The sequence below is a fragment of the Notolepis coatsorum genome (genome assembly GCF_963971535.1).
Source record: "Notolepis coatsorum genome assembly, chromosome: 10".
Classification (NCBI taxonomy): domain Eukaryota; kingdom Metazoa; phylum Chordata; class Actinopteri; order Aulopiformes; family Paralepididae; genus Notolepis; species Notolepis coatsorum.
Window position 1 is genome coordinate 18613108 of NC_140174.1, and position 144179 is coordinate 18757286.

At 43.0% G+C, this 144179-nt stretch overlaps 2 protein-coding genes across 2 annotated transcripts; both read left to right on the plus strand.

Moving 5' to 3' along the window:
• Positions 1–42993: 42993 nt before the first annotated feature.
• On the plus strand, positions 42994–101651 carry LOC311236076 (alpha-tectorin-like). The gene is made up of 25 exons (XM_084323672.1): positions 42994–43049; positions 43179–43247; positions 44238–44261; positions 52738–52856; positions 53862–54140; positions 56764–56859; positions 57615–57783; positions 60084–60490; positions 61650–62226; positions 62512–63095; positions 66328–66895; positions 67192–67790; positions 68369–68526; positions 70629–71029; positions 72697–72893; positions 73688–74083; positions 74970–75253; positions 77325–77596; positions 80675–80794; positions 83792–83976; positions 88839–89005; positions 90946–91194; positions 94793–94952; positions 96836–96932; positions 98907–101651. The coding sequence occupies exons 2-25, from the start codon at positions 43214–43216 to the stop codon at positions 98999–99001; spliced, it is 6237 nt and encodes a 2078-aa protein (XP_084179798.1). The 5' UTR covers positions 42994–43049; positions 43179–43213; the 3' UTR covers positions 99002–101651.
• Positions 101652–127238: 25587 nt separating this feature from the next.
• LOC311235476 (neurexophilin-1-like) lies at positions 127239–127682 on the plus strand (the record flags this gene model as incomplete). Its single annotated transcript, XM_084322939.1, has 1 exon — positions 127239–127682. The coding sequence occupies one exon, from the start codon at positions 127239–127241 to the stop codon at positions 127680–127682; it is 444 nt and encodes a 147-aa protein (XP_084179065.1).
• Between the last annotated feature and the right edge of the window lie 16497 nt (positions 127683–144179).

Sequence of the window (144179 nt, forward strand, 5' to 3'; positions counted from 1 at the left end):
GGAAATTACTCACAATTCTATTTTTCCACTAACTAATAACATGCATGACTCTTCTTTTTAACAAACTAATACATTTCTATTACTGCAAATATCAAGAAACACCAGTTGGAACATCAATATAATCATTTACACAATGATTATCAAAATGCACAAGATGTATTATAGGATAATTGAATTAATGCTACTTAAGAGTAAATGAGAAAACGAATGATTGTTTTTCATGCAAAAAATAACTGGCTGTCTAGATTTAATGTTTTTTTCCCATGCTAAATTATGAAGAGCCACACTAGAGGTGTGAGGAAAGCCAGAGAAGTCATGGCGAGGTAAGTATCTTGAAGAAGCACACCATCGTACGCGGCCTGAGGTAAGATCAACTTCAATTTGACATCACAGATTATAAAGATAAAAAGAAATGTTTCTGATGCCATGCAAAGATCGGATCCAAACGATATCAAATGCATGATGGTACTACACAATGAATTAAATTAACCCAAAATGATTTTCCTCTTTAGCAGAAAGGCGTTGAATCATTTATGTGAGGAGGTTTTCTAAGGCAATTTCATCATCCTCAGATCATAAATTGGTGAGAGGACAAGATGAGTGAGACGACGTGTGACCTGAACCACGAACGATGGCGGGACCAGGCAAGGAGGAACACAACCCAGAGACCAGGGCGACCCACGGCAACAGAGGGCCACGAGGGACGCAGCCAAAGAGCTACGGACACAACCTGAGAGAGCCGCCATCCAACTCAGCCCACACGACAGACGTCCCCAAAGGAAGGGGAGCAGACACAGAAAGGACGACATGCTGCGCCACCCCGGCAGCCTACGACAGACCAAGGCCATGTGTATCTCCACCATCCGTGTGAGAGAGAGCATCCGGCAAACCTTCGCCCTCCACTAAGCGGTACCGCGATAACAAGGAACGGAAGGCCGACCATGCAGGGCTCGAGACTAACGATGTCCCGTCGTCCCGGGGACGATCAAATATTGATTTGGGACGAACAGAAATCTTTTTTGGGACGCATCCGGGACGGAGAGGATTTTTTATTTTTTTTCACAGGAAATGTAAATTAGCCGAGTGCGCGCATATATTGCTGTCAAATGGTGAATGTCTCGTGCTGACTCATGTTCACAGAGTTCACTAAACATTGCATGATTAGCTGAATCCAATGTCTATTTCCGTCTCCCAAGGCAGCGATACGCTAATCCAGCATCAAGCTTCTACCCTGCAGCAGCGCGACAGCATCACACCCCAAATGAATCTCGCTCCAAAAAATTAAAACGTGTTAACAGGTGAGGGAAATCTCTCTTACCTAGGCTTTCTCCACTGTACAAAAACACAGCGAAAAGTAAAATAAATAAATAAAACACGCTATACTGTCACTGTGGCATCCTCTCAGTGAAGAGAGCACTGTAAACAATAAACATGCTGCGCTATTTGAAGAGGGTGAACACAGCAGAAGATGGAAAACAGACCCAAACTGACCAACAGGGAACTGCATCCACATCCAGCAATACTACCCCAGGCCCAAGGCCTGAGTCTAAGGTGAGGACACATTTAAATCACAGAAGTGTAATGTTAGTCTATTGGAACTGTATAGAGTTATCGACGCGTTCTAGTTATAGCTACTTATTATAGCTAACGTTACTGACTGCCACTTGCTTGGTTTAAATCTTATTTAACTGATAGAACACACTGCGTGGTCTATAATGATTTAACATCTGGGACCCTCCCAGTGCAATGTGGTGTCCCACAAGGCTCTGTCCTGGGCCCTTTGCTATTTTCGATTTACATGCTGTGGAATAATATATTGATTCCCCATCTCTCTCATGTAAAGACATCCCCCAATACATTAATCTCACCCACATTATAATAGAGAAAAGTGAGTAACTGTGGAATAATATAATGATTCCCCAACTCCCTCATGTAAAGACATTCCCCTCCCCTTTCTCCCCAATCCTGTGTGTCACCCCCCCCCCCAAATGGGACCACATCCCCCCCCCCCTTTTAACTATATAATGCTCCTCCCAACAACATTCCAGGGCCCTCATTCATCAACGTGTGCGTAGAACATGTTCTATTTCCACACGTAAGCACAGAATTTAGAATGAGTGTACGCACAGGAATATTGGGATTCATCAACCGTGCGTACACAGGTCCTATGCTCCTCCGTGTTGATGAATACCACTTTGTTCTACCGTCAATGCTCGTGCATGATTATCCATATATGGTCATGAAAGTGAGGAAACACCCCCCATGGGATGTGAAATAATGGACTGACCCGAGCGGAACTCTGAGAAGCTTCACGGAGATTTTTCACTGCTGTCGAACCAAGAAGACACAACGCGCGTGTTTATGGGATAAATAAAAGGCGGACTTGTAAACGGTGATGTCAGATATCAACGGATCCCTAAGACCATTGCTGCAATTCTGCCTGGACAGCTCAAAATACTAATAAAGACCGTTCGTTGACCACTGTTTGGCGTTGGTTGTGTGTCATTATAACCGTGCTGTAATATGAATGCCTTTATTAGTTGTGTTCGATTGGCTATATGATTTTTAGAGGCATCTATTTTGTTGTCGGTATTACCGACAACAAAATAGATGCCTCTAAAAATCATATACTATTAGGTAGCCTATATGAATTACATATAATAGCAGCCATAGCCTACATTATGCAACAGTAACTTGCGCATACCAGTGTATGCGACGGACCAGTGTATACCTTGTATCATATCATATTCATATAATAGTTTACTCTATCAGCATACCAGCATGTAATATGTTCTTTGTTAGAACTCAACTCGTTCGACAGGCTGACAGACGTGTACACTTACGGTGATGTCGGATATGATATCTATTAACCATTGCTGCCTGGGCAGCGCAAACACAAAGACCGCGCTGGAATATGACTGCCTTTTCCCGTGTTGTTTGATTAATACCCAGGGATTAAAGTTCTCCTCAATTTTATTCCAAATCACGATGGATCTTCCGTAAATTTTCTACCTGCTGCATATGATTTCTAGAGGCATACTACAATCTATTTTGATGTCAGTATTGGGTAGCCTATATAAACAATAATACGAGAGCATATACAAGAACAATGAATCTCACTGCATGTATGATGTAGCCTGCCTTTCAATACATGAACTTGAATTCCATCATGTTTGTGTGCGGGACTCACAAGGCTGTTGTCACAATGGGTGGTACCGGTACAGTAATAATAACAGTCCACACAATATCACGATGGACCATGCCATCATTTACAATGAACTATAATGAATTACGGTTCATACAGAAGTTCTGTATGAACCGTAATTCATTATAGTTCATTGTAAAATAGCAACAGTAGTGTAATTATGGTCAAAACCCTATAAATAGCATTTGGAATAATAGATCCTTCTCTCAGAATGAATGCAGCATGGTTTATATAGCGTTATCGGAATATACGGGGTGTAGGCTACTGACTGACTGCGCTCCGCCAGTGTTGAAACTAATGCACATAAGCTCATTTCCTTGTTGTAATAATATATTCTACCACTGGGCGTCAGCTAAGTGTGCTCAGAGCTTTGCGTAGACATAAGCACAAAGTCAAGTTCAAGTTGAAATTGATGAATCCCACTCTTTGCTTAGAAATGATCGTACGCACAGGGTAAGCACAAATCTGTGCGTAAGACACGTTGATGAATGAGGGTGAACATGTTCTATTTCCACACGTAAGCACAGAATGTAGAATCAGTGTACGCACAGGAAAATCGGGATTCACCACACGTGCGTACGCAGGTTCTACGCACACCTGTCATGATTAATATGACTTTGATCCTACGTTTGAGCTCGTGCACTGTTTTAAGTATTTGCATACCAAAACCGCCCCGATTAACCATATACGGTAATGGACACCCCCATGAAATGTGGAAGAATGGACTAAACCGAGGGTGTTGTACACTGTCGGATATTATACCTATTACAGTTTTTCTCAATTGCTTTTGTGCATTTCTCTGATCAGAATTAAAGTTCTCATAACTGTTAGTGCATTTCTCAAAACAATTAGTACAAACTGCAAAACCTAGTTGATAACCTGCAGAAGCGTGTCACTTGCTCAAAATGGATAGTTCATTCCTCAAAAGCAAGTATTCATGTCAATGAAAGTGTCACTGTCATCAAAATGAAAAGTCCTGACACCATTGTTTATGAACAAGATAGTCAAATGGCTTTGTCATGTTTTCATTATGACAGATCACTCTGTAAGTGTTTTCCAATGCAAAAAAGTCAGATATTGGTGACACTACCTGAAAATGCTCAAGACAGCACTATACACTATTTGCACAGCCATTTGAAATCTACAGTTACACATTACTGTACACACTGTACACATTGTAATATTCCCTCCTTGTTGGTCTGGGACATCAATGGCTGCTCTCTGTCCAATGGGATTTCTTCCACGCGGTCTACCTTTTGCCAGATTGAAACCCGCCTCATCAACGTATAATGTGTGCAGCGGTTCCCTGGTACACGCTTTATCCCAGAAGAGAGAGAGATAAATACTATAAACTTTTCCTGTGTAACATAATGCATTTTGGACAACATATTGTACAGTATGAACTGTCATGTAAGTGTACTGCATGGCACTACACAAAGTAACCAGTTTACAGCACTGAACATTATAGTATGCATAGAACACATAAATCTTTTACTTGTGCATACTGGTGGCAGATCTCCTTCACTCTGTTCCAGTCAAATGGCTACTCATTTGTCAATTGTACTACAATTGTTTCATGCACATTTAATTTCCACTGAGCACTCTGTCAATTGTAGCGATTGAAACAGATTCAATATTCCCAAAGATATTGTCATCCTCTATAACAGCGCTTTGTATCTCTGTCAACCTTATGGCATTGTTTGCAATCACCATTGCACAAATGGCTTCCTCTTGTTGCGGAGTAAAAAGGGGCCCTCTTCCACCTCTGCAAGGTTGTCTTGCAATCCTATGTGGTGCAGAGTAAAATTACAGTAATGTACAGCAAACATGAGATATACTGCTTTACAGTAACCCATATTACTGTAGTGTACAATAACAGTGCTTCCCACTTGTAAAATAATGCAGTACAGTACCATACTGTAAATATGGCAAATATTTACTGTAACATTACTGTACACTACAATACAGTAAATCTGTGCTGCAGTAAAGCTGTCTAAATGTAAAATGTAAAAAGTGACAAGTTCTTGTCCCACTGCAAGCTTCATGTATGACACAATGGCAGTAGTGCAGTGCAGATTGTTTAGTGCTGAATTACTGTCCAGTATACACACCTGCTACAGTGGTTCTCTCAACATTTGGCTGCACCCTTTGACCAGCCTCAGCCATTGTGAGGCCGTGATTGATAGATTTTGACAACTAGTTCAACATTTTTGTATGTAATGACTCAATCAATGAAATGAGGACTATTAGTTTTATAGGGAATGGCTATTCAGCAGTCATAAGTATAGTTAATTTTGACTGACATGACATAAGCAAATGATAATGTTATAAAACAGCAGAGAATTGTATGAAAGCAATTGATGCATGTCCAAAAGCATTTGCAATTTGTTCGGAGGAATGAGAAACTGCTACTATGATGTGCACAAATGACAAAATGTTGTGGAGGTTGAACTAACAGTTATGAGAACTTTAATTCTGATCAGAGAAATGCACCAAATCAATTGAGAAAAACTGTAACTTCCTAAAAGACCATTGCTGCCTGGACACCGCAAACATTAATAAAGACCATCAACCACTGTTTTGCCATTGCCCGTTAGTGTCATTAATGCATGCTGGAATAAGAATGCCTTTCTTAATTTATTTTTAATATTAATAATTATTATAATACAATAAAAGACAGCTCCGTCTTTTAATACACATATATTGTACAGTAACGTCAAATAAATACTACAGTCCCCGCTGAAATAAAGGTTCTGCACGCAGTGATCTACAGCATAAAAGATAGCCACTTTATAATACTATTCTGAGTATAATTCATCTGTATCGCAACAGAGTCACGGATCTCTGTCCAATGCGATTCCTTCCACGCCTTCTACCTTTTGCCAAATTGAAACCCGCCTCATCAACATATATGAATGTGTGCAGCGATTCCCTGGCATCCAGCTCCATTCAGGGGAAAAATTATAAAGAAATGTATAAAATTTGCTTGACAGATTTTGACAACTAGTTCAACATATTTGTATGTAATGACTCAAGCAATGAAATGAGGACTATTAGTTTTATAGGGAATGACTATTCAGCAGTCATAAGTATAGTTCATTTTGACTGACATGACCTAAGCAAATGATAATGTTATAAAACAGCAGAGAATTGTATGAAAGCAATTGATGCATGTCCAAAAGCATTTGCAATTTGTTCGGAGGAATGAGAAACTGCTACTATGATGTGCACAAATTACAAACTGTTGTGGAGGTTGAACTAACAGTTATGAGAACTGTAATTCTCATCAGATAAATGCACCAAAGCAATTGAGAAAAACTGTAAGCGCCTTGGGTCTCCTGAAAGGCGCTATATAAATCTAAGATATTATTATTATTATCTATCTATGTAATTGTACCTGGTGTGGGACATATTTCTACTTGACTTGAGGCATGTCATTGCTCTGCTGGATCTGTGTCAGACTCACCTATTACATTACTGTAAACACACCCACTACTAGTCAACTGATTGAACAATATATCATTCTTTGTGCATTTGAAGATAGAGAAATGCCTGAGGTTTGATATGTTGCCAAGGTGGCGATGTCAAATCATCCTCTTCACACTCTCTCACGCGTCACGTCTCTCAGGCTTGTGAACAAAATAACTTACTGTGGTGCAGCCTTAATAAATAAACACTTTATTTTGATACATTTTCAGGACAATGTTCTGTGCATTTTGTCTGCATTGACCAAAATGAGCTGTCATCCGAACGAACATGTGCGCGTTGCACCCTTAACTCATTCAGCACCAGTCACGACTCACGAGTAAAGTCGGGTTACAGTTTTTCTCAGTTGCTTTGGTGCATTTCTCTGATCAGAATTAAAGTTCTCATAACTGTTAGTTCAACCTCCACAACATTTAGTCATTTGTGCACATCATAGTAGCAGTTTCTCATTCCTCCGAACAAATTGCAAATGCGTTTGGACATGCATCAATTGCTTTCATACAATTCTCTGCTGTTTTATAACATTATCATTTGTTTATTATTTGTTTATTATCTGGAAATAATTTAAAGGAACTAGCTGAATATATTGTGTATGAAATGACAAAGCTAAATAAATGGTTTGATGTAAATAAGCTATCACTGAATCTGAAAAAAACTAAATTTATGATTTTTGGCAATCGAAAACTATGAAAATATAGTACTGACAATAGATGGAGTTGATTACACTGCATCAGGGTAAGACATTTTAAGTAATTTAGTAATATCTTTAAACTGAGACTTGATTGCTGACCTGACCAGCTGACTTGATTAAGGGCCGTGTTTAAAGCGGCCATTTTGTTTCCTTAAGTGCCCCATTAAAGGCTGCTTCCTGCTTAAAGACAGCACTTGTGTACTGAGTGTGCTATCAAAGGCTGGTAACGTCGAACCGTCCGACTACATGCCAGCTGGACCGGCTACCCTCCCACTCCTCCAGACCATAGCACCAGACATCCTCCCATTCCTAACTGCAACCATCAACTCCTCACTCAACTCGGGGGTGGTCCCCACCTCCCTAAAACAAGCCAGAGTCACGCCCCTCATAACAAAACCATCCCTCAACCCTACCGTCATAGGCAACTACCGTCCTGTCTCTCTTCTCTCCTTCTTTTCTAAAACACTTGAACGTGCTGTATCCAACCAACTTACTGCTTATCTCTTACAGAATGACCTCCTAGACCCTAATCAGTCAGGCTTCAGGACTGGTCACTCCACAGAGACAGCCCTCATTGCGGTCACAGAGGCACTTCACTTAGCAAAAGCGAAAGGCCTCTCCTCTGTCCTGATTCTCCTAGATCTATCTGCAGCCTTCGACACAGTCAACCACCAGATCCTCCTCGCGGCCCTCGCAGGAATGGGAGTGGCTGGCTCTGCGCTGACATGGCTGTCATCATACCTCAATGACCGCTCCTACCAAGTGTCATGGAGAGGGACCCTGTCGGACGGGTGTCCCCCAGGGTGTCCCCCAGGGCACGGTTTTAGGACCCCTTCTCTTCTCCCTCTACACTAAATCACTGGGTAACATTACGATACTCAACTCTTCCTCTCCTTCCCTCCCTCAGATATCCACGTCTCTGAGCGGATCTCGGCCTGTCTGTCCGACATCTCCGCCTGGATGATGACCAACCACCTCAAACTGAACCTAAGCAAAACAGAATTGCTCCACCTGCCGGCCAAATCCTCCGCCCTGACCGACCTTTCCATCACAGTCGAGAATGCAGCTGTGACCGCGTCCCCGACCGCCAAGAACCTTGGTGTTGTCCTCGACGACCAGTTGAACTTCTCTGCTCACATCGCAGCGACAACCAGAACCTGCCGATTCCTCCTGAGCAACGTCAGAAGGATCCGCCCCTTCCTGACAAAAGAAGCCACCCAACTCCTCGTCCAATCAACAGTCATCTCCCGCCTCGACTACTGTAACGCACTGCTCGCTGGCCTCCCGGCCACTGCCACTAAGCCTCTTCAACTCATTCACAATGCAGCGGCCCGCCTGATCTCAAACCTACCAAAGTCGGCCCATGTCACCCCACTTCTTAGGGACTTGCACTGGCTCCCCATTGCTGCACGAATCCGCTTCAAGGCCCTCGACCTAGCATACCGTGCGGCAAAGGGAACCGCTCCCGCCTACCTCCGGTCAATGGTCTCTAACTACACACCCTCAAGACCCCTACGCTCTGCATCTTCTGGTCGCCTCAGACCTACTCCTATCCAAGCTCCGGGAGGGTCATCAAAGAGAAGTCGCCTATTCTCAGTCCTTGCCCCACAATGGTGGAATGAACTACCCACCCCAGTTAGGACAGCCGAAACACGACTAAAGACGCACTTCTTCAACCATTATCTGAATAAAAAAAAATAATAATCTAACCCTAACTAACCGTACTGTCATGCACTTGTCCTAATAAACTAACCTACACTGTAGCACTTTGATGAACATTGTTGCTCAGCTGATAGAGTTGTGCCCTTCCTGATGGCTTGTCGTACAGAACATGTAAGTCGCTTTGGATAAAATGTAATGTAAATGTAATGTAAATGTAAATGTAAATAAGGGTTTAAGGGTCAAAGGGTGCAGCCAAATGTTGAGAGAACCACTGTAAATTAAATTACTGTATTCAAACATTTCGTCGGGAGAGCAGGTGTGTATACTGGACAGTAATTCAGCACTAAACAATCTGCACTGCACTACTGCCATTGTGTCATACATGAAGCAGTGGGACAAGAACTTGTCACTTTTTACATTTTACATTTAGACAACTTTACTGCAGCACAGATTTACTGTATTGTAGTGTAAAGTAGTGTTACAGTAAATATTTGCCATATTTACAGTATGGTACTGTACTGCAGCATTTTACAAGTGGGAAGCACTGTTATTGTACACTACAGTAATATGGGTTACTGTAAAGCAGTATATCTCATGTTTGTGTACATTACTTAAATTTTACTCTGCACCACATAGGATTGCAAGACAACCTCGCAGAGGTGGAAGAGGGCCCCTTTTTACTCAAGAGGAAGCCCTTTGTGCAATGGTGATTGCAAACAATGCCATAAGGTTGAGAGAGATACAAAGCGCTGTTATAGAGGATATCTTTGGTAATATTGAATCCGTTTCAATCGCTACAATTGACAGAGTGCTCAGGGGAAATTAAATGCCCATGAAACAATTGTAGTACAATGTGCCATTTGACCGGAACAGCGACAGAGTGAAGGAGACCCGTCACCAGTATGCACAAGTAAAACATTTATGTGTTCTATGCATACTCTAATGTTCAGTGCTGTAAACTGGTTACTTTGTGTAGTGCCATGCAGTACACTTACATGACAGTTCATACTGTACAATATGTTGTCCAAAATGCATTATGTTACACAGGAAAAGTTTATAGTTTTTCTCTCTCTCTCTTCTGGGATAAAGCGTGTACCAGGGAACCGCTGCACAGGGACGCGGGAAGGGGGGGTGCGGGGGGTGCTGCAGCACCCCCTCTCAATTATTGCAAAAAAAAAAAAAAAAAAAAAAAATATATATATATATATATATATATATATATAATTTTTTGTTTTTTATTTTTTTATGGCAGTATTTATATATTTGTATATACTGTAACTGTATAACTGTAACACTGTATATTATAAGTTTATCCTGCTCAAAGCACGTCACCATTTTAATATTGTGTGTATTGAGCCGTACTGTATTGTAGCCATTCTCCAATCTGTTAAATAAAGTTTTCATTCATTCATTACACTACTGTATGTACACAATCATACGTGTAAAACCGAGTAGATTTTCGAGTGATGACAGACTGTCACAGACTGATTGAATGACAGGTGAAACAACTAATTGTATTCACCTCCTGTCTCCCGCCCTTCCCACGCGCCATGAACCACTGAGCTACTGTGATACAGTGCTTGCGCAGTCAGTCGATTTGAGCTAGTAGTCAGACTTTGCTAGCACAGAATGTCTCACTCGCAGAAAAGAAAAATATCAGATTTATTTTCGAAACGTCCCGCCGGTCCCAGTGACAGTCCCACTAAATCTGATAAACGTCAGAGAGAGACAGAGACGACAGGTTCAGCCTCAGCATCAGGTATTGAAGAGTTAACTGAGTCTGTTCCCCTATACCCCCCCTCGGGCGCCAGGGGCTTCCACTGAGGGGTGATGCAAATAGGGATGGGGTGTTATGGCAGCTCATGATGGAAAGAGTGCGCACCGAGTCTGATCCCGAGTTGAAGAATTGGCTCCAAAAGAGAGACAACTGGATGTCCAACAACATCCAAAACGAAATCTTACAGCTGCTTGCCCATGATATTCAGCGACAAATTAGAGGCAAAGCATCCAAAAGCCCAATCTTTGGCTTGAGCGCTGACGGAACCACTGATGTCACTCACTGGAAAAGAACAATTCTCGTGTAATATACAGTTAGCCGATGACAACTTGGAAGCTCAGAACTTCTTTTGGGGTTTTTACAATGCCCGGCCCAGACACAACAGCCGAGACGCTGTTTTTGTGTATAAAATACTTTTACGCCTCGACCTGCCCATGGAGAGGCTGATAGGATACTGTTTTGACGGGGCCAGCAACATGTCTGGGGGGTACAGGCTAGACCAGGGGTTCCCAAACTTTTCAGGCCGCGACCCAAAAAAAATGGTGTCAGAGAGCCGCGACCCCCACTATTATAGGAGGTACAAAAAAATATTTTAAATGGAAATGTATGGTTGAAACATGCAAACGTTCAAACGCACACACACTAATAAGCATTGGAGGCTTTTAACCAGGGCCGGACTGGGGAAATCATTCAGGCCAGGAAATATAGCCCCAGTCAGGCCACTTTTTAAGCAGGGGGTCTGGGGGTCCCCCACCACGAATTTCTTTGTTACAAAGACTTAATTTCCTGCATTCTGGTGCAGGCATTTTTTTTATTTGTACCCTTTAAATGCCAGTGTTTGTGATGGCATCACAACTTATTGTTAAAAAACAGGCTAGCATATGTATGATTAGCAACAACACAGATTTTTATGGATTTTCAGTTTTTTGTAATTGATAAATACAATATTTTATTCAAGTTCAGCCCTGATCATAACACCACATATTCATTTTATAATTCTAACCCTTTAAATGCCAGTGTGTGTGATAGCATATATTTGCAATATATCAAATGCAAAGTACATTTTTCTGGGGGGGATTATTACAGGCTAGCATGTGTCAATGATTAGCAGTTTTTCGTAAGGATCCCGCCTCCACCAATCACATGCGGCTCCCTTTGTGTGTGTGTGAGAGCAAGAGAGAGAGAGAGAGAGATAGTTCTCCAACTTGTGTGAGTTGCAGTGATCTCCTGGTTGTTCCCCACCTAGGTTATCTAACTATTGCGCTGGTGCAAATAGAAACACTGGCCTGGCCTGCTTCTAAGTTCAGTGACCTGACCAAAAAAAAAAAAAAAAAAAAAAAAAATTCATCTGGCGACCCCCCAGCACCCCCTGCCGTTTTATAGTTCCCGCGTGCCTGCCGCTGCACACATTATACGTTGATGAGGCAGGTTTCAATCTGGCAAAAGGTAGAAGGCGTGGAAGAAATCACATTGGACAGAGAGCAACCATTAATGTCCCAGACCAACAAGGAGGGAATATTACAATGTGTACAGTGTGTACAGTGATGGCTGTGCAAATAGTGTATAGTGCTGTCTTGAGCATTTTCAGGTAGTGTCACCAAGATCTGACTTTTTTGCATTGGAAAAAAGAGTGATCTGTCATAATGAAAACATGACAAGGCCATTTGACTATCTTGTTCATAAACAATGGTGTCAGGACTTTTCATTTTGATGACACTGACACTTTCCTTGACATGAATACTTGCTTTTGAAGAAGGAACTAGCCATTTTGAGCAAGTGACACGCTTTTGCAGGTTATCAACTAGGTTTTGCAGTTTGTACTAATTGTTTTGAGAAATGCACTAACTGTTGTGCAAATGTAAATAATGATGTGAGAAATGCACCAAAGCGACTGAGAAAAACTGTAACTCGCCAACCGTTCAGCGCCAATCACGAGTAAAGTCAGGTTTTAATCGTTATTTATTTTATTAGCTATATCCATTCATTTTTCATCCATCCAGCCTGATGTTATCATTGGGAATGGGTCTGAGCTCGCAAAAGGGCAAATACCGCCGCCTACACCTTCCAGCCGGTATTGCTATTAGAAATGGTGTAGTTTCTTTTCTGGGCCGATCTGAGCCATGCGGGTGGGGTTTAAATACTCCGGCAGGATTAGCCTTTACAACGTTACATACATTACTTCATATGCAATGCCGGGCAATGTGGGACGCAGGGGAGTCATTCTACAGACACGCACACTTTTCTGTCCCCAGCCTTTGCAGAAAGCATACACTTTAAACAGACTTTGTAGTCACATTTAATTTATATATTTGAATAATATAAAATGTTCTTTGAACAATTATACCTATTTGAGGTAAGAATTGGGCAATATTTGTTTTTAATCAATTATATGAAATTCCAAGTACAAGAAAAGTGCTTGTCCCCAATGTCATGTATTGGGGTTTAGGGGCATATTTAGAGTTTACAAATATATTTCTCTCCCATTTTAAATGCAAGAATGTACACCACTATCACATGTATGAAGTGGCTAACATAAAAAAATACCAACTAAATATTATAAATAATATAATGGAAATAGCTGTCCCCTGATGTCATGTCACTGGTGTTACCGCTTAACAAAAATCCCTATTCTGAAAAAATCCAAAGACTTGTGACATCACTTCCTACTTCCTACGTCCTACTTCCTGAACAACTGTGAAGAAAGGTACATTGTCAGTCTTTTTTCAAATGTTGGAAATGTTCTCATTTATCTCATAATTTCATACGAGACATTTAGCTAGAGTCACTGGTATGGCCTATTTTTTAAGAAGATATCAATACTCAATAATCAATACAAATGGATTAAATTACATATTTTAGTGAGTTTAGCATGATTAGCAACATGTGGTTTGAGGTACTGTAGCTGCCATTTTGTAAAATACAGATTTCATGAAAATGGTCACTGGTGTTACCGTCACTGGTGTTACTGCTCTTCATGGTAACACCAGTGACGACCAGTAACACCAGTGACTATCTTGTGTAAATAAGCTTTAGTAAAAGCTTTTAAAGAAGTTGTTATGCATACAATATAACTCATTAGTACCCATTTCATGATCACAACTAAATATAAATATAAATTATATAAATAAATATATATATATCAAATAAATATATAAATAACTAAAGTTATTTGACTTAATGTCAGTAATAATCTTTGGTTTTGTACTAAATACACAATTTTCTATCTCAAATAAGTAATAGATATTGAATAAAACAATATTTAGTGTTCTTTGTGTCACTGGTGTTTTATTGTGTCACTGGTGTTAATGTGTTTTTTTGGGTCATATGAAATCAAAAGTGTCACATTTGACTTGTAAATGATTTTATATCAATTGACCTTTGCTTCATTCAAGAGTTAGGATGTTAAGGATACTATCATTAAATTTGTATGACTGTCCTTCAAATATTGTTATTATTATAGCAAAGATATGATGGTGTTAATAAGCAAACGTCACATAATCACACTATTCACAAACCTGATTAAAGATTTTACACAGAAATACGCAATTTTAGAGTAATTAGAGACGAATACTGAATAACTAGATTAGAGGTTCTCAAAGTGAGGTCCAGGTCCATGAGAGGGATCTGGGAAGTCCCCATAGAAAATTCAAAGTTAACAGGACCAAATCATCAGTTTCTTATTTATTTATTTAACCTTTATTTAGCCAGATAAAACATTGATCTGGTCCAAGAGGCCCTAACAGGAGTACAAATATACATACATACATATATACATATATATATAATATATATACATATACATACATAGACACATATACACCAATAACAAAATAAAAACACAGTTAAGAATCATACACATAAGCAAATAAACAAATCAGTGAATGAAGGAATTATAGGATCAAATGAAAACTTACTAAAAATAGATGTTTAAAAGTACTAAAAACCAACAAAAAATACCAAACACTAACAAACATTCAACACAGACAATGGGGATGCTGCCATCTTCAAAAATAGAAATTATAAAAAAGTAAAAAAAAAGTAAACAATATTATTATTATTATTATTATTATTATTTTTTTTTTAGGTCCGGGGCTAGGAGAAAAACATCCGGGGATAAAGCCCCGGAAGTCCAGGGCTAACGACGCCACTGGTGGAACAGACCTCCACGAGCAGTATTTGGAATGGCAATCAGATAATTAGATTATTTCTTTTGCATTACATCAGAGACCAGGTAAGGACTCTATATATAAAATCTTGCGTTGAACTGATATTTCTTTCTACCGCGATCGAAGCTGTGTGTGTGTGTGTGTGTGTGTGTGTGTGGCTGTTTACCGTTGAGTGCAGGAGGTGGCGGGGGGAGCATGAGGGCCATTTCATGTATGCACGAGGAAGGATAATAATGATAATCTAGTGTTGATTTCAGGAAGATTTGATAATCAGGCGAAAAATGACAACGTGTTTAGTGTATTCCACTAAAGGGCTATTATCGCGTCTTTTCCTGGGATTACTAAGAATCACCAAAACTATACTCATACAAAACGGTATAAAACAGAAATGTACGGATGAAAAAACAATCTGTTTCGTGCATGTTGACTGGAAGCAACTCACGGACAATCGAAGGGTGTATTAGACCCATAGCTATAATATAAGATATATTTTAAGCACTCGCAAATCTCGCAGTCTTCCCATTGATTAAAGCGATGGCATTCTAGCGCCCTCTGGCGCAATAAGCGTTGGCGCTGAATGAGTTAACCCTCGTGTTAAAATAATAAAGCCACAACGATTCATATAGAAATACTTAACAGATGTTAACTTCATCTCAATGACAAGCAATCTAGAGCCATGGTTTCTCCATAGAGCTCCATTATACCTTTAGTCAGAGGAGTGTCATGGTTTCTCCATAGAGCTCCATTATACCTTTAGTCAGAGGAGTGTCATGGTTTCTCCATAGAGCTCCATTATACTTTTAGTCAGGGGAGTGTCATGGTTTCTCCATAGAGCTCCTTTATCATTTTAGTCAGGGGAGTGCCATGGTTTCTCCATAGAGCTCCATTATACTTTTAGTCAGAGGAGTGCCATGGTTTCTCCATAGAGCTCCATTATACTTTTAGTCAGGGGAGTGCCATGGTTTCTCCATAGAGCTCCATTATACTTTTAGTCAGGGGAGTGTCATGGTTTCTTCATAGAGCTCCATTATACTTTTTGACAGAGGAGTGTCATGGTTTCTCCATAGAGCTCCATTATACTTTTAGTCAGGGGAGTGTCATGGTTTCTCCATAGAGCTCCATTATACGTTTAGTCAGAGGAGTGTCATGGTTTCTCCATAGAGCTCCATTATAACTTTAGTCAAAGGAGTGTCATGGTTTCTCCATAGAGCCCCATTATACTTTTAGTCAGGGGAGTGTCATGGTTTCTCCATAGAGCTCCTTTATCATTTTAGTCAGGGGAGTGCCATGGTTTCTCCATAGAGCTCCATTATACCTTTAGTCAGAGGAGTGTCATGGTTTCTCCATAGAGCTCCATTATACTTTTAGTCAGGGGAGTGTCATGGTTTCTCCATAGAGCTCCATTATACCTTTAGTCAGAGGAGTGTCATTGTTTCTCCATAGAGCCATTATACTTTTAGTCAGAGGAGTGCCATGGTTTCTCCATAGAGCTCCATTATACTTTTAGTCAGGGGACTGTCATGAGCATACACAGAAATATGAATGGAATAAAACATATATTTTATAATTCCAATATTCCAATATTACATCCAATGTGGCCATCTTGGTCTATATGTAATTTGTCAAGTCATTTGTCAAGTATATTATTATATACTTATTGTTTATGTGTCTTGTAAGCCCATATGGGCTGGGCATACACCTGTATGTAAGACACGAAAATAAAAAACATCAAATCAAATCAAATCAAGTCACATCAATACAGAGCAACATTGTCAGTTGTAATGTTTTTTTTGTTTTTATCAGTGAACCAAACCCACTGACCTAGAAATGGTGAGTGCATATCTGCATGACAAGTAAGTCTGGTTTTGATTGACAGAACAGAGTGATAAGATTAATTATACCGCATTCACCTGTTCTGGGACTGCGTTTTCAGCTGCTACTTTAGCTTGTAGGGTGAGGGTAACAGCTGGTACATTAGCTTGTAGGGTGAGGGTAACAGCTGGTACATTAGCTTGTAGGGTGAGGGTAACAGCTGTTAGCTTGTAGGGTGAGGGTAACAGCTGGTACATTAGCTTGTAGGGTGAGGGTAACAGCTGTTAGCTTGTAGGGTGATGGTAACAGCTGTTAGCTTGTAGCGTGAGGGTAACAGCTGTTAGCTTGTAGGGTGAGGGTAACAGCTGGTACATTAGCTTGTAGGGTGAGGGTAACAGCTGGTACATTAGCTTGTAGGGTGAGGGTAACAGCTGTTAGCTTGTAGGGTGAGGGTAACAGCTGTGAGCTTGTAGGGTGAGGATAACAGCTGGTATATTAGCTTGTAGGTTGAGGGTAACAGCTGGTACATTAGCTTGTAGGGTGAGGGTAACAGCTGTTAGCTTGTAGGGTGAGGGTAACAGCTGTGAGCTTGTAGGGTGAGGGTAACAGCTGTTAGCTTGTAGGGTGACGGTAACAGCTGGTACATTAGCTTGTAGGGTGAGGGTAACAGCTGTTAGCTTGTAGGGTGATGGTAACAGCTGTTAGCTTGTAGGGTGAGGGTAACAGCTGTTAGCTTGTAGGGTGAGGGTAACAGCTGGTACATTAGCTTGTAGGGTGAGGGTAACAGCTCTTAGCTTGTAGGGTGAGGGTAACAGCTGTTAGCTTGTAGGGTGATGGTAACAGCTGTTAGCTTGTAGGGTGAGGGTAACAGCTGTGAGCTTGTAGGGTGAGGGTAACAGCTGGTACATTAGCTTGTAGGGTGAGGGTAACAGCTGGTACATTAGCTTGTAGGGTGAGGGTAACAGCTGTTAGCTTGTAGGGTGAGGGTAACAGCTGTGAGCTTGTAGGGTGAGGATAACAGCTGGTACATTCGCTTGTAGGGTGAGGGAAACAGCTGGTACATTCGCTTGTAGGGTGAGGGAAACAGCTGTTAGCTTGTAGGGTGAGGGTAACAGCTGTTAGCTTGTAGGGTGAGGGTAACAGCTGGTACATTGGCTTGTAGGGTGAGGGTAACAGCTGTTCGCTTGTAGGGTGAGGGTAACAGCTGGTACATTAGCTTGTAGGGTGAGGGTAACAGCTGTTACATTAGCTTGTAGGGTGAGGGTAACAGCTGTTAGCTTGTAGGGTGAGGGTAACAGCGGGTACATTAGCTTGTAGGGTGAGGGTAACATCTGGTACATTAGCTTGTAGGGTGAGGGTAACAGCTGGTACATTAGCTTGTAGGGTGAGGGTAACAGCTGTTAGCTTGTAGGGTGAGGGTAACAGCTGTTACATTAGCTTTTAGGGTAAGGGTAACAGCTGTTAGCTTGTAGGGTGAGGGTAACAGCTGGTACATTAGCTTGTAGGGTGAGGGTAACAGCTGGTACATTAGCTTGTAGGGTGAGGGTAACAGCTGTTAGCTTGTAGGGTGAGGGTAACAGCTGGTACATTAGCTTGTAGGGTGAGGGTAACAGCTGGTACATTAGCTTGTAGGGTGAGGGTAACAGCTGTTAGCTTGTAGGGTGATGGTAACAGCTGTTAGCTTGTAGGGTGAGGGTAACAGCTGTTAGCTTGTAGGGTGAAGGTAATAGCTGGTACATTAGCTTGTAGGGTGAGGGTAACAGCTGGTACATTAGCTTGTAGGGTGAGGGTAACAGCTGGTACATTAGCTTGTATGGTGAGTGTAACTGAGGGGTACAATTCCCTGACTGTATTAAATAAGTATGGTATCATTAAACCACTACTGTCTTATGTACATTACTACTGGCCATACAGTACACAGGTATATTAGATGAACACCTCCACAATGACACGGTTCCACACAAATCTTGGTTATAATAATATTTATTAGCAGCAATAATAGTAGATTACATTACTTTAGAGTCGCGCTTGTAAGGCGAAGAATGTGCGTGAGTAAGTCAAGAGCGTAAGTCCATTATAATATTACGCAGGAGATAATGAATACCACCTGTATCTTAGGAATTATATCTATGGTACACTAGTAGGGCAGCGGGAGATACTAGTAGGGTCCCTCCGGTTGTAGGCCAGCAAGGGTAGAGGATTTGTCGGTAACGAAAGTCTGGGTCAACGAAGAATAGGGAGACTCCAGGTACAGGAGACAGTGCAATAATCTCTTGATCCGCAGACGAATAACAGCTATTCTCCGGCATGCAGCTCCGCATGGAAGAAAGCTAGCCAGCCTCAGGCGTCTCAGAGGCGGGCTCGACGGTGCTCCTCACAGGGTAAATCCCACACAGTTGTGGGTGTAGACGATTCTCCGCTCCATCAGCTACAGGACCAAAGCAAATATAATCCAGCCGAAAAGGGCTATGCAGTCGTCGGGTAGGTTATCCAGTGTACATGTCCACACGGTCCTCGTCTAGGGCTCCTCGGATGAAGGCGCCAGGGTAAGCTGCCCAGCCTGGATAAGCACACTAGCTGGTACGAGGAAACGTTGGTGATGCTGGTCACTGTAGAACGGTAGCCGCACGATACACTATACATAAATAGACTATTACTGAATTTATAGAATCGGTCGAACTCGACGGTACAGCGTTAAACTCTGATACTTCAGCTATCAATTTGCACGCGGTCTCAATGCTCTATTTGGGGCCAAACGGGCCCTACTTCACCGCACGTTGTATCGTGGGTGAGGCTTCACTTGGGTAACTCGAACTAGGTTAACTAACTGCTGTATCCACCTGCGCCGTATTTATACGTTAGGTGAACAAACTAGTACCAGCCTTATTCCTGTCTCGTATTCTTGCGCAGAGCCGTTCATGTCCAGGCATGTCTTTGGCGGTGACTTTGAACTAGACCTTGGGGGTATGGCAGTGGCGCCTAAGGGACCGCTGTCCAATAGGAGAACGAAATATTATGGTCTGTACTAGGTAAAGGGATATTCCGTGTATATGTACAAAGAATACACAAGGGATATCAGACGATATACAAATATTATGCAATATATATCAAGTAGTAAATATATATATTCGGTTTAATCTGATCCTTCGTAACAGTGAGGGTAACAGCTGTTAGCTTGTAGGGTGATGGTAACAGCTGTTAGCTTGTAGGGTGAGGGTAACAGCTGTTAGCTTGTAGGGTGAGGGTAACAGCTGGTACATTAGCTTGTAGGGTGAGGGTAACAGCTGGTACATTAGCTTGTAGGGTGAGGGTAACAGCTGTTAGCTTGTAGGGTGAGGGTAACAGCTGTGAGCTTGTAGGGTGAGGATAACAGCTGTTACCTTGTAGGGTGACGGTACCAGCTGGTACATTAGCTTGTAGGGTGAGGGTAACAGCTGGTACATTAGCTTGTAGGGTGAGGGTAACTGCTGGTACATTAGCTTGTAGGGTGAGGGTAACAGCTGTTAGCTTGTAGGGTGAGGGTAACAGCTGTGAGCTTGTAGGGTGAGGGTAACAGCTGGTACATTAGCTTGTAGGGTGAGGGTAACAGCTGTTAGCTTGTAGGGTGATGGTAACAGCTGTTAGCTTGTAGGGTGACGGTACCAGCTGGTGCATTCGCTTGTAGGGTGAGGGTAACAGCTGGTACATTGGCTTGTAAGGTGAGGGTAACAGCTGTTCGCTTGTAGGGTGAGGGTAACAGCTGGTACATTAGTTTGTAGGGTGAGGGTAACAGCTGTTACATTAGCTTGTAGGGTGAGGGTAACAGCTGTTAGCTTGTAGGGTGAGGGTAACATCTGGTACATTAGCTTGTAGGGTGAGGGTAACAGCTGGTACATGAACTTGTAGGGTGAGGGTAACAGCTGTTACATTAGCTTTTAGGGTGAGGGTAACAGCTGTTAGCTTGTAGGGTGAGGGTAACAGCTGGTACATTAGCTTGTAGGGTGAGGGTAACATCTGGTACATTAGCTTGTAGGGTGAGGGTAACAGCTGGTACATTAGCTTGTAGGGTGAGGGTAACAGCTGTTAGCTTGTAGGGTGAGGGTAACAGCTGTTAGCTTGTAGGGTGAGGGTAACAGCTGGTACATTAGCTTGTAGGGTGAGGGTAACAGCTGTTAGCTTGTAGGGTGACGGTAACAGCTGGTACATTCGCTTGTAGGGTGAGGGAAACAGCTGTTAGCTTGTAGGGTGAGGGTAACAGCTGGTACATTAGCTTGTAGGGTGAGGGTAACATCTGGTACATTAGCTTGTAGGGTGAGGGTAACAGCAGTTAGCTTGTAGGGTGAGGGTAACAGCTGGTGCATTCGCTTGTAGGGTGAGGGTAACAGCTGGTACATTAGCTTGTAGGGTGAGGGTAACAGCTGTTAGCTTGTAGGGTGAGGGCAACAGCTGTTAGCTTGTAGGGTGAGGGTAACAGCTGGTACATTAGCTTGTAGGGTGAGGGTAACAGCTGTTAGCTTGTAGGGTGAGGGTAACAGCTGGTACATTAGCTTGTAGGGTGAGGGTAACAGCTGGTACATTAGCTTGTAGGGTGAGGGTAACCGGCTCAGCTGGTACATTAGCTTGTAGGGTGAGGGTAACAGCTGGTACATTAGCTTGTAGGGTGAGGGTAACAGCTAGCTTGTAGGGTGAGGGTAACAGGCTCAGCTGGTACATTAGCTTGTAGGGTGAGGGTAACAGCTGGTACATTAGCTTGTAGGGTGAGGGTAACAGCTAGCTTGTAGGGTGAGGGTAACAGCTGGTGTTATACTTTGGCAGGTTTTTGCTAATGTAAGAATATCTATGAATCTATCTATCTATAAATCTACCATATCTATCTATATATCTATCTATCTGTCTATAATTATATCTATTGTAAAATTACTTAGACAGTGTCTACAATGTATTCTTTTTTACTGTGTCAAAGCTGGATATTCCATTTGTGCTCACAGCAGGGCATGTCATAGATTCATGTGGACCTATACAACAGCACCTGTTGTCAGGAGACCAGAGTCTCTGTCAGAACGAAGAAGTGTTGAGCTCAGCTGTAATCCTATACTGTCTTTTAACCGCTTAAGCCCGAGCCATATTTTCATAAAATTCACCTAAAAGTAAATACCTAAGTAAATGGAATATTGCTACTCTTCTACAAGGTCCATTTGCATGTTCTTGGTATCTATTTGCAAAAGTGTTGAAAGGTAACAGTTTGTGTTTTTCTCTGAACGTGGATTGGATCTGGCACCACGGCTGATGATGATTGATGCGGTTTGGCCTGTCAACTATTTAAACGACACATCTAACCACGGCGGTCCCTCGATGCCACTCAGCAGGTGTGATGAGACTCGCCTAAAGGCAGTGAAGCGCAGAGAGGATGATGTAAGTGTTTCCCATAATGTCCACCTCCTCTTGCTGGGAACAATGACACAGTTTGCACAGCAAGATGCCAACAATAACTGAAATGCCATTCTCGAACCTGTTAAAGGGGAACTCCAACATTTTGGGAAATTAGCTTATTTAACATCTTCCCTGGAGTTAGACAAGAAGATACATACCTTTTTTGTCTCTGTGCGTGCATTTTAGCTTTGGGAATAGACGCTCCGTTAGCATAGCTTAGCTTCATCACTGGAAGTGAGGCAGGACAGTAGCCTTACAGTGCCTTACAGTGTATTGCAAGGTCTGACATTGACCAAACTTGATATGCATGACCTTGGTGGGCTCTAGGTCAACTCCTGAAAAGGGGGTCAATGTCAGACTTTGCAATCAAAAGTTAGGGGGCTAATAACCCTTGCCATAATTTCAGTGCGCCCCCTAACTTGTGATTGCAAGGTCTGACATTGACCCCCTTTTCAGGAGTTGACCTAGAGCCCACCAAGGTCATGCATATCAAATTTGGTCAATGTCAGACCTTGCAATACACTGTAAGGCACTGTAAGGCTACTGTCCTGCCTCACTTCCAGTGATGAAGCTAAGCTATGCTAACGGAGCGTCTATTCCCAAAGCTAAAATGCACGCACAGAAACAAAAAAGGTATGTATCTTCTTGTCTAACTCCAGGGAAGATGTTAAATAAGCTAATTTCCCAAAATGTTGGAGTTCCCCTTTAAGCCTTAAAGTGCCACTTGCAGGTTGTAAACTGTGTTAATATGTACCTCAGTTGCGTGTGAGTCAATGAACACACTTGGGTATATCAAACCGTATGTTTATTAAACATCTAGTTGTGACGTGACGGTGAGAGCAGGTTCATAGTAGTGAGGCAGTGAGTTTGTATGCAGTCGCACTAGCGGTACGGTGGCCCGTAGTAGCCAATAGTCAAACTGGATAATCATTCAGCCAATGATCTACACAGGTTAAACCCTACTCTTCAATTGTGGGTAGTTTACATCATTGGTATCTCATTTCATTATTTATTTTTTTCCATTTGACGCCGGAAATGCCACTCAGAAAGGGTTAAAAAGGTCCATGCACGAATAACATGTACAGTGCAAATGAAAAGGTTATCAGACACTAGCAGGGCTAGTGTCTGATAGTGTCCCGCTAACGTTAGCATTATGTCTACTGTCGTGAACCATTTTAAATCGGGGCATGTAAAAGAGTTTTGGGAACGAGTAAAATGTGCAGGTCCTCTTCTCAGACCTGTGGGTCAAAGCACTGCACACGCATCATGCCGGCTAGCAAGCTACATGTCACGGCATGTTGATACGATAGCAGCCCCTCGGATAGCACTCGGTGCATCACAGTCACGAAACGGGCTACCACGATAGCTAACGTTAACGTGACAAGCTCGAACACCTTATAACTACTACTATTGTCGTGTCCATAAGTTCCCTGGCAGAATACTTGTGAGGACAAAGGTATACAAAGAGGAGAGAACCATTTTAAATCGGGGCATGTTAGGAGTTTTGAGAATGCTGGCTACCAAGCTAGTTAACTTAGCTACTAACGTTATATACACACAATATGTACAACGACACAATGATTTACATTATTACAAATATGGTAACGTGGTTGTGGCTTTTACAAATAGTGGTTAGCTTTAGAGATGAATGGCTATGATCACGGAGCAATAGTGTTAGGTGAAACAGATCCATTTTCATTCATTCACTCCTCGGCTAGTAGTAGCAAGGCTCTCTGCTTCCTGCCACTACCTGCCTGTGACTCTCAGAGCCCCTCGCTGCCCTGCACCTGATGTGACGTCATCATTAAGATGACCACACGCACGTTATGAACCATGGACTAAAATATCCACGTGAGTGGTGATTGTGTTTGGGTCGACAAAATGTTTGATAAAAACGCTAAAACTGGGTCAATTATTTTCCCCCTCTTCATGAAAGTCACCGTTGGCCTAGTCACATTGTTTATTTTGCTTTTCTTTATCATAAATCGATCAATAGAGACCGTATTAGATCCCCAATTATCATATCATGGGGTATCATTGAAAGCCACACTCATTGGCTACAACCCTGTGCAAAGGTTTTCGAGATCGCCAAATGATTGACGGAGCTAGAGCCCCGGGAGTCGGGGGTGGTAATGTGTACTTTTGCGTACTTTGGGGCACGCCTCACATATCGGCATGTAACTCGAGAACCGCTGAACGGATTTCGTCACCTGAAAAGGTAATCGACAGGCAACAAATAGGGCTTTAATTCCATCTATATATTGTATTCAAATAAATGCACACCCGAGCCACTAGAGGTCAACAAAGAATCGTCCACATGTGGGCCCTTGGATGTTAAGAGGTTAATGTTTTTAAATATTTTTTTTGTAGCCAAGAGTAAAGACCATAACCCTATCAAAAACAGTAGTCAAAGTGTATATTTTAATTTTTACCGATGTTTTATACGATTGATTGGAAATACGAATTTATCGGAAAATGCTAATTATCGTAAAAACCGCAAGGAAATTACTAAATCCAGATTCAACCCTGCCATTGGAAAGAGGAGCATTTTCCCTATCCATAGATGTATGATTTGGGCATTTGGCCATAATAAGGTCAAGGTCAAGTTCAAGGTCAAATATGAATTTATAATTAAAATCGATTATCATTAATTACTGTATCTACAAATCCTTCTGTTTAATCATCTTTCCTTTATTAATTTGCTTAGATCTTTTGTACACATGATCTCAATAAGGTGGTGAATGAGCTCAGTGAGCATTTTCTCGTACCCCGCAGATTTAACATGGTATTATTCACCATCAAAGATGCAAAAATAAATCATAATTTATATTCTCCTTTTCTTCATTACAATGTACTCAGCCTAGTAACAGACACAATATTTCTGACACTGGAAATACATACCCCCAGGTCCCTAGATGTTCCTAGATACCAAGAACATGCAAATTGACTTTGCAGAAGTGGAGCAATCTTCCATTTACTTAGGCATGTAGCTTTAGGCAAAATATTCCTACAGCTTAACAGGTTAAGATCAAGGGAAACCCCACCCATGAGTGGAGAAGGTCTAAAGAAGCTTGTCACTGGCTGCATCTGTGAAAACTGTGTGAAAAAGTGACTCTGTCTGTTCTGTCTGCGTCTATTCGAATGGCAACACATTTATGCTTCCGCGTTCGCGTTTTGCGCTCTGATTGGCCACGGACGTTTCTGGTCGCGCCTATCGTGTGACGGCAAGTTCTTTCGCCGGTTAAGCTTAGGCACTCTTTCGAAGTTGGTTAAGGTTAGAGTTTGTCTTAGAGCAGGGCGATAGAACACCAGCCCTGATTCCAAACTCTAACCTTAACCAACTTCGAAAGAGTCGCCTAAGCTTAACCAGTGATAAACTAGGCGTTAGGTAGTTTGCTGCTGTTCGAGACGGACATGGGCGCGTCACGCGATTGGGCGCACATGTCACATGACCAGAAACGTCAGTGGCCAATCAGATCGCACCAGAAACGTCAGTGGCCAATCAGATTAGCAAAACGCGAACGCGGAAGCATAAATGTGTTGCCATTCGAATAGACGCGTTCTGTCCACATCCGGTCAGTTCCGTAAAGTCAAAAGACCTAATGGAGAGGAAACTACTGTTCCTCGGTCTTCATTACCTCCTCATGTACCTCTCAAAGTGCCTCCAGCTATTATTAACTTATTTATCTAAGTATCTAATTTAACCCCTTAAGCCTGAGTGATCTGGTACCGGTATGAGATTGATATCACGCCATAAACAAAATGTCACTTTAAACAAAATGGAAAAGTCACTTTAAAGGAATGAGGAATATAAAGGTCACTTTAAGGAAAGAACCGATGTGGTTCTTGTATAGTATAGTTAGTATAGTATAGTATAGTATAGTAAGTATAGCATAATGACGGAGTTAAAATTGTATATTGTATAGTAGTGTACATAGGACCCAGTGCCAGTGAATTTAGTATGTCTATTTTTATCATGCACATCTTATGTCTTCTTATTACCTGTTTTTTTATGCCTATTTTATTATTAGTACTATTGCACAATCAATGCGGGCATGACCACCTGCATTTCACTGTATGCCCTGGTATGTATGTGACAAATAAATCTCTTGAATCTTGTGTAAATAGATGAATACAGAATGTATTATAACGTTGCATTTCTTTTTCAAATGTAGCCAAGAGTAAAAACCCTAACCCTGTCAAAACAGCAGTCAAAGTGGATATTTTCAGAACTACGTTTGTTTACCAATGATTTTAAGTGTTATTAGCTCAATTATGAGTTGATAAATATCTCGACGCATCCCGGCAGGAACCTGATGAATTAGAAATAAAGGAATCTGGCATACGTGTGTAGTCTTTTGAAAGAAGAGACCCAGGGCTTTCGATGGGCTTTAGCATTTCATAAAACTACACTTCCCAGCTCACGCCAGCCCCTGTCAATCATCTGACTTTTAGTGCGAACTTTTCTTTTTACGTTATTTTCGGGACCATATCTCACAAACAAACCTGAACGTTATTGCCATAAAATAGAACGTAGTTTGTTTCTTTACCTTTCTGTGAACATCTAGGAAAAAACGCGTTGCAATCTGATGAAAAATGGCGTAGCTATTTACATTATAAAAAAGTAACTGTATTTACAGTAGATTTCATCCACGTTTTTTTCTGCCCTTTCAGGGGTGCCTGGTGGTACTAAATACAGATTGAACACTGCCATTGGAAAGATGAGATTTGGCCCGATCCATAGATGTGTGACTTGGCCATAAAAAGGTCATTTATATGCCTGATATTCTATATTCTATATTCATATTTCAAATTGAATGTGTCCGGATGGCAAAATTCAGTACTGTACAAACCCCCCTGTAAATCATCTACCCTTTATTAATTGTCTTAGATTTTTTGTACACTTGGGGGCATATTCACAAAGGGATTGCGCGTCTTTTTCTGACGCTATGCCTGTGCAAATAGCTCTGAAACACAGTTTGCTATTCACAAAGCTTCACATTGCCATCAGCATTGCGTCTCTGTGCATCGGTGCTATTTGCGGGTATTTAAATGAGGTACATGTGCCCCTTTCTATGCAAATTATAGCCTCATCGCAAAAACACTCCAATTCACAAATATTGGCGCTAATTGCCACTCGCAGTTAAAGCAACACTATTTACTTCTTTAGGGATTTGGTGGTAACTAAGTGCATTTATAAAGGGTGTCATTGCCAGCGTCTCAGGTGATCATTGCAGCAGTAATTGTTGCCAGGCAAAGGCATTGTAATGCCAGGCGTGCTCCTGGAAGAATATTTCTAATAAGAATATCACTTTTTGATTTAAGTGAGACCGAAATCATCTGGAGACACAGGTTGCCAGCTCAAGCAATTCTTGATTGATTGATTGATTGATTGCTTGATTGATTGATTGATTGATTGATTGATTGAAAATTGTATTAACAGATTGCAGAATGGGTACAATACAGTACAGCTCAATACACACAATTGTTAAGGGGATGCAGACCAGAGAAAGACTTTCGTCTTGTTTACATTGTAGCACTGAACACTTTGATGAATATTGTTACTCAGCTGATAGAGTTGTGCCCTTCCTGATGACTTGTCGTACAGAACTTGTAAGTCGCTTTGGATAAAAGCGTCAGCTAAATGACTAAATGTAAATGTACATCAGGGTCCCCCATTTTCAATTCATCATAACATATATGACATACATGACATACAGATAGACAGTACTATACATTTATGACATACCAGATTTACAAATACAGTACTGTTTGTGATACAAAAAGAGTTAGTTAAAAGAGAGTATATACATTTGACGAAGAAACTGTACATTGAAGGAGGTGGGGGGGGGGGGACTGTACATTGGAGGTGGGTGGGTGGGGTGGGGTGGGGGGGATGGGTAGGCGGGTGGGAGAAACTGTACATTGGATTATCAACGAAACCTTACTTGGTCCAAGAAGAGGGTCTTGTGTATTACTGGGTTAGGACATTTACTGTACATTGGAGGGGGTTGGGTTAGGACATTTACAGGGGCCAGTTTTGAATTGCCATCTCCCGTAGGTGCTCCTTGAGAGTGGTTTTAAAAGTGGGTAGTGATTCACATTATTTTACAGCTGTGGGTAGGGCGTTCCACAATGATGTGGCATAATTGCAAAACGTGTTTAGTCCCTTGTTTGAGCCGAATCTGGGTTTAACATGATTTGTGGAGCTCCCTCTGGTGTTGTGGTCGTGGTATTCACTGACCTTTGGGAAGTATTTTGACATGTACAGTATGGGTACCTTAGTCGTGTAGTGTATCTTGTAGACCAGGCCCATTGCAAGTTGCTGTACTCTGTCGTCTACTCTAAGCCATCCTAGGTTGTCAAAGTGGGCAGGGGTGAGGTGGGTTCTAGGGGTAAGGTCAAGCAGTAGTCTGACCAGTTTGTTTTGTGATGTTTGTAATTTTGTTTTTAGCGCCTTTGAGGTGCTTTGGTGCCATGAGGTGCAAGCATAGTCGTAGTACCCTTGAATGAGTGCTCCTGCCAGAGTCTTCAGGGTATTCTTGTTTACCAGAGAGGGGTGTGTCAATCAGTGGCGGACTGGCCATCGGGACGTTCGGGACGAATCCCGATGGGCCGGGACCAAAGTGGGCTGGTCCAAAGAAAAAAAAAAAAAATTATCCTTTTTTTTTTTTTTTTTTTTTTTTACTTTTTTTTTTTTTTTTGTTTACTTTTTTTTTTGCCAGTGTGTGGGCCACTAATGTGGGCCGATGTGTGGGCCAGTGTGTGGGCCAGAGTGTGGGCCAGTGTGTGAGTCGGTGTGTGGGCCACTAATGTGGGCCAGTGTGTGGGCCGGTGTGTGGGCCAGTGTGTGAGTCGGTGTGTGGGCCACTAATGTGGGCCAGTGTGTGGGCCAGTGTGTGGGCCGGTGTGTGGGCCAGTATGTGGGCCGGTGTGTGGGCCGGTGTGTGGGCCAGTATGTGGGCCAGTCTGTGGGCCGGTGTGTGGGCCAGTGTGTGAGTCGGTGTGTGGGCCACTAATGTGGGCCAGTGTGTGGGCCGGTGTGTGGGCCAGTATGTGGGCCGGTGTGTGGGCCGGTGTGTGGGCCAGTATATGGGCCAGTGTGTGGGCCGGTGTGTGGGCCAGTGTGTGGGCCAGTGTGTGGGCCACTAATGTGGGCCGGTGTGTGGGCCGGTGTAGTGTGTGGGCCGGTGTAGTGTGTGGGCCAGTGTGTGGGCCATATGTGGGCCGGTGTGTGGGCCAGTGTGTGGGCCGGCAATAAAACAATAAACAAGTTGCATAAACTAAATCAGATTAAAAATGATCATAGTTCTGGTTTGCCTTAAGATGCAGTTTAAGATGGGTCTTAAACATGGAGTATGTAGGGCACTCTCTAATCACAACTGGCAGGCTATTCCAGTAGTTACCACTTTTAACAGAGAACACAGTTTTTGCAATGGTAGTATACCGAAAAGGCACCTTACAGTCCCCTCTACTGATGGCCCTGGTGGTAATGCCAGTGTCTGCTTTCTGTTGGATGAACTCATTCAATGGGGGAGGGGCAAGTCCATGCAGAACCTTGTACATGAAGCAAGTATATTTGAAAACTTGGAAATTCTCGAAACTTAGCATGTTATGTTTTTCTAAAACATTACAGTGATGAAATGAAATTGGTTTCCTATCAAATACTTTTATGGCTTTTTTGTAGAGTAATTATATTGGTGTAAGAGTAGTGACATATAAAAGAGACCAGTTGATAAAACAGTAGGCCTACTCGATGTGTGATAAAATCATTGAATGCAGAAACATCCTTGCAGCATTAACTGGCAGGCAGGGCCTGATCTGCCTGAAGTTTTCGATGTTAAACTTGACTGTTTGTCACTTTCTTCACATGACTTTTTGAAGGTCAATGTAGAGTCCAATGTGACCCCAAGATACTTGAATTAATGTACAATGTCCAGCTCCGCCTCTCCCAGAAACACATTAGAGTGAGTGACCTCTACTGGTGACTTTGTGAACATCATACACACTGTTTTCTTGGTGTTAAGTGAAAGACATGCTTTTGTTAGCCAGTCTTGAATGAGACATGAGACATCAGTGAATGAGATTCACGTTTCCTCCCAACCGCGAGTAGGCCTAGAAGCGCAGAAATGGAGAATGCAAAAAAAGAAAGGGTGGAGCTGAAAAAGCTAGAATTAAAAAACTAAAATTGCTAGTAAAAGACGCAGAACAATGTTCTAAAATTACAGACATGTTTACCCGCTGCTGCTGCTAATGATGATGAAGTTCAAGTGGAAGGAACCAACAGTAACATGACAGGTACATGCAGTAGCCTAGTGCATATTCTACTGTTGGTGTCTGCCGGTTCATGAGGGCTAGCTAGCCTATACTAGCTCTTGCAGTGATTTCAGTCATTCTATTACAAGACAATGTGCTTTCCGTATTCCTGATTCCTTACAGCACGTGGACGTAAATAGTTGTGACTCGTGATGTTTTTTCTCTGACTAAAAGTTTAGTTAGCAATGTTAGGACTAGTGCCCACCACAGCATCAGAAGCTAAAGTGCTTACCTAGAGAGCCAATCAGAACCTAGGACGGGCTGCAAATTAATCGGCTACTAATATTATAATAGTTATACTAAAATAAAATACTATTATGTTCCCTTCCAAATTTTCATGTTGATATAATATTGGTAATCTAATTGATTGAATTGATTAGTTGCCATTTTACATGCTTAAATAAGATGTACCTTAGAATTCCCAACTGTTAGCCATGTTCTCGATCTGTATATGATTAGTCTCATCTACATGTTTGTAAATAACCACAGCTAACTAGCTTAAGCTAACAACTAGGTCAACTACTACCCCGTAGTTAAACATATGTGATTGCATATAACAGCTAACTGCTACAGCTAAGTTGGTAGTTAGCCTATTCCATTAATGTTGAATGTATTTATGAAGGTTGTTGATGGTGGTTGGCGCTGATTAGCAGACATGATTCCGTCAGTCTGCCACAGGGCAGCTGTGTTTGCTGATGCTGCTCACAACCACCAGTAGTGTATGACTGTGTGAGTGTGAATGCTTGATGGTTTCTGTGAAGCGCTTTGTGGAACAATGCTGATATACAGTTAAGAATGAGTAATTCGCTTTTGGTTTTTAAGAAAAATTTGTAAAGCTATTTTTGAAAACTACAGGGGTGAATAATACTGTTTTCTTTTGCTATTTTCTTTTAGAATACTGTTTTGGAGTCTTAATTTTTTTAATTTTTGTTTTTTTTTATCCACTTTTTCTCCCATTTTCTACATTTTCTCCCATCCCAATTTCGTATCATCCAATTCAACCCTCCCCTGTCACGAACGCTGTTTCTTGCCTCCCACAAGCCGGCTGCAATGTGGACTAAGTCATACATAGCACAAGTCCCCTCCGGTACTTGAAGTAACAGCAGTCGCATCTTTTCACCTGCGCAGCTCAATCTCTCAGTGGCGAGGAGTAACGCGTGGGAGGCTCACGCTGCCCCCGACACTTCCTGATTCTACTGCGCAGGCACACCAACCGACCTGTAGGAGTCGCTGTCCACAACGCCCAATCCCCACCCATCAGTTTCCCACCCCCTAATACGGCCAATGTGTATTAGTATGAACGACCAGCTAAACTGAAAGCAATGTGGAGGGCTGGGCTCGAACAGGCGAGCCCAGCGTCTCCAGTATGTGTGGCGAGCGCCTTGCCCACTACGCCACGTAGCCGCCAATTTTTTAAATTTTTGTTAAGAATATAGGACAGGCATATATAAGCATTATGCTTCAGTCTGTACCTTTTCAGTCACTGTAAAAGCAAATATTGTTAAATGATGGGGTATATTGTATTGTGTGAGATGATGACTGAATAAACTACTACTACTACTACTACTACTACTACTTTGGGTGTTTTCAAAAGGCTGAAAAACGCTGTATGAATTCAAGCCATTATTATTGATTGCTGATGTTCTTCTTATGCAGTTGACTCTGAGGAAAGAGAGAGCGCCCAATCCAGCACAGCTGACCCTGAGGGGAGAGAGAGCGCCCAGTCCAGCACAGCTGACCCTGAGGGGAGAGAGAGAGCCCAGTCCAGACAGACAGACAGACAGACAGACAGACACACAGAGAGAGAGCCAGAGAGAGAGAGACACAGAGTGAGAGACACACAGAGAGAGGGAGAGACAGAGAGAGAGAGACACACACACACAGAGAGACACATACATAGAGAGAGAGAGAGAGAGAGAGAGAGAGAGAGAGAGAGAGAGAGAGAGAGAGAGAGAGAGAGAGAGAGAGAGAGAGAGAGAGAGAGAGAGAGAGAGAGAGAGAGAGAGAGAGAGAGAGAGAGAGAGAGAGAGAGAGAGAGAGAGAGAGAAAACAGGCTCTTGGAATGGGTGTCTGGGAGGAAGTGGGGGGTCTTTCAATGTTGATTAAACGGCAAGCAACTAATGTCATGAGTGCCAAATTAAAGGACAATAAATCCAATCTAACTGAAATTGTGTAGCACAGACCTTTCTATTAGGGATGCTCGATATTGGCTTTTTTTACCGATACCGATATACCGATATTGTCCAACTCTTAATTTCCGATACCGATATCAACCGATACCGATATATGCAGGGTTTCCCGCCCCAAGAAATGGAATAATTTCAGGTAATTAACATTACATATCTCTTGTTGTGGAATTAACACAACATTATGCATACTTTTGACAATAAATAAAATCAGAATTGGTTCTTACTTGCTTGCCTGGGTAAATAAAGGTTATAGAAATGTAAATAAAATATTATTTCTTTAAAACCGATACCGATATTTTTCGATATCACATTTTAATGCCGATATCGGCCGATAATATCGGTAGGCCGATAATATCGGACATCCCTACTTTCTATGGATCAAAACCTCAATATTATTATGGTGTAGTTAATACTTCATGTATCCTTAATCCCTAGGCTAATGAGGCACTAAGATGTTAGTAAAAAAAAAAACATATGCCAATGACGGGAAGTAACGGTATATGTATGTGTGTGTCTGTGTGTGTGTGTGTGTGCACTGTGCATGAGTGCACATCTAGGGGCGGTGTGTAGATTTGGTCTCCCTGATGTTGACTCCTTAGCCACAGCCTTGGGTTGTTTAATACTGGACAAGTGTTTCATAACGCCCGTTGTGTGGGCCGGTTTCGGGGCCGGTGCGTGGGCCGGTGTGTGGGCTGGTGCGTCTGAATGTCCCGGGCTGAATTTGTGTCCCAGTCCGCCACTGGTGTCAATTGTACCCATTCTGCAATCTATTAATACAATTTTCATTCAATCAATCACTGCGCAGATTGATTGATTGAATGAAAATGTTATTAACAGATTGCAGAATGGGTACAATACAGTACAGCTCAATACACACAATTGTTAAGGGGATGCAGACCAGAGAAAGACTTTCGTCTTGTTTACATCAGGGTCCCCCATTTTCAATTCATAATGAATTGTAAGTAAGGGTGCAACTAGCACTGTGCAATCCTTTCTTTGTGGATCTAGCCCTAAGTTTGCCCCCGACTGGGGCTTCGGGTTGATCAAGCAGGTCTACAGGAAGACTGCAGTCGACACCCTGGCAGGCATCGTGGACGTTGTGAAGAAAAGCTCTGAGGTGAATGGAGTCAATATCCCTCAGCTTGTGGGACTGGAGAATGGCACAGTGCGTGTGCAAAGCTACGACTGGCAACAGCATCTGACTGGCTTCTTCAAAAGGTTCCCACAAATAAAAAAAATACCAGCACTTCAGGTAATTATCTATATTTTATTGTAAAATAATCAATGTACGAAATGAGATGACAGGAATGCACAGAGTTTGACTCACGATGTGTGGGAAGTCATGGGTTTTCTTTACTAAATAGACTATATTTTAAATGTGTTGTTTCTATTCTATTACAGCTTCGATGCCAGCAGCCCTGGTGTGGTGATGGTGAGAGCACACCGTGATGCTGAACCAGTCCAGTTTCAGCTGCTGAAAGACCCTCAACGCTGCCCACGCATCTTTGGTTTTCCAGGGCAAACCCCACCTGGACTAGACAAAGACAGGCAGGAATATCTTTTTAAGGAGATAAGACAATACTGTTCTGATGCAGCAAAATACATCACATGCCCGCTGCCAACGTCTAGAGCACCTCAGAACAAGACTGTACGATGTTAGATATACCCCCTCACCACCCAACCAAACACAACCAAGATGCATACAACTGTGATTATAGTTAGTGCTAAAAAAAAATATATATATATAACCCTAACTAACCTTACTGTCATGCACTTGTCCTAATATACTAACCTACACTGTAGCACTCAACACTTTGATGAACATTGTTACTCAGCTGATAGAGTTGTACCCTTCCTACTGTCTTGTCGTACAGAACTTGTAAGTCGCTTTGGATAAAAGCGTCAGCTAAATGACTAAATGTAAATGTGGTGCTCTCATCACTATGTAACTGTGATGAGCACTTGTCCTAATATACTAACCTACACTGTAGCACTCAACACTTTGATGAACATTGTTACTCAGCTGATAGAGTTGTACCCTTCCTACTGTCTTGTCGTACAGAACTTGTAAGTCGCTTTGGATAAAAGCGTCAGCTAAAGTCGCTTTGGATAAAAGCGTCAGCTAAATGACTAAATGTAAATGTGGTGCTCTCATCACTATGTAACTGTGATTATATTGAGATTATTGTGATGTTACTACTACTTGTTGTTATTAGACACCCCGGTAAATGTCCAAACTCCCCCCCAACCAACCCCCTTCAATGTACAGTTTCTTCCCCCTCAAATGTATATATTCTCCTTTAGAAACTCTGTCTCTTAAACAGTACTGTATATTTGTATATCTTGTATGTCATAAATGTCTGGATGTAACAGTACTGTATATCTGTGTTGTGTATGTCATAAATGTTACGATGAATTGAAAATGGGGGACCCTGATGTAAACTAGACAAACGTCTTTCTCTGGTCTGCATCCCCTTAACAATTGTGTATTGAGCCGTACTGTATTGTACCCATTCTGCAATATGTTAATAAAGTTTTAAATCAATCAATCAATTATTCTATCTATCTATCTATCTATCTATCTATCTATCTATCTATCTATCTATCTATCTATCTATCTATCTATCTATCTATCTATCTATCTATCTATCTATCTATCTATCTATCTATCTATCTATCTATCTATCTATCTATCTATCTATCTATCTATCTATCTATCTATCTATCTATCTATCTATCTATCTATCTATCTATCTATCTATCTATCTATCTATCTATCTATCTATCTATCTATCTATCTATCTATCTATCTATCTATCTATCTATCTATCTATCTATCTATCTATCTATCTATCTATTATCTATCTATCTATCTATCTATCTATCTATCTATCTATCTATCTATCTATCTATCTATCTATCTATCTATCTATCTATCTATCTATCTATCTATCTATCTATCTATCTATCTATCTATCTATCTATCTATCTATCTATCTATCTATCTATCTATCTATCTATCTATCTATCTATCTATCTATCTATCTATCTATCTATCTATCTATCTATCTATCTATCTATCTATCTATCTATCTATCTATCTATCTATCTATCTATCTATCTATCTATCTATCTATCTATCTATCTATCTATCTATCTATCTATCTATCTATCTATCTATCTATCTATCTATCTATCTATCTATCTATCTATCTATCTATCTATCTATCTATCTATCTATCTATCTATCTATCTATCTATCTATCTATCTATCTATCTATCTATCTATCTATCTATCTATCTATCTATCTATCTATCTATCTATCTATCTATCTATCTATCTATCTATCTATCTATCTATCTATCTATCTATCTATCTATCTATCTATCTATCTATCTATCTATCTATCTATCTATCTATCTATCTATCTATCTATCTATCTATCTATCTATCTATCTATCTATCTATCTATCTATCTATCTATCTATCTATCTATCTATCTATCTATCTATCTATCTATCTATCTATCTATCTATCTATCTATCTATCTATCTATCTATCTATCTATCTATCTATCTATCTATCTATCTATCTATCTATCTATCTATCTATCTATCTGTTATGGTTTGACACCGACCCCAAACGCACGACACAAGAGAGTAGGAATTCAGAGTTGCCAAAAACAAGGGCTTGTTTATTGAGACTAATTAATGAGCACAGAATAGGCAAGTCAAACAAGACAGGTACACAAGCTAGGGGGAAAATGTTCTGCTGCTCTGCAGCTTCTCCCGTGGTGGTAGTAGGGGGTAGCAGATGCTGACGTCTGAGCCGCTCTGCAGACTTCTCTCGGCAGAATCTCCGAAGTGTTGCGGGACCGAGAGAGAGAGAGAGGGAGCGAGTCAACAAGGGTGCAGGTGGAACGAGCAGGAGAACAGGAGAGGTGACTTGTACCCAAATACAAAAGTTATCCAAGTGAACTAATCTTCGTGTAAATACACACAGTGAGCAAAGTTCCACAACTCAATCCCAAGTGAATATCTTCGTGTAAATACACACAGTGAGCACTGTTCCAAAACACAATCCCAAGTGAATATCTTCGGTGCAAAAATAGACACTGAGAGTGAAGTCCAAAAAACAATCCAATGTGAAATATCTTCGGTGTGAACAACACACAGTGGGAGATGTAAAGTCCCAAAAATATTATCCCAGTGAGAACAACAAAAAGGCGATCGCTGGGTGAGTGACTGTCTGATAAAAAAGGTGGTAATCTTCAGTGTTATAGAAACACACGAAAACGGAATTTGATCAAGACAGTCAGTAAAAAACTCACCCAGACGAAGTGCGTAATGAGTGCTGGAACAGCAGCGGAGCGAGCGCGTCGCCACGGGGAAAAGGTGTCCAAGAGGAAGGCTTCTTGGAATATCCTGGAGGTAAAGCACAGAGAGCAAACAGCAGCAGCAGCAGGAACGGAGAATGCAAACAGAGAAATATCAAAACGATCCAACAAAACTAGAGTGGAGAAACGGGGTATAAATAATACGGGATTGATTGATTGACAAGCAGTGACAGCTGGGGAATGTGATTGAAAAGCGTGCGGACGGGAGAGAACCAATCAACGACGTCTCTGACGACGTCACTGGGAAGAAGCGTGTGAATGGGGGAATTGAATGATTAACAGAAACAAATGAAAACAGAGCGAGGTGGTTTAAAGGAACAGAGCGAGTGAGTGAGCAAGAACAGAAACCTCACACTATCTATCTATCTATCTATCTATCTATCTATCTATCTATCTATCTATCTATCTATCTATCTATCTATCTATCTATCTATCTATCTATCTATCTATCTATCTATCTATCTATCTATCTATCTATCTATCTATCTATCTATCTATCTATCTATCTATCTATCTATCTATCTATCTATCTATCTATCTATCTATCTATCTATCTATCTATCTATCTATCTATCTATCTATCTATCTATCTATCTATCTATCTATCTATCTATCTATCTATCTATCTATCTATCTATCTATCTATCTATCTATCTATCTATCTATCTATCTATCTATCTATCTATCTATCTATCTATCTATCTATCTATCTATCTATCTATCTATCTATCTATCTATCTATCTATCTATCTATCTATCTATCTATCTATCTATCTATCTATCTATCTATCTATCTATCTATCTATCTATCTATCTATCTATCTATCTATCTATCTATCTCTGCCTCTTTTCCATCGCTTTGGTCTCCTGAGGCTCGCTGAATTTAACATTCATCAAAACGCATCAATTATGTATCAAGTTGTCAACAACATGAATCACAGACTGTCTGAGCTTGTCCCAGTCTGCCAACCACTGCACATCCACAACACAAGAAACAAGCATCTTATATCTGGCAAGAGGAGAAGGCTAAATTGTGCTAGCCTAAGCATAGCATGCAGGGGTCCACAGATCTGGAACAAGCTTGATGAAAATCTAAAAATGACAAATACCTTTAAAACCTTTAAAAAATCACTGAAAGAGGAACTGCTAAAATCATATCTCTAATTAAAATAATAACTTAGGAATAAAATTGTCTGTATTATGTATCTCTGTAATATGTCAGGTAGTAGGTAGGTGTGTAAACCTACCCACGTTGTATTGTTTTGTTTTGTTTTTGTTTTTTTGTTATTGTTTTTTTTGTTATTGTTTTGTTGTTCATATTCTGTTTGTATCTGTGTTCAGGCTCCCTCCAAAAGCTTTAAATAGCTTCTTGGGAGACCTGGCACATGCACACAATTTGGGACATTGTTATCACATGAGGATACTCGCATGTAAAATGTATTGTGTGTGTGTGTGAATAAATTCATTCATTCATTCATTCATCCATCCATCCATCCATCTATCCATCTATCTATCTATCTATCTATCTATCTATCTATCTATCTATCTATCTATCTATCTATCTATCTATCTATCTATCTATCTATCTATCTATCTATCTATCTATCTATCTATCTATCTATCTATCTATCTATCTATCTATCTATCTATCTATCTATCTATCTATCTATCTATCTATCTATCTATCTATCTATCTATCTATCTATCTATCTATCTATCTTCACAGCAGTAAAAACAGGTTAACACTGTCGCCTCACAGCTAGAAGGTCCAGGGTTCTATTCCCGCTTGGGGACCAGGTTGCCGTGTTGCCAGTTACCCAGGTGGGGTACTGTATCTCCCGGGCCTTTCTGTATGGAGTCTGCATGTATATTGCTACTGTATATTTCAGTTAGTTAGATAGTAAATTATATTGACTTATTTGTTTACACTGCTTGTGTTGTTTTTACTACCTGCTGTACCCCCCCACCAGTGGCGTCGTTAGCCCTGGGCTTCCGGGGCTTTAGCCCCGGATGTTTTTCTCCTAGCCCCGGACCAAAAACATTTTTTTTTTTTTTTAAGATGTCAGCATCCCAATTGTCTGTGCTGCATGTTTGTTAGTGTTTGGTATTTTTTTTGGTTTTAAGTACTTTTAATCCATTTTTAGTAAGTAGTTTTCATTTGATCCTATAATTTTTTCATTCACCGATTTGTGGACTTTTTTTTTTGTATCCTGAAAGGCGCCTTATAAATCAAATGCATTATTATTATTATTATCATCCAGGAGGGAAAAGACACTTTGGATAGTAGGGACCGCATCTCTGCCTGTCCTGACCAGGAAACACTTTGCAACTGTGATCTCCTCTGGCAATAGTTGGATATTGTAATGTGTGGCGAGGGGTTGCAGCAATTCCACTGAGAGAAACTGGTCTGAGGCTGGATAACATGCCTGTGTATGCCTCTCATAAGTTGTTATCCAACTCATGAGAACCTGCTCTTAAGCTCTGGATAGAACAGTCTCTGTCTCAGCTGATCTCCTGAGCTGAGGTCTGAGCTTGTGCCACAAGATGCCATTACATATGGCCTTTGTCCTGTCATACATGTCCACTGCCATCTCTGAGGTGCGATAACCTTTGAGTGTGTCCTGCACTGTGCTTTTAAATAGTACAGATAGGTATTGAAGATGTGCACTTTAACGCAGCAGCACCTGGAGCCATCCATACCATGTCCAGTGTCCACTGACAAAGACATGCTCATGATACTGTGATAAACTATAATAAGCTTTAATCGAACCCTGGTTCATTTCCTCGGATAGTCCGGTTGGTTTGGGGTGGTCTGAAAGCTCATTCACTCTTGCAAGTGAACCCTGCATTTGAGATGTGAATGCAAAGTGGACCAAAGGCAGGAAAATACCCAAAAATCGAATATATTTTTTATGAGACTTTTATTTTCGATTGCTTAAGCATGATTTTTAAAACGGGGCCCGGTGTTTCAAAACACACAATTAGCACAACCACACACACAATTATCAGAACACCTCAGAACCTTTGCTAAATTAAACACTTGTCAAAACCATACACTAATTTAAAAAAACTACATTTTGTTACCATATGAAACACACGTTTTATATGACTTAATTCTGTTTGAACCAGTTACTCACACTGCTGTGCTTAACCTAAAACACATTTAGCAATTCTACTTCTCAGTGATTAGAGTACTGTAAATGAAGTACGCAGAGAATGTGCAAATATACAATAAATTCACCAAACACTACACAATACCAATGCTGTAGAGTAGACTGATGAAAATATAATTTATTTATCTACATATACCCAAATCAATGATGCAGACTGCTGAAAAAAAAACATTTTCTCTCCATATACCCAAATCAATGATGCAGACTGATGAAAATATAAATTTTCTCTCCATATAACCAAATCAGTCAACATTTCAACATGGAGAATCACAACAAAACATGTCCCAGTTTTCATGCTACTATGTGCATAACACTGTAAGCTCAGCAAATATCAGACAAACATAAAATACTGTATCCAGTAGGCCTACAGGTTAAAATTACAGTAAAACAAAAACAAATTTGAAGAAATTTAAATAGAGTACAGAAAATACTAGACATTATCTCTTTGCCTAGCTGGATCTGGCAAGATACTTTTTTGCTCTGTGTATTGTTTTGCAAAAAGTGTGAGGCTGACATTGTGCTTATAGGGGTGCAAATCTGGGCCTATGTTTTGCTCCTTGAGTGTAAGGTTTTGATAATTGTGTAATACTTTTGATTTGAGTGTTTATGCAATTGAAGAAAACTGTAAAGACTAGAGATGAACTGTTTATTTCTTTTGTACATAGGCTGTGCATATGTTTGTTTGTTTGTTTATTTGCTTATGTGTAAGATTCTTAACTGTTTTTATTTTGTTATTGGTGTATATGTGTGTATGTATGTACAGTATATGTATATATATATGTGTATATATGTATATTTGTACTCCTGTTGGGGCCTCTTGGACCAGATCAATGTTTTATCTGGCTAAATAAAGGTTAAATAAATAAATAAGAAACTGATGATTTGGTCCTGTTAACTTTGAATTTTCTATGGGGACTGCCCAGATCACTCTCATGGACATGGACCTCACTTTGAGAACCTCTAATGATTCTAGTTCTTCAGTATTCATCTCTAATTACTCTAAAATTACTCTAACATTGCCCCCAATGTTTTCTAACCCTAAAAACGCCCCTGCCCCCCACCCCATCCCCCATGCTGCTATGATGCCTGAATTTCCCCAAGGGGATCAATAAATGAATATCTTATGTTCTCCCCATGCTCGCAAGGGTTTCCCCTCCCGATAAGATAAACCCAATGGAAAAACATGCAGAACAGATCGCTAACACTGACAAAAACGGTGTCTGCTCCCGGCTGCCCTTGGGGGGAAGGACGACGGGATGGGTCAAACGCAGAGAGGAACATTTCATCTGTGACCCAAAAAAGAAAGAATGTGTGTGTATCTGTGTGTGCCGCCCATCGCATGTGTGTGTCACTGCATGACGACATTGTCAATGTGTGCAATGAATAAAGACTTCTTCAAAGTCTTTATCTTAATCTTATTAATCTAATCTTAATCTTATTAACCTAATCTTAATATTTTAAGAATGTACCATCTCAAACTGAATTATGTATGCTTGTGACCGTGCAAGTTCATTCTTCCGAGAAAAACTAGCAGGAATGTTCTCCCCAAGAACGCAAGTCCATTCTTTGCATTCGTGGGTTTGAGGAGCGGAGGGTTGGGTGTGTTCATCATCATTGTACATGCTATCATACATAGTTAGTTATATGGCTACAAACACACTTGAGTAAAAGTTAAAAAGTTTACAACTTTTTTTTATTGCAAGGGATAGACCAGGGGTCTCAAACTCATTCCATCTTGGGCCAAGTTTTTATTTTAACTACACATTGCACCAGGTGAGTTAGTTGAAGAGGTGAGCCAATTAGTGAAATCATCAGCTGGTGTTTAGGCAAGGCTGGAATGAAACCAAGCATACGCTCACACAAGGACCAATCAGCATGGGTATGGGCAGATTCATTTTCCATTGATGGGGATTTGATTGGCTGTTTTTAAATAAAGTGTGGCCGCAGGATTAATAAGTTAATAACGTTAACGTTAGTTCGGCCAGAGAAACAAATATACTAATTAAAATGGTTGGACCTCCCTGCGAGATTTGTACTTTGTAGGTCTGCATTTTAAAAGTATGTTTTTTTTCTCTGAAATGTAAAAGTACAAGTAGGCCTATACAAACTTTTAATGTTTTTTTTTGTGCATTTTACTGCTTTATTTCGGACAGGCCCGACAGAGAGGAAGGTTTTGGGAGAAGACTTGGGGGAAGACAAAGGTCTCCGGGTCCGGGAGTCGAACCCGGGACGTCCGCGTTGCACTGCAGCGCAGCTATGTGGTGCGCCACCCTGGCGCCCCATACAAGTATATAAACCTAATAATACTCGAGTGAAGTACTAATCCCCCCAAACAGTACTTAAGTATTCTAACGAAGTACAATTCCTCAAGTACTTTACACCCCTGTGTATAAGTAAGTATATAGGAGGATTATATGCAGTAAAGTATATGTGGTAAAGGGGGGATATGTTGTTTTACATTTTGGGTGAACTCCCCCTTTATCTTTAGCACGTATACCCTGCTCTGGCCTGCAGACTCTCACCTAGGACCAGATCACAGCTGTCACGATATTCAGTATAGGCTACTCCTTCTTTTGTGTGTTTGTTAAACTGTCTGATGGGAAGTATGAGGAAACCGGTTGTTTGATTCATTGACAGGAATCGTCGTGGAGTAGTTCTCCAACAGGTGAAACCAGAGAGGTACTGTGACATTCCAGCCTATAAAAGACACCTCACACATCACAGATCCCTGTATCCATGAGAGAGAGAGAGGACACTGGCCAACAGGTGGGTGATTTGCTGTTGACAAGCTGTTATACAGTAGCATATTTTACAGGAGTTTTGTTAACAATCTTTTTTTATTCATTCAATTTGAGCAATCAAATGTGCCATGTTTGTGTGTTTATGTGCCAACAGATTTCACTCCTGAGCTGGTTAGAACGGGGCGCGAGATGATGTTACCTTTGCTGCTTTTGGGGACCATGAGTAAGTATTGTTACATTCTGTCCCGTTTACACTGCCCTGCAGAAGCTAACCGCAGGAACTATACTGGCCTGCAGAAGCTAACCGCAGGAACTATACTGGCCTGCAGAAGCTAACCGCAGGAACTCATGGCCTGCAGAAGCTAACCGCAGGAACTATGCAGTAAAACTGAGAGAAATGGCTTTAAAGTTCTTTGACTATGGTCAAATTTCTCTCTGGATAATAAAAGTATTTCTATTTCTATTTCTATTCCAGTGATTTTGTAGTTACTGCAATTCTTTATACCCTTTTCTGTAAAACAGAGCAAGATTGAACTCTGAAACGTTATCACGAGATACACCAGATATTGAGAAGTAAAATTTCACTCATAACAACATTTTGAAAATTATTGTAGTTACTGTGGTCCTCTGACTCCGGTCTCCTCTCCATCCCACCACCAAACTGCGGACTGTAGGTCCCAGAGCCTTCTCTGTTGCCGCACCCACCCTCTGGAACTCACTCCCTCCAAACATCCGTAGTGCTACCTACATCCCTGCACTCCTTCAAATCCCAACTCAAAACCCACCTCTTCACCAAATTTGTAAATGACTCTGCCTGATTTTTTATTCATTTTTTTTATTTTTTTTTACTTTGTTGTTACGTTGTTCCCTGATCCCCTTCCACTAGCTGCCCCCTCCTGTTAAGCGCCTTGGGTCTCTTGAAAGGCGCTATATACATCTAAGATATTATTATTATTATTATTATTATTATTATTATTATTATTATTATTATTATTATTATTATTATTATTATTATTATTATTATTATTATTATTATTATTATTATTATTATTACTGCGGTTAGCTTCTGCAGGGCAGTGTAGATCAGTGAGTAAATGTGAGCTTTAGTGATGTACTATTGCATGGTACAATGTCTGAGTCTGATGCAGATGCTATCATTTATGTATTTGTGTATTTATTTATTGTACCTATCACTTTTTTTTTTTTACCACAGGCATCATGATCTCTCAAGCTAATGGTAAGTAGAAGCTTATGAAGATAAATTACAATATGATGATGATGGTAATGATGATAATGATGATGATGATGATGATGATGATGATGATGATGATGATGATAATAATAAGCTCAGTAATACTAATAACAGTATTATTATTTATAGTAATAATAATAATAATAATAATAATAATAATAATAATAATAATAATAATAATAATAATAATAATAATAATAATAATAATAATAATAATAATAATAATAATAATAATAATAATAATAATAATAATAATAATAATAATAATAATAATAATAATAATAATAATAATAATAATAATAATAATAATAATAATAATAATAATAATAATAATAATAATAATAATAATAATAATAATAATAATAATAATAATAATAACAATAACAATAACAATAATAATAATAATAATAATAATAATAATAATAATAATAATAATAATAATAATAATAATAATAATAATAATAATAATAATAATAATAATAATAATAATAATAATAATAATAATAATAATATTAATAACAATAATACCAAACATGTAATATACCAACAAAGATACAAGCATATAGAAAAAGTATAAATATAATATATATTTTTAAATATACACCACATTCTGATTTCTACTTTGGAAGGTGTCATGGTGTAGTGATGAAGTGTGTATCTAGGTGTGTATCAAGTCAACAGTAGGAAACTATTCTTTGACTAGCAAAGAACGGCAATATTCACAATAGCAGAAGGAAGCGTCACATATCAGTCTGGGGATCTTAACCGCATGTCGACTTGAGGCGCTCAGCCAAGGTTTAAAGGGATCTTAAAGGGGTCTTAAAGGGTCTTAAAGGGGTCTTAAATAGTCTTAAAGGGGTCTTAAAGGGTCTTAAAGGGGTATTAAAGGGGTCTTAAAGATTCTTAAAGGGGTCTTAAAGGGGTCTTAAAGAGTCTTAAAGGGAACTTAAAGGGGTCTTAAAGATTCTTAAAGGGGTCTTAAAGGGGTCTTAAAGAGTCTTAAAGGGTTCTTAAAGGGGTCTTAAAGGGTTCTTAAAGGGGTCTTAACCATCATGTTCACTTGAGACGCTCAGCCAAGGCTTGAAGGGGTCTTAAAGGGGTCTTAAAGGGGTATGTGTATAATAAGTTATCCCTAAATTTGGAGAGGGAAAAAATTATGATATTTACTAATCGAAATAAGGAGGACAATGTGGCATTATGTATAGACAGAGTTAATATTGAAAGAGTATCTGAGTTCAAATGTTTGGGTGTTATGTTGGATGAGAAATTGACATGGAAGCCTCACATAATGTACATAAAAAAGAAGGTAGCCAAGAGTGTTTTTGTTTTGAACAAGGCAAAGAATGTGCTTGATTATAATTCTACGCAAATATTATATTGTTCACTCATCCTACCATATTTGAGTTACTGTGTGGAAGTGTGGGGTAACATGTATGAAAGCAACATAAAGCCATTATTTATATTACAGAAGAGAGCAGTAAGAATAGTTCACAAAGTAGATTCAAGAGAACATACCAATGAATTATTTATTAAATCCAGACTATTGAAACCTAAAGAGTTAGCTGAAATACAGACTTTATTAGTTTTGTTTAGAGAAAAATGCAACCAGTAAATATACAGAGGTTGTTCGTTCCCTGTCCAGATGACAGCAGAAGGAAATTAAATTTTAAGCACCAATTTGCACAAACCACCTTAAAACAAAGGTGCACCTAAGTTATAGGTATCAAACTATTTAGCATAACAGGATAACATAGCATAGCATTGCAGTATAGTATAGTAATGAAGATTATCTTATAACCCTAGTTATATGAGTAATAGCGAGCGCTTTGCTCTATTGGAACTGTCCCTTTAATCATATCCTAAATAAAAGCTTTCACCTCGTGTACCTGCCCACATCTGCCTGACCTCTCCCACATCCGCTCCTATAAAGCGGGGTCATGGCCATAGAACAGCTCCTTCCCCAGTCTTTCACGGCCGAAACGGAAGACCGTGGGGTCCTCAGTGAGTCAGAGCAAATCGCTCGCTATTACTCATATAACTAGGGTTATGAGATAACCTTCATTATATTCCGTTATAGCTTACGCTTTGCTCTATTGGAACACAAGAGCTGAGCAGAGCGTAAGCCCGACAGATGCACCCGCTGAGGTCCCCTACAACCATCAGAACTGGGGAGGATCCGGGCCCCCCCGCCCCCTCTAGCGAGGGACGGGAGGGAGATCAGACCCTGACTGTGCGAAGAGGGTTTAGCACCTCAAACGCACAGGGTGAGCAGACCGTGGGACTTACCTTTGTTTAGAAGGGCCCGCGACTACTCAGATGCGCATCCCACACACCACCAGGGAACGGACGTGAGCAAAACCCCTGTCACAGCCCCCAACATCACGGGGTCAGAGTCAAAACCCCAACCCCGTGGCAAGGCCGTAGCAGCGGAGCGCGGAGGAGGTCCCAGCCTCAGGCCACCCCGGGGCTAGGACACCCCGAAAAAGGGGCCTGGTGAGGTCTATGAGGCTGTGGCATCGAGACCCCACCAGACGGTCACTGGTGACACCACCCCCCACATTGCCAGCGTATCGGACCGGGCCTAAACCAGGTGAAGGCCCTTCTCCCCTTGGCACGCCGCTCCGAAGCGCTCCCAAGGAGGCTTCCCCCCCACAATAACGTGGGGCCAGCCGGCGCGCCAGGGAGACAACCCTCCAAGGAGGTTGATCCCTCAATCCAGGCTGACAGGTCCCAAGAGTAGAACTCGACCTGCGCCCGGAGCACTGCGGACTAGACAGGTGCCTAAGGGGCTTACTGTAAGAACAGCATCCCGGCGGAAAGGGTAAAGGGTGTTCCGGTATGCTGTGCACCATGTCACGATCTCCATGAGCCCTGACCCCGCCAATTTATTAATCCCGCAGGGTCGAGGTTAAGAGAAAGAGTTTGACACAATTGGCAGTCGTCATGAAAAATGCGGGGGCATACTCTCGGGGCAGCCGGGGTCAGACCCGGGCTCAACCTGAGAGTCGACTCTGCTACCAACACACCGGGGAGACAACCACCCCCCTATGTATATTATAACAGGAGGTGGGTGCTCCCTTAACCCACTAAGAAACCCCAGAAACACAACTGCGTGTATACACAGGCTATACAATGCAGTTCAAGCGTTTCAGGTTTTAAAAGGGTTAACCCAGGCCAACAGGTTTATTGAGGGCAAGGCCCGACCTGGGCCTGGTGGACCGGGACCTACACAGGGATGCATAGAGGAGTTGACAGAAGCAGCCTCCCCGACAGCCCCCTCCCATCCCCTGTTTAACAGGGAGGGAGGGGTGAAACAAATGGAAAAGGACCAACCCCCTAACATCGTGCAAAAAGGTACAACACAGTATGGACAAATGCATGCCACTGTTAAGGGCAACTCAAGGTGACATGTATATGACACACACATTCATGACATCAACCCCTGTGACGTCCGGCCCGATCTGGCATTTTTCCCCCGGAAAAGCACAGAGTCCCTCGGGGAATCAGAACCTGTCCGTTCCCCGGCGGACAACGGGTTAAACTGATCCGGTCCGGCGTGACCTGGACCAGTCCCGTGCCCTAGTCACGCCGCCGCCCCAGTCCTAAGAGGGGGGTAGGTACGCGTGTCGATCCAAAAAATCACAGAGGGCGCAACCAAGACGGTCAGAACGTGAACGCACTGCTCTCGGTGGCCCACCCAAAGGTGGCCGTGAACCCCCCCTGTCAATGTTTGATCTACTCCGTCATCTCCCCCCGGAGATGTACGTGAGCCATCAAGTCTAACCTAGTGCACTGGCGCTCGGTAGAGACAAAAAATCTCCTTCCCAGTCTTCCGCATAAAAAACGCAGTTTTTATGATGTTGGGAAACCAAGGCGCGCCGGCCCACAAAGCATATTTAATCATTGAAAAAACACCCTGGGCCGGCGCTGCTCGGTCTCGTAAGACCATACGCTGATTTCATAAACAGTGTATATGCTTGCAAAGAACCCGAGAACAGTGACGGCGAATTTCCAACCAGAAAGAGCCTCACAACGTTTCCCCTCGCTGTCTGGGACGAGCAGCAGGGAGCCGGTCTACAAAGACACAGACACGGGTCCACACATGACGAACCTGGGAATAACAACCGCGTCAATTCTGCTCTTTATGTAAGAGGGGAAGACAGCGGTTTTCCCAGAGAGACCTCAACGTGAGTAAACAATTGAAAAAGGTTCATGTAACACATTGGACCAAGACTCTCTGAGGAGGAGGCTCTGAAAACTCTGAGGAGGCTCCCTCACTGAGAGGGAGGTTCTGAAACTCAGAGGAGGCTCTGAAACTCCCTGAGGAGGAGGCTCTGACCCAATATACACTACTGGTAGGGAGCAGAGTAGAAGATAAATTGTCTCTACTGCATTGCATCACCTATCCTTTACAATGACAGCTGTCTGTAGCACAGGCCCTGTAACTCACGGACATGTCTCTTGGCCAGCAAGAAAAAGCGAGGCTGTGACGTTTTCAAATGGCCGGGGGAAACCCGTGTCCCACCTATCCTGATTTGGTGTGATAGTGAATGTGTAAAATGTGAGGAACAAACTGTAAAGTGCTTTGGATTTGGAGTCTCAACAGACCCAGGCTGTAAGTCCATGTTTCATGTATCAACAACGGTGATGCTACTTCAAATGTATGAGTTTGTCGAGTTTGGTGCAAATCAGATAAAGAGTTCACAAGTAACTCATCCGCTTCATGCATTTTTCTGTAATTAGTTTGTAGCCGGGGTTATACAGTTTGGTGCAACAACTATCTGAATACTCTGTATTGATCAGTAGGATATCTGAACACTCGGTATTGATCAGTAGGATATCTAAATACTCGGTATTGACCAGTAGGATATTTGAATACTCTGTATTGATCAGTACGATATCTGAATACTCTGTATTGATCAGTACGATATCTGAATACTCTGTATTGATCAGTAGGATATCTGAATACTCTGTATTTATCAGTAGGATATCTTGATCAGTAGGATATCTGAATACTCTGTATTGATCGGTAGGCTATCTGAATACTCTGTATTGATCAGTACAATATCTGAATACTCTGTATTGATCAGTAGGAAAAGCCTTGTTATAGCAGAATAGTAACACAGTGAGAAAATCCTTGTTATAGCAGAATAGTGACCCAGTGAGAAAAGCCTTGTTATAGCAGAATAGTGACCCAGTGAGAAAAGCCTTGTTATAGCAGAATAGTGACCCAGTGAGAAAAGCCTTGTTATAGCAGAATAGTGCCCAGTGAGAAAAGCCTTGTTATAGTAGAATAGTGACCCAGTGAGAAAAGTCTTGTTATAGCAGAATAGTGACCCAGTGAGAAAAGCCTTGTTATAGCAGAATAGTGACCCAGTGAGAAAAGCCTTGTTATAGCAGAATAGTGACCCAGTGAGAAAAGCCTTGTTATAGTAGAATAGTGACCCAGTGAGAAAAGCCTTGTTATAGTAGAATAGTGACCCAGTGAGAAAAGCCTTGTTATAGCAGGACAATTTGGTGCAAATCGGACAATGCAGTCATAAGTAACCCATTGCTTCCTGTTTACTATGCGTTTACCTGAAATCTATATAAGATGTTGACCGCTAGATACATTTGTTCACGCGCAACAAGGGGGTTCCACCGACTGCCAGAGGCTTTCCCCTCTTAAGCTGGTCAAAAACATCTGCTTGTCCAAAAACAACTGCTCCCTGCATCAATAACCAGATAATAAGATATAACCAAACAAACACCTGCCAAGTGGAGTTATACAACAAAGGCCACCATCACGTTCCTTCAACACACAATGTGCAAAACCACCTGCCCATCAGAGACTGGGACATATTTGGTATTATTATTATTCTTTTTTGTATTCAGCTTAAAGCTGCTGGAGCCTCTGGGAGTCTGTTCTACTTCTGCTGGGCAGGTCATTTCTCTGACGTTACCTACTGCAGCTTTAACTGACACTAGGAGGATTAAGGAGAATGGCATTTCAGTTATTGTTGGCATCTTGCTGTGCAGACTGTGTCATTGTTCTCAGCAAGAGGAGGTGGACATTATGGGAAACACTTACATCATCCTCTCTGCGCTTCACTGCCTTTAGGCGAGTCTCATCACACCTGCTGAGTGGCATCGAGGGACCGCCGTGGTTAGATGTGTCGTTTAAATAGTTGACAGACCAAACCGCATCAATCATCACCAGCCGTGGTGCCAGATCCAATCCACGTTCAGAGAAAAACACAAACTGTTAATTGTCAACACTTTGTCCAATTTGCACCAGACTTTGCAAATATGTTTGTCTCACGATAGCAAGGAGGCCAGACCATAATATACCGTAGCCTAAATAAAGAATTGAACTTCTCAACAATTTGTCGGATCATGATGACATCTGAAATGTGTTGTTACTATGTCATATCCAAGTCATCCTTGTGATCCTAATGAACTTTTTCAAAATCCACTTTTTTCTCCTTCTCCTCCGAGACTGTTCATTTGATTCTCCCTAAATGTCTTATGTAAACTACTGAGGAGTCAGTCAACCAGCACCTGCTAACGGCTCTGACCCTTTAGCTCAGCTGGTTAGTGTAAACTACAGTCAACCAGCACCTGCTAACAGGTCTGACCCTTTAGCTCAGCTGGTTAGTGTAAACTACAGTCAACCAGCACCTGCTAACAGGTCTGACCCTTTACCTCAGCTGGTTAGTGTAAACTACAGTCAACCAGCACCTGCTAACAGGTCTGACCCTTTAGCTCAGCTGGTTAGTGTAAACTACAGTCAACCAGCACCTGCTAACGGGTCAGACCCTTTAGCTCAGCTGGTTAGTGCGGCCACCTATGGATCCTATGGTCCCAGTTTCAAATACACTGGGTTACATTGGTGACACTGCCCTCAGTGCCCTGTGAATCTGTATCCAGGTTTATGTAGAAAGAGGGGTGGGATCTCAGCGCCTTAACCCTGGGAAAGTGCACTTCTCCTGGTGAGGACGACTGTAAACTACTGAGGAGTTGGTCGCAGTCTATAACGGTTCTGACCCTTTTAGCTCAGCTGTGGATCCTATGGTCCCAGGGAATCTTGTTTCAGTCGGAATCTGGTGTGAGTGGGAATCTGTATAGTCAAAGCCATAAATAACAATCTGTATAGTCAAAGTCACAAATGACAATCTGTATAGTCAAAGTCACAAATAACAATCTGTATAGTCAAAGTCATAAATAACTATCTGTATAGTCAAAGTCATAAAAACAATCTGTATATTCAAAGTCATGAATAACAATCTGTATATTCAAAGTCACAAATAACAATCTGTACAGTCAAAGTCACAAAAAACAATCTGTATAGTCAAAGTCACAAATAACAATCTGTAGTCAAAGTCACAAATAACAATCTGTATAGTCAAAGTCACAAATAACAATCTGTAGTCAAAGTCACAAATAACAATCTGTAGTCAAAGTCACAAATAACAATCTGTATAGTCAAAGTCACAAATAACAATCTGTATAGTCAAAGTCACAAATAACAATCTGTAGTCAAAGTCACAAATAACAATCTGTATAGTCAAAGTCACAAATAACAATCTGTATTGTCAAAGACTTAAGTCATAAATAACAATCTGTATAGTCAAAGTCATAAATAACAATCTGTATAGTCAAAGTCATGAATAACAATCTGTCAAAGTCACAAATAACAATCTGTAAAGTCAAAGTCATAACAATCTGTAAAGTCAAAGTCATAAATAACAATCTGTATATTCAAAGTCACAAATAACAATCTGTATACTGCATTATTATTATTATTGTATAGTCAAAGTCACAAATAACAATCTGTATAGTCTAAGACTTAAGTCATAAATAACAATCTGTATATTCAAAGTCATAAATAACAATCTGTAAAGTCAAAGTCATAAATAACAATCTGTATAGTCAAAGTCATAAATAACAATCTGTAAATTCAAACCATGAATAACAATCTGTATATTCAAACTAATGAATAACAATCTGTAGTCAAAGTCACAAATAACAATCTGTAAAGTCAAAGTCATAAATAACAATCTGTATTGTCAAAGTCATAAATAACAATCTGTGAAGTCAAAGTCATAAATAACAATCTGTATAGTCAAAGTCATGAACAACAATCTGTATGTCAAAGTCATAAATAACAATCTGTGAAGTCAAAGTCATAAATAACAATCTGTATAGTCAGTCACAAATAACAATCTGTAAAGTCAAAGTCATAAATAACAATCTGTATCATCAAGCCATGAATAACAATCTGTATAGTCAAAGTCATAAATAACAATCTGTATCGTCAAAGTCATAAATAACAATCTGTATAGTCAAAGTCATAAATAACAATCTGTATAGTCAAAGTCATAAATAACAATCTGTATAGTCATGCCTCCATGGGGAGTTGGCCATTGAAAATTTGTTTTTGAGTGGAGGGGATCTTTAATAACTCGATTTTTCCTCCTAGGACAACTCTATGGATATGGAACTGGTACCAGGAGCAGCCGATCAGATGATGGATATTCTCCCAGAATCACTCTGCAGCGAGCTTTTCCCTATTTTGGAACGATGCATCATCAGATATATGTACGTGACAATCTCCAAAATACACACTATTTAAAGTTAGTGTCTTGCCATGTGGAATGTGTGGTCAAGAATAATATAGTTTATATTTCAGTCTGTTGGCAAATACTGTGACTTCAAGGCAACTGGTTCAAAGTGCAGGAAACAAGGAGGCAGGAAACAAGGAGGCGAAACACACTGGCTGTTCAAAGTGCAGGAAACAAGGAGGCAGGAAACAAGGAGGCGAAACACACTGTTATTCAAAGTGCAGGAAACAAGGAGGCGAAACAACTGGTTATTCAAAGTGCAGGAAACAAGGAGGCGAAACAACTGGTTATTCAAAGTGCAGGAAACAAGGAGGCGAAACAACTGGTTATTCAAAGTGCAGGAAACAAGGAGGCGAAACACACTGTTATTCAAAGTGCAGGAAACAAGGAGGCGAAACACACTGTCTGTGAGGATAAAGGGACACTTCACCAAAAAACAACGCTGATTTATTTTGCACATAATCAAAAGACACACATCCAAAGACTCTAGTTTGATAGTTATTGAGAGTAAATTAATTTGAATGTGGCCACCAGTGATGTCATCGGGGACATTTAATCCTTGTGTTGTATTAATTACAGCACAATGTAACAATGTAGAGAATAGGGACTAATCATTTCATGGAGCTGTAATTAACACAACACCATGTCTTATAGGGACTGCTACCTTATAATTTCATTGAGCTATAATTAATACAACACAAGGATTCAATGTCCCTGATGACATCACTGGTGGCCATATTCAAACTAATTTACTCTCAATAACTGTCAAACTAAATGAATATGTGCAAAACTTATTCAAGTTTTTGGACGTCTGCGAGTATGTGCAAAATAAATGTCCCCTTTGGTGACGTGCCACTTACTTTTATTGTGAAGTACCCTACCTTTATTGTATTGTGGTAATCTCTATTTTATATCTTGTATGACTGTGAAATGAAAAGTCTTGTTCTATCACCCCCCCCCCCCCCCCCCCCCCCCCCCCCAGGTCAATCACAATGGAGACTTGACCTTTGACCAAGGGTTCAGCCGGTATGTTCCTTACCAGTTCCCAGCTCACTCAACCAGAGACATCATCGCTCCGTTCTGGGTAGATTTGGACAACAGAGATCAGGGTGCCGTCTTCTACAAGCAGTACACGGGTGGCAGCGTCCTCCAACAGGCAACACGAGACATCCACCAGTACTTCCCCAGCATCAGCTTCACCGCCAGCTGGGTCTTCGTCGCCACGTGGGCTAATGTGCAATATTACAATCGATTCGGAAACGTGAGTCATGCTCTTCATGTATCATAATAATAATAATATTACCCTCAAACAGGAAGCGTGAGTCATGCTCTTCATGTATCATAATAATAATAATATTACCCTCAAACAGGAAGCGTGAGTCATGCTCTTTATGTATCATAATAATAATAATACTACCCTCAAACAGGAAGCGTGAGTCATGCTCTTCATGTATCATAATAATAATAATAATAATATTACCCTCAAACAGGAAGCGTGAGTCATGCTCTTCATGTATCATAATAATAATAATACTACCCTCAAACAGGAAGCGTGAGTCATGCTCTTCATGTATCATAATAATAATAATAATAATAATATTACCCTCAAACAGGAAGCGTGAGTCATGCTCTTCATGTATCATAATAATAATAATATTACCCTCAAACAGGAAGCGTGAGTCATGCTCTTCATGTATCATAATAATAATAATAATAAATAATAATAATAATAATAATAATAATAATAATAATAATAATAATAATAATAATAATAATAATAATAATAATAATAATAATAATAATAATAATAATAATAATAATAATAATAATAATAATAATAATAATAATAATAATAATAATAATAATAATAATAATAATAATAATAATAATAATAATAATAATAATAATAATAATAATAATAATAATAATAATAATAATAATAATAATAATAATAATAATAATATTACCCTCAAACAGGAAGCGTGAGTCATGCTCTTCATGTATAATAATAATATATAATAATAATAATAATAATAATAATAATAATAATAATAATAATAATAATAATAATAATAATAATAATAATAATAATAATAATAATAATAATAATAATAATAATAATAATAATAATAATAATAATAATAATAATAATAATAATAATAATAATAATAATATATAATAATAATAATAATAATAATAATAATAATAATAATAATAATAATAATAATAATAATAATAATAATAATAATAATAATAATAATAATAATAATAATAATAATAATAATAATAATAATAAAATAATATTACCCTCAAACAGGAAATGTGAGTCATGCTCTTCATGTATCATAATAATAATAATAATAATAATAATAATAATAATAATAATAATAATAATAATAATAATAATAATAATAATAATAATAATAATAATAATAATAATAATAATAATAATAATAATAATAATAATAATAATAATAATAATAATAATAATAATAATAATAATAATAATAATAATAATAATAATAATAAAAATAATAATAATAATAATAATAATAATAATAATAATAATAATAATAATAATAATAATAATAATAATAATAATAATAATAATAATATTACCCTCAAACAGGAAGCGTGAGTCATGCTCTTCCATCTATCATAATAATAATAATAATAATAATAATAATAATAATAATAATAATAATAATAATAATAATAATAATAATAATAATAATAATAATAATAATAATAATAATAATAATAATAATAATAATAATAATAATAATAATAATAATAATAATAATAATAATAATAATAATAATATTAATAATAATAATAATAATAATAATAATAATAATAATAATAATAATAATAATAATAATAATAATAATAATAATAATAATAATAATAATAATAATAATAATAATAATAATAATAAAATTTCTTTGTACAGCACCTTTCATACAATAATTGCAGCTCAAAGTGCTTCACAGCAGTAAAATAAGACAGGAGATCAAGAGCAGTGGCTCGGGAGGTAGAGCAGTCGCCTGGTAATCCGAAGGTTCCCGGTTCAATTCCCGGGCAGCGTGTCGAAGTGTCCTTGAGCAAGACAATTAACCCCTAACTGCTCCCGATGAGCAGGTTGGCACCTTGCATGGTCGCCTCCACCGTCGGTGTGTGAATGTGTGAGTGAATGGGTAAAAATGTGAGGAACAAATTGTAATGCGCTTTCGATAAAAGAGATATATAAAAAAAGAAAATACAGAAAACAAGAGTAAAACGAGCATCAAAATAGACAAAGTCACCGAACACTAAATCACAGTTTTTCACATTAGGATCTAACATCCCAATAGGGCTCAGCCTCTGTGATCATCACACACCATATAGACCATTTTAAAATAGACAGTAATAAAAGAGAAAAATAGAGCAATAGTGCAGTGCAATAAAATAGTTAGTGGAATAGAATAGACAGGGTAAAATAATGCAATAGTGCAGTTCTGAATTATTCATGAATATAACTGCATATAATCATGTATTGTATGCAGCACATTTATTTATTCTTACCCTATATATATCCACATCTGTCTGTACATACCTGCATATAATTCTTGTTACATACCTGTAGATACTATATCTATATCTGTACATATCCCTGACCTACTAGTTACTATATCTGTACATATCCCTTACCTACTCTTGCTAGTTACTATATCTGTACATATCCCTTACCTACTCTTACTAGTTATGCTGCTGGCCAGTATGACTTACTACCAAAATAGTCATTTATCCTATTCTAATCTAATGCATATTCTGAAACAGTGAGTGTCAGAAACAACAGTGTGATTGTTAGACGTGTTTTTAATGGTTAATCGCTGTTCTTCCAGGGCTCCACTGTCCAAGCCGTCCTGATCTCTGGTGGTCAACACTCGTTTGTCCTGATGAACTACCAGACAATAGACCCAACTTATCGCACCGTGCAGGTCAGAACACTGACGTCTGAGTGTGTTTGACCATCTGTCTGCCTTCACTTGCTACAGAACCACCTAACGTAGCAATGTCCAAGATGCACAAGTATTTGTCCTGTGAATGAGTGAAGCCTCACACAGGAGAATCTTCCATAAATCACATTTCATGCCAAAACTCATGTACACAATAGTCCTGTATATACCATATATATACATGTATATATTCATATTTACAGCATATATATCCATATCTGTCTGAATATACCTATGTATAATCCTCCTATATACCTACTTAAGACACCTGCATAACCCATATAACGCTGTATGATAACATGTACAATAATACTGTATATACCGTATATGTATATGTATGTATCTATTTTTACCATATATATATATATATATATCCACATCTGTCTGTACATACCTGCATATAATCCTTTTTGCATATCTGTAGATACTATATCTATATCTGTATCCTTTACCGACTATAACTAATTACGCTGCTGGCCAGTATGACTTACTACCAGTGTCTTCAAACCTGTATCACTGTACATATTAATACTACAACTCTGTACATACATCTGATTAGCACTATTACCCGGTAGTACTAATTTATATATTTTATACCCAGTTTAATCACCTGTACATTGTATATTACTGTATAACTTTACTGTTACATTTATACTCTGGTTGATGCCAAACCTCTTCTCATTGTACTGCACTTGTGCTGCATGATGACAATACGTTTGAATGTGATCTGTTTCCAGGCTGGTTATGATACAGTGAACTCCACCCATCACTTCTCCATCCCTGGGTCATTCCCCTGCACTGGATCATTAAACAACTACACCAACTTTCTCCTGGGCAGCAACGTCAACGTCGCAGGGCGTTGGGCCTTCCGCACCGACCACGGGTCCACAGGCTGCAGCTTCCAGGGTTAGTCAGCACCGACCGCGGGTCTAGAGGCTGCAGGTTCCAGGGTTAGTCAGCACCGACCACGGGTCCAGAGACTGCAGCTTCCAGGGTTAGTCAGCACCGACCGCGGGTCTAGAGGCTGCAGGTTCCAGGGTTAGTCAGCACCGACCACGGGTCCAGAGACTGCAGCTTCCAGGGTTAGTCAGCACCAGAGCATGTGAGCGGCGCGGGGAGCGGAGCGGGTGGTTTTGAAGTGAGCGGCGGAGTGGGTTTTAAAATGGGTTGGCGCGACTTCCGGAGCGAGAGTTCTCCTCCGCTCCAATCCGCTCCGGGCCGCTCACGCTCACAGTGGTTTAACACTGATATAATATACATGTAGTACAATGCCAAAGCAACAGGTGGCGATGTACAAAAATGAAGGCCATTTTCAACCAATGAGAAGGGTGAACCGTCACTCATATCCTGCTAGACCAAAATATATTCCACCATTGTTGTTGTTATTAGCTTACATGCTAACGTGAATGGCAGCGACCATAGCATTGTGGCTAGGCTAGCTACCATCGCTTAGTAGAGCTAGTTGAATGGATATTACGTTATTTAACATTGCAGAATGGGTACAATTACAATACGGCTCAATACAAACAATTGTTAAGGGGCCCAGGGGGTGTAGACTGTTGTAGTTTGGTCAAATCAAGCTAATTTACATCATGCTCCAAAAAAGAAAATCTGCCGAGCGAGCTGTGGAGCGATGTGGAGCGGGGAGCGCTTGATTCATAAATGAAGGTGAGCGGTGAGCGAGCGGAGAGCGACTTGGGGGCGGGGTCAACATGAGCGATTAGCGGAGCGGAACAAGCCGTCTAGAGCGAAGAGCGGATTTCTCGCCCGCGCCGATCCGCTCACATGCTCTGGTCAGCACCGACCACGGGTCCAGAGGCTGCAGCTTCCTGGGTTAGTCAGCACCGACCACAGGTCCAGAGGCTGCAGCTTCCTGGGTTAGTCAGCACCGACTACGGGTCCAGAGGCTGCAGCTTCCTGGATTAGTCAGCACCGACCACAGGTCCAGAGGCTGCAGCTTCCTGGGTTAGTCAGCACCGACCACGGGTCCAGAGGCTGCAGCTTCCTGGCTTAGTCAGCACCGACCACGGGTCCAGAGGCTGCAGCTTCCTGGGTTTGTCAGCACGACCGCGGGTCCAGAGGCTGCAGGGTCCAGGGTTAGTCAGCACCGACCACGGGTCCAGAGGCTGCAGCTTCCAGTGTTAGTCAGCACCGACCGCGGGTCCAGAGGCTGCAGCTTCCTGGGTTAGTCAGCACCGACCGCGGGTCCAGAGGCTGCAGCTTCCAGGGTTAGTCAGCACCGACCACGGGTCCAGAGGCTGCAGGTTCCAGGGTTAGTCAGCACCGACCACGGGTCCAGAGGCTGCAGGTTCCAGGGTTAGTCAGCACCGACCACGGGTCCAGAGGCTGCAGGTTCCAGGGTTAGACCAGAGGGTGAACGCATCATCAGCCTTGCTTAACCTCTTCCATTAATATATCACTTACTCACTCGTCTTGCATGCCTCCACCTGGAAGGGAAATGTGGCAGCCATACTTGATGCATTTAAGTTAATGGCGTCGAAATGTAACAACAGCTATACTATATCAAAATATCCATTTACAAATTCAGTATAATCCATATAATCCAAGTCTCGTGTATCTAGTCGTTGCGCAGTACCTCCCAACCACATTTATCCACATTTTGGATAAATTCTGCATTCAAGTATGGCTACCATTTTTGGATTCAACGTGGAGGCATGTGAGAAATAATGATTGAGTAATTGATGTAAAATGGAATTGTTCCTTTCAGGAGAGACTTGCTCATATTCGCAAATGGGCACTGAGCTGTACAGTATGATAGAAATAGCACCTGTGATCTATTTTAGAGTGGATTTTCTCCTTAGATCCTCCCCCATGACCTGTGGGGTGACAGTGGCTCGGGAGGTAGAGCAGTTGTCTGGTAATCCGGAAGTTCCTTGTTCGATTCCCTGTTCTATTCCCGTTCCGTGTCGTTAAATAAAATAACTATATAAATGCACCATTTACCATTACTACTTTAGAAATAAATACCAAAGGTCTAAATACCTATTAAATACTACTAACAGTTACTACGCTATTACTTTAGAAATAAATACCCAAGGTCTAAATACGTACCTATAAATACTACTCACACTTACTACGCTATAGTATTTTTGAAATAAATACCCAAGTTTTAAATACCTATTAAATACTACTACAGTTACTACGTTATTACTTTAGAAATCAATCTTCTCGTGTTATTTCCCCAGGTTCCTCCATCCAGCAGGGCGACTCCTTCTGGAGCGACGCCACCTGCAGGCAGCAGTGCACCTGCACCTCCTCGGGGCTGCAGTGTCAGGACCAGCCCTGCTCCTTCTCCCAGGTCTGCCGGCGCGCCTCCTTCCAGTTCTCCTGCCAGCGGCTCCGCAGGCGCACCTGCACCGTGTCCGGAGACCCGCACTACTACACCTTCGACGGCACCGTGTTCCACTTCCAGGGCACCTGCACCTACGTCCTCTCGGAGTCCTGCGGCCGCGCCGGCCTGTTGCCCTACTACCGCGTGGAGGGCAAGAACGAGAACCGCGGGAGCACCAGGGTGGCCTGGACCCGGCTGGTCAAAGTGTTCGTCTACGATGTCGTCATCGAGCTGGTCAAAGGTCACCGCGCTGAGGCAAAGGTCAGTGATGGACTGATGGTGATCATGTACAGATATGACTTCATGTATGATATGACTTCATGTATGATAGGACTTCATGTATGATAGGACTTCATGTATGATAGGACTTCATGTATGATAGGACTTCATGTATGATATGACTTCATGTATGATATGACTTCATGTATGATATGACTCCATGTATGATATAACTTCATGTATGATAGGACATCATGTATGATAGGACTTCATGTATGATAGGACTTAATGTATGATAGGACTTCATGTATGGATAGGACTCCATGTATGATAGGACTCCATGTATGATAGGACTCCATGTATGATAGGACTTCATGTATGATAGGACTCCATGTATGATAGGACTCCATGTACAGATATGACTTCATGTATGATAGGACTCCATGTACAGATAGGACTTCATGTATGATAGGACTTCATGTATGATAGGACTTCATGTACAGATATGACTTCATGTACGGATATGACTTCATGTATGATAGGACTTCATGTATGATAGGACTCCATGCATGATTGGACTTCATGTATGATATGACTTCATGTATGATAGGACTTCATGCATGATATGACTCCATGTATGATAGGACATCATGTATGATAGGACTTCATGTATGATAGAACTCCATGTATGATAGGACTTCATGTATGATAGGACTTCATGTATGATAGGACTGTATGCATGATAGGACTTCATGCATGATAGGACTTCATGCATGATAGGACTGTATGCATGATAGGACTTCATGCATGATAGGACTTCATGTATGATAGGACTTCATGTATGATAGGACTCCATGTATGATAGGACTTCATGTATGATATGACTTCATGTATGATAGGACTGTATGCATGATAGGACTTCATGCATGATAGGACTTCATGTATGATAGGACTTCATGTATGATAGGACTCCATGTATGATAGGACTTCATGTATGATATGACTTCATGTATGATAGGACTTCATGTATGATAGGACTTCATGTATGATAGGACTTCATGTATGATAGGACTTCATGTATCAAATCCTAATCTCTGACCCCTGGCTCCTCCTTCCTCTCCGCTGACCCCTGGCTCCTCCTTCCTCTCCGCTGACCCCTGGCTCCTTCTTCCTCTCCACTGACCCCTGGCTCCTCCTTCAGGTCGACGGGAGCTTCACCTCCACCCCCTTCTCCCTCCGCAATGGCAGCGTCCAGGTCTACCAGACAGGCTTCTCCCTGGCCGTCAGCACTGATTTCGGGTTGGTGGTCACCTACGACGCCCACCATTACGTCCGGATCAGCTTACCGTTCAGCTACCAGAACGCCACGTGTGGTCTGTGTGGAAACTTCAACAACCTCCGTGCGGATGACTTCCGAACCCGGCAAGGCGAGCTGGTGAATTCTGACGTTGAGTTCGCCAACAGCTGGCAGGCGCCAGGGGACGACGAGGCCGGCTGTGGGACCCGGTGTGCCGGTCTGGCTTGTGCTGGCTGCACGGCAGCGCAGACCAGTCTCTATGGCAACACTGGTCACTGTGGGATCCTCCAGGACCCTACTGGACCCTTCGCCCCCTGCCACCAGCGGCTGCCTCCACAGACCTACGCAGACAGCTGTGTGTATGATCTGTGTGTGGGAGGAGGGTACCAGCCCATCCTCTGCCAGGCTCTGAGTGTGTACGCCAGTCAGTGCCAACAGCATGGTATCCAGCCAGGAGCCTGGAGGTCACATGGTTTCTGTGGTAAGTGTTCATATATACAGTATGTGAGTCGGACATCTTCTGTGGTAAGTGTTCATACTGTATATACAGTATGTGAGTCAGACATCTTCTGTGGTAAGTGTTCATATATACAGTATGTTAGTCAGATATCTTCTGTGGTAAGTGTTCATATATACAGTATGTCAGCCAGACATCTTCTGTGGTAAGTGTTCATATATACAGTATGTCAGCCACACGATATGTTGTGATCTAACGCTTTGGGTCAGACATCTGCTATATAAATATAATTGTTTTGTCCTTGCACAGAAATCCCCTGCCCAGCCAACAGCCACTTCGAGTCCCAAGGCACAGGCTGCCCTGCCACCTGCACCAGCCCCAACTCCACCCAGAACTGCCCCATCCCTCCTCAGGAGAGCTGCATCTGTGACCCAGGCCACGTCCTCAGTAGTGGGGTTTGCGTACCGACCACTCGATGTGGCTGTGCCTTCGAAGGCCGCTACTACAGCTTAGGACAGAGCGTCATCCTGGACCAGGCCTGCGGGAGGCGCTGTACCTGCACTCCTGACTCCATGAGCTGCCAGGCGCACGGCTGTGGTCCACTGGAGGCCTGCAGGGTGGAGGCTGGAGAGAGAGGCTGCCGGCCCACCGGCTACGAGACGTGCTGGGTGAAGGGACCCAGGTCGTACCGTACGTTTGACGGACTGAGGTACCAGTACCCCGGGGCGTGTAGTCTGACCCTGACCAGAGTGACGGGGTTGTCCCCCTACCCCCACTTCACGGTGACCGCGGAGAAGGTGCCCGGAGGGCAGCAGGGTTTCCAGCGGTTCCTGAAGTTTGAGGCAGAGGGCACACAGGTGTCCATTGAGATGGGAGGTGACAGCCGAGTCCAGGTCAGTGTTTGGGATGTTCTGTGAAATCCTATTGTACCATTTTTTTTTTTTTTTTTTGACAAGACAAACATTAACAGTAAATATCCCAATAAATCACAGGAATATACATTCCTGTATTTGAATCAATAAATGTAGGTTACGAGATATACACATAATCCCCACAATACAATACAGTACATATGCTCTTGCTCGTTGTGAAATCCTATTGTCTATGCTTCCCATTCAGATTCAGATTCTGATTGAGATTCTGATTATTTTATTGTGCATACATTCAGAAAAAAACGTGAGATGCTCATTTTTCCCGGCTCCTCAACCGTAGTAGGTTTTGTAAACATAATACACAACCTATATTTCTATCTATACAAACTATAAACTATAACTATAAACTAGATAAGCTATGACTAAACTATAAACTAAAACTATAAACTAACTATAAAACTAAACATAATACACAATGTATATTCTATCTATATACATTTACATTTACATTATTAAATGTTATTTAGCTGACGCTTTTATCCAAAGCGACTTACAAGTTCTGTACGACAAGTCATCAGGAAGGGCACAACTCTATCAGTTGAGTAACAATGTTCATCAAAGTGTTGAGTGCTACAGTGTAGGTTAGTTTATTAGGACATGACAGTAAGGTTAGTTAGTGTTTTTCAGATAATGGTTGAAGAAGTGCATCTTTAGTCGACGACGAAAGATTGGACGGGTTTTGGCTGTCCTAACTGGGGTGGGCAGTTCATTCCACCATTGTGGGGCAAGGACTGAGAAAAGGCGGCTTCTCCTTGATGATCTTCCCGGAGCTTGGATAGGAGTGGGTCTGAGACGGCCAGAAGATGCAGAGCGTAGGGGTCTTGAGGGTGTGTAGTTAGAGACCATTGACCGGAGGTAGGCGGGAGCGGTTCCCTTTGCCGCACGGTATGCCAGGTCGAGGGCCTTGAAGCGGATTCGTGCAGCAATGGGGAGCCAGTGCAGGTCCCTGAGAAGTGGGGTGACATGGCTGACTTCGGTAGGTTTGAGATCAGGTGGGCCGCTGCGTTCTGAATGAGTTGAAGAGGCTTGGTGGCAGTGGCCGGAAGGCCAGCAAGCAGTGCGTTGCAATTGTCGAGGCGGGAGATGACTGTTGATTGGACAAGGAGTTGGGTGGCTTCTTTTGTCAGGAAGGGGCGTATCCTTCTGACGTTGCTCAGGAGGAATCTGCAGGTTCTGGTTGTCGCTGCGATGTGAGCGGAGATGTTCAACTGGTCGTCGAGGACATTATATATTAAATTATATTTTTAAAACATCTCCAAGGCTGCAACACCCCCATTCCTCCCAGGTGTCAGGCTCCTTATTCGCTTCCATTCATTTTGGGGACCATGTTTAAATATCATACTTCTGAAGTATAAACAAACTATACTGCTGTGACGATTTCAATAAAACAGATCATTCTGAGTCAAAGTTGTACAAGCAAAACTGTACATTTGAATATCGAGGGAAACGTGGATAAGAGCAGCACTGTGAAAACAAGCTGCTGAACCTCAGCCTCTCAGTCAAACATCAGCCAAAACACCTGGGTTTTATGTAACACAAGGACAATTATGTGGGTAATTCGAAAGGCATTTCAGCCACACACACGTCACTGACACACTGGACGCAGCGGCCCAATATATATATATATTTTAAATCCAATCACCATTTGATGTACTTCTTTACGAGGAAATAGTGTCCCTCCCATCTGATCACTTGTAAATTAAATCCATCCTTCGATATTTTCTGATGAAACGTTCAATGACCTCCTCTGCTTGCAAACAGTTGCAAATCAGGCAATGCAACAAACAGCAGTCTTTTGTGATCTAATCGATCCTTCATTTGCGTGAGGATGCTGTCGAAATCCACTAAACATTGTTCTGTTGATGTGTGACACACGTTCCATTTTCTGGACTCCGACTCCGACAGGTGGTCACTCAGACAGTCACCCAAGCGATTGCCAAAGCAGTGCACTCATCAAAGCTGTGGGCACCTACCCCATCTTCCTCTTCTTCTTCTTCCTCTGGGTGAACGTTTCGATGACTTAGCTATTAGCTCACATTAGCTACAACAAGTTAGCTTACAGAGTCCAAGATGGCACGTTCACGTAAATTACACTACTTCAACTGAGATAAAAATATATATATATATATCATCAAACGATGCACAATAAGTTCATGAACAATTGAATAAAGATCTTATTCTCGATGTCAGTCTCTTTCAAGGTAAATTGCACACAGTCAGTCTCAGTGGTGAGATGATGACAGAAAAATCTAGAACATTAGATGGCTATTGACGCCACAGTCAATAGGGTCTAGCTGCAGTTCCGTATCATTAGCTGGCACCATTCGCTGATTGGATCTCAAGGTTGTCAACACAATGTAACACGGCGTGAACGCCAATCAATCAAGTGCGCATGGCCTCACTAACCGCCTTTTTTTTCCCCTTTTTCTCAAATACCCTATTTTGATTGGATTATTAGATTCTTAAGCCCTGCCCAGTGCAAACATTTGCAGTGACTGATTGACAGCTGACAGTCTGACCAGCATCAATGTGTTATGGGATCAGGGTCAGAGAGCTGTCACTTGGACATTTTTGAAGAAAATTCACTGGCATTGTTTTTTTTCACAGAGGAAAACATTTCTAATAATTTTTTTTAATAATAATAATACAAATAATACAAATATGTAATAATATATATATATTTTGTATACTAGTGAAGCACTGCCTCACTAGTAGTCATGCAATAACCTCCACTGAGTTGATGGTTGCAGTTAGGAATGGGAGGATGTCTGGTGCTATGGTCTGGAGGAGTGGGGAGGGTAGCTGATCCAGCTGGCATGTAGTCGGACGGTTCCACGTTACCAGGTTCAGGGTCTCGGCGTCTGTAATGGGAGAGAAAGATAACAGAGTGAAGGATGAGGTTCAACATTATGTTCAACATATTATTATTATTATTATTCAACATTATGTTTTATAAAACTAAACATAATACACAACGTATATTCTATCTTTATAAAACGATGTTATGCTAACTGTATAAATAGCTAGAAAAGAGACTATAAACTAAAACTATAAACTATAGTACACAATTACTATACAAACGTATACAATACAAGGTTTCTGTTAGCAGCAGTGTGTGCGTGTAATGAGCGTGTGTGGTGTGTAGGTCTCTGAAGTGCTTCCCTGCACTGACCCCTTGTTGAACTATCCTCAGGTTGACGGTCAGCTCGTCCAACTGCCCTTCAGCACGGCGTCCAACCGGATCCTCCTCTACCACAGCAGCGCCCACAGCATAATCCTCCACACCTCCTTCGGAGTGACCGTGCAGACAGACTGGCCTCACCTGGTGCGCGTCACCGCGCCCGGCGTCTACAACGGCTCGCTCGCCGGACTCTGCGGTAACTACAACGGTCACCAACACGACGACTTCCGCACGCCCAACGGCACGCTAGCCAGCGGCCCTCAGGACTTCGGCGACAGTTGGCGCGACGGTTCCCTCTCGGCGCACTGCGTGGAGAGAGGAGACGGCGGGGGGGGGACGCGCGTTGGACCGAACGTCACAGATTACAATCAACTCTGCGGCCTGATGGCGTCGTTGAGCGGGCCGTTTGCTCAGTGTCAGCACAGCGTGGAGCCATGGGGGCCGATAGAGGAGTGTGTGCAAAACATGAGGGCGTCTGGCGGGGCGGAGGGGGTGCTGTGTGAGGCCCTGAGAGACTACGCCCTGCTCTGCCAACAGAACAGGATCCCCATCGGAGACTGGAGGAACGCAACGGGCTGTGGTAAGCACTTCGCCATTCGTGGTATGACTTATTTACAGAGAGGGGGCGACAGTGGTTCAGGAGGTAGAGCAGTCGTCTGGTAATCTGGAGGTTACCGGTTTGATTCCCGCTCCTCCCAAACAGTGTGTCGAACCCTAACTGCTCCCGATGTGCAGGTTGGCACCTTGCATGGTCGCCTCCGCCGTCGGTGTGTGAATGTGTGAGTGAATGGGTAAAATGTGAGGAACATAAATGGCAAAGCGCTTTGGATAAAAGCTGTTAAATAAACGCACCATGTCTTGTCTCTGTCTCGACAGGGCAGAGCTGTCCGTCCAGCAGCCACTACGAGCTGTGTGGCACGTCCTGCCCCTCTTCCTGTCCCAGCCTGTCCTTCCCGTTCCTCTGTGCCACCGCGTGCCAGGAAGGGTGCCAATGTGACGACGGCTTCCTCCTCAGCGGCAACCGGTGCGTGCCGCCCGTCGCCTGCGGATGCCACCACCAGGGCCGCTACCGGCAGGGCGGCGAGCAATTCTGGGACGGCGAGGAGTGCCGGAGCTGGTGTTCCTGTAACGGCACCACCGGCGCGGTCAGCTGCGCCCCGACTGCCTGCGGCCCCCAGGAGACCTGCGGCATCGTGGGGGGAGACCTGGGCTGCCACCCCAACCCCCGCGGCACCTGCTCCGCGTCCGGAGACCCCCACTACCTCACCTTCGACGGCCGCGCCTACGACTTCCAGGGCACCTGCCGCTACGTCCTGGCCACCGTGTGCAATGGCACCGGTGGACTGCAGCACTTCCAGGTGGAGGGCAGGAACGAGGCACGGCAGGGGCTGCCGGTGTCGGTCACGGCCGAGGTGTACGTCAGCGTGGGGGGTCACCGGGTCACCATGTCCAGGGGACAACATGGTGTGGTGCAAGTGAGTAGAGGCCCTAGAGATCAGCTCCATAGACACACTGTAGAGGTGTCACCTCCATAGACACACTGTAGAGGTGTCACCTCCATAGACACACTGTAGAGGTGTCACCTCCATAGACACACTGTAGAGGTGTCACCTCCATAGACACACTGTAGAGGTGTCACCTCCATAGACACACTGTAGAGGTGTCACCTCCATAGACACACTGTAGAGGTGTCACCTCCATAGACACACTGTAGAGGTGTCACCTCCATAGACACACTGTAGAGGTGTCACCTCCATAGACACACTGTAGAGGTGTTACCTCCATAGACACACTGTAGAGGTGTCACCTCCATAGACACTATAGCAGAGATCAGATACACTCTGTAGAGGTTATGTTTCCACAACATGAAGGCAGAGTAAAAAAAGAAAACGAACAAAAAACGTTTTGCAAAAAGATCAAAGTGAAAGCAGAAATAATGTTTCATCTACCAGTACTTTGTGTTTTAGGTGGACGATGTGACTGTTCATCTACCAGTACTTTGTGTTTTAGGTGGACGATGTGACTGTTCATCTACCAGTACTTTGTGTTTTAGGTGGACGATGTGACTGTTCATCTACCAGTACTTCTGCACGGAGGTCGTGTCTCCATCTACGCCAGTGGATTCCGCACCTTTGTGAACGCTGACTTTGGTCTGAGTGTCAGCTACGACGGAGGCAGCACAGTGTTCATCTCTGTGCCTTCAAACTACAGGTGTTTATTATAGAGCTTCAAACTACAAGTGTTTATTATAGTGCTTCAAACTACAGGTGTTTATTATAGTGCTTCAAACTACAGGTGTTTATTATAGTGCTTCAAATTACAGGTGTTTATTATAGTGCTCCAAACTACAGGTGTTTATTATAGTGCTTCAAACTACAGGTGTTTGTTATAGTGCTTCAAACTACAGGTGTTTATTATAGAGCTTCTGCTGACGTAATGTGTCTCTTACCGCAGACTACGTTGAAATGCTTTGAACCACGTTTTAAAGGGCCGGTATTTACATATTTATTAGACATTTTAACACCAATAGACCTTCTGATTGAAGACATCTGGTGTCTTTTATCAAGTGAAATACACAGAACTTGGCATGTAGAACTTTTTAAAATGTCACTCATTTCCATTATTTAGAATTCTTGGAAACAGTTGCGTTTTTTACAGGAACACGCCAATATTATGGGATATACACTTACTGTGTTCTCCAGAGTCAGACAAGAAGTTCTGTCATCTTCCTCTCTGTGTGCAAGCACAAATGAATGGAAGCGGATACGGATCCAGTGGCGGCCGGCCGATAGGGGGCGCTGGGGCGCCGCCCCCCCCCTGGTGAAGAGAGCAGGAGAAGAAGAAAATGTTTTATTTTTATTTTAGACCCCTAAAAATAAACTAAACATGTTTAAAATGAATAATATTTACTCATTTTAAGTATGTTTGTGTTTCAAATGCACAATAACGTTAATATATCAAATATAAATCATTGTTTTGTGATTCACATGACGTCACTGTCTCTAATGATATAGAGAGTACCTCTAAAGCTGGGTGCATAGACGTAGCACGCACACTGTGCGCGTCACTGTATCATCGCAGCCAATGTAAATACGTCAAGCAAATACATTTCGCCTATCAGTGCGTTCAAATATGATGTAATCATGGCGCGTTTTTCTAGCGCTCGAAGCAAACTCTGCGCCACTGTACTCCCCACGTCGTCAGACAGAAAAGCATGCGAGGAGGAGCCAGTCAGTCCTATTTTATTTATTCCGTTTCGATTCAGTGTGTTAGCTTAGCTAGGCTCGTGGTTCGGTAATAAGATATAAGAAGTGTATTCTCAGGAGTTGGAGAGATCAGCACGAGATACTGTACATTACTGACAGTGTTGGATTTGGATTTATATGGAGTCTGGACAGTGGACATACACTTTATCAAGCCTTTCCGGACCACAAAAGCTTCTCGAAGGGTTAACACGACGGCTCGAGGCTCGTTCCAAACAACAGGTGAGTCTAACAATATGTAGTGTTCTGTAGTTACTGAAACTGATTGAATATGGCAAGTCAAGATTCAAGAGGTTTATTTGTCACATACATGATAGGCGTGCAGTGAGGTCTGATATGAGTGAGTGGCGCGATATATATATCCATCTCTTTCTCTATCTCTCTCTTTCTCTCCCTGTCTCTCATGCTCCCTTCTCTCTCTCTCTCTCTCTCTCTCTCTCTCTCTCTCTCTCTCTCTCTCTCTCTCTCTCTCTCTCTCTCTCTCTCTATCTCTCTCGCTCTCTCTATCTTGCTCTCTCTCTTTCTCTCTCTCTCTCTCTCTCACACACAGTACGCGTTGACTGGAATAAAAAAAAAAAGCTTTACAATTTACATACTGTAGCTGTCCCTTTGTTCATTAATGTTTAACCTAAATGTAGAACAACTCGCCAAAAGTGACCATTGCAAAAAGGGAAGGGGGGGGTTTGCCCCCCCCCCCCTTCACCCACCCCCCCCTACCCCTACCCCGTGCACCCACCCAAAAGTGGATCGGACCGGCCACCACTGTACGGATCACCAGCCTAGCTTAAAACTCCAGGAGAGGTGTTTTTGGGCAACAGCTAGGCTAGCTGGCCTGTTCTGTTTCCATTCATTGTGCTAAGCTAGGCTAGCTTGCAGCCGGATAGCTTTCTACTGAACGTACAGAGAGGAAACTGGTATCCATCTTCTTGTCTGACTCTGGAGAAGACAGTAAGATTATTTGCCATAATGCTGGCTTAGTTCAGCTTGTAGGTTCATCACCTTTTGGAAATATTGATAATGGAATCGACGTCATCGTTATCATCCATGCAGTGGGAACACATGCGGACTGTGTGGGAACTTCAACGGCAATCCAGACGACGACTTCCGCACCCCGTCCGGAGCCGTGGCCTCCTCTCCCTCTCAGCTCGGGACGTCCTGGAAGGTGCCGAGCAACGACACCTGCAGCGACGGCTGTGGCTCCTCCTGTCCGCGCTGTGCCCACGAGGCCCCCGCGCGCGCCCAGTGTTCAGCCATCAGCTCGCCCGAGGGGCCTCTCAGCTTCTGCCATGGCCAGGTGGACCCGGCGCCCTTCTTCAACGACTGCGTGTTCGACGTGTGCATCTCCGGCGACGGAGGCCAAGACGTGCTGTGCAGAGCCATCCAGACCTACGTCAGCGCCTGCCAGGCTGCCAACGCTGCAGTCTACCCCTGGAGACAGAACACCACCTGCAGTGAGTCTTTAAAACCACATGGAGTCAATCATATCAATAATATGGAGTAATATATGGAGTAATATCAATAATATGGAGTCATATATGGAGTAATATCAATAATATTCAGTAATATCAATAATATGGAGTAATATATGGAGTAATATCAATAATATGGAGTAATATATGAAGTAATATCAATAATATGGAGTAATATCAACCGTAGGTGACATTTACAACGGTGATATTTTACCTTTCAAGACAAAAGGTTCTTATTTCTTCCAGTCACATGCAGTAAACTCGGCACTTACACACTTTAAACCAGTTGCAAAAATAAATATTGGACGAGCAAGGTCTTCAATCGAGAGGTTGAGCCTGAAAGAGCAATGTTATCACATTTGCACATAAATTACAATATACAATATACAGATACAATATAAAAGTACAAAATACAAGAAAGTACAATGAGTGCACGTGGATATGAGTCTTGAGTTCTCACGTCCCGAGTTCTGACAGCGATAGTTCTCCTGGCAGCAGAGCCGGCCGTCCGAGCCCTTGGTCGTAGAGCCTGATGGCTGCTGGTATAAAGGACCGGCCCAGGCGGTTTGTGGTCTCGTTTACAACTGTGTGCACGGTAGCTCTTCAAAAGGCTTTGTGACGTGTCTCCCAGCTTAACACTTTGGATGCCACAGCGATATGCGTGATGTGTTGTTAAAAGGCTGACGCTCTAAAATATAGGAATACGTGGCGGTGTTTGCAGGGCTATAACTATATTCTATATTATAGCTATGGATACAATACTATGGCCCATTTGACATCGACTATCTATCGTTCAATATGTGTTAAAGAAAAAAAAATTTCATCCATACATTCCCGTTTTATACCGTGGTGAATATGACTATAGTTTTAGAGTAATCCTGTCTAATCCCAGAAAATGACGCTATGCAGCAATACGTGCAATTCACTAAAAACGTTGCCATTTCTCGCCTGTACACACTACTATTTTGAAATCATATATTATATTATCGGTATTATGTTTCATCATGAATGCATGAAAGGGTGGGGGTCGTTTTTTCATGCTTTGATCGTCACCAACGGCACACGTTGTGGAGTAAAATACACACATATATTGTGATCAAAGTGAAATCATGGTTGGATCACAGCAGGATTGATACCATATAGGCCTTACCTTCACAAGGATGTACCCCAAAAAGAATATTCCAATTATCTGATCGCGAGTCCCAGTATTGGTGTCGATCGTGTCGTCAACATAATCCGCCACACGTCATGCACCGGGAGCAATTCACGCTTCTCAATCCCACCATTATAACCGCCCCCCTTGCCCGACCAAGAGAAATCTGACCGGAAACTTTTGATCGACCCACAGGCCAAGATATAATGTTTCAAAGGGTGCTCGATACTGCCACCTGGGTGGATGCGGATGGTATTGCACTTTGGCATTCTCAGGATGATTCCCCATGTTAACCAAGATGTCTGTGTGCCTGTAATGAATGGAAATATCGAATAAAAGAAATAACGATGAAAACCCGACTATACTCTGGTTTTCAGGGGTCCTGGCGCTCAATGCATGGCGAGATAACCAGACTATCATCGGGTCTGGCGTCCAAAGTGGTAAGGCACTGTGTGTTCAGGTCCTTTGAACTAATCCCACTCTGGGCTCCCTGCAGGGGTGGAGTGTCCTGCCCACAGCCACTACGAGCTGTGTGGTACAGACTGCGGACACACCTGCGCCAGCAGCATCGACGCCAGCTGTGAGCAGGTCTGCTCCGAGGGATGCTTCTGCGACCAGGGCTTCCTGAGGAGTGGAGGACGCTGTGTCCCTGTGCAGCACTGTGGCTGCCTGTACGACGGTTTCTACTACGACGTGAGTTCAAGTCCCCTAGAGACACCAGCTAGTGAGTTGAAGTCCCTAGAGACACCATAGTGAGTTCAAGTCCCCTAGAGACACCAGGTAGTGAGTTCAAGTCCCCTAGAGACACCAGGTAGTGAGTTCAAGTCCCAGAGAGACACCAGGTAGTGAGTTCAAGTCCCCTAGAGACACCAGGTAGTGAGTTCAAGTCCCCTAGAGACACCAGGTAGTGAGTGTGAGTGTCTGAGAGAACGCGTGAGAGAACGTGTCAAATGTGAGGCATGAGTTGTAAAGCATTTTGGATAAAAGTATAAATAGCAGTCCATGTACCTGATACGGGCAATGAGGTTCTGCTCACTCTGACATCAATGAGGTTCTGCTCACTCTAACATCAATGTGGTTCAGCTCGCTCTAACATCAATGTAACGGTTCTACTCACTCTAACATCAATGTGGTTCTGCTCACTCTAACATCAATGTGGTTCTGCTCACTCTAACATCAATGTGGTTCTGCTCACTCTGACATCAATGTGGTTCAGCTCACTCTAACATCAATGTGGTTCAGCTCACTCTAACATCAATGTGGTTCTGCTCGCTCTAACATCAATGTGGTTCTGCTCACTCTGACATCAATGTGGTTCAGCTCACTCTAACATCAATGTGGTTCAGCTCGCTCTAACATCAATGTGGTTCTGCTCACTCTGACATCAATGTGGTTCAGCTCACTCTAACATCAATGTGGTTCAGCTCGCTCTAACATCAATGTGGTTCTGCTCGCTCTAACATCAATGTGGTTCTGCTCACTCGCAGGAGGGCGAGAGCTTCAGGACCCCAGGCTGCTCCCAGCAGTGTTCGTGCCTCAGTCCCGATGAGCTGGTGTGTCTCAGCCAGCCCTGCGCGGCCCACGAGGAATGCTTCATCAGAGACGGCCGGCTGGGCTGCTTCGGGACGCTGGCCACCTGCACGGTGTGGGGCGACCCTCACTACCTCACCTTTGACGGCGCGCTGGCTCACTTCCAGGGCACCTGCTCTTACGTCATCGCGGAGAGCGCCGGCCACGCCGCCAACGGCACCGGCTTCCGAGTGGTCGCCACCAACAACCACCGGGGAGACAACCGGGTGTCCTTCGTGTCGGCGGTGGACGTCCACCTGGTGGAGAGACACCAGAGCATCTCCGTCAGGATCGGACCCAACATGAGAGTGAAGGTAAATAAGAAGAAGAATGAGTGAATTTCAAACCTTTATTTAAACTCGTGAGACACTGAGATACAAGAATAAATCATGAAGAAATCAGCAGACAGTTACAAGTCAACACAACTTCAAACCTTTATTTAAACTCGAAAGGCAACAGTGTACATACAGGAATAAGCATAAGAGCAAGTAAAATCACACAGCATATAAAATCATAACAAAGAGACAACAAGACGAGGCAAAGAGCAAGGATAACAAATCTATTAAAACAGGTACAACTTGATTGTGAAAGGTTGGAGATCAAGGTTTTAAACTCTGCAACAGAGGGGAGAATCTCAAGCTTTAAGGACTATTGGGAGAGAAGACGTGTCCGGCCTGCGTGTATATTTTCCCTACCGGAGTTGCACTTCCGCGTTCGGTTTGTGCGATCTGATTGGCCACTGACGTTTTTCTCAGCGCGAATCGCGTTACTCCTAACAAACTGGTTAAGCTTGGCGACTCTTTCAAAGTCGCTCTCTTTCGAAGTTGGTTAAGGTTAGGGTTAAGGTTAGGGTTAGGGTTAGGGTTAGTTGGTTAAGGTTAGGGTTAGTTGGTTAGGGTTAGGGTAACAGCCTGCTGGCGTGATTGTTAGGAGTAACGCGATTGGCGCTGAAAAAAACGATCAGATGGCACCAATCAGATCGCGCAAACCAAACGAGGAAGTGCAACTCCGTTAGGGAAAATATACAAGCGTCCGGCCCATGTCGGGCCTTACAAATACATTTGATTTGATTTGATTTAAGGACTGTCCATGAGCTAGAGGGGCGTCATAGAGAAATGGAGATGTACCCTGTTCAGAGCAAACTTATTTTATCTTAATCCTTGTTAAATTAATCCCCATGGTGTGTGTCTCCTCCCCCAGGTGGATGGCAGTGCTGTGACCCTCCCCACCAGCGCAGGCTCCCTGGCCAGTGTGCGGAGCGAGCAAGGCTCCGTGGTGCTCCACACCCCCGACCTGAGGGTCCAGTTCGACGGCCAACACACCCTCCTGGTCAGTGTGCACCGGAGCCAATTCAGCGCCGTCAGAGGGATGTGCGGCAACTTCAACGACGACCCTTCAGACGACAAAGTCTTGCCCAACGGCACATTGGCGCAGAGCGACGATGGCTTTGGGGACGGCTGGAAATCACCCACCAGCCGACCAGGGTGAGCCTCAGATCCCGCGTCCACCTGCCGCATATTTCTGGGTGCAAGCGTCTTTTGTCAATTGATCCCAATGGGGAGGGAGCGTATGCGGCCGCATGCTGCCGCCTATGCGCTGCAGTCGGCTTCTTTTTTCAGCGCTTTTCAGCTTTTTTGTGCGGCAGCACCCAGCGTTTAAAGTTGAACACTTCTGAACTTTTCAGAGCGATGCGCTGAGCGTCATTTCAGACAACCAATCACAGCCGTGGCACTCGTGACACATTCGTAACCTGACACCGGAGTTGCCTGCCTGCCTACCCACAAGAGACAGGAGCAGTATGAGGGCAAGCGTCTGCTGGTTGGTGGTCATTGCGATTCGCGACAAAGCACAAATACACTAATAACTACACAAATACACTAATAAAAAGCAAAGGGCGAACAGTGGTGTCAGGCAATAACTATATATATAATTAATATACAATAAAGTGTATTAAAATATGCTATATGTGCAAAACCGCGGCAGTAAAATACGATAAAAAGATGGCTGTCGCTAGATTTCTTCTCTCTGTCATCTTGCTACAAAAGGCACGCAGCAAGCGCAAGCGCTTCATCCCAGCACTACCGGCGCACTGCCACCGTTTTTCAGCTGGAAATGTGCGCTAGGTGGACGTCTTTCTCAGGTCTGCATCCCCTTAATAATTGTGTGTATTGAGCCGTACTGTATTGTACCCATTCTGCAATCTGTTAAATAAAGTTTTCATTCATTCATTCATCCATTCATTCATTCATGCCCTCACTGTAGCCTCGTCTTCAGGTGCACAGCAGCCTGACGGCCACTTGATGGCGCCATTGTATCCTGCTGTCCACCTGAAGCTGCAACAGCAGAATACAAAATAAATAAAAAACATATACACAGTATACAAGTGCAGACCTTCACAATAACAAAATGTGTTCACAACAACAAAACGGGCATATAGTGGGTAATAATAATAATAATTATTATTATTATCATATAGTGGGTAAAAAAGAACATTCTCTCTTGTGTCTCCTCTACTCTGTCTCCCTCTCAGCCTTCCTACTGTCTCAACAAAACCTTCTCTCCTGTGTCTCCTCTACTCTGTCTCCCTCTCAGCCTTCCTACTGTCTCAACAAAACCTTCTCTCCTGTGTCTCCTCTACTCTGTCTCCCTCTCAGCCTTCCTACTGTCTCAACAAAACCTTCTCTCCTGTGTCTCCTCTACTCTGTCTCCCTCTCAGCCTTCCTACTGTCTCAATAAAGAACCTTCTCTCCCATGTCTCCCCTACTCTGTCTCCCTCTCAGCCTTCCTACTGTCTCAATAGAGAACCTTCTCTCCTGTGTCTCCCCTACTCTGTCTCCCTATCAGCCTTCCTACTGTCTCAACAAATAACCTTCTCTCCTGTGTCTCCTCTACTCTGTCTCCCTCTCAGCCTTCCTACTGTCTCAATAGAGAACCTTCTCTCCTGTGTCTCCTCTACTCTGTCTCCCTCTCAGCCTTCCTACTGTCTCAATAAAGAACCTTCTCTCCTGTGTTTCCTCTACTCTGTCTCCCTCTCAGCCTTCCTACTGTCTCAATAAAGATCCTTCTCTCCTGTGTTTCCTCTACTCTGTCTCCCTCTCAGCCTTCCTACTGTCTCAATAAAGAACCTTCTCTCCTGTGTCTCCTCTACTCTGTCTCCCTCTCAGCCTTCCTACTGTCTCAATAAGGATCCTTCTCTCCTGTGTCTCCTCTACTCTGTCTCCCTCCCAGCCTTCCTACTGTCTCAATAAAGAACCTTCTCTCCTGTGTCTCCTCTACTCTGTCTCCCTCTCAGCCTTCCTACTGTCTCAATAAAGAACCTTCTCTCCTGTGTCTCCTCTACTCTGTCTCCCTCTCAGCCTCCCTACTGTCTCAATAAAGATCCTTCTCTCCTGTGTCTCCTCTACTCTGTCTCCCTCTCAGCCTTCCTACTGTCTCAATAAAGGGAGAGGACTGCCCATTCTCCTAAAAAGAAGAAGAGTAGAAGTATTTTAGATTACGTTTGATAAACAAGGGGAATAACAGTTTAAAATGTAACTTCTGACGTCCTCCTCGTAGATGCGGGTCCACAGACGTGCGAGGCGGGGGAGGGGACTGTCCCTTCAGAGACGAGTTCTCTCAGCTCTGCAGCGTCATCACCAACACCAGCGGGCCGTTCAGCGCCTGCCACCTGCACTCTGACCCCCAACCCTTCTTCAGCTCCTGCGTGTATGACCTCTGCCTCTACACTCCGGCCAACGGCATGCTGTGCTCCGCCGTGGAGGCGTACGAGAGGAGCTGCTCTGTGCTGCAGCTGGACATCCCTGCCTGGCGTGCTGGTCTGCTGTGTGGTACGTTCACTATGTACCCTGTACACTATGTACCCTGTACCCTGTACACTATGTACCCTGTACCCTATATACTATACACTATGTACACTGTACACGATGTACCCTGTACACTATGTACCCTGTACCCTATATACTATACACTATGTACACTGTACACGATGTACCCTGTACACTATGTACCCTGTACCCTATGTACCCTGTACCCTATACACTATGTAGTGGACCCTGTACACTATGTACCATGTACACTAAGTATACACTATGTACACTATATATGTACACTATACACTATGTAAACTATATATGTACACTATACACTATGTAAACTATATATGTACACTATACACTATGTACCCTGTACACTATATACTATACACTATGTACCCTGTACATGATGTACCCTGTACCCTGTATACTATACACTATGTACCCTGTACACTATGTACCCTGTACCCTGTATACTATACACTATGTACCCTGTACACTATACACTATGTACCCTGTACACTATACACGATGTACCCTGTACCCTGTATACTATACACTATGTACCCTGTACACTATACACTATGTACCCTGTACCCTGTATACTATACACTATGTACCCTGTACACTATACACTATGTACCCTGTACACTATACACTATGTACCCTGTCAGGCCACGTGAGCGGATCGGCGCGGGGGAGAAATCCGCTCTTCGCTCTTTAAAGCTTGGTCCGCTCCGCTAATCGCTCATGTTGACCCCGCCCCCAAGTCGCTCTCCGCTCGCTCACCGCTCACCTTGAATCGAGCGTTCCCCGCTCCCCGCGCCAGATCGCTCGGCAGATTTTAAATTTTTTTTGGAGCATGGTGTAAATTAGCTCAAACTACAACAGTCTACACCCCCTGGGCCCCTTAACAATTGTTTGTATTGAGCCGCATTGTAATTGTACCCATTCTGCAATGTTAAATAACGTTGTTTATCCATTCACTAGCTCTATTAAGCGATGATAGCTAGCCGAGCCACAATGCTATGGTCGCTGCCATTAACGTTAGCATGTAAGCTAACGACAACAACAATGGCGTCGATACTTTTTCTAACAGGAGTGAGTGACAAAGCCTGAACAGGATATCACAGGTTCACCCTTCTCATTGGTTGAAAATGGCCTTCATGTTTGTACATCGCCATCTGTTGCTTTGGCATTGTACTACATGTATATTACATCAGTGTTAAACCACTGTGAGCGGCCTGGAGTGGATTGGAGCGGAGGAGAACTCTCGCTCCGGACGTCGCGCCGACACATTTTAAAACCCACTCCTCGCTCACGTCAAAACCGCCCGCTCAGGGGAGCTCCAGTAGCTCACCACGTACCGCGAGCGCTATTTCAGCGCCGTGGACAACCGTGCTCGTCACGGATCTGGGGCTTAGCGAGTTCGAATCCCGACTGCAGCCGTGCCTTTCCCAGAGTGTCTTCCCCCCCATCTGAACCCTTTCAGCCTGTTTCTGTCGGTCATCCTTGACCAGTATAAATGTGATAAACACATAAAAGAGCCAGGGGAATGGCCAAAGTTTAAAAAAAAAAAAAACGCCCGCTCCACTCCCCGCGCCGCGCTCACGCTCCGATCCGCTCACATGCACTGTACCCTGTACACTATACACTATGTGCCCTATATATGTACACTATACACTATGTACCCTGTACACTATACACTGTGCCCTATATATGTACACTATACAATATGTAAACTATATATGTACACTATAACTATATAAACGATATATGCACATAATGAGAAATATTAAAGTCCTTTAATATTTCCCATTACACACACTACACTATGTGCCCTACAGTATATATGTACACTATACAATATCTACCCTATAAATGTACTCTAAACAATATCTACCCTATACATGTACACTATACACTACATACACTATATACACATTTTACTACAACCTAGGATTCTTGTGCCGTTGTTTTCACACACGCTGTAGAGATTTACCACAGAAATACTGTAGTGATTTATAGTATTCCTGTGTTTTTTTCCACATACAGTACACTATATATTTACTACAGAAACACATATGCATTTCATATATATATATATATATTTACATTTATTGCATATACTGTATACAGTATATATATATCCATATCTGTCTGAATATACCTGCATACAATCCTTCTATATACTACCTACTTATACACCTGCATATAACCCATATAATCCTTTTACATATCTGTAGATACTATATCTATATCTGTACATATCCCTTACATACTCTTACTAGTTACACTGCTGGCTAGTATGACTTACTTACTACCATAGTGTCTTTATACCTGTATCACTGTACATATTAATACTACAACTCTGTACATCATACATCTCATTAGCACTAGTACTCAGTAGTACTAATATATATATATTGTATACCCAGTTTAATCTCCTGTACATTGCATAATATTACTATTGCACTTTACTGTTACATTTGCACTCTGGTTGGATGCCAAACCTGTTCTCATTGTACTGTATTTGTGCTGCATGATGACAATACATTTTAATATAATATAATGTAATCTAATGTAATGTAATATGATATAATATAATATAATATAATGTGATGTAATGTAATGTAATATAATCTAATACAATGCAATGTAATCTAATATAATATAATGTAATATAATGTAATAATCGAATGTAATATAATGTAATGTGATGTAATTTACATTTAGCTGAACGCTTTTATCCAAAGCAACTTACACGTTTTGTACAACAAGACAGCATGAAGGGTACAACTCTATCATCTGAGTAACAATGTTCATCAAAGTGTTGAGTGCTACAGTGTAGGTTAGTATATTAGGACAAGTGCATGACAGTAAGGTTAGTTAGGGTTAGTCTTTTTATATATATTTTCTTTCAGATATTGATTGAAGAAGTGTGTCTTTAGTCGTAATATAATGTAATTAATGTAATGTAATATAATGTAATGTGATGTAATCTAATATAATGTAATGTAATCGAATGTGATGTAATATAATGTAATCTAATATAATGCAATGTAGTGTAATCTAATCTGTCTCCTCCTCCAGCCGAGTCAGACCCCTGTGATGCTCTGAACTGTACGGAGGACGAGTGGTGCGGAGAGAAGAAGGGCGTCTACGGCTGCTTCTGTGACGAGAACCACCATCGACCCAACAACCAGAGCTACGGTACAGTGAGACCCAACCAGAGCTATGGTACAGTGAGAATAACAACCAGAGCTATGGTACAGTGAGACCCAACCAGAGCTATGGTACAGTGAGACCCAACCAGAGCTGTGGTACAGTGAGACCCAACCAGAGCTATGGTACAGTGAGACCCTGGAACCTCCAGACTGAATAACAACCAGAGCTATGGTACAGTGAGGTACAGCTTTGGTTTTTAGGTGTCTAGTCTTGAGCGAGGATGTAAAAGCTTTGACAGAGCAGGCGCCCCTGACGACGGCGGGTAATGTATTCCACAGGTAGGGAGCGCGGTAGGCAAAGGCTCTGTGGCCGGCAGATTTCTTTTTTACCCTAGGGATCGATAGGAGCCCCACATTCTGTGAACGAAGAGCACGAGCGGGCGAGTATCGTATAATGAGATCGGATAGATAGAGCGGTGCGAGCCCATTCAAAGTTTTGTAAGTGAGGAGCAACCCTTTAAAGTGAAATCTGGCCTGGATGGGAAGCCAGTGTAGGGAGAACAGAATGGGTGTGATATGATCACATTTTCTAGTTTTAGTTAGTATCCGTGCAGCCGCGGTTTTATCTCCGTTAAGGAGCAGAACATTTTGCGACAGCCCATTTTTATTGGCAAGCAGACATGCCTCAAGATTTCGTAGAGGAATCATTCGGCTTAATAGGTAGTAGTGTTGTCAAAAATATCGAAAAATCGATACATATCGATTCTGAATATTTAAAACGGTTTCAATACTCATTTGCCAAAATATCGATACTTTCTGCAGTATCGATACCAACTGGCTTGCTCGCAGTGTTCTACCGCAAGTTGTTGACAGACAGACACACGCTGTTGCAGAGCACGCTTGCCCCTCCTCCTCCTCCCCCTCAGAGACCAACAGACACACGCTGCTGCAACCCTCCCCTCACAGACCTCACAGTTTGTCAACAAAGATTTCAGCTCCGAATATGGCCAGTGCAGAGCCTCCGCAACTTGTGCTTGTGGATAAAGAAAACAGCAGAAGTGCTGTTTGGAAGTACTTCGGGTTTGAAGTAAACGACGAAGGAAAAGCTAAAGATGCCACGATGCCCATTTGCAAGTGTTGTTACAGAGCAGTGCCAACGATACAGCTATTAGCTAACGTTAGCTAGTCGTTCCTCCGTTAGCTTATGCTAGCTAGCTGGCCACCTTTATAATTACTTCATGGAAATGGAGTAACGTTAAGTCGAGTTCATACTACACTAGTACACGTATGAACTCGACGTCACATAACGTTAACGTTACCCCGTTTCCATGAGGTGTTTAATTAGCAGCAATCTTGTTGAAAATGTAACGTTAATAAATGCTCCGAGCATAGCTCCGGAGAAATCTCTCTCTCTCTCGCTCTCTCTCTCTCTCTCTCTCTCTCTCTCTCTCTCTCTCTCTCTCTCTCTCTCTCTCTCTCTCTCTCTCTCTCTCTCTCTCTCTCTCTCTCTCTCTCTCTCTCTCTCTCTCTCTCTCTCTCGCCGTCATGAAAATTGTTGTAGTTGTTGTTTTAACCAAATAAAAAGCAGCAGCACTATAGCATAACTGAGTAATGTTTGCTATCTATTTCTTTCTTTAGGGGAGTTTGTTTCACAGTTTTAGCATGATGTTTTATAGATGGCTAGGTTAAACAGGTTTTTGTTTTTAAGAGGGGTTTGATTTAGATTAGATAATTTAGTTATTTTTAAATGTCTGATCTAAAGATAAACAAAGGGTTTTAAAAGTGTTATATTTATCTTCTCTTATAGTACCAGAGAGAAGCTGAGGAGAATCAACCAGCAACAAAAGCAAAATTTGTTGAAAATACATAATATATAAAAAAAATAAAAAAATTGGTATCGAAAATGGTATAGAATATCGATACTTTTAAAGGTATCGTATCGAAGTCGAAATTCCAGTATTGTGACAACACTAATAGGTAGTAGGGGTGTAACGGTACACAGAAGCCACGATTCGGTACATACCTCGGTATTTGGGGTTCACGGTTCGGTACAAGTTCGGTACAACAGAATTTTTTTTATAATTATTATTATTATTAATATATATATTTTATTTTATTACATTTTTTTATTTTATTTATATATTATATTTATGATAATTATTATAATTAAATAGAATAATTTTCTATAGGCTTGCCGTGGTAGTCAGTGATACTGGTGTAATTCTGTGTTCAGGCATCCACTTGCCTACTGCCCCTTTAACAACGTATCCTTGCTAAGTTTCAGTTTCACTTCTAGAGAGAATTTAACTTCACGACGAGACTGAATACTAGAGAACAGATGACATATTACAACAATGGCAGAGGATTATTTGGATTTAAACACAGTGGAGCTCAGATGATCTGTCCGGAAAAGTATGTTTCTTTTTTTTATTTGATTGTGCCTGTGAGTCCGGCGGGGGAGAATGTTGATGTGTTTGTTGGCGTGTGTGTGTGTGTCGGCGACGCGTGTGTGTTTCTTTCCATTGGTTTCATTTGGTTAACGTTATTGGGCGAACAAGAAAACGACCCTGCAGCTGTTCCAATGTAAATGTGCCTTTCTCCGTGCACTTTCGCCCGCTCTGAACTGAAGTCGGGACTCGGTGTGCCGCGCGCTGTTCTCACACGGACCTCGCGAGTGCCTGTATGTGTGACTTGTGTGTTTGCGCTGTGGGGCGCATTCGTCGTATGACACGCGTACCGCACCGTGACGGCCGTACCGTAAATTCGCGGGACGAATACACGTACCGTTACACCCCTAATAGGTAGGTATAATTGGGTGTCATCTGCGTAACAATGAAAGTTAATACCAAATTTGCGTATAATATTGCAGAGGGGTAGCATATAAATGGAAATAGCCCAGGACAGAACCTTGTGGGACACCGCATTGCACTGTGAAGGTCTCAGATGTTAAATCATTATAGTATCATCATGTATGGTCTTATTAACACCAGTCTGCTCTGACCTTGAGGATTCTAGTGTAACTGTCTCCTTGTCCGTCCTCTAGACTCATCCATCACCTGCTCCAGCAGCACCGGCCTCATGTCCGTGTCTCGCTGCCAGCTGTTTGAGGCCGGATTCCACCCTGACGTGCTGCACCTCCAGGACTCCTCCTGCAGGGGGTCTCTCCAGGACGGGCGGCTGCTGTTCAACTTTGACAACGAGGACAACCCGTGTGGGACAGTTCTCACGGTACGGTCCACAGTTTAGAATAGTGTAGGCCAGGGGTCTCAAACTCAATTTACCTGGGGGCCGCTGGAGGTAGAGTCTGGGTGAGGCTGGGCCGCATCAAGTATTCCCAAAAAAAGTACAACTGATCCAATCTTCTCAATCTTTAGCAATAACATTTCAGAACATTAACAGTTCTTCAGAACATGAAGGCTTCTCAGTGGTTTCAGTGGACTCATCCACAGCTATGGAAATGCACTGTGCATTTTTTTTATTCTATTACAAAGCTGTTTAATCAAATCACCAGCCAGTATTTCAGTTATTCTGGTTGCTGTGCGATCTGGGGATTTGCTTTTGTTTGCCTTCAAACATGGTCTCCATCACTTCAGTCATACATTATTTTATTATGTATGCATCAGAGAGAGAGAATGGCTTCTTGCCACTGAGTGAGGACTTGGTTGCTTTTTCTCGTTGCGACATAGATTTAACAATAATTCTGCTTGCAGCTTGATATGATGATTTCATTCCATTTATTTTTGTGGTTCTTAGCACTGAATTTTGAGGAAAGGTTGCATTAAAATTAGAGTTGTTCCGATACCAGTGCAGTGCGGCTCAATACACACAATTGTTGGGGGGATGCAGACCAGAGAAGTACTTTCGTCTCGTTTACATCAGGGTCCCCCATTTTCAATTCATCAGGACATCCGTTTAGTTTGCATGCTTGCTGCTGTAAAATGTCTATAAATATATCTATCTATCTATGAAAAGGCATATGAATTGAAGACCACACTATGAATTGAAAATGGGGGACCCTGATGTAAACAAGACGAAAGTCTTTCTCTGGTCTGCATCCCCTTAACAATTGTGTGTATTGAGCCGTACTGTATTGTACCCATTCTGCAATCTGTTAAATAAAGTTTTCATTCATTCACCAGTATCGGAAATTCTAGCCTCCGATCGCATTTATCTCCTGCGGAGAGTGATGATTATAAAATCAACGTGTTTTAAAGTGTGATGCTGTTTGTCATTTTAGCAGCAGATACACTTTCTTAAATTCTATTGTCCCCGACAGAGCGTGTGACGGGGAGCTCGGACGGGATGTGTTTCACTTGCTGGTGTTATTATACTGTAGCATTAACAGCTGAAAAGCTAGCTAGTTGGAATAACATCCGCTTTAACGTTACATTAAATCAGATGATGGCCTGTCCTTTCTCCAGGACCTGACACTATCCGTCTATCAACAATAATGCACCCACGGTGAATCGTATTTAAGTCAAGTAGCTACTGACTAGCGTTAGCTGACTAACGTTATCAAATGGCAATGCGGGGAGACGAGCTAGGTCAGCTAGCTTAGCTTGCTAATGGTACCTTGGCTAAAGTTAGTGCTATTCATAATCCAGCAATAATGGCTGCAGACCTGCAAGCAAAGTACAGTAAGTTCCAAGTGCCAAAGGATAAGAGTCTGAGGCGGAGTCTCAAAAGAGAATGTTGAATATTTATTTTGCTTCGAAAATCACAACATGATAACGTTACTTACTACTAGCCAGAGCCTCTGCGACTGCTATTAGCTTACAGACTGGGTGTAGCGAGTGCAACACCGTCTAACGTCCGTGCGGATCATTGGATCTGCAGTGCCGCAGCCCCATAATCGTCCAACTCTCGCGCAACGACTCTGCAAACAGTTGCGCGCGGGCCGCATTAACACTACACTTTGATGTCAAGTAGGGGGCCGCAAAATATCATCCCGCGGGCCGCAAATGGCCCGCGGGCCGCGAGTTTGAGACCCCTGGTGTAGGCCATGTACATTTTCAGTTTGTGACCCAAATAGTTGTGGACCCATAGTAGAAATGGTATCATATGTCAAGTCAAAGGTATATTCAGGGATGTAAAGTACTTGAGTAATTGTACTTTGTTACAATACTTAAGTACATTTAAAATGCAGACCTACAAAGTACAAATCTCACAGGTCCAACTATTTGAATTAGTACAGTACATTGGTTTCTCTGGCTGAACTAACGTTAACGTTATTAATCCTGCGGCCGCGCTTTATTTAAAAACAGCCAATAAAATCCCCATCAATGGAAAATGAACCCGGCCATACCCATGCTGATTGGTCCTTGTGCAAGACTAGATAGCGGGGATCTTTGATTAAACACCTGCTATCAGAAGAATAGACAGTCAGAAAAAAAGTCTTTACTTTTACTTTTAGTCTTTACTTTTAGTACTTAAGTACATTTAAAAGTAGAAACTTTTTACTTTTACTCAAGTGTGTCTTTAGCTAGATACTCACGATTTTGAGACGGTACCCATATTTCACTTAAAAGTATAATTTCTGGGTATTTTCTACACCCCTGGGTATATTTTAGGCAAAACATGTTTTCCATAGCATAGCTACAATAAAGGAAAGGAGGGTTAGTATTAGGGATGGACAAAAGTCAATAATTACTATTCGATAGTCACTGGGAACTATTAGAATATTAATTGACCCCCCCCCCCCACACTTAATAGTGAATGTGAGATAATCAGACAAGCGAGCTATACTAGGCTTACTAGGCTGGGCTACTCTGCTTCACATAATAATAACAATAATAAATAATAATAACAACAATAACAATAATAATAAAAACAACTATAATAATAATACTTAACTCATTGGCTGCCAGCTATTATCCTTATCCTGTGGTAGCTACTACCACGCTGTAAACGATGGGAGTTAGTCACCTTGTTTGTAGAGCTAAATCTATATTCTATATTATAGCCATGGATACAATACTATAGTCATTTGACATTGAGTTTCTTCCGGTCAAGATGCAAAAAAGAGAAACATTTTCCATCCATACGTTCCTGTGTTATACCGTGGTGAATATAAGTATGGTTTTAGATCCACAACATATGGATCGGAGATATCTGACACGCTTCAATGTAACCGGCAGAACCGTTCGTATTGCCCGACAAGGAAAAATGTAACCCGATACCTGGGGCTAGGGATGGGTATGGTTAGGATTTTATCGATACTACTACTCTTATCGATACTGCTTAACGGTTCGGTACTTTATCGATACTCTTATCGGTTCTTTTAGATTTTTTTTTTTTTTTTATGTATACATTTATTATTTGAACGGCTTAAGGCCATATCTGTACTTGATGTTTGTTTGTTGTGTTGCATATATGAAATAAACTGCAATCAAATCAAACCCCCCCCCCTCTTAAAAACAAAAACCTGTGTTTAACCTAGCCATCACCATCAACATCATGCTAAAACTGTGAAACAAATGTCCTACTCCCCTAAAGAAAGAAATACATAGCAAACATGACTCAGTTATCCAATAGTGCTGCTGCTTTTTATTTTGTTAAAATCTTTTAGTTAATAAGACTAAAAGACTACAATATGACTACAATGATTTCATGACGGCTTCCTGTCCTTGCGTTTCCGGTTTCCGGTGCTATTTACGGAGATTTTTAACGTCACTTTTTCAACAACAGATTGCTGCTAATTAAACACTTCATGGAAACGGAGTAATGTTAACGTTATGTCGAGTTCATACGTGTAGTGTAGTATGAACTCGGCATAACATTAACGTTAGTCCATTTCCAGTGTTGCTGCCACCGTTGCATAGCAGATGGATGGTACTCTGTTAGCTCTGTAGCTAATCCGCTCCTAGACTACCGATAGCAGTATCGATAACGTCGGAGCTTATCAATACTCTGGTTTTTTCTAATTTAGTACCGGTTCCCATTTAGAACCGGGTTTTGGGGGGCATCCCTACCTGGGGCCGTCCCACATAGAAAGATACAAGGGTAGAAAGGGTGTTCTATACCGCCGTCTAGCGTGATGCAGCCAGTATTGCACCTAGGCATTCTCAATGCGATTCCCAATGTTAATGCCGAGTCAGTGGGCCTGTAATGAATAGAAATATTGAATAAAAGAAATAACGATCAAATAACGAGTATACTCGTTGTTGGCGTCCAACGATTGGCGGCCAATAACGAGTATAATCGTCATTGGCGGGGAATGAGTTAATAATAATACATAACAATAATAATAATAACAATAAAGAATCCTAGATAATAATAATAATAATTATAATAATAATAATAATAATAATAATAATAATAATAATAATAATAATAATAATAATAATAATAATAATAATAATAATAATAATAATAATAATAATAATAATAATAATAATAATAATAATAATAATAATAATAATAATAATAATACTAATAATAATAATTATTATTATTATAATTATAATAATAATAATTAGGGCTGTCCGTTTATCGCGTTAATTAGATTAATTAATTACACAGCAAATTATCTTGTTATGAAAATTAACTAAAAAAAAAACTAAAGAAAAATTATACTTTTTTTTATTTATCTCATTCATTCCATTCCATGGAATTCATTCCATTCCAAACTAGAATACACATTTACAGACTTTTTTTATATGGTCCATTTACATGTTCTTGGTATCTGATTCTATAGGGACATCTATGGATCTCAGGGAATGTATTCCCAGTGTCAGAAATACTGTGTCTGTTACTAGGCTTGAGTAAATTGTAATGAACCAAATGAGAATATCAATAAAAACCATGCTAAAATTGACCAGACCTGAAAAATCTAAGCAAATTAATAAATGGAAGATGATTAAACAGAAGGTTTTGCACAGTACTGAATTCTGCCATCCGGACACATGCAATTTGAAATATGATTATAGAATATCAGGCATAAAATGGTTATGCGATTAAAATGCGATTAATTAGATTAATTAATTACAAATCCTGTAATTAATTAGATAAATTTTTTTAATCGCCTGACAGCACTAATAATAATAGCACATGGCTCCTTTATTCCTTGCGTTTTGCTGTTTTTCCCACAGAGCAATGGGACCCACTTCATTTACCAGAACGTCATCCAGGGCGATGTGGACACCCACGGACACCCGAGCATCATCAGCCGCCAGAGGGACATCCACCTGCGCTTCTGCTGCGTGTATCCCCTGACGCAGTCTCTCTCCATGAACATTGGCATCAACCCGTTAGAGAGGTGAGAGCTTCATATCCCCTGTGCCAGTCTCTCTCTGAGAGAGGTGAGAGCTTCATATCCCCTGAGCCAGTCTCTCTCCATGGGCATCAACCCCTTAGAGAGGTGAGAGACAAGCGTCTCATGTGGCCTTCATACACCCCCCACCCCACCCCATCATTGTCAACAGAGGAATCTCTGATGAAGTACATAGCTTAGTCAGAACCCGCACAAACAAAGGTGTATTGCAGTTGTAAAGTTAACCCCAAAATCTATCTAAATCTAAACCGTCTTTAAAGGAACATGCCGACATTATGGGAAATGCACTTGCCGTCTTCTCCAGAGTCAGACAAGTAGATATCAATTGTTTCTCTGTGCGTTCAGTAGAAAGCTATCTGGCTGCAACCTAACCTAGCTTAGCACAAATGAAATGAAGCGGATATGGACCACTAGCCTAGCTTAAAACTCTGGGAGACAGCTCGGCTAGCTGGTCCATATTCCGCTTCCATGTATTTGTGCTAAGCTAGGCTAGCTTGCAGCCGGATAACTTTCTACTGCACGCAGAGATGAGATTAATATCTATCTTCTTGTCTGACTCTGGACTCTTTAACAAGCAATGTAAGCAGCACTTCATTTATTTACCATTACTCCAATTTACAGACTTTAGATAATTAGGTTTGAAAACACTGTTTATTTGAAAACGTCAAACAGACTTACATGGTTCCCTGTTGCAAGGGTTCATGTAATGTAATGGGAAACCTGTTTGTGTTCAGAGCAGAGAGATTAGATCTAGCGTGTGACTCGCTGTCGACACAAACACAGGTCCCACAGCTACAGAGCCATGGAGGCAGAACACTACACCGTTTTCTACCCAGAAGACAACACTGCTTCTTCCCGAGTAGTCTAGTGACTAGTGAGAAACAATGTATGTTACAGGATTTCAGTGATTATGTCCCTTGTTTGTTAGTGAAATGCATAAGGTGTCATAGGGATGGGCATCGATTTTCAAATAGTCGTTTTTAGTTTTATGTGTGAAAAAATTAGTTTTATGTGAAAATGTTTGTTGTTTCACTAAGCTCACACATTTCAAGCATCATTGATGTAACTTTCAGAATGAATGCTTTTATTCCCGGAAGATACACCAGCTTGGTCCGCTAGCGTTAGCTGTTAGCAATGGCAGCAGCCAGCTAGCTCGCTTGTTTTAAGTAAAAACTAGGGATGCTCGATATTGGCTTTTTTACCGATACCGATATACCGATATTGTCCAACTCTTAATTTCCGATACCGATATCAACCGATACCGATATATGCAGGGGTCCCCCCCCCCCCCCCCCCCCCCCCCCCAAAAAACGAAATAATTTCAGGTAATTAACATTACATATCTCTTGTTGTGTAATTAACACAACATTATGCATACTTTGACAATAAATAAAATAATTATTTGTTCTTACTTGCTTGCCTGGGTAAATAAAGGTTAAATAAATGTAAAAAATTAAAAATTGAAAACCGATACCGATATTTTCCGATATCAAGTTTTTATGCCAATATCGGCCGATAATATCGGACATCCCTAGTAAAAACTAAACCATATGTTGACGTGGGGCGGGGCGAGGTTCAATTAGTATTCAAATAATTCCCAGTGACTTATCGAATAGCACATTTTGTTTACTAACCAATGCTAGCAAATTAAAATCAACAGATGACTTTATTTGACTGTGTCCAGTAAACCCCTCACCATGACCAAGGAGCTACGTCGTACATGATCTTAAATCTGAACCTGAAACCTCATTCAAGTTCAAGTTTTGTTTTATTTGTCACATTTAAAAACAATAAATGTTTTTATTTGTACAAAAAAATGCAAAGAAACTGCAAAAATGAGGTAGAGATGTAGTGCAAATCTACCGACTATAGAGTTGTGCCTCTGAATCCTAATCATACCGTGTCATTGTCGTCGCCACCTGTAGCCGCTTGACCAGGAAGCTTCCGTCGGGGCTGGGCCACTACAGCCTGAGGATGGTCGCGTACCAGGACGCCGTCTTCCGCCACCCGTTCAGCGGCGCCAACGTGGAGGTGGAGGTGGACCAGAGGCTGTACGTGGACGTGAGTGCCGTGGGCATCGACGGGCAACAGATCTCCGTCGTCCTGGACTCCTGCTGGGCGACGCCCGTCAACATCCGCAACCACCCCGTGCGCTGGAACCTCATCGCCTCAGAGTAAAGAGAGTTTCACTGTGTTTTAGAGCGTCTGTTTCTGAAACAGCAGAGAATATTCAGTACACGATCACAATGTCTCTCTCAGGATACTGTCCTGTATACTGTAGCTCCTGGGGTTGTAGTTGTAACCCGTGTGTTACGGCTGCTGCATTGTGTTCTGGTGCGTGTGGTGGCATTAACCAGGCAGGAGGCAGTAGGGGAGACCGGGGCACAGTGGATCAGAAATCTAATATTTCAGCATTTTTCCTGGCTTGATGACAGCATGGTTCTGGTCTACTGTGGAATTGATAGCAGAATATGTTCTCTATAAAACATGTCTATCATATCCTGCCAACTGCCAAATATGAGATGCTGAGATGGGGTTGAATGTAAAAATATATTTGATCCACTGTGCCCCAGTAACGGGGTACAGTGGATCGCTACCTGGGGCACTGTGAATCAGTCCAGATATTATACATTATTTTTCTGAAACCAGATAAAGCATGCAATAGTATGGCACAGATTGATATAATATATATATATATAGTTATATTTGGAATAAAAAATAGTTAAATTGAGGAGTTAATATTGGCGTTAGTCAACAAACAAAGCAACCTCCTTTTACCGGGGCACAGTGAATCACTTAAGAAACCCGAAATTTTACATTTGATGGTACAAAAGATTACCTTTCAATTCTTCACAAAAGTGTGTTGCCTGGAAATTAAACACATTTTCAGATATGGATTAACCAGAGGCACACACTGATGACATCATCAAGGCATTCCTGTGTACAAGTTTCTATAAATAGCCACTGATCCACTGTGCCCCGGTCTCCCCTACTGGGTCTCAGGATCTTTTACTGGAAGTCTGTGTGACATATATCCAATGTACAAAAGCGTTAGGTTTGGTGTGCAGTGTGCACTAACTTCTTTTCACCTTCTCATTTGCATCCAGAATGCAGTGTTACAAATTACACAATTATCATATATATTGTGTTGAGCAAAAACAAAATTCTATTCCATTAACAATCTTAACCAAATGATTAACCAAGACCCATATTATATCTCTATAACGAATGTGAAAATAAAACACATCATAATCACAAACAGTAACATTAGAGTAACATGTAACCCTGCTGTATTATAATCACACCAGCCAGACTCTTTTAATTTATATAGCTAAACTGGTGTGGATTAGCTACACTGTATAAGGCTATTAAACCTACAGCCTTTCATTTCACAGTAAAATCATATAAAACGTTTTCAAAAGAAACAGACACAAACATCTCCATACCTGTGTGACATATATCCAATGTACTAAGCGTTAGGTTTGGTGTGCAGTAACTTCTTTTCACCTTCTGACAAACACAAGAATGACAAAAACGTCAGCTGTGTTTCAATACACGTAATGAAAAAGAGCGCGAATGTAACAATGAGTTATGCTAGGTACCGAAGTATAACGTTAGCCCATCAAGCAGGCCCGGACTGGCCATCGGGACGTTCGGGACGAATCCCGATGGGCCAGAACCAAAGTGGGCTGGTCCACTTTTTTTTTTTGATGGTTTGACTGGCCCATTTAGTCCACTCCGATCGGCCCACTTTGGTAGGGTAGGGCTGAAAAAGTTTGATGTAAAAATGAAAATTGTCACAGAAAGATGCTTAAAAATGATTAAAAATAGCCTACTAGCAGTGATTTCAGTCATCTCCCAGGCTACATGGTCTGTACGGTGGGCCGGTGTGTGGGCCGGTGTGTGGGCCGGTGTGTGGGCCACTAATGTGGGCCGGTATGTGGGCCAGTGTGTGGGCCGGTAAGTGGGCCGGTGTGTGGGCCAGTGTGTGGGCCGGTGTGTGGGCTGGTGTGTGAGCCAGTGTGTGGGCCGGTGTGTGGGCCGGTGTGTGGGCCACTAATGTGGGCTGGTGTGTGGGCCAGCAGTGGCACCGTCAGGATTCAATTCCATACTCTGCATGCTCGCTCGCACAGAAACAGTCCGTCCAGATGGCCTGTTATTTTTCTACAACGGATTTCGGCGATTTGCGAATCTGACATTTCTGGTCATGTGACATGTACGCCCAATCGTGGGACCGCAAGTTTCTACACTGGTTAGGCTTAGGCGCTCGTTCGAAGTCGGTTAAGGTTAGAGTTTGTCTTAGAGCATGGCGATAGAACGCCTGCCCTGATTCCGACGGTTAAGCTTAGGCACTCTTTCGAAGTTGGTTAAGGTTAGGGTTAGGGTTAGGGTTAGGCGATAGAACGCCAGGTGCTTTGCAGGCTGTTCGACACGGAAATGGGCAAAGACACAGCTCGTCACGCTATTGGGCGCACATGTCACATGACCAGAAACGTCAGTGGCCAATCAGATTCGCAAATCGCCGAACTCCGTTGTAGAAAAATAGGACGCGGCCAGATGATGTAGCCTACACAGCGCTCTACTACAGATACACTACCCAGAGCGCAACAACACACATAGGTGACAATAGTGTGTGTGTGTGTGCGCGCGGGCCGGAGCGACTCTGAACGTCTCAGGCTGAATTTGTGTCCCCTAGCCTATCCGTGACATAGAACGAGAGAAACTCAATGCCATTTGGAGCATACCATAGCGTAGCCTAATTCTCCTAATTCTCTGACACCGTCGCCTATTCTCTGACAATATAAGCCTTCAGAGACGTTTTTGGTTGTCCTTTTAATGAAGGAATACCCTCCAAATCAGAACACAGCCCTGGGGGGACCCGATGCTCAGGGTGATGGTGTTGGAGGTCTGACCCCCCACCCTGACCGCCTGGGGCCTTTCGCTCAGAAAGTCCAGTATCCAGGCGCTCAGAGCGGAGCTCAGACCCAGCTCGATCAGCTTGTCCACCAGTCTGGTGGGGACTATGGTGTTGAACGCTGAGCTGTAGTCAATGAACAACAGTCTCACATAGCCCCCCTTCTGGCGGTCAAGGTGAGAGAGGGTGCTGTGCAGTACTTGGGAGACCGCATCATCAGTGGACCTGTTTGGCCTGTATGCAAATTGCATAGGGTCCATATCACTGGGGAGGGAGGCACAAATGTGATCCTTGACCAGCCTCTCGAAACATTTCATGGCCACAGAGGTGAGTGCCACCGGTCTGTAGTCATTGAGACCTGTTGGGGAGGGTTTCTTCGGTACAGGGATGATGGTAGACATCTTGAAGCAGGCAGGGACCACTGACTCCGCCAGGGATTGATTAAATATGGCGGTGAACACAGGGGCTAGCTGGTTGGCACAGGACTTAAGTATGCGTCCTGTTATACCATCTGGGCCAGCAGCTTTGCTGGTGTTCACCTGCATAAATGCTCTTCTCACACTGTGTTCCGACAACGAGAGAGCGTACCCGCCCCCCCCACGGTTGCCCCCTCCACAACAGCCGGCGCGCCAGTGACGTCACTAGCCGTCTACACCAAACCAAGCGTAGAAAGAGTTGAGTTTGTCCGCGAGAGAGGCGTCGTCGCTCCCCATTGAGGGGGCGCTGACTTTGTAGTCAGTTATTGTCCTCAGTCCCCGCCTTCCTCACTGCCTTGGTAACTGTAACCCTCCTCACTGCCTGGTAAATGTAACCCTCCTCACTGCCTGGTAACTGTAACGTCCCTGCCCGTCCCCCAGATGTCCTAACCCGGAGGATACCACGGTGGACGTGCTTCAGAACGGCGTCTCCACCTCCGCCCGCTTCTCCTTCAGGATGTTCACCTTCACCAACTTCTCCAACGTCTTCCTGCACTGCCAGATCCAGCTGTGTCTGTTGCACCAGATGGACTGCACCGCTGTACGTACTAGCTGTGTGTGTGTGTGTGTGTGTGTGTGTGTGTGTGTGTGTGTGTGTGTGTGTGTGTGTGTGTGTGTGTGTGTGTGTGTGTGTGTGTGTGTGTGTGTGTGTGTGTGTGTGTGTGTGTGTGTGTGTGTGTGTGTGTGTGTGTGTGTGTGTGTGTGTGTGTGTGTGTGTGTGTGTTATGGTTAGGGAGTGAATGTAAGTCTATGGAATGTCCCCACAATGTATGAAAATGTGAGCTGCACACTCACACACACACACCTCAATCTCAGATTGTACAGTATTTCACATGCATGTATGGTCACTAAATGCAACATACATAATGAGTACACATGTCTCTAGATTACATTACCTAGATTAGATTACATTACATTAGATTACATTACATTAGATTCAAATGTATTGTCATCATACAGCACAAGTACAGTACAACAAAAAGGTTTGGTATCCAACGAGAGTGACAATGTAACAGTGATATACAATGTACGGGTGATTAAACTGGGTATTAAATATATAAATGAATGCTAATCAGATGTATGTACAGAGTTGTAGTATTAATATGTACAGTGATACAGGTATAAAGACACTATGGTAGTAAGTCATACTGGCCAGCAGTATAACTAGTAAGAGTAGGTAAGGGATATGTACAGATATAGATATGGTATCTACAGATATGTAAAAGGAATATATGCAGGTATGTACAGACAGATGTGGATAGATATATGGTAAGAATAAATATATACATTGTGGGGCGGCCGGGTAGTGCAGCGGACTAAGCGTCTGTCTACCACCACAGAGACAGTGGGATCGAATCCAGCTGTGGTGCTTCCGGGTTGGCCGACCGTCCATACTAACACAATTGGCAGTGTTAGAGGCGTGATTTTTTCCCGTAGCCTCTGTGAAGGAACACGCTCTTTGATTGCAGCGAAGAAGAAAAAGATGCTCTCAGATTGGCTAACTCTAAGCATAACCACTTCGAAAGAGGGCCTAAGCATAACCACTTCGAAAGAATGCCTAAGCATAACCACTTCGAAAGAATGCCTAAGCATAACCACTTCGAAAGAGGGCCTAAGCATAACCATTTCGAAAGAGGGCCTAAGCATAACCACTTCGAAAGAGGGCCTAAGCATAACCACTTCGAAAGAGGGCCTAAGCATAACCACTTCGAAAGAATGCAGAGAATATGTACAAGGCGGAAGAGACCCTTCGGAGCTAAACCAGTCAGAGAGGGTATTTTCTTCTTCGCTGTACGCGGTCTAGCCAATCAGAGAGTGTAGTCGGAAACAGAGGCTACGGAAAAAAATCATGCGTGTTAGAGGGTGGGAAACCCGGCGAGGGTGGGTCCTGGTCGTTGTAAACAGCGACTCCTACAGTTCGGTCAGGGCGCCTGCACAGCAACGGGAGGATCTAAGAGAAGTAGTGTGACCTTCCACACGTTACACTCTCCCAGTAAGAGTCCGCGCTGCCAGGTGAAAAGAAGCGGTGGGCTGGGTACACATGTGTCGGAGGAAGCGTGTGATAGTCTCCGCCCTCCCGGACCGACGGTAGGGGGTAGAGTGCGCAACGACCAGGAAGGGGATTGGGAATTGGCATAACGACTAATATTAGGTGGGAGAAAAACGGAAAAAAGTAGGAGGAAAAAGATTAAAAAAAAAATATATATATATATATATATATATATATATATATATATATATATATATATATATATATATATATATATATATATATATATATATATATATATACACATTGTATATGGTACATACAGCATTATTGTACATGCTATCAGTTATATGGGGTATATATGGGACAGATATATATGGTATATATATATATACAGTCACAGCTTGAAGTTGTCCCTGTGGTTTCCCCTCCAGCACTGTTACCCTGGTTACCACCAGAGAGCTCGCAGGGACCTGTCCTTCCATGACTCCACAGCCCTGTCCATGGGCCCACTGGTCTTCAGGGGACCAGGTACAGCTGTCTGCTTTCAGAACACATGTCTTCATTTCATTTCAAACCTTCATTTCAACTCCTGAGACACTGATGACGGTTTCCCTAATTTTCAGTGACGACAAGCTCACAAAACAAGAGACGGTTTATCAGCAATTTCAATCAATCAATCAAATCAAATCCTTTATTTAACCAGAATAAGCATCATTGAGATTAAAATCTCTTTTTCAAGAGCGATCTGGCCAAGCAAGGCAGCAGAAAGGTTCAACATAAAAAAGAACATCACAATAAAATACAGATAAAACATTCACAGCGAGATCCAATTTCAGGCAAGTTATCAAACAGGCAAGTTATCAAACACAGTTGCACTGTCCGAGGGAACTGAATTTGTAGGTTTTTAAGATGGCTTTAAATTCTCCGAGGGTGACCAGTCCTGGCAATTTTAGGTCCTCTTGTAGCTTGTTCCAGGATGAAGGAGCAGCATATTTAAAAGCCCTTTTTCCCAATTCAGTTCTCATATAGGGAACATCCAGTTTCAGAGCATCTTGGGAACGAAGGGCATACTTGTAGTGCACAGAAACACGCTTAGGTATGAGGGAACCAGCTTAAGCAGAGCTTTGTGCTCATTTCATACATATAGACACAATAAATAAAGGTAAACAATAACAAATCAGCTAAGACAGTTACAAGTCGACACACTTCATTTAATGTAATTTCAAACCTTTATTTAAACTCGACAGGCAACTGAGGTTTCCCTCATTTACAGTCACGTCGAGTGTAAGTAGAGAGTTAAGCTAAGAAAATGGCATATCAAATCACACAAAATATTAAATCATAACAATAAGACAAGTAAGGATAACAAATCAATTAAAACATGTACAACTTGATTAAGAAAGGTTGGAGATGAAGGTTTTAAACTCTGCAACAGGGGAGAGAATCTCAAGCTTTAAGGACTGTTGGAGTTCATTCCATGAGCTAGAGGGGCATCATAGCCAAATTCAGATTTACCCTGTTCCGAGCAAACTCAGGGGACCTTAATAAGGACCAGCCAGTCACTAGAACAGGTTCCATAGGTTCCAAAATTACATTCCAGTAATGAGGTAGTATAAGGAGGTAGTTTACCAATAAGGGCCTTAAAAATTAACCAGTGTTTGTTGCACCTCTCCATCAGCGAGGACAAACCAACCTTCTCATAAAGGACACAGTGATGAGTGTTGTATCTATCATCAGTGATGAATCTGAGGGCAGAGTGATAGACAGAGTCCACGGATTTAAGGGTTGAGGCTGCAGAATGCCTATAAATCAAATCACCATAGTCCAGGACTGATAAGAAAACGGCTTCATTAATATTATATTCAGTGACTCAATGTTAGAACCAGAGTTGTACCCTTACTGCTGACTTGTCGTACAGAACTTTAGCTATACTAAATGTAAATGTAAATGCTCTGAAAAGGGTAAATCAGCATTTTGCTATGACGCCCCTCTAGCTAGCTTGAGATTCTTCCCTATGGTGTTGTTATTGTTTCCTCTTCAGGGTGGGGGTCAGTGTTGTCATGGTGTTGTTATTGTTTCCTCTTCAGGGTGGGGGTCAGTGTTGTCATGGTGTTGTTATTGTTTCCTCTTCAGGGTGGGGGTCAGTGTTGTCATGGTGTTGTTATTGTTTCCTCTTCAGCGTGGGGGTCAGTGTTGTCATGGTGTTGTTATTGTTTCCTCTTCAGGGTGGGGGTCAGTGTTGTCATGGTGTTGTTATTGTTTCCTCTTCAGGGTGGGGGTCAGTGTTGTCATGGTGTTGTTATTGTTTCCTCTTCAACGTGGGGGTCAGTGTTGTCATGGTGTTGTTATTGTTTCCTCTTCAGGGTGGGGGTCAGTGTTGTCATGGTGTTGTTATTGTTTCCTCTTCAGGGTGGGGGTCAGTGTTGTCATGGTGTTGTCATGGTTTCCTCTTCAGCGTGGGGGTCAGTGTTGTCATGGTGTTGTCATGGTTTCCTCTTCCAGGTCCAGTCCTCACCAGAAGCAGTGCTGCTCCAGCTCAGCTCATCTCCCTGGTGACCCTGCTGCTGAGCTTCCTGACCGCCGCCACGCTGATCTAGGACCAGCAAGGACAGTTGTACACACACACACACACACACACACACACACACACACACACACACACGCACACACACACACACACACACACACACACACACACACACACACACACACACACACACACACACACACACACACACACACACACACACGCACACACACACACGCACATACACACACACGCACATACACACACGCACACACACATTTTGAGTGCCTATCCTTATCATTAGGGCACAAGTATCTGTTTTATTACAAATGCACTTAATTTGTTAGTTTTTTGAATATATAGAAGGGGAAGGCTTTATGTTTGATGTGTTTATGTTTGATGTGCTGGTTGTGTGTTCGGACACCCAGTTGTGTTATGCCTCCCGAAAAGTTCAACTTATGTTTACAGGGTAATCTAATTTCGTTTGACATGAATCTCTCAAGGAGTAAAACTTAATCTTGTGTCTTGGAACTGCAGAGGTCTACAGCAGCTTAGAAATGTTAAGCAGGTCATGCATAAAATTAAAGATATGGAGGTAAAGATGGTGTTTCTATAAGAAACCCTCCTTTTAGAAGAGGACAATAAAAAAATAAGGAGGAGATGACAAGGTAGTATATTCACGGCATCTTGTTCATCCCGGGCCAGAGGAGTTATGACTCTCATACACAAATCAGTCCCCTTTCAGGTGAAGAATGTAATCAAAGATAGAATGGGAAGATATCTAATAGTTCAGGGGTCTCTGTTAACTATAAATTTAAACATTGTAAACGTATATGGCCCGAACATAGATGACTCAAAGTTCTACACAGATTTATTCACCCTTCTCTCAACACTCGCAGGACAATACATTATAACAGGGGATTTCAATTGCACGTTGGACCCCAGTGTGGATAGATCCACAGGTGCGGATCAAACGCATAATAAATGTAGAACAGTTATCCTCCATTTCATTAAGGAATTGAGATGATTAGATATATGAGAGAACAGAAGCCACATGCTAGAGCCTATTCCTGCTACTCCGCGGTGTTCCAGACATTTTCAAGAATTTATCACTTTTTTGTTTCCGCAGAGTTGCGTTCCAAAATCCACAAAAGCTTCTATGATATCATTGCGATCTCGGATCACGCACCATGCGGTTTGGTATATACAGTAAAGACGATAAATTAACAAAATACCCATTTAGATGGCATTTCCAACAGATAGATGACTACTTTGACATTAATACTACACAAACAATCATTAGTTATACAGGTTAAAAATAAAAAAGGCAAGGGCAGAAAGATTAGAATTTGAACATAAAATAAAGGGGTTAAGTGTTGAGATAACGATTCTTCAAGAGAAAATAAATGAGAATAGTAACCCCCAACTGGAAAGCGAGCTATTAATATCGAGAATATGAAAAGTTATCGGCATTCAGGGCTGCCATGTAGCCTACTAAGACTAAAACAAACATTCTATGAACAAGGTGATAAGTCAGGTAGATTGATTAAGCAATTAGAATCAAAAACGTCAATCACAACCATTACTTATAAAGGATAGGTTGTTATAGAATAGACCCAATGGATATTAATGAAGCCTTTAGATGATTTTATGAAGAACTATACGATGCCAAAAATGAAAGTAATATGCTAAAAGCATGTAACTTCTTAGAGGAGTTACCCATACCAACTATCCCCAAAAAGAATAAAGAGGAACTAGATCTGTAAATTAATATGGAAGAGATACAGTAGGTGATGCAATCGACAACATGCAATCAGGGAAAAGAGCAGGCACAGACAACATTCCAATAGACATTTACAAAAGAAATTAAGATAAATTGCTAACACCAATTTTTTTAAATGTTTTTAGAATCGTTCAAAGATGACAATCTACCGCCCTCTATGAATAGTGCCTAAATTATTCCACTACCAAAACCAGGTAAACCCCCCGATAAGTGTGAGAACATGAGGCCCATAAGTTTGTTAAATTGTGATTTAAAGATTATATTGTAGTGGCTACTGAGTCATAATTCACAGGGTTCTAGCCTACATGGAGGGACTGTTGTGTTTACTACATCTCCTGTGATTCTTAGCGGGGGATGACGTAGCTTAAGCTTTGCCCTTGGATCTTAGGCTAGCAGAGTCAGTGTCCTCTTTTAAGTTACTTTTAAAGACACATCTGTTTTTTAAATGTTTTTCCCAATGTTATGGGTCTAGGTCAGCTCTGATTGCATAAGGCAAGCTATTTCATCAATCTGCCTACAAATCCTGTTTGAACGTTTTTTTGTCTCTTTTTCTCTTGTTTTATTTTCTATTCGATTTTTTCGCCTTTCCTGATGTTTGCTGTTTGCTGTAAAGCACTCTGTAACTTTGTTTGGAAAAGCGCTATACAAATTTAATTCATTCATTCTGTTGAATATAGAGGGTGTATGTATGGTTGTAACTGACTGTAATTGCTCTCTACTGCCCTCATGACTGCATGTATATCTGTGTCCACCGGAGGGCGCTGTAGGCGGAGCGTCTACTGTCTACACCAGGTTGGGACTATATAAACCTTGGTTCCCTCCTACTGTTCCTTCTTCTCACTTCTGCCCCTCCAGGAGAGGAGATCATATGTGCTGCTGTATTATGAGACAACATGATAAATAAACCGCTGCCAGCAGAGCTAGGCCAAAGATAGAATACCATGCCTCTTGTATACATTATTGTCGCCCCATTGCCAAATCTGTTAACACATTCATTAAGAGAGACGAGTGAATATGGAATGCAAGCGTTGTTAGTGCGACAGTAGAGTGTGTAATAAATCTGTTTTGTTTTGCATCGGAAAGCGACTCCGTCTGTGCTATTATTACTGCACTCCTAGCTACAATATGTAAAGTACTGGCAAGACTTCTACAAACAGTACTACCAAATATTATCAACCAAGATCAAAATGGATTTATAATGGATAGGCAAGGCTTTCACAATGTAAGAAGGGTACTGAATTTCATCTACAGGTATTTTAATAAAGAAGCACCAGACTGGGTCTGTGGTTAAAGGCTCTTTCTTTCAACTAAGGCTCCTGGCAAAGGTAACGCCCTACCTATCTCCCAAAGACCTGGAGAGGGTCATCCATGCGTTCATATCGTCAAGGCTGGACTACTGTAATGCTCTATATGTGGGTCTCGACCAGCTCTCCTTACGACGCCTGCAGCTAGTGCAGAACACTGCTGCACGTCTCTTGACTGGCACTAAGAGGCGTGAGCACATCAGTCCAGTGCTAGCTTCCCTGCACTGGCTCCCTGTTCGTTTCAGGTTTGATTTAAAAATGGCTTTGTTTGTTTTTAAAGCCTTAAATGGTCTGGCCCCTCAGTACCTAGCTGAACTTCTCCATGTTTGCACCCCAGTTAGAGCACTAAGGTCATCAAATAAATTACTTTTAGATGTCCCAAGGTCTAGGCAAAAAACAAAAGGTGACCAAGCCTTTGCAGTGGCTGCCCGTAAATTGTGGAACAGTCTTCCATTACAAATTAGGTCTGCTCAGACCCTAGAAAAGTTTAAGGCTCAGCTAAAGACTCACCTATTCTCTTTGGCGTTTTGAGGCTTAGTAAGCCATATATCCCTGGTCGTGTCGTGATTGTTTTTAATGTATTGCATCTTCTGATTTTGTTTATACTGTATTTGTAATTTTTTGTATTTCTTAGATTTTTTATATTGTTTTAATGTATTGCAGCTTCTGGTTGTGTGTATACTGTATTTTGTATATATATATATATATTTTTTTTTGTATTTTTCAGTTTTTATATTGTATTTTTAGTATTTTCTCTGTGTTATATTGTGAAGCACTTTGGTACAACTTCGGTTGGTTTTAAATGTGCTATATAAATAAAGTTGACCTTGACCTTGACTTTGACCAGACACTAGATGGAGAAAAGGCCTTCGACAGGATCCAATGGCCCTATCTGTTCAAAGTTCTAGAAAGCTTCGGGTGTGGGAACAACTTTATAAAATGGGTCCAAGTAATACATAAGAACTCTACTGCGGAGATATTAACAAATAGGAATATCTCAAGGCCAATAAAGATCAGTAAAGGTTGTAGACAAGGATGTCCGTTATCTCCCTTATTGTTTACGTTAGAGATAGAGTTTCTAGCAATAAAAATATGCACACACCCGGAATATTGTGGGGTGGCGGTAGGTCAGACAGAACATAGAATTTCCCTATATGCAGATGATAAAATTGTATACATGTCAAATTTAAATAGATCAATCCCGGCCATGTTACAGTTAATAAAAGTATTCGGCGATACCTCAGGCTATAAAGTGAACAATATGAAATCTTCTATATTAATACGTAATGCATATGAGAGAAGGAACCCTATCCCTGAGGTAGTCCAATTCAATGTCGTGGAACAATTTACGTACCTAGGGGTGCAGATCATGCCTAGACTAGAGCATGTGGCTGACGCTAACTATGAACCCCTGTGATGCTTCAAATTAATGAGTCAATTGAGAGATGGATGTCACTGCCAATATCCATAGTTGGGAGAATAAATATACTAAAGATGAATATACTGCCAAAGCTACTCTACCTATTCCAAAACATTCCTCTGCCTCCACCTATAGACATCTTCGCAAGATTAAGGAAAGCATTTATTTTTTTGGTCCACTTTTTCTCCTCCTTTTCTATTTTTCTCCCATCCCAATTTCGCTGTGCCAATTCCTCCCTCCCCTGTCTTGAACGTTGCTCGCATATGCCCCCCACTGGTCAGTTGTAGGGAGGATAGAAGCCTTGCATCACGTGTCCCCTCCGATACACGAGGAGGCAGCCTGTCCCATCTTTTCACCTGCCAGCGCGGACTGTCATTGGCGAGGTGTAACGTGTGGGAGGCTCACACTACCCCCGCCATTTCCTGTCTCTGCTGTGCAGGCGTCCCCCAACCGACCTGTAGGAGTTGCTGTCCACAACGTCCAGATTACCACCCATCGACTTCCACCCGCTAACTCTGCCAATTGAGTTAGTATGACGGCCGGCCCAAGCCGTAGGCAACGCCGACAGCCGGATTCGAACCCGGTGTCTCTTGCATTGGTGACGAGCGCAATGTCCGCTGCGCCACCCAGCCGCGGCTAAGGAAAGCATTTTTGAGATTTATATGGAATAACAGGAGGTCAAGACTGCATCTGACTTTGTTGTACTTAGCATATGATCGAGGCGGTTTGAAATGCCCAAACCTAATGTGGTACTACTGGGCTGCGCAACTGAGGTTTATTATGTTTTATTTTTCACCAGATAATGTTCCTCATTGGACTGAATGGAATCTCAAGGTCTGAAATAAACCCCTTCCACAATATATGTATTCAGATACAGTAAGAAAACTACATAAAAAAACTAGAAACCCAATAGTAAAACATGATAAAGATATCGTATGATGTAAAGAAACATTTAGAAGAACCACATCCACTGTCAGAGTTTAGTCCGTTGTGGGGTAATGAGTTTTTTGCTCCAGGCAGAGCTGATGCATCATTTAAATTATGGGCCTGTGAGGGACTTAAAGTAATCCAAAATCAGTATTTGCCAGACTCAGATACCATGATGTCTTTTGAGGAGTATGTGGCAACGTCGGTCTCCATTGGCCAGCAGCGCGGGTAAGCCATCTAGTGTTATATATCTATGAGTATAAACACTGTGACGCGCGTCATATAATAATTCCGTTCCACGTCCGGAATATGCTTTTCAACTTGCGCTCTTGTAATACTTGCACTCTTGGATACTATACTCTTGCAGAGTTGTGGTCAATAGAAAATATGCGCTCCTTGAGCTCACTCCCTCTTTCCGTAAACTGTCAACACCTGTGAAAAGGTGAATGAAATCCCACATGAACACTCCTATAGGGAGGTGTAGTGGTGACGTCATTGCTGTTTCCGGCCGGTCCACCTCGCAAAATTGCAACGTATTTCCCCATTGCCCATTTCTAAATCGTCTCATTTAAAACAAATAAAGCATGAACATTTGCATGTGTACCTTTCTGTGCATGCGTATTCATCCACAATCTATAGCTCAACATGAAAATATTCGCAATTAATCGTAAAATAATAATGAGGCAGAATTGTTACAATAGCCGATAATCCATTTTCCCAATGATAAATCCCTATACGGGTGGACCTCGTGGGCGGTTCAAAGTGACGTCAGACTACACCTCTCTATTGCCGCCAAACCCCAGTGAACACGCCCACCACCTAAAGTGACAGTACAACTAACCATACAACACCATAGATTAGAGCAGTGGTTCTCAACTGGTCTAGCCTCGGGACCCAACATTTTCCTTAGTCATTAAGTCGCAACCCAAATTTTTTAACGACTATGATTTAAAAAAATAAAACATGTGCAGTAATACACAATCTTTCATGCACTGTTAAAAACATGAAATAAACACAAACAAGTGCAACTAGGGCTAAAAACCCAATGAAATAAAATAATAATAAATAATATATGCTTCTTAGCAGATTTCTTAGCTTAACATAACATACCTAAGTTTGGGGGAACTAATGGGATAACTGGGGTTGCAACAAAAGTGCAACTAGGGCTAAAAACCCAATGAAATAAAATAATAATAATAATAAATAATTATGCTTTTTAGCAGACTTCTTAGCTTAACATAACAGACCTACAGTAAGTTTGGGGGAACTAATGGGATAACTGGGGTTGCAACAAATGTACAACTAGGGCTAAAAACACAATGAAATAAAATAATAATAATAATATAATAATAATAATAATAATAATAATAATAATAATAATAATAATAATAATAATAATAATAATAATAATAATAATAATAATAATAATAATAATAATAATAATAATAATAATAATAATAATAATAATAATAATAATAATAATAATAATAATAATAATAATAATAATAATAATAATAATAATAATAATAATAATAATAATAATAATAATAATAATAATAAATAATATATCCTTCTAGCAGACTTCTTAGCTTAAACATCCCAGGGAACTAATGGGATAACTGGGGATGTTTGCTCCTGACAAGAGTCTCAAAGTCTGGGGTGATGGTAGACAAAGCAACTCTGAGGTCATGCTCAATGTCCAATCTGTTCCTCTGCTTTGTCTTCAGCTGGACCAGAGCTGAGAAGCCACTTTCACAAAGATAGCTAGTGCAAAAAAAAAAAAGTATATATATAAAAAAAATAAAAAGAAAGTAAATTTTTTATTTTTATTTTTTTACACACACATCCGCGACCCACTCAAAATGGCCCCGCGACCCACATTTGGGTCGCGACCCACCAGTTGATTAGAGGATACTGTAACTTACATATTATGGCTCCTACAGCAGTTATGAAATCAGGAATACAATGAGAAGAAATCATGGGAGAAAAGGAAGTGTTTGGTTGACTGTCAGAGACTCTCCACCTTTAAATCCCGACTCAAAACCTACCTGTTCTCCCAAGCATACAACCTTCCCTACCCATAACCAGTGCCACCCTCCTTCAACCTACCACCTCCCTTTACCCTTCCCTACTTTCTCTCCGTCTCCTGTCCCCCCCCTCCCCTCGGTTTCCTTACTTCCCTGACTGTTCCCCTTCTGAACTCTGTATTTTTTACATGTTACCCGTGGTTTTATGTCTTGCTGTTGCTTATTCCCTGTGGTTCTTTGTTTCTCTGTTCATCTGTTTTTTTTGGGTTTTTGAAAAGCGCTTTATAAATAAAATTAGGGATGCTCGATATTGGCTTTTTTACCGATACCGATATTCCGATATTGTCCAACTCTTAATTTCGATACCGATACCGATACCGATATCAACCGATACCGATATATGCAGGGTTTCTCCCCAAAAAAACTGAATAATTTCAGGTAATTAATAATTTCACTGGATGCATTCAAAAGGCTTTCTAAATGTAAGCATTATCTGTGCAAAATATGATAATTAAAAAAGTAAAAATTAACATTACATATCTCTTGTTGTTGAATTAAACCAACATGCATACTTTTGACAATAAATAAAATAAGAATTGGTTCTTACTTGCTTGCCTGGGTAAATAAAGGTTAAATAAATGTAAAAAAAAAAAAAAAAAAAAAAAAAAAAAATTTTACCGATACCGATATTTTCCGATATCACATTTTACTGCCGATATCGGCCGATAATATCGGTCGGCCGATAATATCGGACATCCCTAAATAAAATGTATTACTATTATTATTATTATTATTATTATATATTCTTACCGTATATCTTTATATATCCACATCTGTCTCTATATACCTACATATAATGCTTTTTAAATATCTGTAGATCTATATCCCTTACCTACTCTTACTAGTTACGCTGCTGGTCAGGATGACTACTACTAGGGGTGTAATGGTACACAAAAACCACGGTTCGGTACGTACCTCGGTTTTGAAGTCACGGTTCGGTACGGGTTTTCGGTATAGTGGGGGAAAGTTTGGCTTTCCATGTTCCACTCAGGGGTGATGTAGTGTGCAGTAACTAATTGTACTTGTAGGGCTGTCAACGAATATTCTATATTCTATATTGAAATTAATAATTGATTTGTTAAATAGAAAATTAAAAAATAATTATATTAGATTGTGAAAAAAACAGCCCCCGGTGGGCGGTTGCTAGTGGTTAACATACCGTTGTATTCGTTCAGTACACAGCCGTACTGAACGGTTCGGTACGGATACGCATACTGTACCTTTACACCCCTACTTACTACCATAGTGTCTTTATACCTGTATCACTGTACATATTAATACTACAACTCTGTACTGTACATACATCTGATTAGCACTATTACTCATTTATACCCAGTTTAATCACCTGTACATTGTATATTAATATTGCACTTTACTGTTACGTTTACACTCTGGTTGGATGCCAGACTTCTTTTCCTTGTACTGTACTTGTGCTGCATGATGACAATACATATGAATCTAATCTAAGGACCCATGTAGAAACTGTGCGTCTGATGGTCGTTCATTTAAGGAATATTGAAGTTTCTTAAATAAAGATAGAGAGCGCTCTTTGGGATAGGTCATCATTCTCACCACTCAGTTCCATGAAGCCATGAAGAAGAAGTGAGAATGTGTTCTAGTTTGGTTACTTACGACCCAAGGATCTGGAAACACCAAGGAGCAGTAAAGAAACATTTACATTCACGAGAACCTGAATTTGACCTGTGTGGCTTCAAGATGTTTCAAATGAAGTTTGTTTTCTTAATATTTAGTTTACAACATTGTAGCTCTGATTCCTGTGTGAATAACACATGTCGTCATCAGTTCTGTGACAAGTCTATAGAGGTCAGAGGTTTATCTGATTATGAAGGAAGGAATCCAACACTTGGTCAAGGCACTTTGGCCTGCCCCTGTGCCTCAAATAGATCCGCTATCAGCTCTATCTTTAATCTTTCAAAATGTTCAGTTGCTATCGCTATCAGCTCTATCTTAAATTTTTCAAAATGTTCAGTTGCTATTGCATGCACTCATCTGTGTTTCACTACACACATGAGTGCATGCTTACCAACTGTCCATCTGCAACACTACTATCACCGCCATCTAAGGGAGATCCCCCCTTGAATGGCCCTTCTAAGGTTTCTCTCCTCCACATTGCCTGTGGTGCATTTTTTCCTATTGCTAGGTTTTAGTGAGTTTTTCCTTACCTTCGCGTGGGGTATGTCTAGGAGTGTTGCATTCATTTATTTTGCATTTATTTTAAATGTGTTGGACCTTATGGTGTTCTTGTTTTGTTCTTGACTTATTGTGATGTTTCTTCTTGACTTGTTTAACACTTTCAGTGCCACGGACGACATTACTCGTTTTATCAGCCCCCCCATTGAGTGCCCACGACGAAAAATATTGTTTAATTTTTTTATTAGCGATCTGAATTCATATTTCATCAACCGAGTCTCCCGTTGGTACACCAGCCCCTACAGGAGCTCAGATTTGAAAAAAGCGTCCCCTATCGTCTATCCCTGTGTAACTGCAGGTCAGTCGCTTAGACTGACCTGGGATCTGTAGATCTGTAGAGGTGGAGCCAACTGGCTCCTTGTGCTGGCGAGCAGTCTGCTCAAGAGGGATCTGATCGCGGGACGGAAATCAGCCTGGAATATATATTTACAGCAGCCAATAATCAATCAATAAGCGTGATCGATATTTGGAATGGCGATCAGGAATTGGAATAATCTTTTTGGAGAACATCTGATCTAAGGTAAGGAGTCTATGTTACCAGTCTTGGGGTAATCGGAGCTGTATTCGCTGAGATAACAGCGTGTCCCCTATGTGTGATGTGGCTGTTTGGCTGTGATCGCTGATGAGGAAATAAGAGAATCGATTTTTCAGATCGCCTACGTACACATATAGGCCTACTATCGATAATCTAGCATTTATTTGAAAACTATTCATAAATAGGCCGAAAAATGACAACGTTTTTGTGTATTCTAGAATATTCCAGTAAGCTTTTCAAAATGCTATAAAACGAAAATGAACCGATAAAAAAACAATCCGTTTTGACAATGTTGACTGCAAACGAGTCATTGATAAGCGACGGGCAGATTAGACACATAGCCATAATTTAAAACATAGATTAGGCGTTTTTAACGCTAATATTGAAGTGGGTGGCGGCATTCAAGGAGGTTCCGGGGCACCGAGCTCGGGCACGGAAAGAAGACGTGTCCAGCCCATGGGGACATTAACGTATGTTGTCGGGCCTTACAAATAAATTTGATTTGATTTGATTTGGTCCTCTGCTCCTTGGTGTCTTCTTGAGCCAGAATCAGAGGAGCGGTCAGAGGACAGAGGACACCTTGAGCCAGAATCAGAGGTCAGAGGTCAGAGGACACCTTGAGCCAGAATCAGAGGTCAGAGGACAGAGGTCAGAGGACACCTTGAGCCAGAATCAGAGGTCAGAGGACAGAGGTCAGAGGACACTTCAAGCGGCTGCAGCGTCCAGAAGGCTGAGGCTCACGTCTCTGAGGAGATCAAAACCCTTAAAGCAGTCGACCACATCCTGCCAGCAGCCGGCTGAGCTCGCGCTTTTAATATTTAATATTTAATCTTGTAAAAGCCAGTTGGACAAGAAGGTTATTCCACAGCGCCAACCATTCCAGAGTGTCTCCGTCACTCCTAACTGATCTGCACCGTGCGCTCATTGCGAGCCGAGCACTAATCTCAATAACATCACCAGTGCGTCCTAATGCTTTATATATCGACCAATCACAATCTTTATATCAACCAATCACAATCTTTATATCGACCAATTACAATCTATATATCAACCAATCACAATCTTTATATCGACCAATCACAATCTTTATATCAACCAATCACAATCTTTATATCGACCTATCACAATCATTACATCAACCAATCATAATCTTTATATCAACCAATCACAATCTTTATATCGACCAATCACAATCTTTATTCACCCCACAGGCCACATAATGGCTATTTATTTGAAGTATCTTTGTAATTATGCCTCTATGGCCATTTAATGTAATTAAACCCCTGAGCCCAGTGATCGTAGCTTGCTTCTCTTATTTTGATTATTGCAATTTATATAATTTACAGATGGGTTTGCCTGGATTCTCCAACTGATTATCATAAACGTATATTGCAATATCTACAATATTCACCCCATTGTTCTCTGCATAAACTCATTGTTCATTCTGGGGCTTATATCACATGTAATGTTAGCCATGCTTCCCTGTGATGCAGATGATATTATGCATTTATATATATTAGATTTGATTTGATAACACACTTGGTATACAATCTGTTTCTCAATTTCCATAATACTGTTCTCTCATCTCTCCTAGAATCCACACATCAAACAATGTTTTACGATGAATTGAAAATGGGGGACCCTGATGTAAACAAGGCGAAAGTCTTTCTCTGGTCTGCATCGCCTTAACAATTGTGTGTATTGAGCCGTACTGTATTGTACCCATTCTGCAATCTGTTAAATAAAGTTTTCAATCAATCAATCAGTTATTGCTTCTGTTGCTGCCTCGTCTGTCACCAACTACACTCAGTCTGTCATAAACTACACTCAGTCTGTCATAAACTAGTCAGTCTGTCATCAACTACACTCAGTCTGTCATCAACTACACTCAGTCTGTCATCAACTACAGTCTGTCATCAACTACAGTCAGTCTGTCATCAACTACACTCAGTATGTCATCAACTGCAGTCTGTCTGTCATCAACTACAGTCTGTCATCAACTACAGTCAGTCTGTCATCAACTACAGTCAGTATGTCATCAACTACAGTCTGTCATCAACTACACTCAGTCTGGCATCAACTACAGTCTGTCATCAACTACACTCAGTCTGTCATCAACTACCCTCAGTCTGTCATCAACTACAGTCTGTCATCAACTGCAGTCTGTCATCAACTACAGTCTGTCTTCAACTACACTCAGTCTGTCATCAACTACACTCAGTCTGTCATCATCTACACTCAGTCTGTCATCATCTACAGTCTGTCATCGACTACAGTCTGTCATCAACTACACTCAGTCTGTCATCAACTACAGTCTGTCATCAACTACAGTCTGTCATCAACTACCACTCAGTCTGTCATCAACTACACTCAGTCTGTCATCAACTACAGTCTGCCATCAACTACACGCAGTCTGTCATCAACTACAGTCTGTCATCAACTACACTCAGTCTGTCATCAACTACACTCAGTCTGTCATCAACTACCACTCAGCATGTCATCAACTACAGTCTGTCATCAACTACACTCAGTCTGTCATCAACTACACTCAGTCTGTCATCAACTACAGTCTGTCATCAACTACACTCAGTCTGTCATCAACTACAGTCTGTCATCAACTACTCTCAGTCTGTCATCAACTACACTCAGTCTGTCATCAACTACAGTCTGTCATCAACTACAGTCTGTCATCAACTACACTCAGTCTGTCATCAATTACAGGCTGTCATCAACTACACTCAGTCTGTCATCAACTACAGTCTGTCATCAACTACAGTCAGTCTGTCATCAACTACACTCAGTCTGTCATCAATTACAGTCTGTCATCAACTACACTCAGTCTGTCATCAACTACAGTATGTCATCAACTACTCTCAGTCTGTCATCAACTACACTCAGTCTGTCATCAACTACAGTCTGTCATCAACTACTCTCAGTCTGTCATCAACTACACTCAGTCTGTCATCAACTACAGTCTGTCATCAACTACACTCAGTCTGTCATCAACTACAGTCTGTCATCAACTACAGTCAGTCTGTCATCAACTACAGTCTGTCATCAACTACAGTCAGTCTGTCATCAACTACACTCAGTCTGTCATCGACTACACTCAGTCTGTCATCAACTACAGTCTGTCATCAACTACAGTCAGTCTGTCATCAACTACACTCAGTCTGTCATCAACTACACTCAGTCTGTCATCAACTACAGTCTGTCATCAACTACACTCAGTCTGTCATCAACTACACTCAGTCTGTCATCAACTACAGTCAGTCTGTCATCAACTACACTCAGTCTGTCATCAACTACACTCAGTCTGTCATCAACTACAGTCAGTCTGTCATCAACTACAGTCTGTCTGTCATCAACTACAGTCAGTCTGTCATCAACTACAGTCTGTCATCAACTACCACTCAGTCTGTCATCAACTAAACTCAGTCTGTCATCAACTACCACTCAGTCTGTCATCAACTACAGTCAGTCTGTCATCAACTACCACTCAGTCTGTCATCAACTACACTCAGTCTCCACTCAGTCTGTCATCAACTACACTCAGTCTGTCATCTGTCGTGTTACTTCACACGGTAACACATATGTGAGTCCTCTGCTTTGGTTGTTAGTATCTTTATTAGCTTATGCCTCGCTACGTTACACGGGTGTCCATCTTAGGTTCCTCTTGAACCCCCAGTACGGTGGCCTGTACACTTCGCGTATAGCGCACACACATTAACATAACACCACATCTCCCTTTCTAGAATCAATGGGTAGACTGCCATTGATTCCCCAGACCTTAGAGGATTATTCTGCCTCTATATCTAAAAGGTCTGTTCATCTGAACTGATCTAAACAATTTCTTTAATGCCATATAAACCATGGGCTATATTAAACATAGCAATTGCTTTCTTTCGAACATTATATCTAAACGAATATATATATAAACATGAAACACATGTCTTATCTTAACCATAAACCTCTTTCATTCTATCGCAGGAATGTCACTTTTCTTTACTCTCTCTCTACTGTCTCTTACAAGTCCAACCTAGTTGGTTTCACCACACATCTCCCAGACCTGGTTCTGGGAGTAGCTGGTAGGGATGGGTACCTTTCACATTTGAACCGATACCGGTACCGTTACCTGTGAATCGATACCGGTACCCAACGGTACCTTTTTTCGGTACTTTAGTCTCAAGAAATTTCATTTACCTACCTCAGTCGTAAAAGAAAATCCAAACTTCAAATAACTACAATTTCGACAGTTTTCGGCTTGTCATTGCTCCGACTGCTTTGTTGTTGAATCAAGTCAAATCCTAGGTAAGCATATATTGTGCGTGTGAACGTTGACATGAAGAAGAAAAAAAGTTAAAAAAAAAAAAAAAAAAGTAAAAAAGAAAAAGTTAATAAAAATATTTTTTTTTATTTTGTTTTAAATTTTTTTTTCGGTTTCTCACTTGATTCGATACTCGGTAGTACCGACGTGTTTCGGTTCGGTACCTCAAAAGTACCGAATTCGGTACCCATCCCTAGTAGCTGGTGGTTCCAGGACATCCTGCTCCATAGGTTCTGCTGCATTCTGCTCCGGTGAGGGCTCCATGGGGACGAGATGGCGACGGTTTCGCCTTAATGTTCCATGGGGTCCATCTATGATGTACGAACGTGGAGTGGGGTGACTGCTGACCACAACTCCAGTTGCACTTTGATCTGTGACCCACACCTCCTTTCCTGGAGTGAGCCTGTCGAGACGTCACGTACGATGACGCCAGTTGTAGCTTTGTGCATCTCTCATTCTCTTCTCCTCTTCCTTCAGAACCACCGCCTTACTGTCAGGAAGAGTAGGGACCAGTAGAGCAGGAAGCGTTGGCACCGTTGTGCGGAGTCTCCTCCCCATAAGAAGCTGGGCTGGACTGTATCCGTTATGCAACGGGGTGGCTCTGTATGCCAGCAGAGCACGGTATGGGTCGGCTGCCTTTTTCAGGAGGCCTTTTATCGTCTTGACAGCACGTTCTGCCTCCCCATTGCTCTGGGGATATCTCGGGCTGCTTGTGACATGGCGAAACCCATATGATGTCGCAAACGCTGCAAAGGCCATTCCGGAGAATTGCGGCCCATTATCCGTCACCAGTTCCTCCGGGATACCGTGCCTTGCGAAAATTTACTTCAGGTGGTGGATGACGTCTGTTGATTTTGTGGGAGTCAGCAGAGCGATCTCCACGTACCTTGATGCATAATCCACGACCAGCAGGTAAGTCTTGCTCTCCAGCATGAACAGGTCTGCTCCCAACGTCTGCCACGGTCGCCCCGGGTATTGAGATGGCATCAGGGGCTCCCTTTGGTTCTCTCTCTCTTTGCTGCATGTTCGGGGTTGAGGACCAGCTCATTCAGCTGCTGGCTGAGCCCGGGCCACCATACAGACTGCCGTGCGCGCTCCCTGCACTTTACCACCCCCTGGTGGCCTTCATGCAGCCTGGCAAGCACGTCGTTTCTCATTGTTGAAGGGATTACAAGCCTGCTTCCCCTCAGCAACAGTCCATCCTCTACTGTGAGTGACGCCTGTTCTGCCCAGTACAGCCTGAGAGCCGGTTCACTGTTGTGTGCTGGCCATCCCTCTGCACACCGCTGCTTCACCTGTGCGCACACACTGTCCCCCTCCAACTGCTCTCTCAGCTCGTCCAGGTAGGCAGTGCTCGCTGGCAGGTTCTCCATTACCATGTCCACATAGATATTTGTATTCTCAAATAACTCCTTCTCCTCTGGTGTCTCTCTCCTCTTCACAGGAGCATGTGAGAGCGTATCTGCAGTCCACAGGCTCTTCCCTGGCACATGTGCAATGGAATAGGAATAGCGCATCAGGCGCATCCGGAAGCGCAGAATCCGTGGAGGGAGATCATCCAATGCCTGAGACCCCAGGAGACTCAGGAGAGGCTTGTGGTCCGTCTCCAGCTGGAAGTGTCTGCCGATGAGAACATTTCTAAACCTCTCGCAAGCCCAGGTCAAGCCCAGGGCCTCCTTCTCAACCTGTGCGTATCTCTGCTCAGTCTGTGTGAGAGACCGCAACACATAGGCTACTGGTCTCCACACTCCATCCCATTCTTGGAGAAGCACACTCCCCAAGCCGTACGACGACGCATCCGCTGAGACCTTGCACTCCCTGTGGTTATCGTACATGGCCAACACTGGTGGAGATATTAGTGCATCTTTTAAATCTTGAAAGGCTCTGGCCTGCTCGATGCCCCACAGCCAGCAGTTCTTCTTTGACAGAAGGTCTCGCAGGGCCTTGTCTCTCTCCGCCAGCTGCGGGATAAACTTCCCCAGCTGGTTTACCATGCCGAGAAAGCTTCTCAGCTCACTGACATTTGTCGGCTCCTCCATCCTCCTCACGGCATCCGTCTTACTCGGGTCGGGGTTAATGCCACTGCTGGAGATCACATGGCCTAGAAAGGTCACCTCTTCTTTTGACAGGTCGCACTTGTCGGTGTTCAGGGTGATTCCTGCTTTTTCGATCCTCCCCAGCACGACATGCAGACGAGCGTCATGCTCCTCTTGTGATCGGCCCCACACCAGCACATCATCCATGTGGCAGACGACACCCTCCAGCCCTTCTGTGACCTCAGTCACCATTCTGTTTTGGAAGTGTTCTGGGGCGGAGGCGATGCCGAAAGGTAGGCGATTAAAGTGGTAACGACCAAACAGCGTGATGAAGGTTGTATACTTTGACGACTCCTCAGTCAGGGCTATTTGCCAAAATCCCATGTTTGCGTCTAACTTGCTGAATATCCTGGCTCCGGCCAGCATTCCCAGTGTTTCCTCGACTGTTGGCAGGGTGTATTTCTCCCGGCACACTGACTCATTGAGGTTTGTGAGATTGACACATATGCGTACCTCCTCTGTCTTCTTCTTAGGGACTACTCCCATGCCAGCGCACCAGTCGGTTGGCTCCTCGATCCGGCTGATCACTCCGAGGCTTTCCATGCGGGACAGTTCCTGCTTGACTTTGTCCATCAGTGGCAATGGAATCCTTCTGGGCGTCTTCAGTGAGAATGGTTGAGCCCCCGGTTTCAGCCTGATTGCATACGGCTGTTTCATCTCACCGAGACCACTGCATATCCTCGGGTAGGTCGTGTTGAGCGTCTCCATCGTGATACTGTCTAGACGTGCCACAAGCTCCATCTTGCTGATAGCAGGTCTCCCCAGCAACGCTGAGTGCAGGTGTCGAGCGACGTACACGTCCTCCAACACCTCTCTCTCTCCTCTCCTCAGCAACAGCTTGGCGACGCCCACAACATCTAGTGGACTCCTCCCAGGTCCCATCAGTGGTTTTGTCGGTTTCTGTAGGGTAGGTGGATCCTTGTGTCTGTATATCTCTCTGAATACAGTGTGAGGCATCACAGTAACATCAGCGCCAGTGTCTATTTTGAATGGCACACGTCTGCCATTGATGTCTATGTCGACCATCCATGGCTCCCCATCAGTTGTGATGCTGCCCAAGAACATGTGCTCCTCCTCCCCATCACAGGAGCAGGAATAGTCTTCTTCAACCTTATGTACATTTTTGGAAGATTTACACACGTTTATAATGCCCCATCTTCCCACATGAATGGCATTTCACCTCATTAGCAGGGCAATCGCGCTGTGGGTGGAGCTGAGAACTGCCACATTTATGACACTGGACACTTCTCCCCCTCGAGTACTGGGTACTGAGTGATTTGGCTGGGTAGCTGTTAGCCTGTTGGGGGCTGTTCTTAGCATAATTCTTGCTACTGCTCTTAAACACCCTGTCCACCGATGTAATGTCACTTGCCTCTGTCCTGGCATCCCCTCGCAGAGAGGATTGCTGTCGTTTCACCTCCTCACTCTGCCTCGCCATGGTCAATGGCCTCTCCAGGGTCAATTCTGGGTCCAGCTGCATGCGTTCTGACAGCCGCTTATCCATCAGACCGACGACAAGCCTGTCACGTATAAGTTCATTATGTAACACTCTGTATGTACAATGCTCCGCCAGCGCATACAATGCCGTCACAAAGGAGTCAACTGTTTCACATTCTCCCTGTTTGCGCATGTTAAATTTGGCTCGTTCATATATCACGTTCTTCTTGACCACGAAGAAACCTTGCAATCCATCCCGCACTCCTTGGTACGTACGTCGTAGATCAACAGCCAGATTCAATCCACGTAAAATATCGTCCGCCTCATCGCCCATACAATATATTAGCGTGTTGACTTGATTATCTTCAGAGCTAGCATTTAGGTTACTTGCCAGACGAAATCTTTCGAACCTGCGTATCCACTTGGCCCACTCTTGCGGCTTTGAGAAGTCGAAGGACTCGGGAGGCTGGATGCTAAACGTAGCACTTGAAACCGCTGCCGCTACCGGGGCTACAGCGTTGTTAGCCACGTTCATCTTTTTTTTTCTCCTTCTGCTTTTCTTCGTCATCAACGAGTCTCAAATGGCACTTTAACGTCCGACCGAACTTATACACAACTCCAGCAGGACTTCTGACACCATGTCGTGTTACTTCACACGGTAACAAATACGTGAGTCCTCTGCTTTGGTTGTTAGTATCTTTATTAGCTTATGCCTCGCTACGTTACACGGGTGTCCATCTTAGGTTCCTCTCGAACCCCCCTGACCCCCAGTACGGTGGCCTGTACACTTCGCGTATAGCGCACACACATTAACATAACACCACATCATCAACTACAGTCTGTCTGTCATCAACTACAGTCTGTCATCAACTACACTCAGTCTGTCATCAACTACAGTCTGTCATCAACTACACTCAGTCTGTCATCAACTACAGTCAGTCTGTCATCAACTACAATCAGTCTGTCATAAACTACACTCAGTCTGTCATCAACTACAGTCAGTCTGTCATAAACTACACTCAGTCTGTCATCAACTACAGTCTGTCATCAACTACACTCAGTCTGTCATCAACTACAGTCTGTCATCAACTACACTCAGTCTGTCATCAACTACAGTCTGTCATCAACTACACTCAGTCTGTCATCAACTACAGTCTGTCATCAACTACACTCAGTCTGTCATCAACTACACTCAGTCTGTCATCAACTACAGTCAGTCTGTCATCAACTACAGTCTGTCATCAACTACACTCAGTCTGTCATAAACTACACTCAGTCTGTCATCAACTACACTCAGTCTGTCATCAACTACAGTCAGTTTGTCATCAACTACAGTCTGTCATCAACTACACTCAGTATGTCATCAACTACACTCAGTCTGTCATCAACTACACTCAGTCTGTCATCAACTACAGTCTGTCTGTCATCAACTACACTCAGTCTGTCATCAACTACACTCAGTCTGTCATCAACTACAGTCTGTCATCAACTACACTCAGTCTGTCATCAACTACACTCAGTCTGGCATAAACTACACTCAGAGTGTCATCAACTACAGTCAGTCTGTCATAAACTACACTCAGTCTCATCGTCACTCTCTACCAGAGTCCCACCAGGGGATGTTATTAAGACCAAGTTAGCCAGCGAATCATCAAGTCAGGATCTCAATTATTTTCAGCACTAGTACTTTTTAATTGGGCATCATTATTGATTGATTGATTGATTGAACATTTTATTAACAGATTGCAGAATGGGCACAATACAGTACGGCTCAATACACACAATTGTTAAGGGGATGCAGACCAGAGAAAGACTTTCGTCTTGCTTACATCAGGGTCCCCCATTTTCAATTCATCATAACATAAATGACATACATGACATACAGGTATAGACAGTACTGTTGCATCTAGACATTTATGACATACCAGATCTACAAATATACAGTACTGTCTGTTTATTAGTACAAAAAAGTGTCTCAGACATTTGAGGGGGAAGAAACTAGGGCTGGGCGATATGGCCTAAATATGATATCACGATATTTTCTGACCTTTCGGCGATACACGATACACATCACGATGTTTTTCTTTTTTACCCCAAACAATTCATTATGAGGCTTACCAAGACAGTATTTGAGTTTGCAAGCTAACATTAAAGACAAAATAAAATACCCATGCATTTAGCATTTTTATATTAGATTTAGATTATTAGATTATATATTGCATATGAGATATTATATGATTTAGATATGAAATATGATGAATTGAAAATGGGGGACCCTGATGTAAACAAGACTAAAGTCTTTCTCTGGTCTGCATCCCCTTAACAATTGTATGTATTGAGCTGTACTGTACCCATTCTGCAATATGTTAAAGTTTTAAATCAATCAATCAATAAATAGCATTTTAGCATTTTTATGAAACTACTGTATATATGTATGTCTCTAAATGTTTTGATGAATTGAAAATGGAGGACCCTTATGTAAAAAAGCCGAAAGTCTTTTTCTGGTCTTCATCCTCCTGTACTGTATTGTACCCATTCTGCAACCTTTTAATACAGTTTTCATTCATTCATTCTGACGGAAACATAATCATTTTGATTGACAGTCGAGTCTGCCAATGACGTCACACCGCTTGCACCCGCCCTGCTGTTCTTAGCACCAATCGGCAAGCGTTATTATTTTTTGACTTCCTGAATGTCCCGTGTGCTGAAGTGAACACTGAACATCAACAGAGCTACTAACGTTAGCTCCCCGCGGCCGTCGACAGGATGACTAAATGAGGCATAATGATTTTACTACAACGAATGTTATAATAAAAGCCTTTCCATACATCTGTCTGATTGAAAACTTTATTAACAGACCGCGGAATGGGCATATCTCAGCACAGGCTGAGATATGAACGAGTAACGTGTGGACAGATTGACGCGACACAATCCTCTTGGGCAAAACATCACGATATCCACAATACGTTGAAAAAGTGTATCGTTAATGAACTGTACCCGATATTTATATAATATCGTCATATCGCCCAGCCCTAGAAGAAACTGTACATTATGTCATGTGATGTCATCGTGTTGTAGTGAACCCAGGCCAGAATCTTCCAAAACCAACCACAAGCAACAGTGGGTAAAATAAAGTATACAAAAAAAAAGTTATGTAACATTATATGTAACGGTATCGTTGGCAGAGCTTTATTCCCAGTGGTGCGTTATTGAAATCATCTGGGGTGACACGCACCACGTGCACGCGCGCTCCCGCGAATGCGCATTTAATGTCCCCTCGCTTGAGCACAGACTAAAGACAGTGCCTAATTGCCTCTACGAATGGAATGTAACACATGTCTTCACAACAAGTTAGGTGTGAATGTATCTGAGAATGTATTTAACACACCTGACGGGTGACGACCGGTGCTATTGATATGCAAATAGCGAGTACTTATGTGGCGTTAGTGCAACCCCGTCCCATGAAGAACGCATGCCTGTTTATTCCCCAGCATGGTCGCCTAGTAATGACATTATTATTACCCGGACGGCGGACACTCGTCCTAGCTCCCGGACTCACCCTGCAATTGTAGGCACGGCCACTAGATGGCAGTGTTTTACCATGTTGAGCCGGATCATCTCACTCTCATAAACACACATCATGAGAGGATTGATTGATTGATTGATTGAAAACTTTATTAACAGATTGCAGAATGGGTACAGTACAGTACAGCTCAATACATACAATTGTTAAGGGGATGCAGACCAGAGAAAGACTTTCGTCTTGTTTACATCAGGGTCCCCCATTTTCAATTCATCATAACATTATGACATACAGATAGACAGTACTGCTACATCTATACATTTATGACATACCAGATTTGCAAATACAGTACTGTTTGTGATACGAAAAGAGTCCAGAAAAGAGAGTATATACATTTGATGTAGAAACTGTACATTGGAGGAGGTTGGGTGGGGGGGGGGGTGGGGTTGGGTTTGACACTGTACAACTGTACAAGCAAAACTGTATGACAAGACCATACTTGGTCATTTACTGTACATTGGAGGGGGTTGTGTTAGGACATTTACAGGGGCCAGTTTCGAATTGCAGTCTCCCGTAGGTGTTTTTTGAGAGTGTTTTTGAAAGTGGGTAGTGATTCACATTCCTTTACAGCTTTGGGTAGGGCGTTCCACATTGATGTGGCATAATTGCGAAATGTGTTTAGTCCCTTGTTTGAGCCGAATCTTGGTTTAACATGATTTGTGGAGCTCCCTCTGGTGTTGTGATCGTGGTATTCACTGACCTTTGGGAAGTATTTTGACATGTACATGGGTACCTTGGTCGTGTAGTGTATCTTGTAGACCAGGCCCATTGCAAGTTGCTATACTCTGTCGTCTACTCTAAGCCATCCTAGGTCAGATCAGTCAGCGATGAAGATTCTTGCTGGAGCTCTCATACAGTGTCACTATGACTATGCGTGTGGCTCCTGGTACAACAGTGCCCCCAAAAGTCAGAAAATAAAACTACAGACATCACAAAACAAGCTAATCAGGGTAATACTAAGGCTACCTGCTCGAACCCACCTTGACCCATCTCACTTTGAGGTCATGAGATGGCTTAAGGTGGAAGACAGAGTAAACCAGATAGGGATGTGCCTAGTTCACAGAATAGTGCATGGGGTAGTGCCAGTGTACTTTAACAATTACTTCAACCGAATCAGAGACACCCATGCTTACCAAACAAGGCGCAGCTCAACTGACTTTGTGCCAGTCAGATTCAGGAGCTGTATGGGGAAGGAGTCATTTTTATATTCAGCAGCTGTCTTTTGGAATAGTCTGCCCAGTGAACTGAAAACCATAGACAGTGCCGTTAGATTCAAGTCCAGCCTGAAGACATGGCTCAAAAGGGACTATACCTAGACACTTAGCTTAAGGCACCCTTGCATGTTGTATGAGTCTGTATGTATATAAATGTTAAATGGTATATGTGATGTGTTGTGATGTCACGTTTTGTATGATGCATGTGTTAAGCATCACATTCCCCCACCCCCCTACAAGGACCACAATGGAAATAAGCTCTGAGCTTTTTTGTGTTTCATCCTTGGCAGTATATCCCGACTGTGCTCTTCTGTCACATGTTTATTTTTTATATTGTCAAATAAAGTCATTCATTCATTCATTCAGGTTGTCAAAGTGGGCAGGGGTGAGGTGGGTTCTAGTAAGGTCAAGCAGTAGTCTGACCAGTTTGTTTTGAGATGTTTGTAATTTTGTTTTTAGCGCCTTTGAGGTGCTTTGGTACCATGAGGTGCAAGCATAGTCGTAGTACCCTTGAATGAGTGCTCCTGCCAGAGTCTTCAGGGTATTCTTGTATACCAGTGAGGAGATCGAGTACAAGAATCGAGTTCGTTGGTTGACATTTTTTATTACATTGGATGCCATTTTGTCACAGGAGAGATTTGCCTCTAGGATGGAACCCAGGTAGGTAATTTCTTCTTTCCTTGTGACAATATTGTCACCCACTGTAACTGAGAAGCCGTCGGTCTTGCTGAGTTTGTTATTTGATCCGAAGAGAATGGACTCTGTTTTACCCAGGTGTACTGATAGTTTGTTATCAGCGAGCCAGGTGCAGATTCTGCCGAGTTCTGAGCTGAGGGTTTTTTCAACCTGTAACTTGTTCTTGTCAGAGACCAGCAGGGCTGAGTCGTCCGCGAACAGGAACAAGTTGCAGTCACAAGCTGACGACATGTCATTTGCATAAATTAGGAACAGTAGTGGTCCTAGTATGCTTCCTTGTGAAACACCACAGCTCACTGTGAGGGGAGGGGGGGGTAGAGTACCGTTTACCTCCACCATCTGTTCTCTCCCCTCCAGGTAGGATTGGATCCATTCCCATTCTATTAATTATATTCCCATTCTATTAAGTTCGCCCACCGAATATAATATAACATTTCAGACGTGACTTGAACGGACCCGTTCTACTGGAAAACGGAACCGTCCTGCACTCCATACATGAAAATTACATCAGGTAAAATAACATTTCAAAACAATCCCACTTCCACTCCTCTCTTCATTTACAACGTTATTTCCAGAACCCCCCTCCCACACACCCACCCCCTCCTAATGTACAGTTTCCTTCCCCTCGTATGTATATATTTACTGTTAGGATCTGTTTAACAGTACTGTATATTTGCATATCTTGTATGTCACAAATGTAACAGTACTGTATATCTGTATGTCATGTATGTCATAAATGTTATTATGAATTGAAAATGGGGGACCCTGATGTAAACAAGACGAAAGTCTTTCTCTGGTCTGCATCCCCTTAACAATTGTGTGTATTGAGCCGTACTGTACTGTACCCATTCTGCAATCTGTTAATTAAAGTTTTAAATCAATCAATCAGGCCAACATCAACATCACTCTATTATCTATTATCTGGGAGGAGGGGGGGGGGGGGTCCGGGATATGAGAGAGAGGGGGGTAGAGGGAGCAACAGTGGGGTGGGGTGGTGGATGATATGAGAGAGAGGGGGGGGGGGGTAGGGGGAGCAACACTGGGAGGGGGGGGGATGAGAGAGGGGGGGGAGCAGCGTTGGGAGTTTAAAACGTGGAACTGCTCTCAGCTTCACACAGAGAGGCGGAGGCTCCAAGGCAGCGCTGTGCTGGCAGACAGGTCCTGGATCTGTGTGGGAATATAGACTCTGTGCTGGCAGACAGGTCCTGGATCTGTGTGGGAATATAGACTCTGTGCTGGCAGACAGGTCCTGGATCTGTGTGGGAATATAGACTCTGTGCTGGCAGACAGGTCCTGGATCTGTGTGGGAATATAGACTCTGTGCTGGCAGACAGGTCCTGGATCTGTGTGGGAATATAGACTCTGTGTTGGCAGACAGGTCCTGGATCTGTGTGGGAATATAGACTCTGTGCTGGCAGACTGGTCCTGGATCTGTGTGGGAATATAGACTCTGTGCTGGCAGACTGGTCCTGGATCTGTGTGGGAATATAGACTCTGTGCTGGCAGACAGGTCCTGGATCTGTGTGGGAATATAGACTCTGTGCTGGCAGACAGGTCCTGGATCTGTGTGGGAATATAGACTCTGTGCTGGCAGACTGGTCCTGGATCTGTGTGGGAATATAGACTCTGTGCTGGCAGACTGGTCCTGGATCTGTGTGGGAATATAGACTCTATGCTGGCAGACAGGTCCTGGATCTGTGTGGGAATATCGACGCTCGTCTTCCAGGGGATATTTCCAGTTACCGTGGAACCTTTGGTGAAAAGGTGGAGAACAATGATGTGCAGCAGCTTCCCGGAGTTAGTCACTCAGAGCGTCTGGACCCTAGTAGTAGAGGACAGTTCTGGACCATAGAGGACAGTTCTGGACCATAGAGGACAGTTCTGGACCAGAGAGGAGAGTTCTGGACCCAAGAGGAGAATTCTGGACCAGAGAGGAGAGTTCTGGACCCAAGAGGACAGTTCTGGACCCTAGAGGAAGGTTCTGGACCCTAGAGGAAGGTTCTAGACCCTAGAGGACCGTGGATCTTCTGACGGGATGGAGACACACAGCAGACAGTGCCTCGTCTGGATGCTTCTGAAAGGGACCATTTGTGTGGTGAGTAGACAAACTAGTATCAAACCTGTGATAGAGAGAGTCATATTAGAGTCATAATACAGTCATATTAGAGTCATAATACAGTCATATTAGAGTCATAAATAATACAGTCATATTAGAGTCCCCACTCACCATGCCCACGGCTGGGTGACCCTAACCCTCCCTTCAGGCAGGAGGCTGCGCAGCATCCGTGGCAAGAACCACCAGGCTGAAGAATAGCTTCTTCCCGGATGCTGTGAGACTACTGAACAGTTCATCGCAGCTCATCACTGCCATGCCTCTGCACACTGCACCGTAGCACTTTATGGCACTTTCATCTCTCTTTTAATCAGTGAATCAAATACGTTTTTATCAAATTCGTTTTATTGAATTAAATCAGTTTTTACTGAATTAGACTAGGTTTTTATTGAATGGATTCGTTATTATGTGAATATGTACTGTTGGACTGTGGTGATTCCATGTACGGATAAATAAAATGATGATGATGAATTAATTCGTTGTTTTTATTGAATGATTCGTCTTTACTGGATTTTTATTTTGTATGTCTATCATGAGGATCAGTATTTATTCTAGTTTATCGAGTATCAAATGGCTATAACCGAGACCTGAGTGCTGCATCTCGTGCTCCCGTGTCAATGTAAAAATTACAATAAACATGATATTACAGTCACATTAGTTAGAGTCAGTATGCAGGTGCAATACGTCCTTCAACAGGTGAGGAAAATGGAAAATGTGCTAATGCAACTTTTTCTTTCATTGGCAAGAGTTAAAAATGGCTCTTTGTTTGGGTTCAACATGAACACAAGGACTGAGAGGAAGCAAAGAGTGCTCAACCCTTTCTGCTCTATTTTGTTTCCATCATTTCCTTTTGTCAATTTCTCTTCACTTCCATCTCATTTACAATATCTTCTCTCTAATCTCCTCTCCATAGTTGGTTCTTGGCCACGACCAGACGCAGGACAAATACACTGACAGCAACAGGAAGCAAGAGCCTTCTCCACTGAAGCACTGGACACAGCCCAAGAGTCTGAGCCAAAACGGCAAGCTTCCCGTCCAGCCCTCCTCCCTCCAGCCCTCCTCCCAGCCCTCCTCCCTCCAGCCCTCCTCCCTCCAGCCCTCCTCCCTGCAGCCCTCCTCCCTCCAGCCCTCCTCCCTGCAGCCCTCCTCCCTGCAGCCCTCCTCCTCCCAGCCCTCCTCCCTGCAGCCCTCCTCCCGTCCAGCCCTCCTCCCTCCAGCCCTCCTCCCTCCAGCCCTCCTCCCTGCAGCCCTCCTCCCTGCAGCCCTCCTCCTCCCAGCCCTCCTCCCTGCAGCCCTCCTCCTCCCAGCCCTCCTCCCTGCAGCCCTCCTCCCTGCAGCCCTCCTCCCTGCAGCCCTCCTCCCTCCAGCCCTCCTCCCTGCAGCCCTCCTCCCTCCAGCCCTCCTCCCCTGCAGCCCTCCTCCTCCCAGCCCTCCTCCCTGCAGCCTCCTTCCGGCCCTCCTCCCTCCAGCCCTCCTCCCTGCAGCCCTCCTCCCTGCAGCCTCCTCCTCCCTCCAGTCCTCCTCCTCCAGCCCTCCTCCCTGCAGCCCCTCCTCCTCCCTCCAGCCCTCCTCCTGCAGCCCTCTCCCTGCAGCCCTCCTCCTCCAGTCCTCCTCCCTGCAGCCCTCCTCCCTGCCGCCCTCCTCCCTGCAGCCCTCTCCTCCCTCCAGCCCTCCTCCCTGCAGCCCTCCTCCTCCCAGGCCTCCTCCCTGCAGCCCTCCTCCTCCCAGTCCTCCTCCCTGCAGCCCTCCTCCCTGCAGCCCTCCTCCCTGCAGCCCTCCTCCCGGCCCTCCTCCTCCCGGCCCTCCTCCCTGCAGCCCTCCTCCCGGCCCTCCTCCCTCCAGCCCTCCTCCCTGCAGCCCCCTCCCTCCAGCCCTCTCCCTGCAGCCCTCCTCCTCCCAGCCCTCCTCCCTGCAGCCCTCCTCCCTGCAGCCCTCCTCCCTCCAGCCCTCCTCCTGCAGCCCTCCTCCCTGCAGCCCTCCTCCTGCAGCCCTCCTCCCTCCAGCCCTCCTCCCTCCAGCCCTCCTCCCGGCCCTCCTCCCTCCAGCCCTCCTCTCTGCAGCCCTCCTCCTCCCAGCCCTCCTCCCTCCAGCCCATCCTCCCTGCAGCCCTCCTCCCGGCCCTCCTCCCTCCAGCCCTCCTCCCTGCAGCCCTCCTCCTCCCAGCCCTCCTCCCTGCAGCCCTCCTTCCGGCCCTCCTCCCTCCAGCCCTCCTCCCTGCAGCCCTCCTCCTCCCTGCAGCCCTCCTCCCTGCAGCCCTCCTCCCTCCAGCCCTCCTCCCTGCAGCCCTCCTCCCTGCAGCCCTCCTCCCTCCAGCCCTCCTCCCTGCAGCCCTCCTCCTCCTCCCAGCCCTCCTCCCTGCAGCCCTCCTCCCGGCCCTCTCCGAAGCAGGAGTCTGGCGAGACGCCGGGAGTCACCTCTCACTCAGCCGATCCCTCTCTACGGATCAAGCTTCCCGATCCCTCTCTACGGATCAAGCTTCCCGATCCCTCTCTACGGATCAAGCTTCCCGATCGCTCTCTACGCATTACGCTTCGCCCCGCCCTGAAAGTCCGCGAGACGTCGAAGTTCTCCACGATGTTCGGCCGGGGTGGCGACTTCTACTCCAACGTCAAGACGGTGAAGCTGAACCTGCTGATCGCGGGGAAGATCGTGGACCACGGCAACGGGTCCCTTGGCGTCTACGTCCGCCACAACAGCACGGGCGAAGGCAACATCTCCCTCAGCCTCGTCCCGCCCGCCAAGGAGGTGGAGTTCGACCTGGAGCGCCAGAGCGTGGTCCACCCCAAGGACTCCAAGACCTTCAACTGCAGAGTGCACTACGAGCGGGTGGAGCGCCACAGGAAGGTGACGCTGTGCAACTACGACCCCTCCAAGACCTGCGCCCTGGATCAGACGCAGAGCCACGTGACCTGGATGTGCTCCAAGCCCTTCCAGGTCATCTGTATCTACGTGTCCTTCTACAGCACGGACTACAGGCTGGTTCAGAGGCTCTGTCCGGACTACAACTACCACACCTGACTTCAGGTTAACCGGACGTCAGACCTGGCAAACAATGTTTTGAGTGCACAAAACATTTATTGTTTCACAAGTTTCAAGAGACTTCAAAAGGATGTTTCTCGACAAGAAAACAGGAGAATATATTGTTTGTTATAACTTGTATAGACCTGCTCTTTGAGTTCTAAGCCACCAAATCCGTGAGCAAGGGAAGATTCTAGGTTCGTTAAGGGCTGATATATCACTGTCTTCCAATTCATCACATTCTCTGCAAAACAGTGTAGATTTGAGACCAGTATTATATTTTTGGAAGTGGAGGGAGGGGAGCCCAGTCTGAGTGGAGGGAGGGTAACCCAGTCTGAGTGGAGGGAGGGGAGCCCAGTCTGAGTGGAGGGAGGGTAACCCAGTCTGAGTGGAGGGAGGGGAGCCCAGTCTGAGTGGAGGGAGGGTAACCCAGTCTGAGTGGAGGGAGGGGAGCCCAGTCTGAGTGGAGGGAGGGGAGCCCAGTCTGAGTGGAGGGAGGGTAACCCAGTCTGAGTGGAGGGAGGGGAGCCCAATCTGAGTGGAGGGAGGGGAGCCCACCTGCTGTCTGAGTGGAGGGAGGGGAGCCCAGTCTGAGGGGAGGGAGGGGAGCCCACCTACTGTCTGAGTGGAGGGAGGGGAGCCCAGTCTGAGTGGAGGGAGGGGATCCCAGTCTGAGGGGAGGGAGGGGACCCAGTCCCACTTTCAAAACCACTCTCAAAGAGCACCTACGGGAGACTGCAATTCGAAACTGGCCCCTGTAAATGTCCTAACCCAACCCCCTCCAATGTACAGTAAATGTCCTAACCAAATAATACACAAGACCCTCTTCTTGGGACCAAATAAGGTTTCGTCGATAATACAATGTACAGTTACCCCCCCACCCCACCTTGATGATTGATGATTTTGTGAAGGTACATATGTACATGTTATATACCTTTGATTTGGGAGTATTTGGGGTTTCAGGGAATCAACCAGAACGATTCGGGCATATTGCATAATGCGCCCTATCTCGCGATCTATGGAAAAAGACTGGATTATTCCGGAAATGGGGCGCTGTTTAGCGTGTAGCATGTAACAAAACTGACTGAGCTGATTAGTCAGTAATGGACTATGAACAATGCCTGTAAAATGAGCCATACGTACTATTGTCTCCATAGCTATAATACAGAACACACGATGGGTCTGCAAACAAATGGTCATTAACGCTGGCGCCAAACAGTGCAGATGGCGATAGCTAGTGGCCGTGAATGAGTTAAGATACACACAGTGTACATTTTTACCCAAGACACTTTCTGTAGAAATTTACTATTTTATTTTATCTTACCTCATTTTGATATTTAATTGAATTTATCGTACTACTACTTATTGTTGTTGGACACACACACACACACGCACGCACGCGCGCGCACACACACACACACACACACACACACACACACACACACACACACACACACACACACACACACACACACACACACACACACACACACACACACTCAAGCACCTTAACATGCACATACACTACACACAAGACACTTTATGTAAATAATTTACTATTTTAGCTTTATCTTTTATATTTAATTTGATGTTACTACTACCTGTGGAGGAGAGGAGAGGTGAAGATGTGTGTTACCTAGTCCTGGGTCAGGCTGAGACATGAGTAGAGGTGGGCTGCGTTGTCGGATTGAGTCAGTGACGATCGGACTAACCTTACATCAGTCCTTTCTCTTTCTGATCCAAGGACAGGGGCACCAGGAAAGAGATTTCAGGGTGAGCTCCATGGAGAGGGAGAGCAGACGAGCACCAGCCCAGTTAAGGTGGAGACCGTCTTTCGCAAAGATATTTATATTCGTCCAGAAGGCCAGGAAGTTGTCAATGTAGGTGATGTGTTTGGAGATGCACAGTGATGCCAGTAACGTGTTACTAAGTAACGCGTTATTGTAATCTGATTACTTTTCCCCGAAAATAGTAATCTAACGCGTTAATCTTTAAAAGCCAGTAATCTGATTGCAGTTACTTGTCCAAGTGGCTGTGCATTACTATTTCGTTACTATCTCATCATAAATTCATAATGCAGGCGGAATGCAGTATTTTATTTCGTTTTCGACAGTCAAAAATACATTTTGAGCTGTTTTTCTTTTGGGAGTGACGTGGTGTGGCAGTGAAAGGGTTAAATACAAGAATGTGTCCCGCGGCGTGACTGGTCCCTCTGTCTGTGAGTGACTTCTGCTTTGGTCCAATCACATTCCCCATCCACAGTCTGCGAATTAGAGGCAGAGTAGGGCGGGTCTTCACAGCACGTCATGTGACATATGCGCCAATCGTGTGACAGCAGGGCTCCGTCGTCGGAGAATTCCACCCCAAAACGCTTGGCAAAATTAAAAGTGAAACCGCAAGATGACTTTAGCGGTTTCTGTTCAGAATTCCACCCCAAAACGCTCGTCTAAACGTAGCCTCAGTCACTACTTCACAGCGGAGGAAACAAAATACTGTCTACCGCTAAAAACAGCACATCCAATTGCATTGAAAGCATCTGGAATCACAACACTAGCCGACGCTTCGACTAGGTACAGGAGGGTTGATGGTGGCAGAGCAAAAGCTCTTATTTGCCAGATTTACAGTTAATTTACATGTTAAAGAGAGACTGATTGTATGTTTATAGAGAGACATTTATAAAAACAATTTAATAGTTACAGTTGATATAATTGAATAGTTCAGCCTGCATTTGTTAGATGTGATGTGATACACTGGTTTTGTAAAACCACTGGCTGGCTGCTCTAATGCTGTGAGCATCATAGACTGTTGCTTTACCATACTTGATGGTACAGAAGCTGAAGCACTAGTTTAACAATTTACGTTATGTGCAGAGAAACAAGTTAAAAACAATTTATGCACTTTCAATAAAGCGTTTAAAAAAAAACTGTTGGGGGAACGACGACGACTTCGTAACCTAGTTACTTTCAAAGTAACTAAGTTACTCTGATAATCAAGTAATCAGTAAAGTAACTTAGATTACTTTTTAAAGGAGTAATCAGTAATCAGTAATCAGATTACTTTTACAAGTAATCTGTGGCATCACTGGGATGCAGTATGCCTTAAGCCAGATGTGGAGGTCCCGGACGTGTGAATACTTTCCCCAAGGCAGTTGTCCTTCCGCGTTCGGTTTACGCGGCCTGATTGGCCACTGACGCTTCTCTCAGCGCCCAATCGCGTTAGCCCTACTATCGCCTAACTACTCGCTCAATATACTACTATCACTCAACTCGCTACCGCCATGCATCATATACTAAAACTAACTATCACTCAACTCACTATCACTCAACTCACTATCACTCAACTCGCTACCGCCGTGCACAATATACTAAAACTGCTACCGCCGTGCACAATATACTAAAACTAACTACCTACCTATCGCCTAACTCGCTACCGCCGTGCACAATATACTAACTCAATAGCCTAACGTTAATATAGAGAGATGAAAACAATACGTTATTTATATATTGATGTGATGTCGATTGATATGAATAGCGCGTTACGTTAATATAGAGAGATGAAAACAATACGAGGAAATGGGCTACGTTAATATAGAGAGATGAAAACAATACGAGGAAATGGGCGAGGACTATTGATGTGAGAGATGAAAACAATACGTTATTTATATATTGATGTGATATCGATTGATATGAATAGCGCATTACGTTAATATAGAGAGATGAAAACAATACGAGGAAATGGGCTATGTTAATATAGAGAGATGAAAACAATACGAGGAAATGGGCGAGGACTATTGATGTGAGAGATGAAAACAATACGTTATTTATATATTGATGTGATGTCGATTGATATGAATAGCGCGCGAGGAAATGAGCGAGGACTTGGGCTGTGGAACTGAAAGCTATAGGCGCAGCGCGTTTGGGCGCTGAGAGAAGCGTCAGTGGCCAATCAGGCCGCGCAAACCGAACGCGGAAGGACAACTGCCTTGGGGAAAGTATTCACGCGTCCCGGATGCGACTGAAGATCATGTCTGTGTATCTCGGAGATGGAAAGGGGCCGGAGACGATGAGTATTTTACCAGTTGCAGCCACGGTGGTGATCAGTGTGTTATAACCTTCTTTGAGCACCTCTGACTGTTTGTGCCTGATGTCATTGGCCCCAATGTGTATGATGACGGAGGAGATTTGTGGACGGTCTTCGATGAGGTTGGTGATGCAGGCGTTGATATCCAGGACCTTAGCACCGGAGAAGGAGCAGGTTTCACCCTTAGAAACAGTGACATGGCGCACCATGGAGGATCCAATAACAAGCACAGAGGGAGGAGGAGGTGGGGGGCTGGTGGTGGGCTTGTCGGGCCTGGAGGCGGCCGCATGACAGATCTCTGGCTGGTGTGGCCTCCAGGTTTGACGTAATGAGCGGGGGTGGGAATGCTGGGAGGAGGGGGTGGGTGTTGCTTTGAGGGATTTAACAGAATTATCCATGGTAGCTAGTGTGGAATAATATATTGAGGAGCCCCCAACTTCCATGTAAAGACATCCCCCTCCCTTCTCCTTTGCCCCCTATCCTGTGTCCCCCCCCCCCCCCACTCATTTGACCTATCAAATGGGGCCCCCCCTCCCCCTTCACACTATATAATCCCCCTCCTCACAAAGATTCAGCCTTCTCTACCTGAGCGATTTCAGATGATCACCTGGGCGAGAGCCGCGTCTCTACAATTCGTAGCCGCATTTCTGCAGACCCCTCTCTGATTGGTTGAGGCCATTTCTGCAGACCCCTCTCTGATTGGCCGAGCGCGCGCATGCGCATGAGCCGCGACAAGCTCCTCCAGCCAGGAGTCGAAACTCCGTTAAGCTCCGGAGAGAGAGGCTGAAAACCCACAGTTGTTGCCCGACGGATGGGAGCCGAATCCCGGATCCGAGTTTTCTGATGAATAGCCCCAAAACATGGAGGTCGCGAACGCAATTTATACGCATGGAAGTATTGATTACGCCATAACGAATCATTAAACAAATATACCGTTAACTGGAATATGTTGTGTGTGCCTTTACACATATTATGTTGGATAGGATTAATTGGTTTGTCATTAACCAATAATAAACTTTCTGAATATGATTTGGGAGGGTTATAATAGAAGAAAGACAGTGTAAACAATATAAAGTTATGTGAATAAACCGCGAAATAATAACTAATTCCTTGGTCAATAGAAGTCTCTCTGATACTTTCTGAATATGATTTGGGAGGGTTATAATAGAAGAAAGACAGTGTAAACAATATAAGTTATGTGAATAAACCGCGAAATAACTGCGAAATAACAACGTTATGTTATATAATGGAATAAACCGCGAAGTCACGCGAAATAAATAACGTTATACGCGAATCTGGTAGTACATTTCTGCTTATCTTCTTGATATGATAACATTACATCCGCCTTTTACGGCGTGACGAGCTAAACCAATCAGAGAGGGGCTTCGCTCAACCAATCAGAGAGGGGTCTGCAGAAATGGAGCTTAACCAATCAGAGAGGGGTCTGCAGAAATGCGGCTACGAATTGTAGAGACGCGCGAGAGCTATTCAGCCATTTTCTCTAACTACCTGTATATATTTGATCTGTCTGGCTAATAAACCTTATTAACTGGATCTCGGTTGACTGATCACTTTCTTCAGGATATCCACTATATCCCACACTAGCTAGAAATCGAAAATGAAAATACTCCTCGGCTCCTCGAAGCGGCAAGTCTTTTCTGTTTGACGACTGGTGACGAGTGACAACACAGAGTGGCGCACTAGTGCGTGACTGCTTGCTTTGTTTGAGCGCTAGAAAGCCACGCCCCCATAGATCATATTATTTGATGACCCTTGATAGGCAAAATGTATTTGCTTGATCGTTAAGCGCCCAGGTTTGGAGGTAGATTTCTATGAGAGAGTGACGTCAATCACAAACGAGGGGGGAGGGCGGTCAGGTGGCGTAGCGGAGATTGCGTTCGTCACCAACCCCGGAGACGCTGGATTCGCCTGTTCGAATCCAGCTCACAGCTCCGGGGTTGTCACCAGCTTGGCTGGCCGTTCACACTGATACAATTGGCAGTATTAGAGGGTGGGAGAAGCTGGCGGGGTGGGTCCGGGTCGTTGTAAACAGCGACTCCTACAGTTCGGTCGGGGTGCCTGCTATGCGCGGATAGGATCTAAGGGCGGTAGTGTGATCCTTCCACATGTTACACGCTCTCAGTGAGAGTCCGCGCTGCCAGGTGAAAAGAAGCGGTTGATTGGCTAGACGTGTGTCGGAGGAAGCACGTGATAGCCTCCACTCTCCCAGACCGACTGTGGGGGGTAAGTGCGCAGCGACCAGGAAGGGGATTGGGAATTGGCATAACGACTAACATTGGGATGGGAGAAAATCGGAGGAAAAAGGAGGGGGGAAAATAGCACGTACAAAACAATGATGCATATTTGCTATATTAACGTTATTGTGCATTTTAAACACAAACATACTTAAAATTAGTAATTATTATTCATTTTAAACATGTTTAGTTTATTTTTAGGGGTCCAAAATCTAAAATCAAAAAACACAATTTCTTCTTTTCCTTCTCTCTCCACCAGGGACCGGCCGCCACTGCTGAGGACCCCTAATTGTCTTCCGGATGATGGTCAAGACTAGGGAAGAGCAGAAGTACGGTCACACCTTTCTCTTAAGTGCATGGGCGAGAGTGGGCGTGGCCGGACAGGTGCAGGTGCATTGTAGCTAAATTCTTTCAAGTAGCCCTATGCTAAAGGGGATTTCCCATAGAGCAGAGCGCTCTTTATCTACTCATATAACTAGGGTTATAGGATAACCTTCGTTATGGTAACTTTTTAAGGTATAACCTGAATATTATAGTTTTCTTGCTCAAACAATTTACAAGTACAAGTCACTCCTTCATACAGTCTTGTCAAACCCTACAAACGGTGCACATATAAGAATACACACTATATAATTTTCATGAACCCTTTTAAAACATTGCAATGTGTCTCAAATAAGCCAGTTCCACTCGCTTAAAACGAACCACACAACCACATATCTTCAAATGCACAAAGAAAAGATCTATTGTTCAATCAGTTGACTAGTTGACAGATCCAGCAGAGCAACGACATGCCTCAAGTCAAGTAGAAATATGTCCCACCTCAGATACAATGACATAGATAGATAGATAGAGATCTTTATTGTGATTGACAACTCAACCAGCCTGAGTAGTGAGTACCATACGATACAGAACATGATGTACAATCTGCACCATTGTTCAAAGTAAAATATTCTAAGTGAAACAGTGATTGTGCAGGAATATTTATCATAGTGGTTCTCAACCTTTTCTGGGTCAATGCCCCCCTATCTGACGTCCATGTTCCATAACACCCCCTATATGATGTCCATGTTCCATAACACCCCCTATCTGATGTCCATGTTTCATAACGCACCCCTATCTGATGTCCATGTTCCATAACGCCCCCTATCTGACGTCCATGTTCCATAACGCCACCCCCCCCCCCCTGTCTGACGTCCATGTTCCATAACGCCCCCCCCCCCCCCCCCCCTATCTGACGTTAATGTTCCATTACGCCCCCCCACCTGATGTCCACGTTCCATAATGCCCCCTATCTGACATACATGTTCCATAATGCCCCCCTATCTGATGTACATGTTCCATAATGCCCCCTATCTGATGTCCATGTTCCATAATGCCCCCTATCTGACGTCCATGTTCCATCAAATCATCAAATCAAACCAAGATGGCCGCTCGAGGAAGTGTGTTGTGAGGAACCTTGAGACAATCTCTTCAAAATCTTGCTAATCCTCTCTGTTTTATCGACCAAAACTTCACCAGAGGTTTTTAGGTGTTTATTTTTAAATAGATCAAGTTGAATCTGTGAAATCTAGATTGAGACCAGACTCAGCTTTAACCAAACCAAGCCCAGCAGTGGTCCTGCTTCCACCAGGCCAGACCCAGGCTGCAACAGTGGTTCTACATCCACCAGGCCAGGCCCATGCTTCAGTAGAGGCCCTACTTCCACCAAGCCCAGGCCTCAGCAGAGGATCTAATTCAACCAGGCTAGGCACAGGCTTCAGCAGAGGCCCTACTTCCACCAGGACCAGGTTTCAGCAGAGGCCCTACTTCCACCAAGACCAGGCTTCAGCAGAGGCCCTACTTCCACCAGGACTAGGCTTCAGCAGAGGCCCTACTTCCACCAGGACCAGGCTTCAGCAGAGGCCCAGCTACCACCATCAGGCCAGGCCCAGGCTTCACCACCAGCCCAGCTACCACCATCAGGCCAGGCCCAGGCTTCACCATCAGACCAGGCCCAAGCCTCACCAGCCCAGCTACCACCATCAGGCCAGGCCCAGGCTTCACCATCAGGCCAGGCCTAGGCTCCACCAGCCCAGCTACCACCATCAGGCCAGGCCAGGCCCAGGCTTTACCATCAGGCCAGGCCCAGGCGTCACCATCAGGCCAGTTGTAATCTGTTTAACTGTCTAGAGGGGCATTGACAATCTGATAAAATGCCACCTAAGAAAAATGAAGAAGACCTTATTTCTCTCTCAGTTGTTCGTGAGCTTTTGGACCAACAAAAGTCCTACTATAAAGACCTTATCACGCAACAAGAGAACAGTTTCAAGGGCTTTGTGCAAATGATCAATGACTCAAGCAATACGCGTATTGAGAAATGCAAGAGGTTAAAAGGAGCCTTGAATACTCTCAGAGAGAAGTGGATGAATTGAAGGTCAGTCTTAATTCTGAGACCACTGGTGCTATTAAACACCTTCAATCCAACTCTGAGGCTCTTCAAGCTGAAAACAAACGCTGGCTGGACAAAGTTGAGTATCTAGAAAACCAGTCCAGGAGAAACAACATTGTCATTGACGGCATCCCAGAATCACCTGACAAAAATTGGTCAGACTCTGAAAAGAAATTCAGAGAAATCTTAAGTGAAAAAATGAAAATTTATCAAAAGCATATAGAAATAGAACGAGCACACCGTATTGGAAGGCCATCGGCTGATGGTGATGGCAAGAGGCCACGATCTATGTTAGTGAAGCTAACAATCTAAAAGGCACCAACATTTATATGAATGAAGACTTCTCGGATGCTGTGCGCCAAAAACGTAAAGAACTTCTACCTCAGATGAGAGCTGCAAGAGCAAGGGGAGAATGGGCCTATCTGAAATATGATAGACTCATCATGCAACCCAGGAGAGAACAGCAAAACAGCTCTAATAAGTAGAAGTAATAAACTGTCGCCCAAGGCTTTCTAAACCATGTATCTGTTACGTTCTGGACACCGACTGAGGTCGGTGACCACCCACATTCCTGGCAATTGTCACTGGGCTTGTCACCTGTCCTTTCCCTGTCAATTAGTGCTGTCACTTAGGGGTGGTTCCTGATTGGCTGTCACGGGGGTGTGTGTGGAATGTTGGTATTTGGTGTCTATGTAACCTACCTGTCTTCTGCTTGTTCATTGTCAGGTCTTCACTAATTGCGTTCGGGGATAACACGGATGGTTCTACTCTGGACCTCCAATAAGCTCCTATTTACCTTATTCCTACCTGTGCTATTTAGCATTTGTCTCTCTTAGAATTTACTCTGTGTTCTTACTATTAAAGTCGAACCTGTTCAAGAGTAAACACTCTCCGTCTCTGTGATTGCCTTCACCCATTGGAATTCACCTACCTCCATTCCTGACAGAAGACCTGACCATCAGAGTTCCATGGAGGCCATCATGGAGATGCTCCAGGCGCAGGGAGCGGCCCAGACACGGATGGAAGAACATCAACAGCTGGTCAGCGCCGAGTTAGTCTGACTCAACGGGATCGTCGGCTCATCCCAAGCGGTGGCGCAGTCGGCGTTGGCCACAGCCCGACAAGCCCAAGAAGGAGTGGCTGGAGTTCAGTCGGTGACAGGAGAAGCAGCGGTCCACGCAGAGGAGAGTCGGGGGGTGTTCGGGGTCCAGGAACGGTCTCATGAGCCACGACTGCAGGCGCCCGCTCGCTATGATGGATCACCGGATGGTTGTCGGGAATTCATCACCCAGTGTCTACTCGTTTTCCGGCTGCAACCACGATCATTTCCATCGGAGACAGCACAGGTAGCGTATATTATCACACTGCTCACCGGTCAAGCTCTCTCCTGGGCTACGGCGGAATTAGAGGCGGAGCGTTAATCTGCGACAGTCTGGACGCCTTTACCCGGGAGTTGAGAAGAGTATTCGATACTTCCCGGGACATAAGCGGTATTCAAATATACAGTACTGTTACCCCTAGATCCTGACAGAGTATATACATATGATGGGGAGGGGACTGTACATTAGGAGGGGGTGGGTGGGTGGGAGAGAAATATACATACGGCGGGGAGGGAATATATAATGAAACGCTCTAGACCACATTGCTTAGCAGAGTTCGGTGATGTGAATGGAAACTGTCAAGTTGATCAACCGATTTTGAGTATATGGGGCATGGGACTTGAGCAATTTTTTTTTATTTTTATTTTAAATAACTAAATAGTTACTTTTCACAGTAACTCATTACTTTTGGGTGTAAGTAACTAGTACAGTAACGAAGTTACTTTGAAATGAAGTAACTAGTAAAGTAACTGAGTTACTATTTTTCAGTAACTAGCACAACACTGGTGATGTGTTTGGAGATGCAGTAGTATGCCTTAAGCCAGATATGGAGGTCCCGGACGCGTGAATACTTTCCCCAAGGCAGTTGTCCTTCCGCGTTTGGTTTACGCGGCCTGATTGGCCACTGACGCTTCTCTCAGCGCCCAATCGCATTAGCCCTACTATCGCCTAACTACTTGCTCAATATACTACTATCACTCAACTCGCTACCGCCGTGCATCATATACTAAAACTAACTATCACTCAACTCACTATCACTCAACTCGCTACCGCCGTGCACAATATACTAAAACTGCTACCGCCGTGCACAATATACTAAAACTAACTACCTATCGCCTAACTCGCTAATGTGCCGTGCACAATATACTAACTCAATAGCCTAACGTTAAAAACAATACGTTATTTATATATTAATGTGATGTCGATTGATATGAATAGCGCGTTACGTTAATATAGAGAGATGAAAACAATACGAGGAAATGGGCTACGTTAATATAGAGAGATGAAAACAATACGAGGAAATGGGCGAGGACTATTGATGTGAGAGATGAAGACAATACGTTATTTATATATTGATGTGATGTCGATTGATATGAATAGCGCGTTACGTTAATATAGAGAGATGAAAACAATACGAGGAAATGGGCGAGGACTATTGATGTGAGAGATGAAAACAATACGTTATTTATATATTGATGTGATGTCGATTGATATGAATAGCGCGTGAGGAAATGGGCGAGGACTTGGGCTGTGGAACTGAAAGCTAGGCGCAACGCGATTGGGCACTGAGAGAAGCGTCAGTGGCCAATCAGGCAGCGCAAACCGAACGCTGAAGGACAACTGCCTTGGGGAAAGTATTCACACGTCCCGGACGCGACTGAAGATCATGTCTGTGTATCTTGGAGATGGAAAGGGGCCGGAGACGATGAGTATTTTACCAGTTGCAGCCACGGTGGTGATCAGTGTGTTATAACCTTCTTTGAGCACCTCTGACTGTTTGTGCCTGATGTCATTGGCCCCAATGTGTATGATGACGGAGGAGATTTGTGGACGGTCTTCGATGAGGTTGGTGATGCAGGCGTTGATATCCAGGACCTTAGCACCGGAGAAGGAGCAGGTTTCACCCTTAGAAACAGTGACATGGCGCACCATGGAGGATCCAATAACAAGCACAGAGGGAGGAGGAGGTGGGGGGCTGGTGGTGGGCTTGTCGGGCCTGGAGGCGGCCGCTTGACAGATCTCTGGCTGGTGTGGCCTCCAGGTTTGACGTAATGAGCGGGGGTGGGAATGCTGGGAGGAGGGGGTGGGTGTTGCTTTGAGGGATTTAACAGAATTATCCATGGTAGCTAGTGTGGAATAATATATTGAGGAGCCCCCAACTTCCATGTAAAGACATCCCCCTCCCTTCTCCTTTGCCCCCTATCCTTTGTCCCCCCCCCCCACTCATTTGACCTATCAAATGGGGCCCCCCCTCCCCCTTCACACTATATAATCCCCCTCCTCACAAAGATTCAGCCTTCTCTACCTGAGCGATTTCAGATGATCACCTGGGCGAGAGCCGCGTCTCTACAATTCGTAGCCGCATTTCTGCAGACCCCTCTCTGATTGGTTGAGGCCATTTCTGCAGACCCCTCTCTGATTGGCCGAGCGCGCGCATGCGCATGAGCCGCGACAAGCTCCTCCAGCCAGGAGTCGAAACTCCGTTAAGCTCCGGAGAGAGAGGCTGAAAACCCACAGTTGTTGCCCGACGGATGGGAGCCGAATCCCGGATCCGAGTTTTCTGATGAATAGCCCCAAAACATGGAGGTCGCGAACGCAATTTATACGCATGGAAGTATTGATTACGCCATAACGAATCATTAAACAAATATACCGTTAACTGGAATATGTTGTGTGTGCCTTTACACATATTATGTTGGATAGGATTAATTGGTTTGTCATTAACCAATAATAAACTTTCTGAATATGATTTGGGAGGGTTATAATAGAAGAAAGACAGTGTAAACAATATAAAGTTATGTGAATAAACCGCGAAATAATAACTAATTCCTTGGTCAATAGAAGTCTCTCTGATACTTTCTGAATATGATTTGGGAGGGTTATAATAGAAGAAAGACAGTGTAAACAATATAAGTTATGTGAATAAACCGCGAAATAACTGCGAAATAACAACGTTATGTTATATAATGGAATAAACCGCGAAGTCACGCGAAATAAATAACGTTATACGCGAATCTGGTAGTACATTTCTGCTTATCTTCTTGATATGATAACATTACATCCGCCTTTTACGGCGTGACGAGCTAAACCAATCAGAGAGGGGCTTCGCTCAACCAATCAGAGAGGGGTCTGCAGAAATGGAGCTTAACCAATCAGAGAGGGGTCTGCAGAAATGCGGCTACGAATTGTAGAGACGCGCGAGAGCTATTCAGCCATTTTCTCTAACTACCTGTATATATTTGATCTGTCTGGCTAATAAACCTTATTAACTGGATCTCGGTTGACTGATCACTTTCTTCAGGATATCCACTATATCCCACACTAGCTAGAAATCGAAAATGAAAATACTCCTCGGCTCCTCGAAGCGGCAAGTCTTTTCTGTTTGACGACTGGTGACGAGTGACAACACAGAGTGGCGCACTAGTGCGTGACTGCTTGCTTTGTTTGAGCGCTAGAAAGCCACGCCCCCATAGATCATATTATTTGATGACCCTTGATAGGCAAAATGTATTTGCTTGATCGTTAAGCGCCCAGGTTTGGAGGTAGATTTCTATGAGAGAGTGACGTCAATCACAAACGAGGGGGGAGGGCGGTCAGGTGGCGTAGCGGAGATTGCGTTCGTCACCAACCCCGGAGACGCTGGATTCGCCTGTTCGAATCCAGCTCACAGCTCCGGGGTTGTCACCAGCTTGGCTGGCCGTTCACACTGATACAATTGGCAGTATTAGAGGGTGGGAGAAGCTGGCGGGGTGGGTCCGGGTCGTTGTAAACAGCGACTCCTACAGTTCGGTCGGGGTGCCTGCTATGCGCGGATAGGATCTAAGGGCGGTAGTGTGATCCTTCCACATGTTACACGCTCTCAGTGAGAGTCCGCGCTGCCAGGTGAAAAGAAGCGGTTGATTGGCTAGACGTGTGTCGGAGGAAGCACGTGATAGCCTCCACTCTCCCAGACCGACTGTGGGGGGTAAGTGCGCAGCGACCAGGAAGGGGATTGGGAATTGGCATAACGACTAACATTGGGATGGGAGAAAATCGGAGGAAAAAGGAGGGGGGAAAATAGCACGTACAAAACAATGATGCATATTTGCTATATTAACGTTATTGTGCATTTTAAACACAAACATACTTAAAATTAGTAATTATTATTCATTTTAAACATGTTTAGTTTATTTTTAGGGGTCCAAAATCTAAAATCAAAAAACACAATTTCTTCTTTTCCTTCTCTCTCCACCAGGGACCGGCCGCCACTGCTGAGGACCCCTAATTGTCTTCCGGATGATGGTCAAGACTAGGGAAGAGCAGAAGTACGGTCACACCCCTCTCTTAAGTGCATGGGCGAGAGTGGGCGTGGCCGGACAGGTGCAGGTGCATTGTAGCTAAATTCTTTCAAGTAGCCCTATGCTAAAGGGGATTTCCCATAGAGCAGAGCGCTCTTTATCTACTCATATAACTAGGGTTATAGGATAACCTTCGTTATGGTAACTTTTTAAGGTATAACCTGAATATTATAGTTTTCTTGCTCAAACAATTTACAAGTACAAGTCACTCCTTCATACAGTCTTGTCAAACCCTACAAACGGTGCACATATAAGAATACACACTATATAATTTTCATGAACCCTTTTAAAACATTGCAATGTGTCTCAAATAAGCCAGTTCCACTCGCTTAAAACGAACCACACAACCACATATCTTCAAATGCACAAAGAAAAGATCTATTGTTCAATCAGTTGACTAGTTGACAGATCCAGCAGAGCAACGACATGCCTCAAGTCAAGTAGAAATATGTCCCACCTCAGATACAATGACATAGATAGATAGATAGAGATCTTTATTGTGATTGACAACTCAACCAGCCTGAGTAGTGAGTACCATACGATACAGAACATGATGTACAATCTGCACCATTGTTCAAAGTAAAATATTCTAAGTGAAACAGTGATTGTGCAGGAATATTTATCATAGTGGTTCTCAACCTTTTCTGGGTCAATGCCCCCCTATCTGACGTCCATGTTCCATAACACCCCCTATATGATGTCCATGTTCCATAACACCCCCTATCTGATGTCCATGTTTCATAACGCACCCCTATCTGATGTCCATGTTCCATAACGCCCCCTATCTGACGTCCATGTTCCATAACGCCACCCCCCCCCCCTGTCTGACGTCCATGTTCCATAACGCCCCCCCCCCCCCCCTATCTGACGTTAATGTTCCATTACGCCCCCCCACCTGATGTCCACGTTCCATAATGCCCCCTATCTGACATACATGTTCCATAATGCCCCCCTATCTGATGTACATGTTCCATAATGCCCCCTATCTGATGTCCATGTTCCATAATGCCCCCTATCTGACGTCCATGTTCCATCAAATCATCAAATCAAACCAAGATGGCCGCTCGAGGAAGTGTGTTGTGAGGAACCTTGAGACAATCTCTTCAAAATCTTGCTAATCCTCTCTGTTTTATCGACCAAAACTTCACCAGAGGTTTTTAGGTGTTTATTTTTAAATAGATCAAGTTGAATCTGTGAAATCTAGATTGAGACCAGACTCAGCTTTAACCAAACCAAGCCCAGCAGTGGTCCTGCTTCCACCAGGCCAGACCCAGGCTGCAACAGTGGTTCTACATCCACCAGGCCAGGCCCATGCTTCAGTAGAGGCCCTACTTCCACCAAGCCCAGGCCTCAGCAGAGGATCTAATTCAACCAGGCTAGGCACAGGCTTCAGCAGAGGCCCTACTTCCACCAGGACCAGGTTTCAGCAGAGGCCCTACTTCCACCAAGACCAGGCTTCAGCAGAGGCCCTACTTCCACCAGGACTAGGCTTCAGCAGAGGCCCTACTTCCACCAGGACCAGGCTTCAGCAGAGGCCCAGCTACCACCATCAGGCCAGGCCCAGGCTTCACCACCAGCCCAGCTACCACCATCAGGCCAGGCCCAGGCTTCACCATCAGACCAGGCCCAAGCCTCACCAGCCCAGCTACCACCATCAGGCCAGGCCCAGGCTTCACCATCAGGCCAGGCCTAGGCTCCACCAGCCCAGCTACCACCATCAGGCCAGGCCAGGCCCAGGCTTTACCATCAGGCCAGGCCCAGGCGTCACCATCAGGCCAGTTGTAATCTGTTTAACTGTCTAGAGGGGCATTGACAATCTGATAAAATGCCACCTAAGAAAAATGAAGAAGACCTTATTTCTCTCTCAGTTGTTCGTGAGCTTTTGGACCAACAAAAGTCCTACTATAAAGACCTTATCACGCAACAAGAGAACAGTTTCAAGGGCTTTGTGCAAATGATCAATGACTCAAGCAATACGCGTATTGAGAAATGCAAGAGGTTAAAAGGAGCCTTGAATACTCTCAGAGAGAAGTGGATGAATTGAAGGTCAGTCTTAATTCTGAGACCACTGGTGCTATTAAACACCTTCAATCCAACTCTGAGGCTCTTCAAGCTGAAAACAAACGCTGGCTGGACAAAGTTGAGTATCTAGAAAACCAGTCCAGGAGAAACAACATTGTCATTGACGGCATCCCAGAATCACCTGACGAAAATTGGTCAGACTCTGAAAAGAAATTCAGAGAAATCTTAAGTGAAAAAATGAAAATTGATCAAAAGCATATAGAAATAGAACGAGC

Coding starts and splice junctions, on each gene's coding strand:
- LOC311236076 (XM_084323672.1), top strand. CDS start 43,214: ATGATGTTACCTTTGCTGCTTTTGGGGACCATGA. Junction 56,860..57,614: donor CAACTTATCGCACCGTGCAG/GTCAGAACACTG, acceptor ATCTGTTTCCAG/GCTGGTTATGATACAGTGAA. Junction 74,084..74,969: donor GACCCAACATGAGAGTGAAG/GTAAATAAGAAG, acceptor CTCCTCCCCCAG/GTGGATGGCAGTGCTGTGAC.